This window comes from Medicago truncatula, chromosome 4, assembly GCF_003473485.1.
Source record: "Medicago truncatula cultivar Jemalong A17 chromosome 4, MtrunA17r5.0-ANR, whole genome shotgun sequence".
Lineage (NCBI taxonomy): Eukaryota > Viridiplantae > Streptophyta > Magnoliopsida > Fabales > Fabaceae > Medicago > Medicago truncatula.
The window spans coordinates 49,863,442-50,007,620 of NC_053045.1; the positions used below are offsets into that span (position 1 = coordinate 49,863,442).

At 31.8% G+C, this 144,179-nt stretch overlaps 10 protein-coding genes across 23 annotated transcripts; 5 read left to right on the forward strand and 5 right to left on the reverse strand.

The window, feature by feature from the left end:
• Positions 1 to 11,020: 11,020 nt before the first annotated feature.
• LOC25493615 (probable lipid phosphate phosphatase beta) lies at positions 11,021 to 15,948 on the reverse strand. Of its 6 annotated transcripts, none has more exons than XR_003011571.2 (3): positions 15,188 to 15,946; positions 12,813 to 13,280; positions 11,021 to 12,253 (listed from the first exon to the last, which is right to left on the reverse strand). XR_003011571.2 is itself a non-coding variant. In XM_013602169.3 (2 exons), the coding sequence occupies exon 1, from the start codon at positions 15,870 to 15,872 to the stop codon at positions 15,189 to 15,191; it is 684 nt and encodes a 227-aa protein (XP_013457623.1). In that variant the 5' UTR covers positions 15,873 to 15,947; the 3' UTR covers positions 11,021 to 12,253; position 15,188. The 6 variants fall into 6 exon arrangements, 4 of the variants coding, with proteins under 4 accessions (XP_013457623.1, XP_024638409.1, XP_024638408.1 ...); XR_003011570.2 differs by having other exon boundaries at positions 11,818 to 12,253; positions 12,654 to 13,280; XM_013602169.3 differs by lacking the exon at positions 12,813 to 13,280 and having other exon boundaries at positions 15,188 to 15,947.
• Positions 15,949 to 25,900: 9,952 nt separating this feature from the next.
• On the reverse strand, positions 25,901 to 26,539 carry LOC120579983 (uncharacterized). The gene has a single exon (XM_039832795.1). It carries the CDS (start codon positions 26,537 to 26,539, stop codon positions 25,901 to 25,903), a length of 639 nt encoding a protein of 212 aa, XP_039688729.1.
• Positions 26,540 to 41,902: 15,363 nt separating this feature from the next.
• On the forward strand, positions 41,903 to 43,021 carry LOC25493617 (uncharacterized). The gene has a single exon (XM_013602171.3). The coding sequence runs from the start codon at positions 42,071 to 42,073 to the stop codon at positions 42,896 to 42,898; it is 828 nt and encodes a 275-aa protein (XP_013457625.1). The 5' UTR covers positions 41,903 to 42,070; the 3' UTR covers positions 42,899 to 43,021.
• A 1,146-nt stretch (positions 43,022 to 44,167) lies between these two features.
• On the reverse strand, positions 44,168 to 52,060 carry LOC25493618 (adenine phosphoribosyltransferase 4). Of its 2 annotated transcripts, none has more exons than XM_039833056.1 (6): positions 51,511 to 52,060; positions 50,474 to 50,584; positions 45,023 to 45,115; positions 44,797 to 44,946; positions 44,623 to 44,681; positions 44,168 to 44,494 (listed from the first exon to the last, which is right to left on the reverse strand). In XM_039833056.1, exons 2-6 carry the CDS (start codon positions 50,577 to 50,579, stop codon positions 44,402 to 44,404), a joined length of 501 nt encoding a protein of 166 aa, XP_039688990.1. In that variant the 5' UTR covers positions 50,580 to 50,584; positions 51,511 to 52,060; the 3' UTR covers positions 44,168 to 44,401. The 2 variants fall into 2 exon arrangements, with proteins under 2 accessions (XP_039688990.1, XP_024637038.1); XM_024781270.2 differs by lacking the exon at positions 51,511 to 52,060 and adding an exon at positions 50,889 to 51,427.
• Positions 52,061 to 59,171: 7,111 nt separating this feature from the next.
• Positions 59,172 to 65,592, forward strand: LOC11407921 (probable trehalose-phosphate phosphatase G). 3 transcript variants are annotated; one of them, XM_024781497.2, is made up of 15 exons: positions 59,172 to 59,293; positions 59,403 to 59,462; positions 62,572 to 62,656; positions 62,758 to 62,868; positions 63,025 to 63,271; positions 63,386 to 63,526; positions 63,614 to 63,685; positions 63,782 to 63,907; positions 64,122 to 64,178; positions 64,267 to 64,368; positions 64,454 to 64,531; positions 64,700 to 64,769; positions 64,865 to 64,935; positions 65,027 to 65,119; positions 65,270 to 65,592. In XM_024781497.2, exons 5-15 carry the CDS (start codon positions 63,125 to 63,127, stop codon positions 65,336 to 65,338), a joined length of 1,026 nt encoding a protein of 341 aa, XP_024637265.1. In that variant the 5' UTR covers positions 59,172 to 59,293; positions 59,403 to 59,462; positions 62,572 to 62,656; positions 62,758 to 62,868; positions 63,025 to 63,124; the 3' UTR covers positions 65,339 to 65,592. The 3 variants fall into 3 exon arrangements, with proteins under 3 accessions (XP_024637265.1, XP_003608755.1, XP_039689903.1); XM_003608707.4 differs by having other exon boundaries at positions 62,758 to 63,271; XM_039833969.1 differs by lacking the exons at positions 59,172 to 59,293; positions 59,403 to 59,462 and adding an exon at positions 61,486 to 62,245 and having other exon boundaries at positions 62,758 to 63,271.
• Positions 65,593 to 73,826: 8,234 nt separating this feature from the next.
• Positions 73,827 to 79,169, forward strand: LOC11410681 (transaldolase). Of its 2 annotated transcripts, none has more exons than XM_003608709.4 (11): positions 73,827 to 74,169; positions 74,371 to 74,446; positions 74,540 to 74,623; positions 74,947 to 75,051; positions 75,630 to 75,710; positions 75,808 to 75,872; positions 76,875 to 76,944; positions 77,026 to 77,103; positions 77,425 to 77,522; positions 77,622 to 77,757; positions 78,754 to 79,169. In XM_003608709.4, the coding sequence occupies exons 1-11, from the start codon at positions 73,907 to 73,909 to the stop codon at positions 78,898 to 78,900; spliced, it is 1,203 nt and encodes a 400-aa protein (XP_003608757.1). In that variant the 5' UTR covers positions 73,827 to 73,906; the 3' UTR covers positions 78,901 to 79,169. The 2 variants fall into 2 exon arrangements, with proteins under 2 accessions (XP_003608757.1, XP_013457627.1); XM_013602173.3 differs by having other exon boundaries at positions 74,543 to 74,623.
• An 8,518-nt stretch (positions 79,170 to 87,687) lies between these two features.
• On the forward strand, positions 87,688 to 92,596 carry LOC11426345 (acid beta-fructofuranosidase). The gene is made up of 7 exons (XM_003608710.4): positions 87,688 to 88,206; positions 89,265 to 89,273; positions 90,229 to 91,085; positions 91,180 to 91,341; positions 91,432 to 91,667; positions 91,953 to 92,040; positions 92,124 to 92,596. Exons 1-7 carry the CDS (start codon positions 87,831 to 87,833, stop codon positions 92,325 to 92,327), a joined length of 1,932 nt encoding a protein of 643 aa, XP_003608758.2. The 5' UTR covers positions 87,688 to 87,830; the 3' UTR covers positions 92,328 to 92,596.
• A 6,096-nt stretch (positions 92,597 to 98,692) lies between these two features.
• Positions 98,693 to 103,082, forward strand: LOC11426347 (monocopper oxidase-like protein SKU5). The gene is made up of 9 exons (XM_003608712.4): positions 98,693 to 99,177; positions 99,392 to 99,501; positions 99,848 to 100,118; positions 100,214 to 100,352; positions 100,840 to 101,206; positions 101,452 to 101,817; positions 101,906 to 101,984; positions 102,393 to 102,592; positions 102,682 to 103,082. Exons 1-9 carry the CDS (start codon positions 99,040 to 99,042, stop codon positions 102,782 to 102,784), a joined length of 1,773 nt encoding a protein of 590 aa, XP_003608760.1. The 5' UTR covers positions 98,693 to 99,039; the 3' UTR covers positions 102,785 to 103,082.
• Positions 103,083 to 107,939: 4,857 nt separating this feature from the next.
• LOC11410996 (axial regulator YABBY 1) lies at positions 107,940 to 111,430 on the reverse strand. 4 transcript variants are annotated; one of them, XM_039832620.1, is made up of 7 exons: positions 111,073 to 111,430; positions 110,804 to 110,962; positions 110,546 to 110,669; positions 109,538 to 109,580; positions 109,333 to 109,408; positions 108,358 to 108,432; positions 107,940 to 108,225 (listed from the first exon to the last, which is right to left on the reverse strand). In XM_039832620.1, exons 1-7 carry the CDS (start codon positions 111,169 to 111,171, stop codon positions 108,151 to 108,153), a joined length of 651 nt encoding a protein of 216 aa, XP_039688554.1. In that variant the 5' UTR covers positions 111,172 to 111,430; the 3' UTR covers positions 107,940 to 108,150. The 4 variants fall into 4 exon arrangements, with proteins under 4 accessions (XP_039688554.1, XP_039688553.1, XP_003608761.2 ...); XM_039832619.1 differs by having other exon boundaries at positions 110,546 to 110,672; positions 111,073 to 111,423; XM_003608713.4 differs by having other exon boundaries at positions 109,538 to 109,586; positions 111,073 to 111,422.
• A 17,852-nt stretch (positions 111,431 to 129,282) lies between these two features.
• LOC11407922 (NAC domain-containing protein 7) lies at positions 129,283 to 135,511 on the reverse strand. Of its 2 annotated transcripts, XM_024780935.2 has the most exons (5): positions 134,790 to 135,511; positions 134,056 to 134,220; positions 133,621 to 133,804; positions 133,123 to 133,394; positions 129,283 to 130,508 (listed from the first exon to the last, which is right to left on the reverse strand). In XM_024780935.2, the coding sequence occupies exons 2-5, from the start codon at positions 134,065 to 134,067 to the stop codon at positions 129,846 to 129,848; spliced, it is 1,131 nt and encodes a 376-aa protein (XP_024636703.1). In that variant the 5' UTR covers positions 134,068 to 134,220; positions 134,790 to 135,511; the 3' UTR covers positions 129,283 to 129,845. The 2 variants fall into 2 exon arrangements, with proteins under 2 accessions (XP_024636703.1, XP_003608762.1); XM_003608714.4 differs by lacking the exon at positions 134,056 to 134,220 and having other exon boundaries at positions 129,286 to 130,508; positions 134,790 to 135,509.
• Between the last annotated feature and the right edge of the window lie 8,668 nt (positions 135,512 to 144,179).

The following is a 144,179-nucleotide window of genomic DNA, read 5'->3' on the forward strand; positions in this document are numbered from 1 at the left end:
CTCATTTATGTATATGATAACGTGGTGGACATTAATTGTATCACATCTCTTTGTTATAGTGAAACTTCCCAAGAGTAAATATATATTCATGTACGTATCTCTTATATTTCCATTTACTCACATATTTCAAAATTTCAATTAATTTTCCAACAAATTTAAATTTAGTATTTTTTTTATCTCAACCCCATGCTTTCTAGTGGAATGAGACCTGTTAATCAGAGTTGGATCGATAAATAAGTAAAGTCCGACTAAACCTTATTTTGGTTAGGATTTGAACTTGTGTTTTGTCAAATAATTTTTCATTAATTGAAGTTCATTAACCACTTGAATTCCATCACCTTGTTAAATGCAACTTTTGTTAAATATAAATACACTTATACTTAAGAAAAGAGTAAGTTTAAAAGTTCAACGGTTGTATTTGGAAGACTTGCGTGTAGGCATGACAACAAAACCCATGCCCATGGGTAACCGCCCAAACCAACCCCGATTTGATGGATTTTCCCCGATTTGACTGGGTTCGGGTATGAGTTTGGGTTTTCCCCGATTTCAAAATATGGGTACGGGAAGGGTAACGGGGATATATGTACCCATACCCAAACCCTACACGAATGTAGAAATGTCATATTTTTGTTTTTGTTGAGGGGGTTGATAATGATATGCCATGTTATTTGGTTTGATAATTGTCATGATATAAGAACTTTCACTGATAGTTAAAGGAGCACAAATTGTTAAAATGAGCGCAAATTGCTGGATAATGCATTACAATATTACCATTGAAGCTAAATAAAACTCCTTTTAATTTAAAAAATTGATTCACTGCGGAGACAGAGATGAAGTCAGAATACCCGAATCTATTGGGGACGGGGATGCGATTCAATTTCTCATCCCCGTTGAATATGAATAGGGTAACAGGTAAGTATACGAGAGTAGGGGATGACGATGGAGAAGACAAAACTCATCCCCACCCCGTCCAATTGCCATGTCTACTTGCGGGATTAAATAAAACACTTGTTGTGATATTTAAATTATTATTGTAGTACTAGTACTAGATATGGGAATCTTATAATAATCTTTTATGTATAATTATATTGTTCCTTAATTGGATTGAATAAGATGTCCTTTATCTATATAGTTTTGGGACGGGTGTCTTATTTGTTAGCTGCTTGCCAAATCTATGAAATTCGAATAAGCATTTGTATGTGTATTAGGAAGCACCAGTATGTGGAGCATCATTTCCAAGCTATATGGGATGGCGTAATCCTCAGATTTTATTATTATTTTGTACATAATTAAGGGTAGCTTTATGCAATTGATATATTGGGTGTGCTAATGATGCTAGTCATAGGTGAAGCATCGATCCGGCACATATGTATTGAAGAAAGCAAAAACAAAATAGAAAAAAGAATTAGTAGGGACAAATTTGGATGGTCCACCGTAGAGCTCTTAAAACATCCACAATGAAGACACTCATTTTTCAGTACTTAAATAGACATCACATGTACACATTATTCGTTTTTTAATAGTAGTATTTAATAAACACTTAATCTCTCTAACTCATATTTCATACAAATTTATTAAATAAGACCCTCAAATCAAGTATAAATAATTTTATATCATTATATTTTAATTTTTTAATATTAAAAGAATGCGGGTCTTGTAACAGTCCGATTTTTGCTAGAATTATTTTTAATTGTTTTAATATGTGTTTATATGTGCTTGTGTGTGAGTATTATCATTGGGTGCATTTTTACGGGTTTTCATGTTGGGAGGGTAATTTAGTAAATTCATGGTGAGGATTATTTTTAGTGTTTCAAGTGAGAACCATTATTTTACTAAATTACTAGTGCGGTAATTAGTTGTGAGCCGGTAAGTGATCGTTGTTATTATTTTACGTTAAGAGGGTAGAAACATTTTAGAATTTGTGAATCAATGGGTTAAGCCCACTAAGACATTAAGGTTAAGCACATTTGATAGGACCCTATATAAACTCTTCTCTTTAGAGAAAATAAGTTTTCATTTCATTTCATAAGAATTTTGAGAGAGGTAGAGAGAGAAAGTTCAAGAGAAGAGAAAAGGAATAGAAGGGAGAAAAGTTTGAAGACCCAAGAGGTGATAGAGATTCTAGGAGCTAAATTGAAATTTTTGTTAGGATTATTGCTAATTGAGGTAAGGGGTTAGATTTCAATCATAATCAATTAGTTGTAATTTTTTCCTAATTGTATGCTTAAGTGCTTATTTTGCTCTTAGTTGTTGAAATTCGTACTCTTGTTATGATGATATGTTTGAATACATAAAATTGGTGATAATATAATTGTTGTTGGTGAAATTGCATGTTCATAGTATGTGAAGATGATATATTGTGAGTTGTGCTCTAATTGTTGAATTGTGCTATGTTGTTGTTGAATTGTGATGAGAATCATGTTTAACTGATGTTGTTGTTGTTAAGAGATATTGTTGTTGATGATTCATTGCTTGAGTGTTCAAAAATCATGAGTTTGTGATGTGAAATAAGTTGTTGTTGTTGGTTTTGTGAAAATGGGTTGATTTGGTGAATTATGTTTAAATGACATTTGTTTTCATGTGTTCTTGAGAGTCCTTTTAAGTGTTATGATCTGTAAACAAACTTTGGAAACATATTTGGGCGTTGGGAGATCAAAATTGGGAATTTTGGATGAAAAAGGGTTGAAACCCGAAAGTTTTTCTACAGAACTGATGCCTGTTCGCTTAAGCGAACGGTAAGCGAACAATCACAGTAAGTTCTGGAACTTGGTCGCTTAAGAGAACGGTAAGCGAACAACTACTGTAAGCTTCTGGAGCTTGGTCGCTTAAGCGAACAGAATGAACGGTTAAGCGAACTAGCCCAGTTTCAGCAACTTTTGATTTTTGTTCCGGGCTTTAGGGGGCCAATCCGAGCTTTGTAAAACACTTATTTCAACTTGTTTAATCTCTGTTTGAACTCTTACACCTACTGGAACATGATTTACTCATTCAAATTTGGGATTTTCTATTTTGGTTGAAACTTGAACTTTTGATAATTTCGGTTTTGTCGGAAATGAACTTTTGTGAACCAACATGGATTACAAGTTTGGTCTACGGTCCCTGTGGACTTAGGCAAGGCTTGTAAAGTTGGTTAAATGTCTTAATCATGTCAAACTTGATTTTCGGGTGGGAATGTGGAAAATGTGAACTTGGGGTTTTCTCATACGAACTTAGGCTAATCTTTGAACTAATGTTTGATAGTTCGTAAGTGGCTTAAACTCATGATTACATGATTGATTAAAATTGATTTGTGAGTTTTCAAACTTGAATAAGTTACTTTGCTTTGAAAATTATCAACGTTGGCCGTTTGCCACTTGATACGGACTTTGTCGAAAATGATTCTTTAAAGCCGTTTAACTTATAAATCTTTCGTGAATAGCTTTGTATGATTAAATGAAGTTATGTGAGTGACTTATTAGGTGTTGGATATGATGTTCATCATAAGGTGTTGTATTTCATCTTTACTTGGAATGTGGGAAATTCATGTATTGATATTGAATTATGTGAAGAAGATGATAATTATAGATGCATATATATTGATTAATTATGATGTTGCTGGTGAATATATATATATATATATATATATATATATATATATATATATATGTTGAGATATATGTTTATGCATACATGATTGATGGTGACGGATTTTATATCCAATGTGGTGAATTATTTGTGTGAACATATGCATTGTTGTTGAGATATATGTTTATGCATACATGACTGATGGTGACGGATTTTATATCCAACGTAGTGAATGGTTTGTGTGAACATATGCATTGTTGTCGAGTCATATGTTCATGCATTCATGACTGATGGTGACAGATTTTATATCCAATTGAGGTGATTATGATGTTCAGTTGGCATCATGGGGTGACGGCCTAGACGTTGGTGATGACGATACCGCATGCATCTAGAAGAGTCTAGAACATTGCATGCATTTGAATAATTGATGAGTCGTGTCATAAATGAATATGTGACTTGGTTGATTGTGCATTGGTGAAATTTGGTGAATGTTGTGATTATGTGGATTGGTGTATATGTGCATTGGTGGATTTTGTTGATGGTTGTAAATAATTGAGCTATGCTCTAATTGCATGCCTTACTTGTTTGTGGTTATATACTTGATAAATCACTTTGATGATAATTGTTTTGATAATAATGATGAGATGAGAATTGCATATGTATGTATATGACTTAGTGATTCCTTTGACAATGATGATTGCTTGCTTATAACTTTGAAATGATGAATTGCATTTGTTGAGTTAAGTATGATAAATGAAAAATAATGTGAGTAATCCTTTCATTGATTGATGTTGATAATGATGAGCTTATGTCGATGACTTGATTAGAGATTGAATATGCTTGCTATGCTATGTTAGTAATATGATAGCTTGAGGTGTATGCAATGAGGGATATTAATCATGTGATGCTAGTATTCTAGAAGGGATGGTTATATATATATATATATATATATATATATATATATATATATATATATATATATATATATATATATATATATGTCATGCATGATATCCTTGAATGCTTGTGTTTGTTTATGTTGATTTTGATTGATGTAAAGCTTACCCCAGTGGTTTTGACCGCCTACCTGTCTGTATGGATGAGTAGACGAAGTGCAGGATTAATTTGCTTTTGGTGAGTTGTCTGGTGATTGCTTGGATAGCGGGAGCTATCTCCGTTATTGTTTCCTTTGAGTCTTAGGGTAGGCTCTGATCTAAGATGTATGTCTTTATGATTATTCTAGATTGTTTATTCTGGATTTATTTATGTTGTGGATATTTGCCCATTTGTCGGGATTTTAAGATTTTATATGATGATGTATATTGATCTTATGACATCTATATTTTGGAGATGTATGATCTATATCCACTGCAACTTTTGAGAATTTTATATATGCCTGTTGTTTGGATTTTGTTGATGACGTAGCATCTATTTCTTGAATATTTATATTATTCGCGTGTTTTATCGCTTTAATAGAAATAGGGTGTTATAGGTCTCGCTTAAGATTGGGGGTCTTAAGTAAGACACCAGGTCTTATAAGACCCAGAAAAAATTTATTCCTAATGGAGGTACCTAATAGGTACTAGATCTTAAATGTTTAAGACTCTTCCATTGGAGATAATCTTAAGACGTAGTTTCAATAGTTGAGTTGGAGACTCGATATAATTTGAGAAAAATACGTAGACTAAATTTTAATTCTTGTTAGGTTTTTCGAACAAACACAAGGTGAGTCATATTGATATTGATAGTTGTTGAATTGAAATTGCACGGTGCAAATTTTAAACTTGGAAACTACTTTCTGTTTTTAAAAAGTAAAAAATATGCGATTGTCAAAAAAAAAAAAAATGTTTAGGCTAACTTGTGTTATTAGGGGAGTGTATATTTTAACATAAGAGAGGAGAAGAGTGTAATTCAAGCATCTTTGAGGGGAGAGGAGTGTAATTTTTTTTTTTTTTTTAAACATACCCCTAATTAATACTACTAACTTATCTTGAAATATGAAAAGTCAAATTTATTTCACATACAAACAAAAGACAATTTGGTAATATTAACACACAAAATAGAAATATTAATTGCACTAACAACTTTTCTTAAGAAATGTGAAAAATGTAAAAGGTGCTTATATATAGGGACGTGGGGAGTATTAGTAAAATTATTAATAAAGGCACTCGTATGTTTAAAATCTACTCCCTCCGTTTCAAAATAAGTGTCATTTTAGCTAATTGCACACATATTAAAGAATGGAATCAAGTAGTCGAATGTAATAGCAATTTTACCAAATTATTCTAATCAACTATTGGTTTGTTTTTCATTAAAGAAAAAATAATACTTTGGAAGTAGTGGAACATAATATTAATTGAAGGGTATAATTGAAAAGAAAAAGTTATTATTGCTTTGGAAACTGAAAATGACATTTATTTTAAAACAATTTTTTTTAACTAAAACAACACTCATTTTAAAACGGATGAAATATACCTTCCAAACTCGATTTAACAGTTAGCAATGTAGCTGACTATCTGAATGCAAAAACATGGGACTATAGATGACTATCTGAATGCAAAAACATGGGACTATAGAGGATCTTAATTTGTCTAAACTCTGGGACACAGAATCTTAAAAATATTCGATAAATTAAGATTAATTTTGTTGGAAGGAGGAGATTCGTAAGATGTATCATTGTACCCCTCTGAAAAACTAAAACGTTAACATTCATGTAATTTAAATCTTGGTTAAAATATGGTTTTAGTCCCTGCAAATATGACTCATTTTGATTTTAGTTTCTGGTAAAAAAAAAATAAAAATTGTTTTTGATCCTGTAAAAATTTTGCAGGGACCTTTTTTAAAAACAAAATATTTTGCAGGGACCAAAAACTACAAAATTGGTTCAGTTATAATGTGTCACGTATGCAAATCATCACAAAAGTAGGGTCAGGGACTATTTTCAAAAACAAAAAATTTTGCAGGGACCAAAAACAAATTTTTTTTTACCTAGGACTAAAACCAAAACGAAACATATTTGCAGGGGCTAAAACCATATTTTAGCCTTAAATCTTTGTCCATTTCCTTATTCTCCTTCTCTAGCTATAGCTTCAAAATACTGATTTTTTTTTTTGGAAAGGTTCAAAGTGCTGATAACGACTAAATTATTAACATCATTAACGATATTGGCAAGGTGAAACAGACTTGCACGAGACAGTAAATTAATCAATTTACTGTCTATAATGTTGATAAAGTGGGAGACATTATAGTTTTTGGTGCGTGTACAATGGACCCCAAACACATCAGTTAGCCTACATGGATGCATACTTACAATATTTAGAATAGTAATATTGGATTTAATTTATACACACTAAAGGTGTAAAACATGTTTACACACACGCTTAATCAAATCACATTATGTAGACATTTGTAAAAATATTTTAGAAATCAATCTAATAAAATGACACTAATGTGATTTGATAGGATGTATGTGTAAAAAAAAATTACACCATCATTATATATAAATTATTCTCTATCATATTTGTTGGTAAAATGAGATTTGATTCCAATGTTTCATTTTACTCCTTCTTTTGCTCAAGGTTACCATATTGTCTTAAACAAACAACAACAATCCGGTTTAAAAGAGTAAATAAATAAATAAACGCAAACAATGAACACATATGTTTGATAACGAAGTTCAATCAACTTTGTCTACAGCTATGACTATTGACTACAAATTAAGCGGTTCTAAATTTACTGTTCATTTGTATTATTAGTGACAGATTAGAGTTTACAATGTACAACTTGTATTTAAATAGTTTACCGTCTACAACAATAGTTTGGAGCCTAGCCCACGGGCATGTCTCTCTCGATCCGCTTGACCGATCCTACCTACCTAGTAACTACGACTTACACTTATAAGTGTATGTTTGATTTCCTCTTTGCAACACACAAAAACACGTTTGCACACTTTCCAATGCATTTTTGCCGTGATTCTCATAAGCTCCAAATACTAGCTTCTAGGTTAACGTGGTTTTTTGCCGTGATTTCTATCAAACTCCGTTTTTCAAACGCAATGTCAAACAAACACTTAACGAATAATAGAAAGTAAAAAGCAGGGTAAGGGTAAGAAACCAACAACCAACCTATCAAATCCATGTTTATATAGTACGTACCATATATATCACAATTATAAACAACGTTCCCCTCCATGGGAGTGAGATTCAGAGATCATGAGTGTCACCAATTACTCTTGCAGTTGTGAAACAACTCATTAAACCACTATAACAAGTATTTAACAACCCAATGGCCCCTCTCACAGCTCTTCATGTCTTCTATGAATGGAGCAATATTTCATTGTTTCCCCCACTATCATTTCAAAATTTATATTATCATTTCATCAAACTTGTACATATTTTTCAGTATTGCATGTGCCATGCCCATACTCCTAATATTCTTTCCAAGAAAACGGATCTTAATGATAATTTATATTTTCATTCAATTGCAACTGCACTTAGGTCAATAATATATATTATGCACTGCTACCGAATCCAATATTTACCCATACATATACATATCCTTTGTATTGATTTCATTTTTTCCTTTTACAACATTGTCAGGAACATATGGGGCCAAGCCATGTCAAAGCCACATTTTTTTCTTTGGTTCACAATTTGATTCGACTTAATTGTAGTGTGAATAGAAAGAAATTAAGGAGATGTATGGTGATTTCATTGACCAATGTTGAATTGATCATGTGGGATGCATAAGAATTAGGTACAAAGAAATGGTTGAATTGTAATTAGTGCATGATGGAGGAATTTATGATCGTTTATTAGGTATTTGTATCATATCATACAAGGATGGGTCGGTGGTACATTATTTTGCATGTGGCCTATAATGGCCGTTCTGAGCACAGAGTCAAATAGCCTTGCCTACAATTTAGCTAGCTACCTAGGGACAAATTCTTGCAGGGATCGTTGGGCCATCCTTTTTCCCTTTTTCAAAAGTTGTTGATTAATAACTTTCCAAGTAAGCAAAATTGTTAGATAGTATAACAGTCAAAGAATAGTGGAAATTAAATAATGGAAAATGCTAACAAATATTCTTGGAACAAGGATTTTAAATAGTAAGTTTTCATGAAAATATAAGCATCTAATGTGTTGAAAAATATTTGATATTTTATGAAGTAATTTCTAAATTTGAGATTCTTAATCAATATGCTGTGACCATTTGTTAGCATAACCCTTAAATAAATTACGTCATGCAACATATATAGTTCTATATATCAATCAAAAGAAGTGTCAAAAAAATACTTATAGTGAAATTCATGTGAATTTTAACAAATAAAAGAGTGTTGTGTGTGTCAAATATGTACTATTTGTTAGCGTTATTCATTGATTGATAATTTCTCATTTTGATCTTTCTTCATTTCTTTAACTTTCTTTCTAAGAAATCATTTTGTTTTCCTTTCCATATATATCATACCAAACAAATTAAGCCAAGAATAGTTGGACATAGACACGAGTCACAAGTTACTTCTGTAGTTCTGTGTCCCTTCTTGTGCCTTGGCAAAAGTTTTTCTCAAATGTAATTTATGTCATGACATAATTAAATTATTGATGGAAGCAAGCAATGGCATCTTCTGCATCAGCTGGGTACATTATTGCAGAAAAAAGACAGATCCTTTTGAATATTTTGGAGAAACTTATGGAGCCACAAATTTTATGACCTAAATTTCCATCAACTTTGAGAATCAACATTCACTCAGTCGACACATAAAAGACAGTTAAATTAAGATCAAATTTTCGACATTATATGTTCAGTAAATATATATTTTCTTATATAAGTTACTCAATCTATATCAACGATTAAGATTGTCATAAATTGTCTAATCTATATCAACGGTTAAGATTGTCAAACGTGTGACACATGGAATCAATTTCCCAAACTTTTAAATCTGAATTTGATTTCAGAGTCATTAAAAGGAAAAGTTAGAAAAGAAAAAGGAGCCTATCAGAGATCTAGATCAGATACGATAATAGTGGGGCAAGGGGAGACAGGTTTCAAATGATGCCTATATTGTATTCATCTCTAGAAACTCTTTCTACCGTTTTGATTTCCACATGGTGTCAGTAATCTCTCACCTGAATCCCTCTGCCTAGTTTCCTCAGTTTGTATAGCATCGTGATAAATTTGGATGCATGGCAAAATTAGAAAGACAAGTAAAGAGCAGCAGTTTCTGCATCCAATATCAATTTAGTTGAGTGGTCCTATCCTTTATTAGCTTTTTCAAATGAGGTACCCGAGATCTCCAAAATAGAGGTCATCTCATGGGTAGCATGAGTCCAAAAAATCTGCTTAATGTTTCCATAGCCAAAATCCCACAATCTCCCAAAATAAAATCGTACAAAACAGGGAAAAGCTGCACATGATGGTTGCATGACTTTGTATGACACCAATCACAATACACACAGTTCAATAGTTGACTACCTCACCATGACCTATGTTCATCATCCATCATTCATCATTCACCATTCATTCATGCATACATGTTAGTGGTTTCACTGCTTATCCTTGTTGGATTAATAGATACCATTCATTCTAAAACTAACACAGAGACCCAAATAGGTGCTGTACGAAACTATGAATGAACTTGACAGCCACCAAATTATTATGATGAGTATTGAATTGATTGAACCAAAGGTAGTACCACACACTCTATATTTGGTTATATACGGAGGCTTCACCCTGTTATAACAAACCCATTTCCTAAGAACTGGTGTTTCAGGGTTGCCACTTTCATGCAATGTCTACTCTCGAAGAACCTTTATGCTGACACAGATGTACACATCAGACAGTACTACCTCTGCTCTCCACAATCATAAAATTCAATACGTATTGTTTGACCAACTAGGATAGCACATGGGTTCAAAAACTAGGTAAAAATAAAAACTAAAAACAACAGCAATCAAAATATGAATGAAGAGAAAAAAAGAAGTATTCTGTAAAACTTCAAAGAAAATGGGAAGGGTAAATGCATCAGCACCAACACGTATCAAAGTGCATACAAGTAAATAGTACTACAATGATAATGCATTCATTCATTTTACCCCTAAAAAAAATCATTCAAATGACTGTATTTAACAATATCCAGATCAAGGAGTATGTATGATCATTGCTCTTACAAGGAAACGTTCTAGAAGTTAATATTATTATTATATTGCAGAGAGGTAGTTTCTCATTACTAAGGGCACAATAATGCAGGAAAAAAAATATCAAAAGCCAGAAAGCAGGTGTCCCACAAAATGCAAATTTCCAACCACTTTAAATCTTGAGCATTAACTTAGTATTCATTAAGCAAAATACAAAGCATGCAGTGCTTCTAGTACGTCGTAGGACCCTCAAGTTATAGTGGATTCCAACACAGACCTGTTTAAGCAGTGTCCAAGACAATGATTTTCCTTAAAATCCACGGTAATAAACATCAAAAATTTAATGTAGATGCAATTATTTTTCAGCAAAGCAATAAGAAACAGACATGAATAGAGGGAAATTTGTCAATGTTCTGTGGGCTAATATGAAAGAAGGTGAATGCCTCCTCCAACTTGATATGCTCTTAAAATTCTTTTGGGAGTTAATGGTTATCAGCCCCACATGTCAAGTCAATAAAACAGAAAATGACTAGTTTCACTCGTCCTTTGGTGTGTTCCACATGCAAATATCCACACCCTAACTATGGTAATAATGCTGCCAGCACAAGATAACAACCACCGTCTGCCGCTAATGTGGCAAGTTTATGAATCTTTTTCCAAAATTGAAAGGAAAGCAAAGAACGATCAATCATTCCATCAAATCAAGATCAACTTATATGATAAAAGCATCACTCACAGTAGGAGGCACATGCAAAAGAAGCAACTTACCTAACAACTTTCCATCCTTCAAATGTTGATGGTCTATGTTTCAGCTTATGGCCGACGGCAGACTAATCAAACAAATTAAATAAAAAACGTGGTCCCTTCCCTTGAAGCCAGCCCTTCATTAATCAAAGCTGATAGATTGCAGGATGCTAATTATTAACCCAAACTTAAAAAACAAATGCTTAATCTTATCCACTGAACTGGTGAAGTAAACATTGGAGATAGACCAGACAAAATCTAACCCCAGAATCACATAATTTATAAACCAGCTCCAGATTCCTAAGACTATACAGAACAAAATGTCTTGGTGTCAGCACCTCTGCAAAAAAAATAAAAAATAGAAACCTCTGACAGCTGCAGAAAACTTGGGCACCAGATAAGGAAATCAATGCATACCACACATCCTTTAGTTTGAATGGAACTTAAGACAAAAAGTTACAAATAAATAAAAAACAGAGCTTCTTTACCAAAGATGATATATTGATATATCACATGTCAAAATTTATTATTTACAATCATGTAGGGGAGAGTATAGAGAAGTAAATAGTCAAATTCTCAAGGAATAAATAACTAACAGCAATGATACTAGAAATCAATTTTAACTAATGAATGAGGAAAGAATTGAGACCAAGTAGTATTTGCTGGATGTTAGTCGTATAGGTGTCCAAAATTATCTGTGAGAATCAGAACGCCAATGTGGTAAAACATTCGCGACTTCATTATCTGTTGGATTCCAAATAAAAAGATTTGATTTCCTCAGATAGCATAAGTTCAATGTGCTCCATGAGAACCTAAGAGATCAGTAGAAAAGAAGCAACAACCATCAGATTCTGCATCATTAATATCATCATCTAATGGATAATCAGCCAAACACGTTACACCGAGTTAAATGCTTCCACTTAAAATTATAACATGTTTGGGGTTGATTTTTTGCAGAGCACGAAACCATAATTTTTAAGGTACAAAATTTAATTTAGTGATTTTAGAAAAAGTTTAAAACTTTAAATTTTAAACATGACTCGAGATTGAAATGAAATCTGTGTTTGAAATAAGCAACTCTCTTTAACTTTCAGATTCCAGTGGATGAAATCCAAACATAAATCACTTCACTTTAAATCTGTTTTTAACCAAAGTAATTCTCCAAATCAAGTGCACTAATTTACATTCAATCATCTACAGGTTAGTGCTTACAATTTATGACTCACAAGAGAGAGAGGAGAGATAGCAAATAGTTGCGCAAGTACAGACAAAACTCTGATGAAGAAAAGGGAAAGGAGGAAAAGGAAAAGGCAATCTTTTTAGTTGTGAATCTTAAACCTATTTCATAGGCAACTGTTCTAAGAGACCAACCTGAACAAATAAAGATAAAGAAAAGGAAAACATGCACTACAAGAATCCAGTCGACAAGCTTGACCAAGAACCTAATACACAGCTTCATGCTTTAACAAATAGGAACCTTCCTAACCAATGCCATCCACCCAAAACCACATGTGCACGACCAAAAGGCTGCCACGAAGAATACCGCTCACCAATTCAAAAATAAATTTCTTAAAAACTTTCTCATCATTTTTCCCCCACTCTTTTCTGACAGTTGAATGCTTAGCGTGCAATGCCGTGCATTATAATGCTTCATTTAGATTCTCTCTCCCACTTAGTGTTTAACACTCTGTCTTGATAAACTCTATCCCTCATCTAAGCAACAACATAATTGGAGCAAGGGCCACATTACACTTGGCATGGACAATGATGTAGTCCTTTTTCCTATCATTTGTTTTCTTTCTAATTTTCTCTGGCTAAGTCATCCCATTAATGAAGAGTCTGAAAACAAGTTAAAATGGATTGAACTATAAAAATTTGAACAGTCAAGAATCTAGATCATAAAAGGTGAAAATTTAAGAACACGTGACAATTGAAGGCGAAATTGAATTATTATAGCAAGGAATGGTAAAATAAAAAACACTTTCAAAACAAGGAGGGAAACCTTCACGAAATGGTTTATCAGTAACTGTATTTCACAATAACTATTAACTGTTTCCAAAAAAGAGGAAAGGCCTTTTTGTACTTAACATGAATTAACCTTTTATCATATGCACACAAGGTTTACAAGAATATACTACAAATTACACAAGGTTGGCAATAATACTACATATTACACCAGTACTTTCACATAATTAACAAGGACAGATATAAATCAATTTATTAGCAATCAGACCAAAGTCTAAGCATGAAACTAACAGATCAATTTCATCCTAGGTAGCTAAGTTTAGCTTCTAACATTTCAATTTCCTCTTTTTGTTGCAACCTGCCCTGCATCTGCCACTACAGATTTTACTCTTTATATACTTCTCCTATTGAAGGTTCTGTTGATCTCTCATTCTCTCTAGGTGTGTGTGGATCCTCAGCTTGCAAATTCTTTGAAAGAAACGGTTGAAGACTGATTTCTCTCCATAATTTGGTAACAGACATCACACATAAGCACATGAATTCAACATTATTAAGTATTTTACCTCAAAAAAAAAATATTGAAAAGTTTACCAGCTAGAACAGTCGGTTCTCGATAACTAAACAAAAAAGTTGACTTTGATATTTTTGCCAAGAGAAAGATAACTTCCTTAGTCCAAAAACAAGGACAGAAAGAGAGGGCCGGCCCAAGGGTAAGGCTGCTAAAGCCCAAACTTCAGGTCTACCAACAAAAAGCTATTTTCCATTAGATTTTATAAGCAAAACGACTTCATATGCAGACTAAAAAGGCCACATATATTAAACTTGTTTTAGCCCTCACTTACTATTGAAAATTATTGGATCGGTCCTAGAAATAGAAACCAATTTAATATCAATCAAGTGTAAGCATTAGTAAAAATAAATAAAAAATATCAATCAAGTGTAAGCATGAAACAGACTTCCTAGGTTGCAAAATTTTAGTTCTAACATTTCAATATCATCTTCTTGTTGCAACATGCTCTGCATCTGCCACTATAGGTTTTACTATGGTTCTAACCTTGACATTGAAGCAAATTATGGGGATCGAGATCAAGGGTAGTTTATATACAACACCCACACTCCTCTAACCAATGAGGCGCCTTCTACAAAGGACAAAACTGTGGTCTGTGAGGGCTCACACAACGATCCAAAGTGAACAATACCTCGGAACGTGGTGTAGGGTACTTAAGGTTGGAATGAAACATTGATACTGTCTATGGGAATCAGACCCACATGTATAGCATCCAATGCAGTCACAATTACGGGTGGGATGTCATTGAATAGACCTCTAAAACCTTGATAGGACACAATTTTTATTGGTTTAATGCTTTATATACTACTACTGTTAAAGTTGATCTCTGTGTGTATGTCCTCAACTTGAAAATTCTTTCAGTGACACAAATTTGAAGACTAACTTCTCTCGATAATTTAATTTGGTCACAGACATCATCATACATAAGCACATGAATTCAACATTATTATCTAATAAAATATCTTATAAAAATTATCAGCTAGAACAGTCACCTCTTAATAATCTATCAACAAAATAACTTCTTTAATACAACAAATTAGAATTGCCTCACTCTTTAAGTTTTAGCATTAATTCTACATAGCACCGGAAATTCAAATTGAAGGTGTGTCTGGTGGCCGGCACGACACTGATACACATATAATTACATTCAATCACTTTCATTCTCTCAAGATAACAATCAGACTCGAACAATTCCAAATCTCAACGTTCTTACCTCAAATCAAAACACTGAAATTGAGAAACCGCAAAGTAATCAAAGCTTCCAAAACACCAAAGCAAGCTCCGACGATAACATCAAGAACATAATGCCTCCCAAGAACAACCCTTGAAATAACCGTCGTCAAAGCCCAACACCAAACTAAAACAACCAACAAATTAACCGCCATAACTTCATCTCCACCAATCCACCTCTCAACAAATACCGCAATCCGCGGATGACTCGGATGGTTGACCGCGTCAACGATCCAATCACGCGAGAGTGAAAATATCGAAGCAATGAAACAAACTCTGGATGAGTGACCACTCGGGAATGAGAATTTATCAACGGGAACAACAGCGTTGTAATCACCGTGAATGGAATACAAAGGACGAGATCTACGAACGAGAAATTTGGTGAAACCGATGAAAATGAGGTCGAGGATGGAGCAGATGAGGAGAGGGAGGAAGAGGTGAGGACGGAGAGGAGAGAGAGGGGGTGTGGCGAGGAAGAGTGAGAGAGTGACGGGGAAGAATAAGCGGAAATCGGCTAAGTGTTCGAGGAAGCGGAGGAACTGTTTTGGGGCGTGGGGGGAGGTGAAGGTGTGGATGGAATGGGAGATTGTAGCGTCGAGAGAAGTGATGCGGTAGAGGAACGGTGGCGGTGTGGTGGTTGGTTTGGGTGGTGGTTTATCGACGCCCATTGTAGTGGTGACGGGGATGTTGAGAAAGAGGTGACTGTCACGGATTGGGTAAGAAATGGAATGTCCTAACGAGCGTAAACGGTTAGAAGTGTGCAACGACGTCGTTTTTAGGTTTTAGTTTTTTAATAATTTTTTGTCAACTGATACTAAAAGTAGATTTTTTAACTCAATTGTTGTTGACACATCTTGATAGGCTTAGAAACACAAGTAAAATACGTAAATGTCCTTCGGTAGTTAATTGCCGAGGCATCCTGAAGCCATAAAATGGCATAACCTGTTACATGTGTTTTTACACATTGTTTCAATGCCAAATCATAAAGCCAATCAAAGAAAATTACCAACATAATTGAAATTGAAAATATGATACGGAAATGAACAATTGTCATAAATATATGTCATCGAAACAAAGTAACAACAAATGTCATGAAAATACAACGAAACGGCCAAGTGTCATGAAAATATACACCAAGTCATGAAAATATATCCTAAACATAAAATACTATTACTCCTGGTCCTGCTGATGCTGCTGGTGCCGCCTCCTTGACCTCTGGCCTCGCCTCCTGGCCAATATCAGCGCGATCTGCTCCCTAACATGGCGCATGGCCTCAGTCCATTGCTCATGGCTCATCACCTCCTAACCCAACTGCTCATCAACATAAGCAACAACGCCGCTAACCATGTCACAAGTATCAGGCGAGCTTCTCGCCTCGTACCGCTCCCACCTTAGTGTACCATAGCACACAACCCTCCCTCATAAGTCATGTCTGCTCTGCTGCCTGCTCACCCCAATCGGCCTCCTTAATCATGTGAGTGCGGAAGTCGACGAAAGTCTGCACAATCTGAGGCGGTGGCAGCTCAACAACATCAGTCGGATGTCTAGGGACTGTTTGGACGTATCCGTGCTGCCTCAAAACCCTCTTGGGTAGATAACGGTACACTCTACGAACACCGCACATAATCCATCCTTAATACCAGAAAACCTCCTCAAAAGGCTGGATCTCCATGTGCTCTTCGTACGGCCTCCAACATACGTTATCAAACTGAATACAATCAAGCAATGAGCGATACGTCACCCCCTCTCCATGACCCTTATGTAGCTTCCACCTCGCCGCAACCGAATTTTTTTCAACATAGTCGATGTTTGGATCAACCGAAAAACTTAGGAAAACGCGCCAAAAATTATGTCTGCACAAACCAAACAAATCACATTTATAAATTATTACGCATGAAAAATATAATAAAAAATTAAAAGTTAAGGCATTTATAAGTTTCTTACAGTGAGCAGTGTCACGCTTTCCCCAAGAGCTCTGTCTCCATGCAAACAGGTCTCAGCTAACTCGCCGTATAGGTATGCCAGTGTCATCCCTCCCCATGAATAATTAGGCATCCCCGCTAAGCCGCCCTCCATGTCGTCAGATAAACCAACTCGATGTGTTTGTTGCTTCTATCACCAAACAACAAGCATCCTACAATATATAGAAGATAACACCTCACACAAAAGTTCCTAACCCTCTCCAACTCCTCCATCTCTTCTGGATCCTCTGTACCGCCAAAATGTTAGCTCTACCAAGGTGCCTCGTATATAATTCCTTCAGCTTTGGATAACTAATGTACCCACCATACTCTATAGCGCAAATTTTCTCTGCCTCCCTCTCCGACACACCCAAGTGCCTCACCATAAGTGTCGCTCCCTCATGTTTCAACATCTTCTTTGGATGGCTCAACATCCTCCCTTCAATCTGAAGATGCATAAGACATGCGACATCATCCAAAGTCACAGTCATCTCCCCAACGGCATGTGAAAAGTGCTAGTCTCAGGATGCCACCTCTCGCATAGAGTCATCAGCAAAGCATGAGGCACAGTGGCGTAGCCCAGATAAATCAAATCATGTAACCCGCTCTCCCTAAGCGCATCCAAAAACCATCTATTATTATTGTTTTTGTACGTCCGAGACTCAAAATCTTAGCCCCATGATTAATCGGTCTTACAACACGCGTCTTACGAACCTGAAGTAATAAAAAAATAAACATAGTTTAAACACCTAAAACAATGTAAACATTTAACTAAACAAAATAAAACTCAACACATGCAAAAATAAAGAAACGTAAAAAAACTTTAAAAAAAACACATAACACTTGTATTTTTAACCTAAGACATAACACATGTAAAACTTTAAAAAAAAAAAGATGCTCCAAAGGTAACACCACTAGGGCAGCCGCTGATGCAATATCATCCTCGTCTCGTATATGCTGCTGCTCTGGCATATACTGGTCGTCTTACCCACCATCAGTGACATCATGGTGATCCTGATAATTCAGGTAGTCCACCTCCTGGCTCGGGTCAACCACCTGCGATTATTCAAGCTATGTAGCCGGAGAAGCTTGAGAAGCCTCCTGAGAAGTACCTGAAACATCCCCCCTCCGACCTCTTCCCCTCTTTGGGATGTGCCCGCCTTGCCTCTCCTTCCGGTGGCTTTGTGTCATCGCACGCCTACCACCAATCATCTTAGATGGATCAATCGGTGGTCTTTCATCAGACATATCTACACAAAAATGTAAAGTGTCAACATCATTTCCATAACCTAATAAAAAACGTTATACCTAAACATAACATAAACTTTCAGATTCAACCAATTTATCAAACATTCACAATCAACCTAAACATTATCAAACACACTACCATTCAAATTCAAATGTAAATAATCAAACACATTATCATACACATTCAACCTAAACATAACTTAAACTAAACATAAACGTTCACATTCGGTGAAAATCAAAACCACATTCAACCTAATTCAATATGCACTTTATCATACTACAATTAACATCATTTCCATAATCTAAACTAACTCAATAATCAATATAATTTTCATTGGGGCTTTTTATCAAACACTTTGTGTGCAAAGTATCAAACATATTCAAATAATCTTCATTTGACACCATTCAAAACCACATTGTACTTAAAACACATTCAAACATCAATTACAACAACTACATTCATTTATAAACTACATGCAATCATCAAAATATCAATTCCTACATCAACCCTATCCACATGCAAACTACTCAATTTTTTAAAAAAACTTAACCTAAACAAACTAACATTAAGATTACATTGATTAATTCTACTTACTTGTGATAATGTGGAGATGATTGCTTGCAAATCGTGAAAATGAAAATTGGAGGAATTTGAGAGAAGTTTAGTACTTTTTGAGCAATGAAGAAACTGGAAAATTGATGTTTCTGTTTCTGCCTATGTTCAGTTCGCATCGGCAGTTAACTACCGAGGTTTTTCTCGGTAGTTAACTGCAGCCGGTTTCATTTTTCCTCGGCACTTAACTATCGAGGGGTATTGTCGTTTTTTACTCGTGTTTCTCAGCCAAACAAGATGTGTCAACAACAGTTTTCAATAATCTTTGTCTTGTTTCATTCATAATAATAATAGGAGAGATATAATTAAAAATAGGCTAAAATATGATTTTGGTCTCTGCAAATATAGCGAGTTTGGGTTTTGGTCCTTAGTAAAAAAAAAAATTGAAAAATGTCTCTCCAAAATTTTTTGTTTTTTAAAATAGTCCTTGAACTCACTTTCTTGCTGATGTGGCTCATTTTTGCTTATGTGGCAGGTGTTGACCGTTCAAACTTGTATACGTGGCATCTAAATGGCAATATTTTTTTCACTATTTAAAATTCATTTTAATAAATCAGAACTTATTTTTTAAATTAAAAAAACTAGTTAAATCCTTCAATAAGAAAAAAACTTGTGAAATCAATTAATTCTTCTTTCCCAACGTGTTGTTCATCAGCAAGAATAAGCATTCTTGTCTTCCACCCTTCAATGATCAAGTTCTATGCTATTTACACCCAAAACAAAAAAAAAGTTTACACCCAAAACAAAACCAAATATGCTTCTGTACCAAACCACTTCTTTTTCAACTTGATTAAATTACACATCCAAATCTCTAGTTGATTCCTTGCAGCTTCTCAACAACAAAACATAAAAAAAATCAGACCCTCTATAAAGAATCAGATCTTTGAGAAACCAAGAAATTTGAAGATTATGGAGAAGAAGATGAAGAAACGAATTAAATCTCTGGAGACCAAGAAACTTTATCCTTTTCCTCTCTAAAACTTCATCTTTTTCTCAAATTTCTTCCCCAAACTTCATGAGAAAGGTTATTGGAGAGAGGGAAAAAAAATGAATTGAATAAGATGAAGAAGGATGAAGGTCAAATGAGGAAGGCAATTGAAAAAGATGAAGAACGATGGAGGTATTGGGATGGATGAAGAAAAGGGGGAAATTGAAACCCTAAAAAATTTCTTCCTTCTTTGATTCTATTTAATTAACAGAAGATTAATGAAGCATGAAGGGATATGCGAAGAAGATGGTAGAATAGGATGGATCGATTGAAGAAGAAGCTGAAATGGAGGAGTGAAGGAAGAAAGGGGGAAAAAATGGGGAAACGCAAGAATTTTTCTCTTTTTCAGCAGTTTTAATTTTTTTTTTTAATTAAGTAAAAAAAAATAAATTAAATTCAAAAATATATTATCTAATTTTTAAAAATGATTTTTAAATACGTGAATTGCCACATGTACATGATTGCATGGTCAGCAATTGCTATGTAGACTAAAATGTGTCAAATCAGCAACAAAGTGGGTCCAAGGACTATTTTAAAAAACAAAAAATTTTACAGGGATGTTTTTCAACAAAAAAAATTTTACTAAGACCAAAACCCAAACTCGTTATATTTGCAGGGACCAAAAACATATTTTAATCTTAAAAATAGTACGAAAAATACGTAAAGTATATTTAAAATATAGGCGTTTACAAGAGAATGAGCATTACCATTTGTTCATCGCGTAGTAAAAACGACATGAAAGTTGTTGTATAATCTCAATAAAGATCTACATTCATTTATAGATGGATCTATATTTTGTCCCTTCAAAAAAATAGATCTATATTTTGTATGATTTGATTTATCTTTAAGCATATCATATACCTATGTTGACATTCCATCTCAAAGAGTACTATGTATGATCCAAAACGATAATTCATTTTAAGGCTTGTATTAGTTCCCAAACCTCCTCTTGAGCAACCTTCTTGACCTTGGGGCATCAATTAGTTCGAAGATAAAGAGAAGGTAAAATTACATTTTTAGTCTCTTAACTTAATTTCAGGTAACAGTTCGGTCCTTTATCTTTTTTTCATTTTAATTTGGTCCTTTTTGTCCATTTTTATATACATTTTCAAGCTTCAAATCTAATATTCTTATGCAAACATAGACGAGGATCATAGATTTGAAGATTGAAAGACCATAAGAAAATAAAATCATGAATTTTAAGCTTAAAAATTCATATGAAAATGGACAAAAAGGACCAAATTGAAATGAAAAAAAAGATAAAGAACCAAACTGTTACCTGAAATTAAGTTAAGGGACTAAAAATGTAATTTTGCCTAAAAAGAACCATTATGGTCCCTTACACACGTACCTATGTCAACACACTTGTATTCGAGGAAGAAAGTTGCATCAAGATTACGATTCACAAACTCAGCTTGAGGTGGGCACCAGGATGCTACTGGCTATTGTACGCACACGCACGCTGCCACGCCTTGCGCGATGCACAATCATCTTGACCGAGTCTCTTTTCTCATCCCACAACTTGGTATTTCTTTTTCCATGCAACAACCGTAAAAACACAAAACAAAGATTTTCAATTCATTCTTACAAGGATCCTAGAGGAATAATTTAGCGTAAATATACGAAAAAAAAAGTGAGAGAATTAAGCCATAGATAACTCATCTTTGCATCAAGACATTACTCTACTTTCCCGTACACTTTGCCACGCACCAATTTTAAACTTTCAAAAGCACCCTATAATTCAACCATATAAACACTACACTTTCATATGAATTTGGAAAAACCACCGCACTATTTTCCATACTCAACTCGAATAAATCATCCACATCTCGCACTTCTTCCATCCTTACTCGCATCATCTGTATTAAGTCGGACCCATCCTTTAGCAGGTGGTTGCCAATTAATATTTATCTCTAATCTTTGTTGTACCTATACTGCATTATTCATAGCTTTAGCATTCATATAGTGGTTAAGCATCCTCAAAATTTCACTCATATTCTGTCTCAGCCTACAATTGCTATCATCGTGATTTTCCAAACTTCTCCACTTCCAATGGCACCCAACAGCCCAATAATCTGACCAATTAAAGTTTGTATTAATATCATTTTTTAAATATATATTAAGGATTACTTACACATGAATAGAAGACACACAAGCAACAAGCTGCACTGCTAAAGCAAAGGGCAAACCCTCATCACATGAAGAGTTGAAGAGACTTAATTTCTTGCTCTATTATAGGCTTCTGCCTTCATTGATTTGGTCATGACTCCTTCTTTTCCCACCCGATTAATTTCCCGTGCGCGTTATGCAGTTCGGATTATATAATCCGAACGACATAAACACCCATAAAAACCTTCAAAACATGTTAAAACATTTCAGATTTTAGAATTCAAATAGGGCGCGCAAGAAAGTCATAGGGTGGAAAAAACAACGGCTTGTGGTCATTAATAGATGGCCAGGCCTACAAATGTTTTTGTGTTGGGAATCCAGCTGCTAGAGAACGTATTTGTATGTTTCTAAGAAAATTATTAATCATACCCCTAGAATTTAGATTATACCCGTCCCAATTAAGATTTATTCTAAAAGCACCACATTCAATCTTTTTTGGTGATATTTCATTGGTTCTTAGGACAGTGACACCCAAGTAATCTAAAGTTCACCTCATTCAATATTTAAATTTATTTAGTTTTAAATATTCTCGTGTTCACGTTGAATATGTCTTTTATAATATATACTTCCTCGTCCCTATATCTAAACACTCATTTGATTTTATTTTATTTTTGTCCCTAAATGTAAATCCCTTTTCAAATTACTATATGCATTTATTATTTTTTTCCTAAACATACTCCTACTTAATATTACTATCTTGTCTTGAAATATGAAAAGTCAAATTTAATACATATACAAACAAAGGACAATTTCGTAATATTATCACATAAAACAACACATTAATTACACTGACAATTTTTCTTAAAAAATGTGAAAAATGTAACGCCCCAATTTTATTTAATTATTATTGGTTGATTTAAAGTCTTTTTTATATATATGATATTATATAATTATGTTGATTATGTGGTGTGTTATATTTTATTAAATGAGTTATTTTTCTATTTAATAGAATAAGTGGGAATTTAGAATAATGTGAGAAATATAATTAATTGGAGTCTTGGGGGTTTTATTTTAATTAATAGAAATTAAGTGGGAGGTTATGTTTTACTGAATTATTAGAAAATAGAAACTGTCAGTCAGAGAAACAGTTTTCACGTACAACAGAGTTTTGGGAGAAAAACCAAGAGAAGAGCCAAGTGGGGAGAATCAGATTCTGTAGAGCTTTGTTCATCGATCTAAGATAAGGGTGAGACTAACATTCAGTAATCATAGTGTATAAATTCTGAATTTGTGATTTAACATTTTGTTGTTCTTAGGTTGGATAATTGGGATTAGGTTTTGATTATTGATTTTTGAATTGAAAAGTGTAGAAACCATCGAAATTGTGTTAAGAATTGATGTTCAGGTTGTAGAATAATCATAGGTTAAGTTTCCTATCAAATTTGGGGTTTGGGTGGATGAAAAATTGGGTTTTTGGCTGGAAACTGGTCTGTTCCCGTAGAGTTGTCTGTCGCAACTCGCCACAGCGAGTAAAATTACTCGCATCGCGAGCTGTACTTTGACAGCATCCCCTATTTCGCGTTCTTGCGTCTTTTTCACATGTTTCTGTTTTGAATTGGCCTTTGGTGTAAACATGAAAGTTGTAGATAATTTTGTTAGCTTTCCAATGACTCTGGTTTGGCGTGAAAATGATTTTTGGTTTAGGATTTATGATGAAAATACTCCAAGGAGGTCTTAGTGAAATTTTATGAAAATTCAGCAAAACCGTTTCTAAGTTAATCCAAAACTTAGGGAATAATTCCAAACCTCAAAACTAGAAGTACTAGGGGTTCAATTAAGGTGTTTAAGAGTATTTAACCTAAGTTGTGAGTTGGTCCTTGGGATAGAAACGAAGTTATTTATAATATTAATGTTCTTCAGAGAGTCTGAAATTAAGATGATTAATGCTGTTGGTTATGTGAAATAACTATATGCCTTATGTGGGAAATGTATGATGTTTAAGTAGTGTTGATTATCATTTGGTATTGTCATATTTTGGGATGTCTATGTGCTACCAGTGTTGCTGTTGGATCTTAATTAAGATGTGAATGTTGGTTTAAATTGTAAGCGTGTTGGGTTGTACGTTGCCGAATGAGTCATAAGTAAATTATGCAAATTGTCGATGTTGTTATCATCGTTGGTGTTGTTGTTGAAGTCGTAGTTGTATCCGTTGTTGGTGATTGATCAGGTTAGATGTTTCTATAAGAGGTGGTGTACTCTTACGTGTCGTCTTTATAAGAGGTGATGTACTCTTACTTGTCGTTTTTATAAGAGGTGGTGTACTCTTACTTTATTGTCTTTCTAAGAGGTGGTGTCCTCTTACTTGTCGTTGTTATAAGAGGTGTGGCGTACTCTTACGTTGTGTATGTTGATGAGTATGACGAGGTTATGATGATCTTTTATGATGTTGAATGTGGGGTTGTTATGATATTACATGAGGTTACCTATGAGTTGTTAAATGTACTTGATGATGGTTATGTTAAGTTGATAAGTTGTCTTTTATTCATGAATTGCTAATGGAATGTTTGATGAATAATTATTATTATGGAATGATGATGTTACGTATAGTTGCTAAGTTGTCCTTTATTCATGAGTTGTTAATAAGGTGCTTGGTGGAGAATGTTAATACGAATTAATGATGTAGTTATGTTGTATATGAACTATGAATATGATGTTGTTACGTTGTTTATGTCATTGATTATGAAGTTGTCATGTTGTATACGAATTATGAGTATGATGTTATATGATTATCATTAAGATGTTGATTATGATGTTAAATGATGCTGTTATGATGTTGTTTATGATATCGAGTTATGACTGTTGATATGATGGAGTTTAAGTTGTTAGATGCATTTGATGAATTATATGCTTATTATTATTGTTTGTGAAATCTCACCCCTTCTGCTTGAAAATGTTGCCCTTCGTATGGGTAACTTGCAGGTAATAAAGATTAGGAGGAGTGGTGGTTCAAGTGTCTTAGGGCTCTGATACGTACGGAATGGGATTTTCTTATTGTTTTTCATTCCTATATATCAATTTTTGAATATTGCTGACGTAGCCCTATGGTTGTTGAATTTATGTTGATAAGGTTTTTATGCCAAGATTTAATTATGGAGATTTAAACAGTTGCTGTTGTTGTTTTGATGCAAATTTTCCGCTGTAAAATTAATGATGACTTTGAAGGATGTTTATTAAATAGATTTTATATTCTATTTAAGAAATCTTGAAAATGTAGTGTGACATGCCCATTTGGAAATTACACTGATGCATGTTTTATTAATTAATTGATTTTTGGGAAACGGGGTATTACAAAAAAGGCAATGAGTACCTACATTAAATAACGGAGGGGGTATTTTTTTAACTACAATTGAGATGACTTACTATGAATAAAACTATGAACTATTAAGATAATTTTACGATACAACTATTTTTAAAAACCGGTATCATAGATGTGACTTTTGCTGCGCACAAATTTTACTATAGTTACAATAAAAATTATCACTAGATAATATGTCCACATTTACCGTAAAGATGTATGAGTTATGCTAACTTGTGCCTTGTTTTAAGGGCATAAGTTCTTTTTTATTTTTTGGTAGTGTTACAAAGTAACGAGGCAAAAAGAAGAAAAAAAAGAGGGAGAGTCAAAATTAAGTTTCAAGCTTATCTCTGAGAATAAGAGATTTCATGTCAGGCGGAGGATAGTTCTAGCGAGCAGAACACCTTGCATGTGATCCTTCCTTAGCCATAAAATTTGCACATATTTTGTTCCCTAAGAACATGCATCAATGTTGTATTACCATTTCCATGTAAAACATCTCTAATATGAAGGATGTCGGTAGCATAAGTGTGCAAGGTATGATCACGACCGTCAATAATCAGGTCAACTGCTTTCAAACAATCACTCTCACAAATAATGTTGACATAGCCTTTTAAATTACAAAAATCAAGACCTATTCTGATAGCACGTAACTCAGCTAATAACGCATCACCTCCAGCTTCATAGTGAGAAAAACCAGCTATCCAATCTCCATCGTGGTTGCGAACACCACCACCAGCTATCCAATCTTCTAGAAAGCTATCATCAATATTGATTTTAAGTGTACCTTCCGGATGGAGGATCCAATGAGCTAAGAGATGTGACGAGTGTGGGTCCAAACCAAGATTGGGATAGTAAGAAATGCATTCATCATGTAACAAAAAGATCTTTCGCACCACATCTTGAATACACCAATGTTGACCATAAAAAATAGTATTGTTTCTCCAACACCAAGTATACCATACTCTTGTGATAAGAAAAATAGCAGAAGTACCCTTTGTCATCTCATGAAGCCAAACCTTGACATCAAAGTCAGAGAAATAATTATTATAGCGCCCCATTCAAGAGAAGCCAAAGCTCTCTATAGTGCAGCAATCACGTAAACAATGAAGAATATCCTCTATGGATGGAGAGCAACGAGTGCAGCTTGGAAAAGCTACCATGCTGCAATGATGCCGACGGTCATTACCATGGAGAGAATTATGAAAACAAAGCCATAGAAAGTGCTGAAGTTTTGCTTACAACCCCTAAACGCTTTGGTGGCCGAGGTATTCGTGAAATTAGACTTACTAATTTTGCTATGCTTGGTAAGTTAGTGTGGAACATGCTTCATAATAAAGATAAATTGTGGGTGAAAGTTATTTCCCATAACTACATGGGCAACACATCTCTATGGATGAATAAGAAACATAATAAGCCATCAATCATTTGGCGTTGTATTCAACATGCCATTACAAATTTTGGATATAGTTTTTGTGTAGGCTTCTGAGAGTCGTCGATTTGGAATATTGAATGGACACAACTCGGTCCCCTCTATCAATTGGTCTCATTTGTTAACATCAACGATTCAATTATGTGTTTGAAGGATGTGTGGGAGGATGGCAGGTGGAACTTGCAAGGTCTTGCCACTATGATACCAGTCGATATTGTTCAATATATTCATCAGCTTCCAGCTCCTAATAACTTGGATGTACGACTTCCAAATGCGTGAACTTAGAGACATGCAAAGAAAGGTGAATATACTTGCTCGAGTGGATACTATTGGCTTCTTCAACAAAATAGAGATTGGAATGTTAATTGTAACATTAATTGGCTTTGGCGCCTACAAGTTAAGAATCTAAAAGAATTAAAACATAACTTTTGTAATGAAAAATTAAGCTTTTAAACTTTTAAGACATTAAATGCATAATTTCTAAACTTGTGTCTTAAGGGCGCAAGTTAGCATTTTTCAAGATGCATTTTACAAACACAATTTTTTTTAATCAATATTGCTGAAATACTCCCTCCGTCTTAAAATATAAACAAATTTTACTTTTTAGATTTGTAACGTCCCGAATTTTAAATCCAAGACATCACGTCTAATTCTTTTTTTTAAAGACAAGACTATTTTGTTTCTTCCTAACTAGAACATAACAAAAATTAATTAAACTAATTTAATTACAATTCAAAAAATTCAAATTTGTTTTCCCGCGGACACGCTTCAAGGAAAATATCAAGCACACATCATATCTCCTTTGGTACCTAAAATGTTGGTTGTAAGGGTTAGTGTTCAACATCCATGAAATAAAATCAATAATAAATTAAACCATCAAATAAGAATATACAACCATCATCAAGGAATTGTGCTATGTTTAAAATATTTGTCACTCTAAAATATGCTTATAAGAACAAACAGAAGACCAAACACTCAATGTTGATGATGCAAATGCATGAAATGCAAACAGACCATGATCCGGATATCGCCTCAATTGGCATAATAGTTTTAATCGCCCCATTTGGCATATAATAATAATCGTCCCATTTGGCACATAATAATAATCGCCTCGTTTGGCACTTAAAAATCCATTGAATCACTCCATTTGGCATATAATAATAATCGCCCAATTTGGCACTTAGAAATCCATTGAAATAATGATAATCGCCCCATTTGGCACTTAAAGATCCATCAAATGCAATAATATGCATGCTATGCACTTTTCTATAAATTACAAACTTTTCGGACTCTTAACCACATAATTTTTGAATTTTACATATCACTAAAACTTCATAATCAGTAAACTTTAATACAAACACTAAACCACATACACAATACAAATCACTTTAATTCAACAACATTTCTCATTTCACAAATAAGAAATCATATTCATCAAATCACATGCTCTAACAAAATTGCAACTCACCAATTCTTATAATTAGCAACTACAAGAAAAATAATAAAACACAATAAATCTTTTCACTCATCCATTAAATCAAGAAGCATATCAAATTCAACAACATAATCTATCATTTTCATTTAAACATGGTCAAGACTAGAGCCTTTGCCTTAGATGCTCTCCTTCCTAGCCGAATAACCTCTAAATTTATACGCATCATTCTTCGCTCCGCAAACTCAAATCCAATCGACCAGGAAAACCACAAAAACATGCTTCTCAAATGTGTTGAAGGCTATAAAGGGGTGGATGTAGTTATCGGCATATGAAATCTTAGGTGACCATTAGAGGGATAGAGAATTGAGAGGGTTTATTATTCTTTTCTTCTAAAAGTGATACATGGCATGTGCGAGACTAATATCTATATACTAAAATTATGTTATTCTAATAATATATAAGTCGTACCAGAATGTATGGATGGGGTTACAACTTAAAGCTATTAGGAGAAGTAATAATGGTTGGGTGCTTGAATAAAGGAAGAAAATTGATGCAAGGGATTATATGAAATGGCTCGTATAACACACTTGTGCAGTTAAGGGACAAAACTGATGCAATGGAATTGGAGGGGAAAGGCTCGTGTAATTTAAACTAGTGGAAGGAAAAATACCTATGAGAGAATTCAGATAGGTGGTTAATGTGTGGCTTGGTTTTAGGAACAAAATAAACAAAGTGGCATAGAGAGAGGACACAAATATACACATGTTGACTAATTCCATGCTTCCTAATGTTGCCATTATTTCTCACAATGTACAGCCACTAAGCCAAATAATTAGGAGGAAAACGTGTAGTTTTAATTTAAACTAGACCATTAACCCGTGCGAATAAATATATCAAGTGCTAATATGTATCAAAATAGTTTAGTTCAATGGAAATAATAGTATAATTCAATTCATAATATTAATTCGAACCCCGGACACCCTACTTATTCACCTTATAAGGTGAATTCTAGCCGCTAGGCTACCTGACAAAAAAAAAAGACCACATTTGATGTCACATCGGTATCTTCGCCGTCCTCATCATTGATCAATATCTTTAAACCATCCCTTGAAGTAACCCTTGATATTGCGACGTACAATTGTCCATGTGAAAAAACAGGAGACAGTAGATAAACACCAACATGTTTCAACGACTGACCCTGACTTTTGTTAATAGTTATTGCAAATGAGACAGATAACGGAAATTGCTTTCATGTCAAGCAAAACCTCATAATTTGCTAACCCGTGCTATCACACGGGTCAATGATGAGCACAATATATTAGTAATTTAGGAGTTCAACATCACATAAAAACCGTAAATTAAAATAACATGAAATATATAGCTATATTATGTAGGTAAGGTATGATTTACAATTAATGTTTTGCAATGATCATGCTTATAGTTAATGGTAAGTTAAGCATATTTTGAAGACACAATCATATGCTTAGATAGATCCTTATTCAGCCAATAGAATATCACATGAAGCATTGGGCCAATCCTTATTAAAACAATGATATGAATCATGGTTTACAACTTAATTTGTAGTTTGCATAGCTCAGGGGACATCTAAGACACAGTCGCATCAGTTTAATCAACCACCACCGTATAAATTATCACCGCGAGGGCCTTCTTGCAACAACCACCACCGCATAAACCTCCTTCTAGAATATAACAAACAAAAAAAAGAGATGATAATAAATTAGATAGCAATGCAATTCAAAAAGTCATCGGATTACAAATAACCAAAAATCAAACTAAACAAATGCTCCTACTCTTATTCCAACCCCGAATTTGAAAATTCCTGAACTGCAAAATCAACAAACCAAACCCGACACCAATCATATAACAATTACTTTGATTTTGTAAGAAGCCTAAAAAGTTATTGCAAGCTATTTTGTACAATAGAGGAATTGAATGGAGAGAAAGATGTGTGGTTAACCTTAGTCACATAAAAGAGGAGGAGCAGCTAAAAATCCATTTGATTTTTCTTCTCAATGTTAACACAATAACAATGCTTCTATATAAACACAAAAAAAAAAAAAAAATTAGAATGAAACAATTAAATCATTGTGGAGCCCCGTTGAGATAAGCTAATAATTTTCGCATGGAGAGAGAAAACGCACTTGCAATTTTGAAGTGAGATGAAGAAGTCATGACCAAGTGTAACAACGAAGCCTATCTGCAACTTTCTGGATAGAACCAACCCTTCCAGCTTCTTGGTGATAAATCCAACGACATAGTGGGAACCATCAGAGAAAGTGAGGCAATTATATAAAAAAAAAAATAATAATTAGAATGAAACAATTACATAATGAAAGTGAAATAAACAAACATACCTGCATATCCCCAAATCCAAATTTCCATCAACAAAATCTGCAATTTGTAAAATAAAGCTACAGATCAAAACATGGTGGAGAAAGAAAAAACATTGAAAATCATTACATATATCATCATCTTACACAAATGATATTTGCAGATTCAGAAATTCTATGGAAGTTTAGACCAGTCAACCTCCAAGGATGCGAGTAACAAAATCTATTAGCAGAAGCAGCAGGAAATAATGATTTGTTTTGTTAAAAAAAAAGTAGGAGGGATTTGTTTCGTTCAAAAGAATTGGGAATTTCTGCAATAAAATAGGAACAATTTGTTAATAGGAGTGATTTGTTTTTTTTTTTTTTTTTTTAAGTTTATCTGTTTAGTAGGAAACAATTTTTTTTAAAAAAAATAGGAGATTTCTGCAATTTGATATTTTAAACATGGGTAATACAGTAAAAGCAAGCATTGAATTTAAGTTAAATTAGGGCAACAATTAGCATCCGGGTTAACTTTAATAAATAAAAGATAAAAGATAATATATTAGGGTAAATGAGTTGAGGAAGTGAGGAAAAAAAATATGGCAACAGAAAATATGGAAATCAATTAGATAGATTTTAGGAGGAGGAAAATTAAGAAATCATGGTTAGGGTTTGGAGGAGGGGAATTAGGAAATATAGTTAGGTTTTGAAGGAGGGGAATTAGGTTTTAGGAGGAGGGAAATTAGGAAATCATGGTTAGGGTTTGGAGGAGGGGAATTAGGAAATATATGGTTAGGTTTTGAAGGAGGGAAAAGTGGCTATAATTTTTTAGGTTAAATATTAGGTGGAATTAGGGCAACAATGTTAGGTTTATAAATAAAAGATGACCAAGTCACAATTGCAAACTAATTAATACAATAATTAATATAACACAAAATGAACTTTAAAATAAATTAAAAATAAAAGGGTAAATACCTCTTTTCGTCCCTGTAATATTAGTGAATTCCGGTTTTAGTCCCTGCAAAAAAAAATTAGATTTTGTCCCTGTAATTTCAGATTTCTGAGAAATCTGAAATTACAGGGACGTAATTTATGCAGATTCTGTTGACTTTATGAAAGCAGGGACCAAAAGTGGAAAAATATGAAATTACAAGGACAAAATCTAATTTTTTTTTTAAAAGGACTAAAACCGAAATTCGCTAATATTACAGGGACGAAAAGAGATATTTACCCAAAATAAAAATACACCATTAAATGATTAGAATTAGAATAAACTAAATTATGTAAAGAATGATTATTTATTTTGTCACACCAAATTGATTAATAAAAATGAAATAGATGGAATCAAATTCAATTAATAAATCAAAGTAAGGTATGCCAAGATGTTGTGAAGTTTCTCACTTATAAAATAAATTGTTGAACAACTAAGTGACAAGTCAAGAAAATAATTTTAAAAAAAAATACGTATATAAAATATTGGAGCGTTACATTATTACTCCCTTAAAATAGTTTCGAGGAGAACTAGAAAGTCTCAAAAACTAGGGTTGATCTCCTATAGCTATACTTCCTCCGTCCCAAATTGTAAGACGTTTTGGGTATTTCACACGTATTAAGAAATGTAATTAATTTTGTGTTGGAAAGAGATATTATGAGTTGTTTTACAAAATTGTCCTTAATAAATGATATGGGAAAGATAAATGAATGACTTGAGAGTAGAGAAGGCAATAAATAGTGAAGGATATAATAGGAAAAGTAAACATTAATTATTCATTGGTATTGTAAAGTGACATACAATTTAGGACAAATTTTTTTCTTCTAAAATGACATACAATTTGGAACGGAAGGAGTATAAAATTATAGGATAGTCAGAATCACGTTTTAAAATATGAACTCAAATGTTCTAACAAAGAATAGAATGCAATATTTATCTACATTTCAAAATAATTTTTGGGGGTATTACATTATACCCTACCAGAAATTAGTTTCGCCTCGAAACTAGATAATAGTAATTAAGCTATTAGGATTAGGATAGACATTAAAAAAAAAAAAACCAGTCAACCCTTTAAAAAAAAATTCGGCCAAATTATTTTAAAATGATTTTCAAAAGATGTAAAATTAATGTAAAGTAATCATTCAAGAAAATGACCACAAATCATCAAATTTAAGAATGGAATAAAACATCTGACGTCGACTAAAATAAAACACCATGTTTCCGCTGCGTATTATGATATTAACCGGTTAGTCAACAATCCTGATGGTGGTATATACTATCCTACCCCAACAATCATACTATCCTTTGCAACTTGCACTTAGTGTTCTTCAAGTTCATATTTTTCTTAATCACTCTTGGTTTACTCTCCTCCACAAAATAACACGACTTATTACCACTATGATCAAGATTTTTACGAGTTGATACCTACAACAAACACTTTTGGACAAGGAATGACAGTAAGACAAGGTTTGAGTAGTGTTGGAACAAGCACACATCATCCCTTGAAGATGGGAGAAGAGTCATCTAAGTCCTACAATCTATTTTAGTAAGTAAAGATTTTTACGATTTAGTCTTAACTCTAGGAGCTTACAAAAGTAACATATAACTTGCAACCAACAATGTTTTATCAAAAATTTAAACCACAAAGCCGCTGACAATAAAAGAATCAAACAACTTAGCAACAAATTGTATGCATGCAACACACAAAGATACACAACAATTATTTTTTTTCTTTCTATAGATATTTTTTTTTTTATAGAACACACAAGTCACACAATCATATAAATTTTCAGTTTTTTCAACTCTTTCCGTTAAACCACACTCAAGATAATATCAATCAAAGACATACATTTACAAAATTCAGAGACTCTTTATTTCATTCATCTCAATTAGTCCTTGAGCAATTTTACTTAGTAAAGAAATGAGTTATTTATTACCTTTCCTTCATAAAAACTTATAAGTATTAGTTTTAGGCTGGCCTCATTAGGAAGATAGAAAGGAAAAAAAATCATATCGAACATAGCAAGCCTTAGTGATGTTCAGGAGTATCCAAAAGTCAATCTAGAAACATCAACATCAAAATAATAGATATTTTTACACATAGGTATCAAAAATAAAAAACATAACGCATTTTAAAACCATAAATAAAAACAGCAACAATTTACAGCAAAAGACAACAGTTTTCGCATCAACAATAGCAATTCTACAACCAAAGGCAACGGTTTTCGTTACAACAGCAACCGTTTTCAGAAAAGGAAACAAGAAAAAAAACAGGAAATCTTTTTTTTTTTTAAGGAAACATGAAATAGTTTTAGTGACAGATACCAGCAAACAGAGTGAGTACACATACAACAACATTTAGTGACAGACAACATCAAAACAAATTATTTGGTTTTTTCTAGATTACCTTTGAAGAATGGTGGGTAATTTACCCACCAACCAATAAAAATGAGCAATTTGTTGGTGGGGTCAAGATAGTTCATGGATACCACTTAAAAATGTGCTTATATGTGGCTAATGTGTATTGGTTGGGGTAAATTACCCACCATTCTTTCATAGGTACCCTAGTTGTCACCAAATTATAATGATTAGAACATCAACATAATAAAACAGTTAATACACTAATACTACAAAAAAATTACATATATCACCATCTAAATCATCTCTAATTTACAAACTATGAACATCATACTTATACAAGTTATTTCCTTAATTTGAATAAATTATTCACTTACCTAATACTTCATAAAAAAATTGTTTCTTTGCTACTAATAACATAACATAGACACCAAAAGGATGTTTGATAATAATTTATTTTTTTTCAACAATGGAGAATCAAACAATCACCATAAGAAAAATGACCACTAAACCAAAAAAAAAAAAAAAAAACTTTTTCTTTTAGAAGCAAAGTGAAATAATATTAAAGAAAAACCTTTTGCAAGATATGACTAGATTGCAAAGTATCAATACAATTCTATGCATATAGCAGATTACTCAAAGCAATTCATGCACCCCTAATATCTAAAGTCTTCCTAACAAACACCAAACACAAAATCAATTTAGAAATAAGAGATCAAAGACTAAAAGATTAGTGCACTCTTAAACAAATCCAACATCTTGATCACACAATAAGCTGATCACACCACCACCAAAGAATCCACCATATAACTAAAAACTCATGCACTTTTTTAAACATCTAACACCAAGCAAAGACCAAACAATTACTTAATCTATACAAGAAAAACATTGTTACGTGGTTGCCTACTTCATTTTTTTTTTAAAACCGAAGTGCGCTAAAAAAAATAATCCAAAATCCAAACCACATCATATTTCGAATTCAAATTACATATTTAAACCAAATAAATAAGAATCTACCATTCACATGACCGCATAAAAAAAACAAAAAAATAAAGAACAAACATGTAGATCACAAAAGCGATAAACTAATGCATCAAACAAACATATATATAAATGCAAGCAGCTTTCAATCATCGATTTGATAAGAATAAAAGAAATAAAAAAAAACAATAGGAAAGGCCAATGAATCAAACAGACACACATTAGTCAAAAGGCATGGAGAAGCATAATTGTTAACATAAAGAGCCGATTGAATGATTTTGTATGCTGGCTAAAGAAATTTTCGAAGTACACAGTAAACCATTGGATGTCCACGTATGAGCTATATTCATCTCTTGAAACATTCATAAGAGAAGTAAATGAATACAAGTGGGTATGTTGTATGGGAGCTAGGGAACTTCAAGGAAAACACTAATGGGAATGCAACACAAAAAGTTGATACTTATATTGTGGAACATATGGAGAAACCTAAATGCATGAGAGCATATGCTTTCGATAGATACAAACATATCATGACATCTCAGTACGTAGGAAATATCACTTTTTCATGAGTTTCAAACTTCAGAGAGCTATTTTATCGATTGTGAGTTATAAGTATTCTAACCATTTTAGTTCTAAAATTCTAGTCTAGACTATTGATAATGAGAAGGTTACTGACCTTGTGAAAAAATATTCTTATAACCAATTTAATAGAATAGAAAAGAAAAAATAAAAATAAAGACCGAACACACATGGATCAAAACATTCACACAACTCAATCAAAAGCATGCATCATATAAAAGCGTCCCACCCAAAAATATTTGTCCGAGGACTATTGCTCTTATACCATAATGTAACATCCCGGATTTTAAATCCAAGACATTACGTCTAATTCTTTTTTTTTTTTTTTAAAGACAAGACAATTTTGTTTCATCCTAACTAGAACATAACAAAAATTAATTAAACTAATTTAATTACAATTCAAAAACCCAAATTTGTTTCCCGCGGACACACTTCAAGGAAAATATCAAGCACACATCATATCTCCTTTGGTACCTAAAATGTTGCTTGTAAGGGTTAGTCTTCAACACCCATAAAATAAAATCAATAATAAACATCAAATAAGAATATACAACCATCATCAAGGAATTGTGCTAAAATAATTTCTTTTTAGTTTAAAATATTCGTCACTCTAAAATATGCTTATAAGAACAAACACAAGACCAAAGACTCAATGTTGATGATGCAAATGCATGAAATGCAAACAGACCATGATTCGGATATCGTCTCAATTGGCATAATAGTTTTAATCGCCCCATTTGGCATATAATAATAATCGCCAAAAGTTGTCACCAAAAATTATATGAAATGGTTGTTCAAATATCACTACTCATAACGAAAATAGACAGTCATGCCAGTCTATGAGTATCTAAAACATATCAACAAGGGTTAGTGGAATCTATTCTACAAAACCACTCATACAGTCCTGAAAAACCTTCACAAAACACATCAGTAAACTTTAATACAAACTTTAATTTTTGAATTTTACATTATCACTAAATCAATCAGTAAACTTTAATACAAACGCTAAACCCCATTTGACTGGAACGTATTTCTGTTTCTATTGTTGTTGTTTACTTGTTTACATATTGTACAAAATTGAAGTTTGATTTGTTGTTGTTAATTATTAATGTGTAAAACTTTGCTCCAATTTCTTGTGAACTATTGAGATTCTGTTGTTGCTGCTATTCTCTGGAGTGGAATATATAAGGGAAAACAAAGGAAAGTGAAATCAGAAAGATATTATTTAAAAAATGAGTAGAAACTTGATTGTAAATTTAACAAAATTAAAATTATAAATGAAAAACCGAGTATGAGTGATATCAAGACAAAGCATGCACAGAGATATTGAAAAAGCCATGGGAAAGAAGCTTACACAGAGATATGGAGAGGAATCAAGCATTCGTGGGTTTGGTTTGGTGAAAAGAGCCGGTGGTGTATAGTGGTGTAAAAAAAATAATTAGTGAGGAGAGAGTATTATAAGAATGTGTTTTTGATTTGATCTAAAGGGTCAATATAAACTTTTCCATACTAAAAAATGATTTACTTTTCCAATGTGAAATGTCACTAAACACACACTATATATATTAATCTTTTTGTGAAGCGGTTCGAAACCTTAATAAAAAGCAATTAGCCAGAGAATCAATCTACTGTCCCTTCTTCGTAGTAGCTCATATGCATGCTAGCCAAAATTGCTCCATGCACCATCGTGAGGTTACGGCCTCGAAGACCCCATAAAGGGACCCATCCCTCGGACGTGGAACGCTGAAAAACTAAAGAGGTACTATAATTGAAATTAACAAGTAAAGCCCTTGAACCTCCTCTACGAACAATTCTTAAATTTTAGACTAGTTTTTCATTTTCCACATCAATAATTAAAAAACACACAATTTTGTAAATGACGGACATACATATCAAACTGACGAGTAGACATAATGAAAGAGAAATGATATTTGTATAAATACTTTGTGATAATTTTTTGACAACTTTCTCTATCATACTCACCTTATCATCTTATTCTCTCTCTTTCTTTTTCTCTCTCCATTGTTTTTAATCAATGAAAAGAGAGAAAAAAAAAGTTGTCACCAAAAGTTATATGAAATGGTTGTTCAAATATCACTATTCATAACGAAAATAGACAGTCATGTCAGTATATGAGTATCTAAAACATATCAACAAGGGTTAGTGGAATCTATTCTACAAAACCACTCATACCGTCCTGAAAAACCTTCACAAAACACATCAACAAGGGTTAGTGGTATACTTCATAAATTTATACGATAGGGACGAGTGGTTGAGATAACGCTTTCTTCAGGTGTTGTAGGGAAGCCTCGCACTCCTCGCTCCACTAGAAGGCAACTTCTTTTCATAGGAGTTTAAAATAAGTAAGAGCGTGTTGAGCAGACTTGGCGACGAAACGTGATAATGAAGTCAGCAGAGTTTGGATGCACTTTTTAGAGGTGGGAGTAGGATACTCAGAAAACACTTGACATTTGTCTGGATTACTTTCGATCCCTCGTTCTATGAGGTAAAATCCTAAGAACTTTTTAACTTGGTGTCTCTCAAAATACTATGAGTATTTTAAGATGGAAAGACTTGGTGCAAGTATACATTGTCCAAGTTATAGTTTAAAATAATATCAATCTCACAGGGACTGGGGAGCTATAGCTCTTTATAGCTTTTCAGTAGAAAACTTATTTGCAAGAAAATAAAATAAATCATTTGTCACAACAGTAAATATAAAAGTTAAAGGCTGGGAAAGCAATTAATTTTTTTTTAGATATTCTCAAAGTGAAAAGTGTGGTTTAAACTAAGTTTAGTTATGGAAGAGTTTTACTACGATTTATAGAGGTATATCTTTCCATGACTTCCTGGCAACCTGGTGGCCACTCGAAGTGTTGTGCACTTTACCTTCATGTTAAGCCCGTGAAGACACACCTTCTGATGTACAGTCACGTAAAACTTAACATGCCACATTTCTAGGTTAGGAATCAATAGAAAATGAGGTTTAACATAGTTCCTTCTGAGGAATCGATTGAGTTCCTTCTGATGATTTTGTACCAAGTCGTTGAACCTCGACATAGAGATGTGACGAAGAATTTGCACCTGAATGATCCTCAGACATTCCTGTAGTTCAAGACTCCCTTGATGTTTTATATGTGCTCATCTAGGTCATAATTTCCATCATAAGTATCCATATGGGGAGGCTTCTCCAGTCCCGAGGGAATCCACGTTTCTCATATCCGCCAAAGGAATAGACCATACGATGTGGATCGTCATCAGAATCCGGTGCGGTTGCTTGTGAGCTTTGGAACGACAGAGATGTGTACCTGCAGACGCTTAAGTCAGTTCAGAGAATGAGAGTGGGGTTTATGTTAGAAAGAGTATCGTACCTGAGGATTGTGTAAAGTCCTCTTATATAATTGTGACATGCATGAGTCGTTGTAGGGCACACTAAGGCGTCTGACAATTACAAATTCATAACCGTAGAGCGAAAAGCGTGGGCACGTTTCAGTTTGAATGAGTCTTTCGAACTGCTACAAGCACCCCCCCCCCCACGGAGAAAGGGTGTGTTATAGGTAATTGGTCCAAGCGCAAGATTGACATGTTTTGGTTTGGGACTATATAAATGAACTTTACTCGACTGCTCAGTCCAAAACACATATAGAACTTTACTCGACTGCTCGGTCCAAAACCCATATAGAGAATCAATAAATTAATTAAAAATAAAAAGGTGGGCAAATTCTTCTTTTTTAAAATGGACTGGATTTTTTTATTTTTCAAAATCATGCCGATTTTCTTTTTATTTTATTCAAATTTTTGTTTTAAGTTCACACATTGTTATCAGACAAAATAATGTTCACACCCCATGAATGGGGGCAAGAGATTGTTTATACGTTTTACACATGTACCATCTCTCAAAAACAAAAACAAAAAAAGATTTACATGTACCAACCTTTTTTTTTTTTTGAGCAATACATGTACCAACCTTAGACAACCAAATAATTGCAAAGTTGGAAATTTTGCTTATCAAATTAAATTTAATAAAGTGTAAAATAAGAAAATTAATCATAATAGTTGTCATTTTTTTTATAAAATATTTTATGAAAGGAAAATGGTGACAAACGTTCGACATTCTGTAAAGAATCAAAACAAATAATTTCTTTTACAGAAAAATGTATGATTATGACTTTGACAAGCATTTATTTATATTTTAAAAATAAAATTTCTATAATAAAATACCCTCTTTATTTCTAAACAGGGGCGGAACCACCCCTAGTTAGACTAAACACTGGCTCAGACTCAGTTTCTACTTTCTTTGTAGCAAGCCCAGTCATATTAGAACTTTTTGCTTTTTTTGCGGATTTATCTCAGAATTTTGGTGTAAATTCAGCAGGAAACATGTTTCCTACGGATTTCGCCAAGGATTTAGGTTCCCAGGTAAATGTAATACCTTGGTTGTACAAAAAAAAAATGTAATACCTTCGTGGGTAATTGTTTTCTTAGGATTTTAGGATCCACAAGAAAGGTATATCCGCAGGAAGGAAGCAACATTATATGAGAAGTCTATAAAATTATCCGCATATTTTTGCCTAGTCTTATAGAATTTCTGGTTCCGCCACTATTTCTAAATACATGTCGTAGTAATCACTACACATATGTCAATACACAACTTTGATTATTAATATATTTAATTATCTATGCTAACAAATTATAAAAATAATAAAATAAAAATATGTGGGGTCAAGTTTAAGTTCTTTATAAATAACCACTATTAAAGTAAAAACTACTACATCCGTTCCATTTTAACTATCACTACTTTTACACAAACCAAAATAATCAATAAATATTAATACTTTTGATACAATTGTTTTTACTTTTACTATAAATTTAATATTTCATTTCATATTTTTCTCTCTCTGCAATAAATATCTAAGGATAATATTGATAAAATTATATTTAATGTTGCATTGAACTTTAAAAGTGACAGTTAAATCCTACATGACATTTTGACCCCACAAAAAACAACATAGTTTACCCACTTACTTCACTCCATCAAAGATGCTCTTATATACTAGTAAAAAATATGATTATATAGATTACGTGAAGGCCTATATTTGAAAGCGGATGAAATATCTTAAACAATGTACTTATAACATTTTAGTAAGATTTTTTTTTTTTAATTTTTTTTTTTTTTACAGAGAAATGCCAATAAATGTTCCCAAGAAGTCTAAATAACACTTGTTAAGAAATCTAAACTAGAAGTTTTGTCTTAATAATGATGCATTCACCATATTCAATAGGAGAATGCTAACCATTGCCCTTGGGGCATCGGATAAGAGGATAAAAATAGAAATATAACATTGGAAAATGATGAAAAATGATAAATTTAACTTTTTAAAAGTCAAAATGTTGTTGAAGCCAATGCAAACATGCTACTTTTGCCTTCCTTAACCATTGCTCTGAGGGCAATGATTAACAAGGCCCTATTAAATATAGTAAAATTTACCCTATTAAATATAGCAAGCCCCAGGTACTCTTTAAGGGCTTTTAATAGTAAATTTTTATGAAAAATTGTGTAATCAATGCGTTGAAAATTGAAATATTTAAATTTCTTAAAGAATACTTTCTTATTTTGGATTGCTTAAAGAGTGTCCTGGGGGCACTCGTTAATAAGATTTTTTTTTTTAATGAAAAACTTACACTATTAATGGTAACCAAAAAAAAAAATGCACCCTTAATGTTGGGGTGAGTATTTAACACTCATAAATGGCTTTGTTAAGTGGTTTAAATATATTGAATTTAGTGTAACCTTGTTTGATTTCCAACCGCCCCCTTATTCTGGCGTTAGGTCTTCAAGAGGAAACTCCAATGTCTTTTTTTTCAACTTATGAACATAGTTTTGTGTCCATCACCATCGTTGTCACCGTTTCAGAAAAATCTAACAATGAAAACGAGACTTACTGGTATTAGTTGAAATTTGGAAAATTGAATCTTTCAATTTTGTGATCTTAAGTCCTCTAAAATCAACAGTTTACTTTTGAGAGTATAACGACTGTCTAAAAAAATAACAATTCATTTATTTTTTTCTATTAAGAAATTACTATTTGTTTTGATTCTTTAAACAATGTCTAAGGCATTGTTAGCATTTTTTTTATTTTTTTTTATTTAAAAAGTTGGACTGCAATTTCATCCCAGAAGTAGACAAAGTATACTCGAGTCAATTCCATGTTCGGTTAAGTTTCTAAAATGTTGACTTGCGACCAAATCCACGTGGCCAATTCATAAATCCCATCAAACACCATCATTTCGTAACGCAAAAGAAGCACTAAAATAAATAAAAAACGATTCATTATCGCACCTTTGCCATCAATGTCTCTTTCTTTTCACACCACCCTTCTCTTCTCCTTCTTCATCTAAACGAAACCTATTCTCAAAACAAAAACGCATAAAGACCAAATTTACTATAAAACTCTTTACACAGAAAAACAAAACATAAACATTATGGCTAGTGGTTGGGTTAAGTCATTACAATGCAAATCAAGAGCATTCGAAGATGTTTATCATCCTTATCCCAAAACCCTATTAACAAGTGCTAGTTGTAGAAAAACCGTTCAAAATATCAAAGATATCGTTGAAATTCCAAAGCCTAAAAAACCTAAAACATCCTTAGAAAAACATTCTAGTTCAAAATCAAAATATCCAACCAACAACAAATCAGAAACACCAACCATGAACCGTTCACGAAGCATGACAGCGACAACAACGACTTCATCTTCTTCACGTGCGATCACTGAACTACCTGAAGGACACCCATCACGTAACGTTGTTGATATCATATTCCATACAAGCTGGGGAAACAATGAGTTTCCGGGACGGGTTGAGATGATATTCAAAGTACAAAACGGTGCAAGAACAATGTCACGATTTGAAGAGTTTCGTGAAGCGGTGAAAACACGCGCTGCTTCTTCTGTGTCTGATTCTGAGGAGAATGCAAGGTGTGTTGCTGATGGAAATGAAGTGATGCAGTTTCATTGTTTGGGTCCTGCGGAGGACGGTGGGCCCCATGGGTCGTGGTCGTTTCCGGAGAGGAAGGGGGCGGCGATATGTACATTTTCCGGGAGCGGTGGTGCGCATGAGAATAGCGGGGGTGGGAAAGGAAGAATGGCGATGTTGGTGTGTAGGGTTGTTGCGGGTCGGGTTTCTAAGCGGGTTGGGTATTTGGATTATAAACGAGTTGGGTTTGACTCAGTGAGTGGTGATAATGGTGAGTTATTGGTGTTTGACTCGCGTGCGGTATTGCCTTGTTTTCTTATTATTTACAGGTTGTAAAAATAAAGGAAAACATATATATATATATATATTTGAAATATTTCCATTGTTTGATTTGAGATCTTGAAATGCAATTATAGAATTGCATAATGGATGCAATATATTTTTCGGTTTTGGCTAATACTTTTGTGTTATGTAAATTACAGAGATATTGGTTTGAATGGTTTTACCTTTCTATTTTTACATTGTTACTAGTAAATTTGATGTGAATGTAAATCAAATTATTCATGCATGTTGGTTAGAATTTGGTGATAAGGTAATATAGAGAGATAGAAGTGAGGAAGTATAGCGCAAGTCACGCAATGTCGAAAATGTTAAGCTTTGCTTGTGTGATAATGAAATGAAATTATATGATGTAGAAGTAACTATGAAGAGTCTTCGATCGGCTTTGACGGGAATGCACTCCTTACTCTTGCCAGCACTACCACTTTCTCTAGTTTGCTATGCTATTTATTTTCAACGTGTTTTATCTTTTTATCTAAAACAATAATTTGTTCGGACACTCTAGGGTTGACCTAATGTTATCAATCAATTAGTAGCGATCATTCATATGCGTTGGTGATTAGTGTGGGAAAACAGATCAACCTCCTCACCTCGGTTCTATGTCGTATCGTCATCAACTCATTTAAGGACGTCAACTTAAATACTTCATTTGATTGATATTATGAGTAAAAATTAACTTTTATATATATGAGAGGTGTAGAGAGTGTGATGTTCAAAGACGGTTAGTCATCAAAACCACGGTGTATCTTCTAGGGTATCGCGAGGACACAACAATAACTAGATTAAAGATCTATATAGCGATTGGACCTTGATCTAAATTGAAAAAAAAAAAAAAAAAAACTATATTAGTTCCTTCAAATTTACTAAAATACCCACAACTGTAATAATAAAAAAAATTGAAACCTGCTTTACCTCCTCCGGCCGGTTTAAGTAATAAAAGAAAAAGATTGGAAAAAAAAAAGTAGTAAGAGAAAAAGATAATTTAACTAATCTGTTTCCATTTTAAAATAGACAAAGAAAGCTTTGTAGATTTTTGCTTCATCAATTTTTAACGATGATGGTACATAGTTTGTTTATTACAATTTTTATTTTTTTTTTACAAAAATAAGGGTAGATGGCTTGCTTAACGAAGATTACAAATTAACTTTTTATGTTTTATAGTCGTTAAATATTACGTGCATTCGAAGATAAAATACCAGCAACATAACAACCAAATTCATCTATAAAAAAATTAGTATTTCTTTAATCGACTCTAGAATAGGGAAATGAACAAGGATTCATATGATTTTCATTACTTTGATGAACGTGATTGATTATTCCTAGCTAGTTATACTTTGCCTTTCCCTCAACAAGCATTCTTTCCACATCAAAAACTTGGGGCAAAGCATTGGTTTCCAAACTTTAAAAATGCAATGAACATTATCAAAAGAAAAAGAAAAAGGAGGGAGATGAATAAAATGGAATTCCAATTGAGAAAGCACCAATGTTGAGAGTGACCAATCATTCATTTTCTTCTTTCATCTTTTGAGAGTCACAACACTCAAAACATTCGATTAACACATACAAGGGTTTCCCGTTCAACCGTTCACGACCCTGTCACATTATTCATATAAATAAATCATTAGCACATGGTTACATAACTTAATGGTTCATAGCAACAAAAAAAATTCAATTATGTTAGTGAACAAATAATGAATGAGATACTTCTAGTTATATCATACCTTTAATTCTGGTAATTCAATTACACATGCACACTCAACAATCTCTGCTCCAACACGTCCTGAAAGACAAAAAAAAAAACTACATGTGAACATAACTTTTTTACTTACGCATTTGCGAATGTAACTATTTGTTACACTTTTAACTGAATTATTTGAATTTGCAAAAGAACTAACCTAGCAAGTCCATAGCAGCACAAAGTGTTCCACCAGTAGCAATCAAATCATCAACTACTAAGGCACGTTCACCATGTTCAACTCCTCCAACATGCATCTCAAGACAATCCCTTCCGTATTCCAATATGTACTCTTGAGAAATTACTTTGCCTGACACCAAACAAACTATTTCTTAGCAAAAAATCTGATAAAAGTATGTTGAAAGAACAATTGAAACTATACATACCAGGCAACTTTTTTGGTTTCCTCAATGGTACAAATTTTGCTCCTATTGCCAATGCAATGGGAGGACCAAAAATAAAACCCCTGGCTTCAATTCCTGCGAAACATAAAATAAAATAAAAATAAAAAAATTCATTTTTGTCATATGAACATAGATTCTTCATTTTTAAATACGGACTAATGTTAATATATAGCGCACATTTTAATACACAACCTCTTTCATCGGTTAAAATTCACATGAACCCACCAAATTTATATATGAAACTCACATGATTTGGTGGAGTAGTCCATGCAAATTTTAACTACTTAAAGAGAGTGTGTTGACCAATATTTGCTGCTAGCATTACTCTTAAATAAGATTCTTCAAACACGCATCAACAGTCGATTGAGGGATTCAGAATATTTGATTTGTGAGGGCAATATCATATAATATAAATATATTTTTTAAGGAATATATATACACACACACCAATGCATACAATATAATGCACCAACCGCCAATAGCTCCGTTGCGTTTTGACTCAAAATTTAATGTTTGTTTTTTGAAAAAAGCGTGATACGATTTGGTGATGCTGGAAAAAATGGGTGTTTTGGAAAAATGGTGGCACGATTTTGGATCAAATTTTAGTACTGTACTGGTGTATGAGATCAAATTGTGGCATGATTTGCTCGAATGTGAAACACTATTTAAGCACTCTTTGACCTATTCTTTAAGTGAGCTTGTGAATATCATGAAAATCAAAGGAGGGAACTTTTACGAAACATAAAGGCTAAAGGGTGAGGGTCTTTGGGGTGAGATTCAAAGTGTCCAAATGTGAATCTTGTAGAACCGAAAAAGGGGGCTCTAGGGAGAAGGTCGGTGCTTTTTGGGGAGAGATTCATGGGTTGGGAAACACATTAAAGGAGAGTCTATGTGAGCAACGTAACTTGGGTGAGTCTTGGGAGACCAAAAAAGAATATCCTTAGGAAATCAAAAGCTAAGGGTTGGTTCTCTTTTGAGGGTTAGATTCTAGAGTTGGGAAACAATTGGGAAAGGGAAACACCTTGGCTGATTGAAATCATTGAGTCTCTTGTTCATGAGAAGAGATTGGAAAAAGAGTAGAAATTAAGTTTGTTCATGGAGAGCTTGGTAGTGCTAATTTCTTGTAATCATTTTGTATCTCTTTGTAAAGAAGTCATTGATATTGAAACATAGAGATCACCCCCCCGCCCCCCCCCCCCCCCCCCCCCCCCCCCCCGTCTTGTTTATTCTTTGGTTTGATTGTGGTTTTGCTTTAAACCTGGTTACTAGATTAGATCTAGATCTATTGTTGTTGCTTGTAGTTTTTTTGGTTATTGGTTGTCATTGATACTTGCCCCACAGATCTAAATTTCATTGATGTGTGAGTTTTGGAGTTACCGAACTCACAACAAGCTCTAATGTAAATCCGTCCCTCGTCAACATTGTACAAAATATAAGTAGAATCGGTGTGTGTAAACTGATGAAAGAAAAAAATTACTAAAAAAAATGAAAATTGTATCACATTACGATGTCGAATGTCATGATTCTTTGACATCCAAATTTTGATATCAAATATGGTGTCCTTTAAATTTTTTATGTATTTTTCAAATGCTTTAAATTATAAAAGATAAGAACTAAGAGATGGAAATATATATCCGTTCAAAAAAAGAGATGGAAATATATTCTATGTATTTTTAATAACACAACTTAATTTTTAATATTTGAGTAATATATTCTATGTATTTTTTTTCTTCTGATGAAGAATATATGCAATGTATAATTAGGTGAAAAGACTCAAACGAACACGAATAATAGTAAATGTGATGTTTACTTATTCTCTTCGGTCCTTTTCATAAGAGATAAATAAATCAACAATAATTGATGTATTTAATTTATATATATTTTAGATATATCAACTTTTGTTATTAATTTATCTCTTATAAAAAATATTAGAAAGAGTATTAAAATAGTGAATAAAAGACCGACTCTAATAATTATATTTTCTAATAAAAAAATTTGGACGAGAAAATGGTGTTTATGTCTAAAGACAGAAAAAATTCACCTCTAAATTCAAACCCTATATTTTACCGGACCAAACCCTTGATTTCAACTATAATTCATCATATTCATATCTAGAGAACCGAAGTTTCAATATCTAAATGACTAAATCCAACGCCTGCTGCACCGTGTAAACATTGTAGAAGATCTAAATCCGACACGCATGAAGACAAAAAGATTGCACCCCAACTTTGTAATCCAGTTAAATTTAATAATCAAGACAAGAAACGTTGTACCAAAATAATAATAATAATAATCAAGAAAAGTTAAATAAGTAGTGGAAGAGAAGGGCCTAACAACAATTTAGTGGTGGCAGCTCATTTTTAAAAATGCACCCATTGTATCAACATCTAAAGTAGTGCACTAGACATGAAATCTACAAATAATATCTCTAATTCCATTCAATGTCCTCTGCAACATAACATACAAATATCGCTTACATCAAACCAAGTTGTACCAAAAAAAGCAGAAACTGCTATTGAAAAAGACAATCTTGTTCGTCATTTGCATGCGCCAGTGACATAGAAAATTCATGAGATCTCCTAATCAAATTGACCAAAAAAAAAAAAAACAAGAGAATTTGGAAAACAAGAAAAAGACAAGGAAAAATAACAAATATGGAATTGCATCTCCAAATCACCAACAGTAGTAAGTAACATGGAGACAGGTCCACTTTTAACAAGTTGGGACACCCTCATCAATGAAGATTTGAAGACAAAATGAAAAGATATAGTACCTTTTAAGACTTTATTTGATAAAAAATCGCGGATAACTGATAAGTTAGTTTATAACGAACGATTTATAAACTAGCTTATAATTGATAATGGATAAATTAATTTATTGAATCTTTAGTATTTGATAAAATTAACGATTTCAACGTGTAAATATGAAATGACATAAAAAAATGTGCATTTAATTATTATTTATTTTTTCAATTAAGATTGCAGGTAAAATTGAGATACAAAGTGATAAGCTATAAGTTACTTGAATTAGCTTATCACAAATCGCTATAAGTTCATAGATATAAGTTATAAGCCCATGAGAAAGTGATTGTTATCAAATAGGTCTTTTCTAGTCAAATGAGATTATAAGACATAAACTATAAGCTATAAGCTAAAAAAAAAAAAAAAAAAACCTACGAAATAGACACCAAGGATATCCATAATGGAGAAACTCATTTTTGGATACTTAATAAGCACTTTATCCCTCTAACTCAGTATTCACACAAATTTCTTAAATGAGCCCCCATTAATCATCTATCAATAATTTTATATCATTATATTTCATTTTTTGTAATATTAAAGATATGTGGGACTTGCAGATTAAACAAGTGCTTAGTTGAGATCTTCAACCTATTAGGTACTCAAGAAATTTTCGCCCCAATAGTGATATTGTTGAGAAATGACTCAAAATTGTGATGTTGTGAAAGCTGAAAATCGTGGCGCGATTTTGCTGGCAGAATGGATGGTTTCTGTTGAAGCAAATCGTGGCGCGATTTTGTGCACCGTGACACGATTTGTGGATAAGGTCGTTGTACCTTGGGTCGTACACAATGAACCGTGGCGCGATTTCGGCTGGCGCGGCGTGATTTTGACAGATTTGTCACACTATTTAAGCACTCTATGACCCATTTGGTGAGAAAGTTTGGTGAATCTCATGGAAATCAAAGGAGGGAACTTTTAGGGTATGTAGATACTAAAGGTTGAGGGTCTTTGGGTGAGGTTCAAAGCTTCATGATGTGAATCTTGGAGAACCAAAAGAGGGGGCTCTTGGGAAAAGGGTTAGTCTTTTGGGAAAGATTCATGGGGTTGGGAAACACATGAGTAGAGAGTCTTTTGTGAGCAACTTGGGTGAGTCTTGTGAAACCAAAAGAGAAGATCCTTAGTGAAATCAAAGGCTAAGGGTTGGTTCTCTTTTGGGGTTAGATTCTAGAGTTGGGAAACAATTGTAAACACCTTGGGAAAGTGAAAATTCATGAGTGTCTTGTTCGTTGGTGAAATTGGGAAAATGGGTAGAAATTAGGGTTGTTCTTTGTGAGCTTGTTTAAGCTAATTTATTGTAACCCATTTTGTATCCCTTTGTAAGAACTCATTGATAGTGGATTGGAGAGATCAATCTCTCCTCCAGAGTAGGTCAAGTTGGACCGAACTGGGTGAGCATTTCTTGGTGTTGTTATCTTTTCTTTACTCTCTATCTTGTTTATCCTTTGGTTAGATTGTGGTTTTGCTATGCACTTGTTTTCTAGATTAGATCTAGATTGTTGTTATTGCTTGTGGTTATTTACATTTGATTGTTGGTTGCCATTGATACTTGCTCCACGAATCTAAATTTCATTGATGTGAGGTTTGGAATTTGAGACCGAATTCACAATAGATACTATTAAGTATCAAGTCTTATGGAGATAGGTACTACCATTAAAGATGGTCTAAGTGTGTGTTATACCAGAATTAAAAAATGATTTATATTTAAATTCATCTATTAAAAAATGAGTTGAATAATAAATGTGAAACTCGACAAAAAATTAAAATAAATGTGAAACTAAAAATCAATTGCACATGTAAAAAATTCACATTGAAATCAATTATAGAGACAAAAACTATTCTATATTAAATATGCCAAAATTAAATATGCACATAATTCTATGTCTCTCAATCAAACATACGCTAGCAAAACTTCATAAAGAAAGATAAAAACAAAACTTCATTCAAATTTCATATGTTTAAATATGTCTTTAATCCTTGCACTTTCATCAGATTTTGGCATTGGTCCCTACATTTTTTTTTTTTGGAATTGGTCCCTGCACTTTGTAAAAATATTGATATTGGTTCCTTTATTAACTTTCTGTTAAAAAAAAACAGAAAACTATTGGTATTGGTCCCTGCACTTTGTAAAAATATTGGTATTGGTCCCTGCACTTTGTAAAAATATTGATATTGGTGCCACGTGGCGTGAAATGATTGGGTCACGTGGCACTCCGTTGGTTTTGTGTTTTTTTTTAACATAAAGTTAACAGAGGGACCAATACCAATATTTTTACAAAGTGCAGGGACCAATGCCAAACAAAAAAAAGTACAGGGACCAATGCCAAAATCTGATGAAAGTGCAGAGACCAATGACACATTTAAACCAATTTCATAAAGCAATGAATGGCACACCCACTAACCACTACTCATATTCAAACAAAATATATATCACTCCCAAAACAAGATACACAGTCACTTCCATTTGACAATGTCTCTTGAAACCATTCCAAAAGACAGTCACAAACTTATGCAATACAGTATAGAGCAATGATTCCATGCATATATTAGCATTCTCAAAAACATGGACCACACCTTTTTTGAATTTAACCTTGTACTTGTACAGACTATAGTATCAATGAACTCGTATGTTTACCTGCAACAATAGAAATGTTTTTGCCTTTGTACCGCTCAACGAACAAATCTACAGTGTCCTTAAAGGCTTTGGGATCGAGCAACAGAGGAGTAATGTCTTGGAACATGATACCTGCGCATTGTAACAACAATTAGCACAACAACAAAAAATAAAAATAAAATTAAAAAAATAGACAATAGATGAGCTTTTCCTCAAGTATGAGAAAATTTAAATGTATATAAACAAAAATAAACTCAAACAAATTGAGGTCAAGTGGTTAATGAATTTCACTATGTTCAATTCCTGGGTCGAACAATTTTTGAAGAAAAAGGGTAATGTTGGAACTACATATGTTAAACTTTGATGCCAAAGTGGTTGAGAAAAGAGGGAGATATACTAGAGTGAAGAGGAAGAAAAAGAAGGAGAAGGAACAAACCAGGTTTTGGGAAATTGGGAACTACACGAATCTTATTTTTGATGCCATGAAGACGGGAATCCTGAACTTTGTAACCTGACATTTTATGATAGAGAAATTGCAACCAAAAAAAACGAGAGCTTCCTTTTTTATTTCCAGTACAAGAAAATTAGAATGATCAGTAGTTGAGTACAAAAGCTAGCTAAAGGGGTAGCAGCAAATAAAAAGAAGTGCACAACTTGAAATGAAAAATACTTGCAAGTTCACAACCATTTATACATATCATTCAGGTACACGCACACACAAAAATATGTATTATTTAATTATTTTAAAAATATATATATTATTCTTTCTTTCTACATTTTTTAAGTATACTTGTGATTAAATGGTGTGACCAAAATGCAGACTTTCTCACACAATTTTAGGGAGGTACTTATAAAATCATCAATGATATTTGTACATTTTTTATTTATAAATATCCATTCAACATTTCATTTTTTTTTCTCTCTATCTTTCTCTTTTTATCACATCTATCACACCACTCTGTTTATCTTTACCTCTTATTACATTTTTTTTATGCCATATACAATTATTGATAGAAGTCATAATTGAGAGAAAAATATAAAAAACTTCAATGCAATACCGGGTACTTAATATTGTTGAATGAAAGATTTTCGTGAAAGGAACACTAGTAAGCCGCTTCAAGGTGCTGCTTTCTTCATTCCATCAAGACTCACAAGAGTTTGCGCTAATGCAATTGGGATCATGAAGTTGTAGAGAAGAATAAGCTTCAATGATAATTTTGAAATTCTGTGTAGTTGTATAATTTCTTGGAAAAAGTTTCTGCAGAATAGTTTCAGTTTCAGACGGTCCATTTTTTCTTTTCTTTTCTGCATTCTGTAATTATTGTCAAGAAAATAAGTATGGAGTGTGAAAACCGAGAAAGTATCAAGCTGAGGCAGAATTGAATCCGATTGGATTGAAAGGTGAGTGTGTTGGAGATGAATATCAACCAAAGCAAAAAACAAATCTGAAAATTTAGATACTTGATCAGAAAACTTCAAGAATCAAATAGAAAGAAGTAAAAATAAATCAATGAAGTTTCAATGAAAATTTTCTGAAGAAAATGTAGAGAAAGAATTTAGCGGAACAATTGTTCTCTTTGATACCATATTACAATTTTTTTATATCATATCACAATTTTTATAGATCTCATAATTGAGAGGAAAATATACAAAAGCAAACATGATTGTCACGTTGTCGTCGTTCCTAAGCTACATCTATTGAACTACATTTTTCCGACTGAGTTAACAATACTCAACACAATCCATCCTCCTTGTGTCTCTGAGTTGACAACGACAGTTGATTTGATTCAGCCGATCCTTCAATCTGGAGAGAGTGACATCATCCCAAACCCTCAATAGATGTGGCAGTTTTCCTCCGTTGTAGTAAACTAACTAGTTGGCTGTTCAGATAAAAAAAACCGAAATGCCCATGATTATTTGGTGTGGTTTACAACATATGAAAACAAGCACACTAATTTATAGAAGTTTCTTTGCGTCGTGTACCACAAAAACTGTCAGTGCGATGTGGAATACATAAAAAATCATGTACCGAACTAGTTAAGATTATATAATTTGAACTCCCTTCACCCTCCGAAGAACAAATTCAATAATCTTGAAATAGTTCATATTATATAAACCGAACAATTTTATGAATAGTTCGACTTATATAAACCGAAATAGTTCATAGTTTGGAATGGTACTTGCTCAACAAGAGTTACTCATTGAACACGTTTTTTCTTTGCTATTTATTGGTCAGAAAATGTTTTACTGCGTTTTTTACGGTAATTAATGGTCTGTTACACTCTATGCACCATACTTCTCAAATTCCACCCTATAAATACTCATCGATCCTTCACAAATTCTCATTCCATCATCTCAAATTCTCTTTTCTTCTACAATGTACTTACACTGTTGGCCTTTCATACAAAAAGGTTACTTTAGCGTCTTAAGGATTGTATGAATGGGCAAAAGACATAGGGCCACTCTGCAAATTTGCACCATTTGTGAATATAAGGTTTCATCTTATATGATACAAAATATTGTTTAAATTATATTTGTCGACCAAAGGATCATTTTAAAAATAATAGGGCGCATGAGTAACAGGGTGAGAAAAGTAATATAGCCTTCACTTTGGGTCAAGTGATATGGGCTGGATTCTTGAAGTCTTTTTTTTCTTCATGTGTGTGATATTTGAAAATTGTTCATTTCCCTTTCCATTTTGCTCATTCTCACCTCAAACTTTTAAAAATAACCCCAGCGTCAATTAACTCACGCTTGGTAGACTCATTGTGACTTAACTTGTGTAGAAATTTAGTGTGAGTTAACTCAAACTGACCCCCCACGTGAGGTAACTTTCGTTGGTTTTAGGTCTAATAACAGCACAACAATTCTTGATAGAATTGTTGTTTTTTAAGCACCTAAACAACACATTATGTTTTCTTAAGCACCTAAACACCACATTCATTCTTTCTTTCATTCAATCATTTTGATTCATTCATTCAACCATTTTTTAAAACTATTCAAATGTCAAAGCAAAATATGCAAATGTGCAGATGTCACAGAAATGTCATTTACATTACATCAAGAGACAATATGTCATAAAAAACTAAAAATATAAAAGAAAAAAAACACTAAAAATCCATCAACCCTACCTTCCTCCACCAAACTTTGGCTCTCCATCGTCCTTCGGACAATCTGTAGCCCAATCACTGGGTGTATCGGGTCAGGATAAAGCAACGCCTCCTCGATAATATCGTAGATGTTCCTCATAACCTGGAGTGGGTCGGGAAGCTCTCTAGCATACTCCTCCTGACATATCTACACACATAAAGCAATGAAAAACATAAACATTATGAGTACAATGTGTCATTTCAATCTCTAAACTACAACATTGTGCTCAAACTTACTATAATCAACATTATCAATCCAATTTCTAACTAAGTTCATCATTAACATGCAAAAAATCAATTAATATTTCATTGAGACATTTTTATCAAACACCTAGAATTAAACATAAACATTATTAGTACATTATGTCATTTCAATCTCTAAACTACCTCATTGCACTCAAACTTACACTAATCAACACTAACAATCCAATTTCTAACTATTTCATCATTAATATGCAAAAAATCAATTAATTTTTCATTGAGACATTTTATGAAACAGCTAGAGTTCAACATAAATATTATGAGTTTATTGTGTCATTTCAATCTCTAAACTACCATATTGCACATAAACTTACTCTAATCAACATTAACATCTAGTTTCTAACTAATTTCGCCATTAACGAGCAAAACTCTAACATGCAAATGAACCATAAAAACATATAATTTAACAACTTTTATAATAAAAAAAACTAACATTTCAACCAAAAAATGATCATAATCACTTTTTTGATGTTGGAGTAGAGTTTGATTTGCTTGAGTTTTTGGGAATTCGAGTTTGGAGGGGGGGAGTTGAATTTTGCTTGGTTTTGAAACATTGGGTATATTGTGTAGCTGTTCTGGTGTAAAACAGAACGCATCGTGAGTTAAATCACGCTGGTATCGAGCGGAGTTAACTCACGCTGAATTTCTACGCATGTTAAGTCACGTTGGATCTATCGAGCGTGAGTTAACTTGCGTTGGTGTTATTTTTTAAACTCTGGGGGTGGGAATGAGCAAAATGGTTTGGGAGAAGAGCAATTTTCGTGATATTTTGGACCTTTATTAAAAGGCTTAGTTGCACTTTTGGCCCCCTAACTAATTAAAATACAAAACTGCCCCTTATGTATTGGATCTTTGGCAGTTTTGGCCCCCAAGTCCACTTTTGACTTAGTCTTCGCTGACGTGACACCCACATCCCTTAAGTGATGCGCCACGTGTCGACCATTGTGGGTGCCTATTAGTAAAAAAAGCCTATTAGTAAGTCCACGAGTTGGTCAAGTTAGTTCGGGTCCCGACAGACCCAAAATAACGTATCGACCGAATATACTCATAACAACCTATAAAGTTCATCTACCAAACAATGACCATTTTAATCCGAACCGAACAAATAAACTTGCATCGAATTAGTCAGGTATATTCGAGTCGATCCGTATCTACTCAATCACACTAATAAGGATTTATCTAATATGTGTAATATTGCACATGTTAAACTAACTAAAAGAAACGATTTTTTTATTGAAAACAATAATTATTTACTAAAATGTTATATTATTAATATAAAATACGTAAGTTTCAATACAAAATTACTATTTTAAACTTTTTAATATATAAAATTTGCACATGGTTGAAGAAGTCTAATAATAATAATAATTAAGTATAAGTTTTTTTTTTTTTAAGGAGTGAGGTATGAGCTAGTCGGTGGATCCATCTTGCCAAAACATAGTTTAAAAGCGAACAAAACTAGTGCATGGACGAATGCCAGCTCAGATTAAAAGCGACATGAGCACAAATTCATTTCGTACTTGTGCCTGTGGGCCCACATTGACACATCGCCACATCATTCTCTTCACTGTCAAGTGCAACCATTCACTTCAGAACCAAAAAATTTAGTCACACCCCTCACTTGAAAACAAAACATCAAATGCTTATTTTGAATATTCTCCTTCAATAGTTCTTGAAATGCTATGGACTATTTTTGTCAAAGTGATATATTTATCGAATATTTAAAGTTATGCTAGTTATCAACCAACTATCCTTAAAAAATAATCAACAAACTATCCTTAAAAAATAATCAACAAACTAGTCATTTTTTATGGGTCTATATCAAATTTTATTTCTAGCATTTGTACTCGTTTTTCTAGAGGTAGTACTTGTACTCGTTGTTTAGTCCCTAAAAAAATAGACTAAACACATACAATTTTAGACTTTGCAAAAAGTTAAAACTGAATACAATTACAAAGACTAGAAACAGAATATATAAATTTTATAGGACTAAAGACATGGTTAAATCTTATTTAAACTAGGGTAGCGACTCATGTCATGTATGGGACATATATTTTTTATTTTTTGTCAAGTCTAGTGGCTAGAGAAGAAATTTACCTCTAGGATGAATAAGTGGGTGTCCGGGATTCGAATCTCGGTCGCTGCACAAATTGTGCATTATCACTTACCAAATGAGCTAAGCTCATGGGGACTGTACGAGACATATTATCTACTTACCTATATATACTTTGCAGTCTCATATATATTTTCCAATAAACGATTAATTAATTAATGTTCATGATTTTTCCTATTTTATGTACTCAATAAATTTTCTTTCTTTAAAAAAAAACCATTTTCTTTTTTACCCAGTAACATTTGGACGAGATGGTTAGAACTTAAATATCCTTTTAGCTTAATCGGAGGTTTTGGATTTTCAAATTTAATTATGGGTATGCAGTAATATTAAATCTTTTGAGAGAAAACTACAGCAATACCCGACTCAATTGATTTTTTTTTCTTCTTCTTTTTCAATAAATTATTAATTTAGTCTTCAAAATATCGTATCTTCTACTTGATATTATAATATATAAATATAACTGTAACAAAAAAATATAAATATAAGAAATACTCTCTAAAATATATAATAAAAAAATTTCATTTCAGTCTCTGTTGTTAAGACGTGGAAAATTTTATTGACGAATTTTCATATAATTTTGGAATTAAGTTGATTTTTTATATATATTTAAGAATTATTTATTTATTGGAAAAAAAAACTATTTATAACTTTGTGATTATATTGGAGAAAAGGATAAAGTGTCCTGGGATTGGAAGGATCCTCCCAAAATCACAACTTTCATTTTGAAGATTTCCCATGACTAGTTTTTGACAAATCATGAAGGGGGAGGTTAGAGGTATTACTAATACTGCGTCGTTGCAGGCAAGCTCTTGAGATAATTATGCATTGTCTTAGAGATTGTGAGATATTCAAAGATCTTTGGAAGAATTTTATTAGGCAATTATAAGAGTACTTTCTTTAACCTTGGCTTCTCTCATTGGATTGACATGAACTTACAAACTATTTATATTGGTTTTGGACAATGACATTGACCTTTATTATTTGGTACGTACTACGACCAACATCAGTAGCGGAGCCAGGAATTTTATAAAATCTGGTCAAAAAATTTATCGCAAAACGTTACTTCCTTCCTGCGAATAATTTCACATTTTCTGCGGATCCTAAAATCTTAAGATATTACCTCACCTGGGAACCTTAATCCTTGGCAAAATCTGCAGGAAATGTGTTTCCTGCGGAATTTACACAAAAATCCGCAGGAAAAGCTAAAAGTTCTAGTAATGGTTCGGCTTGCTACAAAGAAAGTTGGAGCTGAGCCTAAGCTAGTGCCCAGCCTAGCTGGGGGGGTGGCTCCGCCCCTAGCCAACATGATTTGGCTTGATAGGAACAAACTTATTTTTTCAAGAACAATAGTGTATAATTGCCAATTAATGGCATTCCCTAACTATTCGACTGGGGTGGTTTGTTAGATGATAGGTGGTTGTTGGATAATATTATTAGATATGTGGGGGGATGAGGCTTTTACTTTGTTTTGGAAGGAATCAGGTTAGATGGTGTACCTTTTGATGTTAGATATGCTAGGTTGTTTGATCTTGTTGTCAATAAATTATTCAGAGTTGCGGAGATGTTTTTTTTTTTGGGTGTGTGGAGCAGTTGTCACTTGTTGTTTTGCAGGTTCGTGTGACTGACATGTGGATTTGGAAGCTTCATTCTTCCCATCGATAGTGCTAATGACCGTTATAATCATGTTTTGTGCCTTAAGAAAATTCCACTTAAGGTCAATATTTTTATTTGACATTATTTGTTCTTGAATAGTAGCAACAAAAATGAATCAGTTTAGTAGAAACATTTTGGATTATAATGATACTTTGTGCACGACTACTTGTGGCATGGTGGATGATCAAGATCATTTGTTTTTTACTTGTGCTTTTTACAGTCAACTTTGGCTTTTGATATCGGATTGGCTAGGTTTTTATACGGCTCTTCATGGTTCGTTTAATTGAGCATTTTATTCAGTTTGGAGGTCTTGGAGGCTTTTCAAACAAGTCTCGTTTGACTTTTAACATAATTTGGATTTAAGCTCTTTTTATTATTTGTAAGGATCGCAATAGGAGGCATTTTCATAATAAGACGAAAACAATGAGAGGAACACATTTCAAGGTTCAAAGCCAACACCACCATGCCAACTCAAATGGATTTTAAAATGCTTAATTATTATCGGAGAAAATAAATGCTTATTATTATTGGAGAAAGTCTCAATTATCATGTTTCTAATTCTTCGATCAAAAGTGATTTCTCGTTTCAAAAGTTTTTTTCATCTTGGTTTTGGGAAGCTTTGATCTTTTTTTTTTTGAAGAAACAAAAATGGAATATATTACTATGAACACTGTAATTGTTGAAGCACAAGACGTGCCAAAACAATCACAAAAGGATTACAACCCTGTCAAGATTACATCAAAGATAGTCAATGCAACATTTTTCATTCTTTATGCTTCGACCACATGGTAGTTAAGCTTTGTTTGTCAAATTTGACATTTGATAGCTCAAAATTTGGATTCTTGATTCTATTGGAATGAGTGTCGTGGAAACACCGGAGATTTTTAGAAGAGCTCAAAAATAGGTCAAAGACTTCTATAAATCATGCGTTTTATTCATTATTACCACTTTCTTCATCAACATTTCTTGATAAATCGATGTAATTAAAACTTATATTTTTTTAGATCACAACATAAAGATGTATTTTACTCTAACCGTACCTAGTAGTTTTAATCAATTCTATACATTGAGGTCGTATTTTTCTCCATCCACAAGAGACAAAGATCGAACTCTAATACACTTGCTTAAAAGTTCTTTCTCTAATTGTATCTCGTAGTTTGAATCAATTCTATATATTGAAGTCGTTTTTTTCTCCATTCACAAAAGACAAAGATCGAACTCTAATACACTTGCTTAAAAATCCTTAAAAGTCCAAATCTCTTAAACTTGGATGAATTCATTGACAATTCTTTAAACTTTTCTTGATATAATATATGTATAAAAAATACAGTTTTAAGTTTTAAAGACGCATACGTATCAAAGTAATAAAGAATCGAATAATTTAAAAACAGTAATTTGGAATCAAATGAATGGAGTAATTTGGAAATGAATCAATAAAAAAAGATCTGTAACCAAAAATAAAATAAAATAATAATAAATAAAATATTACGCGAGAATCATGGTAAATATGGAACGTGAATCAAACGAACTTGATAGGCAAGTCTCCTTATAACCTTCAAACATATAAATACCTAAAGCCACCTCTTGTTTTTTTTCTTCTCTTTCTTTTCATCATCTCTCTCCTAAATTTCTCGTCTTCATTCATTCAATTTCAATTTCAAGGTCTCAATTTTCTTTTTCATTCTCTTTTTCTCTTTTACGTTTCTCAGTTATGCTTGCGTATAATTTCATTATTAATTCAACATTGTTCTATTCTATGCTTTTGTTTCAGCACTTTTGATACGTTTTCCGCGCCGCTGAAAGAAAAAAACAAAGGTAGCTGATAAATCAGGTGTGTTTTTTTTCGATCTTTCTTTCTGCGTATCATTAAAGGATCCGAAATTATGTTGTCATTGTGTTGTGGCGTGTTCCATAGTTATAATCAACAAATTGTACCAAATCAATCATGCGTAAACATAATGTTACCCTTTAATTCAATCAATTTTAATTATATTGATTGATCTTATAGCCATAATGATTCATTATTTAATGCACGATCTGTTGTTGTTATTGTTGTTGATTTTTCTTCAATGAGTTTTTTTTTGCAATCCCCATACTTTTTAGTATAAAAAAGTTAGCCTTTTTTGGGTGATAGAACGTGAAAAGTTTCAACCTTTTTTTGATGAAGTAACCAGAAACGGTTGCTATCATAGGTAATTGACAAATCTTAGTTTCTATGGTCCCGGATGACTTTTGACACACTACAAAGCTTTATTTTATTGAAAATATGTAAAGCTTTTTAATCACACATTGAAAGAGATAGTTTTTTATTTTATTTGTGGCAACTTATAGGTATTGCGATTAGACAATGGGACAATGATTTGAATCCTAATTTGTTAAATAAAGTTGTATGAACTGTGATCTACGCCGTTACTTTAAGGTTTTTGATGTTATTGATGATAGCGGGACATCAACTCTAGGGTTGAGGTTATATTTCGTGACGATGACGTGATTTAGAATCTTCCTTTGATGTACCTTTATTATGTTATTTTAGGAAAACCATGTTATACGTGACGTTGTAGCAATTTAAAATCTTGCTATAATTTACCTTTATTACTTTAAATGAAATAAAGTTGTTCGAACCGCGATCTTTGCCATTACTTTAAGCTTTTTGATGTTATTGATGTTGGTGCCATCTCAAATATAGGGTTTAGGTTTGTATTTTGTGACATTGCCATGATTTCAAATCTTGCTTTAATTTACCTTTATTACGTTAAATGAAATAAAGTTGTTTGAACCGCGATTTGTGTCGTTACTTTAAGCTTTTTGATGTTATTGATGTTGGTGCCATCTCAAATATAGGGTTTAGGTTTGTATTTTGTGACGTTGCCGTGATTTCAAATCTTGCTTTAATTTACTTTTATTACTTTTAAGTTAAATAAAGTTGTGCGAACGGTGATTTGTGTCGTTATTTTAAGTTTTTTGATGTTATTGATGTTGGTGCTATCTCAACTCTAGGGTTGAGGTTTGTATTTTGCGACGTTGCTGTTATTTCAAATCTTGCTCTAATTTACCTTTTTATGTTAATTAAGGAAAACCACGATATACAGGGCGTTGCCGCGATTTAAAATCTTGCTTTAATTTACCTTTATTTTGTTAATTAAGGAAAAACATGATTTCCATGATTTTCTTTTTCATTAGTTTATACTACTAAGATGTTGAATTTCAAGAAACATGCCTATAAAAGGAGAAAAAAGTACTAAATAGTTAATGATGGTGGGTCTTCATGCTTGATTTAGGTTAAAAGTTTTCTATAGGTTATAACTTTTTCTTCACCTCCAGAAGTTTTTTTCAACATTGACCTTATACAAAGCCAGATGGCTGCCAACCAAGTACATCTTCTAAAAGTGAATTTTGATGGTGACCTTACACATGTTTTCCAGAATCTCGTTTTGTTTTTGACCCTTTTAAGTATTTTTTTGGTTTTGGTTTTGTTTTTTGTGGTGGAGAGTGATTGAGTTTGGTGTATGTACTTAATTTATGCTCATGTTGCCGTTGAATTGTCAAGTCAATGAAGGAAATATTTTATTGTTGTGAATATATTAATTTATAAGTTTATAATAATTTATACATGAATGTGAAGGTCGTGGGTTGGATCTGCAACTAACAAGTGACAGGCTGACATGTTTTTCTCCTCTCCATTTTAATTTCTATGCTTGGATAAGTTTCAACTAAAGAATTCATACATAACTACATGGAATCATGAAAACATGTGACTCTTACAATACAATGCATTACATCTGCATTCGCCGTTGTGAATCTCGTTCATTAGATAAAGATATAACGGCTCGTATTTTAAGTTTATTTATTGTAGTTAAAATATGAGCTGTCAGATCTTTATCTTATGGATGAAATGTCTAGTAGGCCCGATTTTCCTAAATGTAGAAAAATCCCGGTCCACATTGAACCTGTGTTTTTAACTCTACACTTGCATAAGTTTTTATTTCATTTCTTTATCAGATGTTACCATAAACAATTAATCATTAATATATTTTTGCATTTAGTGCATTTGTTCTTATGCAACAATGAATACATAAATAATGCTCCTTAGCAAATTTTTAAAATGCTTAAATAACTGACAATGTTACTAGATGAAAGTATTTTATGCACTCAGGGTTATCTGAATCAGATCTTCTGAAACAATATAAAATGATCCATTGCATATCTTTGGATTATTTGGATTCATTAGTCAGGAAAATCACGCGTTCATGCAGTTGGAAACGTGAAATGAATTCAAAGGAATCATATTTTTAATTGCGTGAATCTAAGTTTAAACAGTTACGCAAAATACGAGTCGTTTTTATCTTTATGCAAATATTCTGTCTTACGAACAACTAATTGAGTGCGCGTTTATCATGATAACCCTGAAAAATCTGTAACCGTCTTCCTTTCCGATCAATTTATCTATGCGTGTTTTATTTTGAACTTGATTTATACGTTATCATGAATTATGTTCCTTGTTATATACTTATTTGTTTATTTCACCCTATAAATTGCTTAGAAATTTTCAAGTTTCAGCATAGCAGAAAAAATATATCCATCATCAATATTTCTCTATTGCTTTGAAAATCTAAAGTTAAGTGAAAGTTTTTTATACATATGCTTGTAAGGATTGTAAGCTTTTTGTTAGTTATATAGATAAGGTTCTTTCTCTGTTTGTTTTCCTTTGACAATAGTGTTTTCCAGATTTTGCAAGCTATGTTTCAGTTATATATTCATATTTCATTTCACGCACATTAATTCTTATTTTTCCTAATTAAGCTATTAAACATTCGTTGTTGTCTCACCATGCTAATAGGCCCTGCAACATTTGCACTTGTCAGCTTATATAAGACTAACAAAATTTCAATTTTGCATAGATCTATAATTTATCTTTATTTTGGTTAATGCCTATGTTGCAGGTGCTGTAATTATCACTCTAAACTCGGAAGAATTATACTACTAATATCATCCCTTGGTACGAAATGCAATGCGATATATGATAAGGTATTGATTTAATATTTTTATTATTTGTTTCATTCATCTGCCTTACATATTTATTTGAATTTCATGACAAAACTCAATTTGCTTTCTCTGTTAACTTTCAGGGAAAGTCGTGTTCGATGGACTACTCACACAATAGAAGTGTCAATAAAACATTAAAGCGTTGGTTTTTCATTGACAAAAGAGTTGGTTAAGCTAAAGATTCGTATAAATCAGTTCTGTTCATCGACAAAACTCATCATAACATTGAACACAAACTTTTTTTTTTTGCCTCTGTTCATACATAGTTACATACCCTTTTAAGTAGTTTAGTTAGGTGAAATGGATTTGCAGCCTTCTCATGCTTCTCCAATTCTTACTGATCCTGTCAGCAAGTCAAGGCTTGGAATCCATTCTAGTTTGTTAGCTTATTCCCAACAAGATTCACCGCTATCTCCCGGGAAGTATACAAAATCCAATTCAAAGAAAAATATGGGAAGTCTCGATGATGTTAGGTCTAATGGTTGGTTGGATGCTATGAAGGCATCTTCGCCTCCAAGGAAGAAATCGGTACTCAAAGGTTCGAGCGCTCTGGTTGCTTCAATTGACTTTGACATGGAAGATTATAATTTATGGATGGTATGGTTTATTTCTACTAATTAATTTCTGCCTATAGTTCTATGCTTGGTTTCAATTAATTTATGTCTATATTTCTATGGCTTGCCATCATTAATTTATATTTCTTTTTTCCAGCTGGAATATCCTTCAGCACTAGGCGCTTTTGAGAAAATCATCGACCATGCAAAGAATAAGAAGATTGCAATGTTTCTCGATTATGATGGCACACTTTCACCTATAGTAGAGGATCCAGATTGCGCTTTTATGACTGAACCTGTAAGTAATGCATTGTTATTAACTCATATGGTCTTTAGTTTTAAGTGTTATTCACATTTTTTTACTCTTTCTCAAAATAATGTTTAGATGCGAACAACGGTGAGAAGAGTGGCAAAGTGTTTCCCTACGGCAATCATTAGTGGAAGAAGTCGCGACAAGGTATTTAAAATTTGTTCAATCTAGCTAGTACTAATTTAAAATATTTTTGTTCATCAGATTTATTAAGTCTAGAAAGTGGGGCTACTGTGTTTTCAGGTTTTCGATTTAGTTAAACTAACAGAACTCTACTATGCCGGTAGTCATGGGATGGACATTATTGGCCCTGTTAGTGACACTTTGCATGAAAACCATCCAGATTGTGTCAAGTCTACTGATGATCAGGTATGTAACAATATCTAACCGATCATGGATAATTGACCTCCTTTCATAGTCCTTTGCTAGGAATCCATAACTGTTGCGGTATTAGAATCATTAGCAATCAGTATGAGATACACGGCGGATATTGATACTTTGCCATATTTTTTAGTAAGTGATCTTCATAAGATCTGTCATTAAATTCAGAAGTTGACATAGCATTTGTATTTGAATGTGACAGGGAAATGAGATTACTCTCTTTCAACCAGCGAAAGAATTCCTTCCTATGATTGATGAGGTACAGAATCTATCTCCAATAAATAATGATTGATATTTTTTTTTTTCATGATTGAAAAAGAAATTAACCACGGGATATTTTCGTGCAGGTTTTTAGAACCCTCATCGATATTACCAAAGACATCGAAGGCGCAAAAGTTGAGAATCACAAGTTTTGCGTTTCTGTACATTACCGTAATGTAGAAGAGAATGTAAGGATTAATTGCCTACCCCCAACCATCGATTTCTTCTTTTTAATCTCATTTCATGTTCTCACCTTTCTTGAATTGATTGCAGAATTGGACAGTGATTGCTCAACGTGTCCATGATATTTTGAAAAATTACCCTCGTTTACGTTCAACTCATGGAAGGAAGGTATAATATTCCTATGTTCGACATTATTTTACCAATATATATTATTAGCTTTGTTCTTTACATAACTTTTGAACTTTTTATTATAGTCATTAATTTATTAATTATAAATTCTTAGTAACTTGTTACTCAAGTTTCTTCATAAACTTTGCCTATGTTGTGTTGTGATAGGTTTTAGAAATCCGTCCTGTAATTGACTGGAACAAGGGAAAAGCTGTTGAATTTTTACTTGAATCTCTCGGTATATAAGAACCTCTTTTTTTCCTCTTATTATATGCATTATTATGGGAAAGGTGTTTAATGATATATTATAATGTACAAAATTGTTACGTCCAGGGTTAACCGATATGAATGATGTGCTTCCTATCTACATTGGAGATGATAAAACAGATGAAGACGCATTCAAGGTATTGGATTTAATTAGTCTAGAATAACATTTTCTATTTTCTCTTTAATCCGCAGACAGATTATAATTCTAAAATTTTTGAATGTATTTAGGTGCTGCGGGAGAGCAATCGAGGTTGTGGAATATTGGTTTCATCAGTGAGAAAAGATAGCAATGCTTTATACTCTCTCCGAGACACCTCTGAGGTTTAAATCCCAATACTCTTTGCATGTTTTTTTCTTTTCTTTTTTCTAGAGTGCGTTCTTAGCATCTTTCTATATAGTTTATCATATGCGGTTCTTTTAAGTATGAACTAAGCAAGATTATAATTACGAATTATAATTATATACGTGTAGGTTATGAGATTTCTCCAACGTTTGGTGAATTGGAAGAGGAAGCAAGAAAGAAAGCATGGGAAGAAATGAACTTTATATGATTGCTATATATTGTTCACATTGGTTGTAATTGATGATTTCCTCCGGTTTCATTTCTTCTTATAAGTTTTTTTAGCGACTTTTTAGTAAGTTATTATGAATGGGAATTGGGAGCAATTGGATTCTGTAGAATTTTGGGATATTGTCCTACATATCATGATATTATTGCCATCTTATGCCTTGTTCTAATGGGTTAAATATATTTATTTTGGATTGAATGGATTGGATTATACCAGTTGTTCTAATGGTTGTTCTCTATGTTTTTCTTCTTTTCTAAACATGTTTTAAAAATAAATTTACCGAACATAACATGCTCTATTGTTAACGAGTATCTCCGGGGCACTCTTTAAGCACCCAAAGTGCTAAGTTTTTATGAGAGTTTATATATTTATTGCATTGAAAATTGAAGTTTTTACTTTTTTTTAAAGAATATTTTTCTTCATAAGGAATGCTTCAAGAGTGCCCCGGGGCACTCGTTAACAAGACCCAATTTTATTTTACAAAATAGTTTTCAAAAATAAAACATAACCAAACACTTGTCATACGTAACAAAAAAACAAAAAAAAAAACACTTGTCATAGTATAAGATTTAAATCATTTATGTTAGCTCTTTATTTGAGTTCGTTAATGTGACCAACATGACATTACATGTTGCTGATTAGGTATTTGGTGTTATCTATGTGACGTTTCTTGTTGGATTAGTGTGTAAACTAGAGGGAAATTGAGAGAGAAGGGTAGAGGTTGACGGAGGTCAATACTTAAGGCCTTCTACTGTTCTCTCTAGTCATGTGAATTATAACCGTTTGGGACAATGTGTGCAAGACAAAAACATGCACATTTCCTAATTACCTTTGAAGTTTCCAATAATATCCAAACTCACATATGTAAAATTTAGTCTCATCGTTAATAGTGTTGGTATGTCACGTTAAGCGCTGATATAGAGTTTCAAGTCAGTACATGGACAAATTGTTATATTATGCTATTACAAATATGTGGTTGTGTCCATCTTGTCCCATATCAAAAACAAATTATCCGCCAAAATATTCTTTCAAGAAATATCCATCTAACTTAATCAAAGGCTTACAACCTATTTTATATGAATCCAAGCATGCATAAATAAAATTTGAATTGTGGTGGGGACTGTGGAATACATTTTTACTGATCCTTGAATAGATATAGTGAAATATTCAAATTATAATAGCACTTCTCGTTGATATGATAAATATTGAAAACATCTGAAAATAATGATGCTTTTCAACTACTAGGCAAATGTTTAGCCGCAACTTATTTCCCAATCAAAGTTTTGTAAAGCTCAAACCAGATGTTACATATTGTTTTTGCCATTTAAGACCACATTTTTCAAGCTAATTAAAACAAAAAACACAAGCTTATGATAAATAAATAAAAAAATAGTATAATCCTATTGCAGAAAATGAGATTCAACCACCATCCTCTACAAACAATAATAAAGCCACGTAAAAGGTAATTCAGTCATTTTAGCAAGCATAAACAGACAATTTGTAACCACCGCCAAAGAATGGAGAATAAGAGCATTACTTCGATTCAAATATCATTAGGATCAATGTTTAGGGCATGATGAATAAATCAAAAAATAGGACAGTTCACACCACACTTTCAACCACAATTCCCATCAGGAGTAAGAGGATTACTTTGAATATTTCACTCCATAACATTTCACATTTTCTACGCATGCTTGAATGCATATAAAATAGGGTTTAAGACAATAGGCGATTGAGTTAGATGGATGTGTCTAGAAAGAATATTCGAGTGGCCAACTTATTTCTTATGTGGGACAAGATGGAAACAACCACATATTTGTAATAGCATATGCTTGGGAATGTAGAAAACAAAGAGAATTTGAAGTGGTTTTTAACACTTTTGCATGAATGAAACTTAATTTCAAACATGTAAAAGGTAATAAATAACAGTTAAACATGTTCTTTTAGTTTTTAGCATTTATTTGACAGTATCAGAGATCAATTTGATAGTGAGTTACATAATTCATGGACCAACTTGATTTTTAATGAATAATTTAAAGATCGATTTGATAGTGTAACAATTTGTAATGACTTTTATTTTATAAAAAAAAAAAAATCAAAATTTTATGTGTATGGAAGCTGACTTTTATTTCATAAAAAAATCAAAATTTGACGAGTGGACTAAATTAATTGAACATTATTAAAATCAGGGGCGTTCTAACTATTTCAATTAATATATGAAGATAAAATTGATCGATTTGTGCAAATTCAAGGACCAAAAAGATATCACACCAAAAGAAGGTAAAGAAAGACTAGCATGATGTGATGAAATTCTTTATAGGATGTTTAGGACATGAAAACACGACACTTAAAAGACTAAGAATTTAAATTACTTCATTGTTATAATTTTTCAAAATTTTCATTTTAGTCCTCCAAATTTTTTCAATTGACCCCAATAAATTTCCAAAAAATTGCAAATTGACCCTCAAATTTTTCAAAAATTACAATATGACCGCTCAGTTATTTCAAAAGTTATAAATTAACTCCTACTTTCAATTTTCAAATTTGACCCCAAAAAAATGAAATTTATAAAAATTGTCTAAAGATGATGACAACTAAATTTTTTATTATTTCATCCAAACAAGAATATTTAGAAATGAAGTCAATTTAATTAAATTCTAAATTCTTTAAAATTTCTCAATTATCCCATTCAAACACACTCTTCAAGAAATTGAAAGAAAAAAATTGTAGGATGTTAAAATCCACGATTGTAAATTTGCAACATTCAAGCCTCCTTGGACAAAACACACTCTAATTATTATTTTTTTCAAAGCCAAAACTAGTTACAAACCCGTGCTTCGCACGGGTTCAATAACGTATTCGATAAAAAATTTCTTTGAAAGAAGAGATGTTAAAACGACGAAACATTGTGCTTCATCATAAAATATGTATGGGCTGATTAAGAGAGAATATAATCAGTTTATGAGATTATGAATTGAAATAATATTTAGGATGGAAACAATTGGAACCAATAAAGGAACCAATGATGTGTGAATTATGATTACATATTATCCAAAATTATAAAAAAGAGTGTTGTTGTTATAGAGTTACCAAAAAAGAATTGATATCCATATTTACATCAGATGAAATCAAGCAAAGAAGTAGCATCGGTGAGTGAAGATAATCTAGTTTAGGATTAGAGTTAAGGTGATCTGTTGAAAGAGCGGATCATGAACACCAAATCTTTATTTGGGAACGACTTGAACGTGCATATTTTTAGGTGGCTTCTCTAGATTAAAATTAGCTTATCACCTACCTCTAACATATGTTCTCGGCAAAAGTTGAACCATTGACCGCCTATGTATTTTTCATAACTTGCTCTCTTTCCCATTATCAAGCGACACTTATACATTTTTTGAGCTTGTTTGCTAATGAGTGTGATTGTTTTCCGTGTTCCTTTTAGAAATGTCCTTGATATCTCATTTGGGAAGTGTTAGGTGCAAAACAAATTGCAGTGCTAATTAGATGTTATATATATAATTACATTTCTAAAACATTTACCAAAGCATTATAAAGATTTGCTGTACGAAAAGAGCATGTTCTATCTTGTTCAAGAGATTATGAAAACAACATTATAATTAACATGATACTTATTGGAACAATGAAGAAACCAACAATGTGCAGATTAACGTTACATAATAGTTAAGTTTATAAAAGAGACTACAAGTGTCATAGACTAACCAAAAAAGGATTTTTGCCAATATTTACATCAGACAAAATGAAAAGAACAAATGGCATCCAAAAGTCAAGATAGTTTATGATTACAGTCCAAAGCGATATGTCAAAATAGTAGAAGTTCAAATAGTTCAGCAGCAAAGATCTACTTTGGAACAACTCGAACGTGCAAGTTCATCGGTGACTTTTCAAGATCAATGATGAGCTTACTACCTTCTTCCTTCACACTTTCTCTGCAGAAATTGAACCACTGCCCACCCAAGTATGTTTCATAGTTGTTACATCAACTATATTCCTACTGCATAAGGAAAGACATCTTTCAGGTCATTATCAAACTTATACAAAATCATATCATCTGATGCTGACAAATTAGAAAATAATACCTTTTATCTTTCAACACAATGTTCGTACACAGTTTCTTTCCAGTCCCAATTGGCGTTGTCTTGACAATCTCATGAAGAAGCCCGATGATTTCTTTAAAAAAAATTACATATATAAGAACATTATAATCGAAGAAAACAAATAAATTAATTAAAGCACATAACTATACCATATAAAACTTCAGTTTTGAATTTTCCATCTTGAATTTCCTTAAATGACTTAAAGCGAAATTCATGAGTAAGAACGTTAGTTAACTTGTCATACTTCTGCACCTTTGTACCACAACCAAAAACAACCTTAAATGGATTAAATGCAATGTCATTATCAAACACATGACAATTATACAAAGTATAAGTCTAGTTTTCCTTGACCAAAGCCTTCCAATGCTCCAATTCTCTATATCGAGTTATTACATGAACTCGATCACCCTAAATCCAAAAAAGAAACCAAAAAATATAAATAAATCAAAATGTACACTAATAAGTAACATTGATAAATCACAAAGGAAATTACAACAAATCTTAACTAACTCATCTAACCTTTGCATCACAAATAATGAGCTTCATATGTTGATTCTCATTACTACCAGTCACAATCCAAGAATCCAGCACTCCAAATCCTATTTTCCAAATGTCCAAATCATTTTTGAGATCCTTAATGTAGTCATAATCCCTTGACATTGAAAGTCCTATATAGAAATACAATAATACATCATTTAATTTTATTCCCTTTTTTCATTCTGATATCGAAAGAAGCTAACAAATTTCTATGTGATCAATTTTTGTATCATCAAATCAACCTGATCTTAAATGCACAAATTTCTATTTCATCAACTTTTTAGACCTCAATGATATCACCAAAACAAATTTACACCAATCAACTTTCGTACGGCTCAATGATATAGGAAAGAATAAACCAAATATGGAAACTGTTACAGCTTTAGGATTACTCACAAAAACTAAAATAACCCACATGCATAGTTTTTTTTTCAACTACAGTACCAGAAGCTAAAATAACAACAATTGTGTCAAAACCTTACCATGAACTAAAATTCAATCATCATGACCTCTACTGTACTCCACATTACAAAGGAAGATTTTTCTACAGTCATGCAACATAACAATTTCTGGTACATAATCCACTAACAATTGAAAAAAAAAAACAAAACCCTTAAAATGCAGAATTGCGAAAAAAGGAAGAAAACCACCTATGATGAAGCAAAAACTAAAACAGTGTTGAAAAATGAACCACTCAAGCCATAAAATCAGTCAACTCAAGTCATGTATGGTCTCATAACCATGAAAAAAGGAAGAAAATGACCTCTTATGAAGAAGAAAGTGAAACAGTGTTCCCAGCTGAACTTAGATACCGTTTGACCAAGGTTTTTTACGGTCTAAAAGTTACTTGAAAATAAAGTTAAAATAAAGGCCTTTAAGAAAGAAGCTAAAGTTATTTGGTTTCTTTGTTTTTTTAGTTTTAAAGCTAATTTTAAGTTAAACGTTGTTTGACAAAATATTGTACAAACTTTGATTTTTTTTTATTTTTTATGGTGTCCGGGGTTCGCACCTCGGACTTGGCATATTTATGCATTGTTCCTATCATCTGAGCTAAACTCACGAGGACAAAACTTTGAATTTATTATGAATTAACATAATACATAAAAAATGTTTAAAATATTTCTAAAGGCTAAAAATGTTTAAAACTAAAAGATATTTTGTTTTACAAATACTATATTTACTCAATAACCTTTACTTTGTGTAACATGAGTACAAATTTGTATCATCTTATAAATGACTTGTTAAATATTTGAATAAGAGAAACAATTTAAGGAGCCTGAAAATATTAACATAAATAATATCAAAATAGTTGATTTTTTCTATTTCAATTATACTATATAACAAATTTCGTTATAAGAATACCATATTTTTTGTGTCTTTCAAAAAGATAAGAATTTATATTATATGATATTATATTTGTTACATTGTTGGTTTCATGGAAAAATATATGTTTAGTTTTTTTGAATAAGAAAAAGATATGCATTAAAAAAAATACCTTTTTTAGTAAGTACTTAATTGATATTGTGTTTGACCTAACATTTCCTTAAAAATGTAAAGAAGTTGAAAAATAGTCGGATCAAACGGTATCTTAATCTACCACAACCGCAATGTAGAAGCAACTGAATTTGGAAGAAAAAATTGGAAAATAATTTAAAATAAAAAAATTGGAAAGTAGTTATAAGTTTTTAAAAATATAAAAATTGGAAAATAGTTAAAAAAAAAATCGGTGAGGTAGCACTCAACCAAGCAACACTAAAAAAAATATTATATGCATTAGCGTAACAAAAATACAGACAAACGAACATAAAATATTACTCTAAACGTTAATGTGTGTATGTATATATTCACGAGTTTGAAGAAAGGAAACAAATATATTTGGTATCATTAAATGACAGCGTGAATAAAAATATTTGTGAGGTTGTGATGATTAAACGATATTGAAATTAAATATATAAGTGATAAAAAGATAATAAAATTTCTTTGAAAAAAGATAATAAAATTAAATAGAACCTCCTTAAAAAATTAAATGGAACGGTTCAAAAAATAAAATAAAATAAAGTTAAATGGAAGAAAAAAAAAACATATTGAAATATAATATTAAAAAATAAAACAAAAGGTTCCCAACGTGAGTTGAAAAGAGGTGATTGTGAAATAAATTATCGAGAAGTAGTTTTTTAAAGTAACATTCAAAAACTTTTGTCCAAAGCTCATTCGATTCAATTGTATGCATTCAAAAAAATTACTTTTTTTAGTAAGTACTTAATTGATACTTTGTTTGACCTAACTTCTCTTTAAAAATGTAGAGAAGTTGGAAAAAAGTCGGGTCAAACGATACCTCTATCTCCTACAACGGCAATGTAGAAGCAAATGAATTTGGGAGAAAAAATTGAAAAATAGTTAAAACCATAAAAATGGGAAAAAAAAAGTTAAAAGTTATAAAAATTATAAAATAATTAAAAAAAATTGTGAGGGGTAAAATGGAAAATGCATCCATATAATGATGAGGTGGCACCAAACCAATTTCTCCAAATAAAAATAACCTAAATGCCTTTCTAAAGGGCAAAAATGTAAAAGACAAGGGATTAATATTTAATACTCCCTCCGTCCCAAATTGTATGACGTTTTGGGCATTTCACACATATTAAGAAATGTAATTAATATTGTGTGGGAAAGAGATATTATGAGTTGTTTTACAAAATTATCCTCAATAAATGATATGGAAAAGATAAATGAAGGATTTGAAAGAAGAGAAGGTAATAAATAGTTAAGGATATAATAGGAAAAATAACATTAATTTTTCATTGGTATTGTAAAGCGACATATAATTTAGAACAAATATTTTTTTTAAAGTGACATACATTTTGGGACGGATGGATTATATAATAAGTAGATTATCCTCATCAATTTTTTATGCATTTTATCCTTATCTTTCAGCTAGAGACTAATATAATGACAAAGTGCCCGACGGATATCCCAAGATTCATTTCTATGATGTGGAGCATCTATTCAAAATTTGGGTGAGGAAAAGTGTTGAACTAAGGTTAACTATTGGTTGACCTATAGTTTCTTCAAATCAAATACTAAAATTTCTGTTCTATAATATTTTTGTCATGATCGGAGTTCGAACTTTGTCTCCTCTATATATGTATTTTTTGTTTTTTCATCTATCTACTAAAAGAAAAATATTTATATTTATAACTCAAATATAAAAAGTTCACTTGTGATACAAAGTACAAACCATAAATATTGGAGTCTCTTTATTACGTGATTTTGAGTTTGACATTCTATCAATGTATATGGAAAAAAAAAAAAAAAAAAAAAAAAAAAAAAAAGAAGACAAATTTTACAATGAAAAGAAACACTTTTTCAACTTAAAAAATGTAGATAGCACAATTTTAAGATAACATTTCTTTTTATAATTCTTTGAACATTGTCATTTGGATATTGGTTAACATTTTCCTTAATACAATTAAAACATCACCTACAAATTATTATTCTCCACTTTACATTAATTTTAATAATACATAAACAAATAGCAAAAAAAGAGTAAAATCATCATTTTTTTTGTCAAGTAGCTTAGTAGTTGGACAATTAACTTTGTAAAGTGAATAAATGAGATATCTTAGAACTTCAACTCCTATTTTCTATAATTGAGAGTTAAACTTACGGAGACATTTTATTCATCTTTTTTTAATTCACATAAAATGATCAACCGGACAAATATTGTGAATAAAATAAAAAAGAAAGAAGATAAACTTAAATTATTATCAAGATCAGTTGATAAAAATTGATTATTTATGGCTAATTCATTAATGCCAGCTCTTAATTTCTAACCAAGTCTATAGTGTCTGAAAGCTAGCATCGTGTTTATCTCTGAAAATCCAGAAATGGCAGCAACATTGCAAACTCCGCTCTATGCAGCTATCTCCTCTTCTCCTGCATCATCATCATCATCATCATCTTCCATTCGAACAACAACATCATTCTCCTTCTTCCGTTCTACACCGCCACCAACTCTCCTCTTCAACTCCAAAAACTCCTTCTCTTTAATTCGCGCTTCCTCCACTGACACTGTTATCACTGAATTGGATGCTGTTTCCGCTTTCAGTGAGATCGTTCCAGATACCGTTATTTTCGATGATTTCCAAAAGTAACCTTCCTTCTTCTTACTTCTACTTCTTTGCATTTAATTAATTATCACGCCGGTAATAATTTAAGAAAATGACATAATTGAATGTAATTAACTGTGTTTGTGTCTGACACGTGTCAGACACAAGACATATCTTCAATCAGAAGTGTCAGGTGCTACGTAGATTTTATCTGATAAGTGATTATTCTCTATACTTCACAGGTTTCCTCCAACTGCTGCTACTGTTAGTTCATCACTGATTTTGGGGATATGTGGTCTTCCGGATACTATTTTTAGGGTTAGTTCAGTTCTTTCGAATCCAACATGTGCATTTTGATCTGATTTTGAGTGAGTGAGTTGTTTTTTAATTTTTAATTATTATTCTTTGTAGAAGGCTGTGGAAATGGCTTTGGCTGATTCTGAATGTTATGGACTTCAAGATCCTAATGCAAGATTATCTTGTTTCGCCACCAAGGTGCTTATTTTTTTTTCCAATCATGTTAGGATTTGATAGTTGGTAATTCTTGACACTCGTTGACTAAATCATGGAAATTAAGAAAGTTGGTAGTAATATTAAATTTGTTGAGGATTGATAATGTTTTACAAGTTTACGCTAGAATTAGTTTTTGTTTCCGTCATAGTGTTTATTACAGGTTAAGTGCAACATAATTATTGATATCTTGGTAAAAAAAAAATTACTGCAGTTGAAAAATTAAAAGGATTGTATTTCAGATGAAGTAGTAATAAGTAGTTTTCTTTTAATCATCATTTTTTTGGGGATTGATGTTGAAATTGTAGGCTTTAGTGAATGTTGGTAGTGACATGACAAAGCTTGTCCCTGGCCGTGTTTCAACTGAAGTGGATGCGCGTCTTGCTTATGACACACATGGCATTATCAGGAAGGTACTTGGTTCTGTTTTATGATACTCTTCATGTTAAAATTATATTGTTATGCATCTTGAACATGAGATTATAATGTTAAGGTCTTCTCGAAGTTCATTGCGTTTTCTTTAGAGTTTTCAAATCAAAACTCTTCTAATGTTTCAGATTTACAAAGTTCAAATAAACTTGTCTACTCCATCTGTGAGTATGTGCGTGGTACCTCCCTAGTATAAATGTAAACAGTTCTGGTTTTGCTACCATATTTATGGAAAGGATAGTTTTCAGTTTATTGTGTCATTATCATGTGAACAATCCCCAAATTAAGAAGATAAGTATATGTATGTGTGCTTGTGTAAATTCTAAAGTGTGTACACAATTTGAATCTCTTGACAGCAAGTAGTTCTCAATCTGTTTAGGAACAAGCATTGCAGTTTTTGAACCCTCCTTAATACTCTACATTTTTTTTAAGTTCCCGACAGCATTTAGTTGTTATTCTTTTTAGAAACAAGCTTTTCACAGTTTTTGAACCTCAATGCTTAACAAAATACACATGTCTTGTGCCTAGGTGGGATCTGATGCTACTGTTATCAATTTTACAGGTGCACGACCTGTTGAAGTTGTACAATGATAGTAATGTCCCTCATGAACGTCTGCTATTTAAAATTCCTTCAACATGGCAAGTGAGTAATTGAAAAAGTAGAATGGTAGTGCCAGATGAGTTCAGAAACTTTGGTACTTTACTTACTGCCCTCGTGCCTTGTTTGTTTTTTTATTAAGGGAATAGAGGCTGCAAGATTGCTGGAATCAGAGGGCATACAAACACATTTGACTTTCGTTTACAGGTTGTTTTGCTTAGTATTTGAAAGAAAACTCTTGAGATCTATACAAGAAGGATGTCATATATGTTGTGCACATTGCTAAATATCTAGTGTCCCATTACTTTAAGGCATTGGTCGAACATTTTTTGCATAAAATTCTTTCTGGAATCCTCCTCATACATTGCATGCATTGTTACTAAATAACATGAATGATATGATGAGAATTTTGATAATATGTACAATTTTACTGTCGCTTTTCTAAACCCCAATTGAGTGACCATTTCCGATATAATCTCCGGTCTGGCATCTTTATTCGATTGCAATGATAATTTCCAGTCAGATATCTTTATTCTATTGCAATGATAATTCTTACTAGTTCATAATAGGTTGAGGTTGTACATATTAGTTTTAGAAATCGTAATTAAACTCAAATCCTAGTCTTTGAATGAAAAGCAATCCCCGACACGATGCCCTCTAATTTGGAATTTTATTTTTTGAACGGCCGAATTCGGAATTTTATGATTTGTTATTTTGCATTAAATGAAAATGGAATTATTTGCTTTGGCGAATATCATGTATTTGGGTATTCTAAACTAATGTGAAAATTTACCAATTCATTTATAAAATTCAAACATCTAAGTTTGTATCCTAGAATCTAGTGCAGTGCTGTATTCCCACTTGATATATACGATTTTTACTTTATTCGCATTTAAGTTTATGATAAAACATTATGCCGCCGAACCCCGCTTAGTGGGATAAAGTTTGGTTGCTATTGTTGTTGATTCGTGAAATGAGTTCTGTCACGTTAAAATTTCACATGATCTTGTCATAATGAGAACCGTGTTCATCTCAGTTTCTTCATAAACTTTAAATAGATGAGATCCTTTCAAAGTTTGTGAATATTTATGAAGAGAGAGATAGATACAAAATTTCTAATGATAAGTTCATGTAAAATTTTATCTTGATGAGAATCCATTCCCATTTTATCCATTCCTAATCATTTTATGGACTGGTTTTATTCTTCAGCTTTGCCCAAGCTGCTGCTGCCGCTCAAGCTGGTGCTTCTGTTATTCAAATTTTTGTTGGCCGCGTCAGGGTATCTTCTATATATGTTTGATTGATGTCTGTCAGATAACATTTATTTGGGAATCTTATTTAAACTTTGTGCCATTTTTAGGACTGGGCGCGTAATCATTCTGGTGATAAAGAGATAGAATCTGCCAAGCTAAATGGAGAGGATCCCGGGCTGGCATTGGTCTGTTGTTCAAAATGGCTTTTCCACTGATGTTTTTACTCTAATTAGATTTTAGATTTACTTTGGTGAAAATAAATTGATAAAGCTCTTGGTGAAAACTTAGAAATTGAGATGTGATACATTTTGTGGTCTAGTTTAAGTGAGAAATGTTGGTATGACTTGCGGGATCCATCTTAGTTTAGACAAGAATCAAAAGCCTAGGCTAGAAATTTATGTCAATTACTAATCAAGCTTATACCTGAAAGCATTACTATTATTAATATTATTATTGTTATTGTTATTGCTATTGTTTTAGTTATTGTTATTGTTATTTTATTTCAGGTCACAAAGGCTTACAATTATATTCACCAATATGGACATAAGTCAAAGTTGATGGCAGCAGCAGTTCGTAACAAGCAGGACCTATTTAGTCTTCTGGGGTATGTAAAGACTTCCATACAGTCATATCCAACTTAATTCCTCATTTAAGTTTAATTTAGACAATACCCTAATATTTTTGCTTTATATTGCTCGTCTAGGGTTGACTACATCATAGCTCCATTGAAGGTGTTGCAGTCTCTCAAAGAATCCGTTGCTTCTGGTGATGAGAAGTACTCTTTCGCTAGGAGGTTATCACCGCAGTCTGCTGACCGCTACATGTTTAGTGATGAAGAGGTTTGATTTCAGCCTCTAATATCTTTTGTTGCTCCCTTAATATTGTAGGAATTTCTTATTTGAACCTGCAAAATTGATATGGTATCGATATATCTCCACGCCATAGCTGCAAAACATAATGCCATGCCCCTTGGATCCTTCTGAGTTATATAATGGAAAGTCAAGAACCAGTTAGGTGAAGAGCAATTTCAAAATTCATTTTGCATTTGGGGCTTCCTTCAAAAAAAAAAAAAATCATTTTGCATTTGGGGCTGTTGGTTGTTACTCCCATAATAATTTATATGAGGGACAAGGAGGTCAGATTCCGTGACAGACTTTGACAAACATAACCCTTGATTGCCAAAGAGTTTTTCATTTTATTTATAGATGACATGTTAACAAAACAATGCCAATTTTTTTAGTTCCCCGCCCGAAACAGAAAAACCAATATAGTCTTTGTTCACTTCCGAACTTCTGCATTCTGATGGATTATCAACTTCTATCTTTTTTCCCCTTTGTTTATCTCAAACACCCAGAGTTAAATATTCAGTTACATGACATTTCTCTTTCTTGGGTAGTAAGTTTTTGTCTCGTAAAATAGTAAATATTTTTATATCAACCATCACCTTGGTATTACATTTGATTTTTTAAAAAGAATTATATGGGGGTAAATGCAGTGAACCTTTTTTTTTTGTAACAGGGTACTTCATACCCCTGTCAAGAAGCTATGCAAAACCAAAATTCAAAATTAGTCAACTGTAACCCCCCTCACTCTATTGATGTGAAGTTTTCTTAAATTGAGATGTCTATGCTGTACCATTGACAGTGTAATACTAATACAGCATGTTATCAACTTTGGATTGCTTGCCTTAGGCTAAGTAGTTATGCCAACCTTATGCCTGTTCTGTTTTTGTTGCTAACCTCAATCTTCAGTCAGAGAACTCTAATAGAATACCATTCTTATTCTTGTGACTGTAATATTTTACTAATTTATAGTCTTGCTTTACTTATATTCAGCTTGTTAAATGGGACCAAATGAGCCTTACAAATGCCATGGGGCCAGCAGCAGTGCAGCTTCTGACTTCTGGGCTGGATGGTTATGCTGATCAAGCAAAGCGGGTGGAAGATTTATTCGGGAAAATTTGGCCACCACCAAATGTATAATTTTACCTCTTACGATGTTTAGGCTGATGGAATAAACAGAACATACAGCAGATGGAGGGAATCTTCTGTTTGCTTTGTCATTTCTCTCATGAACTCTGGAACATTTTCAGTTTTTTTCCATGTAAAGCACCCAGTTCCTTAAAAGCAAAATTTATTATCTTTAAGACAATTTGCTATTGTCTTGAGTTTAGGATCCTCTCCTCCATTACTGTAGTTGTATACATATTTCTAAAATATGGCATTTATTGAGCATTTATGTGACTTATGCACAGGAAACTGTAGTGGGCAGGTCATTGATTTTAATTAAGTACGGGGCAATGTCAGATCTTGTGTTGGGGTGGGGGCTGCTAATATACTGGAACAAAAGGAAGATGAAGAACATGACGATGGTTGCACAAATAAATTTCAAATTATTTGTAGACACTAAGTTTAGGTCCGATTCATCTCCACCATTTTATGCAAACTGGATACATATGGGTAAACTGACGAATCCCCTTCAAATACTTTGGAAATCTTGACATGAATCTCGTATTATCGAACAATGATATTCTATAGAATAATTTTGTATCATGGAAACATTAATTTGTTGTGTTCTTTATATTTATAAAGAAATTTGTATTAATTTGACAAGGGCATGTCGCCTGGTTGATGGATTCTTGCCGATTACTCTGATAGCTCAAAAACTTTAAGATATTGGTCCATATTAAATCCTAAAAAGTGGTGGTCTTGCTGCCATTCAATTAACCGTAGTCACTTAACTCGGAAACTAAGTTAGCTTAGCATGAGAAATTAATATATAGGGACTTACTTTTTTTTCTCATACATATCTCGGTTCATTATTTGGTGAAGAGAATTTTTTTTCAACGGTTTCGGGATGAATTCGCAGCGAGAAAATAGGCAAACATCCATTCGGAATTGTAAAATTCCTGTAAATATCCCCTACAAATCAGAGAAAATGCAAAACCGCATGATATTGATAAACATCTGTAATTTGCCCCCTTTCTCGGTCTCCACCCTTACTTAACATGGAATGGTCGTTGGCTGTCTATGTGGACTGAAACGCTAGGAGAAACGAAAATTCAAAATTAATTTGTTACTCGTTAAAAAACTTCAAAATTTCATGGTGCATGTTCTTATGATTTTATAAATAAGATAGAAAAATTGGGAAATGAAATTTGACTGTGAGTTTATGCTTACTTAAAACAAAATTACAATTTTGCACGTTTAGATCAAAAAATAAAAAATTGATCGAGGCTTCATCAAGATGGTATGAAACTTTGCATATCAATTATATATATATATATATATATATATATATAGCTGGAAGAGAAAAAGAAGTAGATTAGGACTGCCTTTTACCATTAGCTGGCAGGGAACTCAGAGAGAGTTCGGTAGGAAGGGTAGGAAATCTTCAACTTAAACTTAAACTCGCGTAAAGGGAGAAAGAAAAGAACTGGAAATGCATATGACGATTAAATTATGAATGAAAATCGCAACTACTGGCACAATAGATACATACCGGTACTACTGGCCCACTATATATAATATTTTTTTTTTTGAAGGATGGCCCACTATATATATATATATATATATATATTGAAGAGGCTAAAATGAATTATATTACCACATCAAAAGATCTTCCCTAGCATAAGGTATACCAGAGAAAGACATCAGAGTCACAGAACAAATATTTACAATGGAAACAAAATACAGTGAATAAAATTACCACATCAATTATATATATTTTTTATAGATGTTTCTGCAAAAACCAACTTAAAATTCAATTTTTAGGTAGATGTTTCGTTGTTTTGTTTGTTGAACTTTTGGCACTTTAAAAATTTATAATTAATTCGTCTTTTATCGGGAAATTCTTTTTTTTTTGTTTTTGTGGAAAGCGATATTTTAACATCGTAAACATTCATATAAAAGATCATGAAAAAAAAATCAATCTTTAGGCCACTTTTTTGGAGTTTATGTCTACATTGAAAAATTAGAGGTAAAAAACAGGAAGAATCTCAAATCATACGGTTAGAATTTGTGTTTAAAGGGTCTCTTTTTTTAGACTTTGCACTCAGTGGTGTGTAACTGGGTGTGGCATGTAGAAATCTGAGAATCATTTATTCTTGACATGCGGTGTTTTTGGTCAAATTTGGCAACTTGTTCGTAATTGGCTTGGTGTTTGTGCAGCGGATCCTTCTCATGTTTTGGATAATTTTCTTCAATTTTGTACTTCTTCAGGTTATGCAACATCTAGGCGATCCTTCATGAGTTTGCTCTGGTTTGCAAGCACTTGAGTAATTTGGAAGGAAAGAAATGACCGGCTTTTCAGAGGCAAAGAAAATTCTCCCATTAAGCTTTTGGAGAAGATTAAACTTCTTTCCTTTTGGTGGTTTAAATCCAAATTTATTGTTTTTCATTATAATTTTCATAGTTGGTGCAGAAATCCCTTTGTTTGTATGGGAATTGGCTAATTATTGTTTCGTACTGTTCACACTTTTTGTACTTTGTTTATATTGTGGTTTTTTCTCTGGCACACCTTGGGCTAGGAGAATAATCAGTTGGTAGTAATATAGTTCATTTTGATTTTTTTTTAAAAGTTTAGACTTTGCGTATATTATGAAGTCAATTTGACAAATTGACCTATTATCATCAAATTAACACTCACACAAACCCTCACACCTCATAATCCTATGAGCAAATATTCACCTCAAATTTTACACTTATATACAAAAATATGCTCCCTAAAATTAACATTAATCAAGAAAATTAAACTTTAAATAGTGAATGCAACTTCAATATGATGATAATAACTCATACTCATAACAAAATAATTATAGCAAGGGTTAAATAATGTTTAATTATGGCAAGGAAGATTTTCATACTTTGCTATATACAGCATAAGTGTGTTCCATACTTTCTAAATAATGGTTAAATAATGTTTAAAGGGTTGCAATAGATGTTTACCCTAATTTTTAAGTCGAGCAATCCATCAAACGACCTAAGAAGTAGTTTTTAAAGATTATTATTCATATAAACGACTTAGAAAGAAACCCTCTTTTCTTCCCACATAGGCCTTTATTCTCTCCTATCTTGCCATCCTCTTGTTTCCACTGCTATTAGAATATTTAACTACGGTAAGAGCCTTAATTATGCCCATGACTTAAATTCTTTGAACTCCTTGTGTAGGGAGAAAGTGGGTTTGTTAAGTGTCAATTTTGTTCGTGATGATTCTTTTTGGGGATTCTTCTACTATAAATATAGACTTTGTATCAGAGTAAACCTTGAGATAAAGGGGGCTGAAACAAGTGTTCAGAAAGGAAACAACAAAACTAGAGTTTGTATAGAGTTTGTCTCTTGGCAACAAACACTAGGGTTTGAGGGTTGATTCACCTTGGAAAACACTATTAGGATTGAGTCTCTTAGTTACGGGAAAAGATTGAGATTTTGGGTAGAATTAGGTGGGAGACTTATTCTTGTAACCCTTTAATATCTCTTTTGTAAAGTTACTCATCATCATAGTGAAACGGAGGGCCGCTCTCTCCCCAGACTAGGTTAATTTGGACCGAACTGGATAAACAAATTTCATAAGTTCTCTCTTTCTTTGCTCTCGCTGTTTTCTACTTTTGTTTGTGATTATAACTTCCATACACTTTGTTTTGGTTGCTTGATTATCACTTTCTCCACACATCAAGTTTATTATTGGTGTGTTTTTTCATCAAATTAACAACAATGCCTACAAAGTTGGGGATCAAAATTTGACCCATGAGTATATGTTTACTTGAAAGAAAATTTCAATTTTACATGTTTTGATCGAAAAATTAAAATAAATCGAGGTATCTTAAGAATGTCATGAAACTTTGCAGATTCTTTCTATATATTATTTTTATAGAATTCTATGCAAACACAAACTGCTTAAATTCAGTTTTTAGGTTGAGGTTTTTTGTTGTTTTGGGTTTTACGATTTTGACGCTTTAAAAATTCATAATTAATTCATTCCTTGTCGAAAAAATCTAATTTTATGTGGGATGCTTTATTTTAACGTCTTAAACATGATTGCAAAAATTATGAAAAAATACTCCCTCTATGTCACCTTTATGAACTTTATTTCTAGAGAAAAAAATTGTCTATTTTTTCTTTATTTTAGCCCCTCAATTAATGCGAGGGGAAAAGAGAGATTTTTCTGAGAGAAAAAAAAGTTATGAGAAAAAAAATAATTTAGGGTAAAATTTATTTTGACACGTCATATAAAAAAGTACATGAAAAACAACCACGTCGCCACGTGACAAGATTCTCTACCACATCAGTGCGACCCGTATGATTGAGTTTCATAGACCAAAATAAGAAGAATCACAAATTATAGAGGTAGAATCTATGTTTTAATTTTTACATTCTCCATTTTCAAACTTTGTGTATATTACAAGGACTTTTTTGTTTGTTTGTTGAAGAGCCTAGTTGCTATAAATTCATCTCATAAAGGTGAATAAGTGTGATGTCGGAGTTCGAGCCATGTTCTCCCGCATATATAATGCAATGTCTCTACCAACTAAGGTAAGTTTACGCGGACTAGAAAGACTATTCAATAATTATCTCAAAAAATGAATTGCATATTTTATTACTGCTATAAATTTATGAAATTGTTCTTTTTATTGCATAACTGTTAATTGAAGGAATTTTCAGTTGACATGACAGAAAACCCCGTAAATTAGAAGATTTGGAAACCTCCACTAACGAGCTAAGTACAAGCATGAAAAGAAATCATGCATGTCATATTTAGAACCGCCAAAAACTAAAATCGTTGAAAAATATTTAAAATCTCGTAAAATAGATCCATGATTTTAAAAAAAAAATTAAAATATTTTGAGTGAACCACTGCACCACTTTTTGAAAATTTGGATATGCGGAAACTAAAACCGTCGTAAAATTATTTAAAACCTTACAAAATAAACCTACTGTTAATAATTCTTTTAATTTTTTTGAGATGAGACGTGACCACGAAAGTTTCCGCCACCGTAAGTATCTAAACACCATGTTGGTTATATGATTTTTTTTCTTAAATAATATAAAACACAACTCTATACACCTTTGATTGATGGCACACTGAAATCTGAGAAATGGTTTAAATCTATGAGTATTATGATTTTACTTTTCAAAATTACAATTTATTATACGTGATGAATTATACACTAAGACGGTGCTTCAAGTTTAATATAAAAAAATCACTTTGTTTTTTGTACCATCACTTTGTTTAATTTTTCTTTAGATGAGATACTCTTGTTATATATATATATATTCTCTGTTGATCAATTACTATCCAGATCTTTGCAGTTTGATCTTGGTTTGTTTGCTTGCTTAGCAATTAACATGGATAATTGGATTCTAGTGTCTCTGCTAGTATTTTTCTTCTAAACCATGAATGAATAAAACAAAAATACTGACAAAATTCATAAAATTGCGGTGATTAGCTAGCTCAAATCAAAGAGGAAAGATGTATCTAACATAATTGAAGAATATAATCATATCAAAATGTCCTATCATAAGGGGCATGTGGAACCATTGCACCACTCGGCGTTGCATGTGGAAATAACATGCACTATGTTAAACTAGGTAGGAGATACATCATCTTCATGACTAAAAATGTAATCACAATTCACAAGAACAACAAAGCGTAATGATCTGGATCATGTTTTTGGTTTTGTTTGTTTTGTTTCGTTGTCAATAATGTAGTGAAATAATGGAACATTATTGGAGGGAGAGGTGTGACGGTATTAGCCACATAAAAAATGAAATTTTTTGGACCACTTCATCTCTAATATAAATGAAATTTTATGGTGTAATAAAAACTTGTGACACATGAATATTTGGTAAATGAAAATGCCACGACAATGTGTGTTGGCTTTGGCAATTTATGATAATTATTTTGAATATTGTATGCAGTTGAAATGTGGCAGGTGGCAGAAATGAGAGGACTGTCTGACTCAGCAAGGTTACATACATTTGTCATCAAATAGTTCACCAACTGTAATCAAACAGAAACTGATTGCTAAATATACTGAAGGATGTCTGAACTTGACCCTCGTGCATATAATGACCATTGTTATTTTTAAAGGAAATAATGCACAATTGCACATTATTGTATTCAATCATGTACATAATTATTTTGTAAAAAAATATATATAATGTACATTATTTTGTTGGAAGATTGTAACACTTCTAATTTTATTTTTTAGACAAAGTAACACCTCTTGTAGTCTTATTAATTGTTATCATCTCAAAGTAAAAAAAAATAAAAAAATTGTTTACATCTCTTGTAATATGTTTTGCATTCCTAAATACATCCTTAGAAGTTCAATTGCGTATTAGAAAAGTTCGATTGAGAAGAGATAATTAATTGTATCCTAAGATTATACGACAGAGATTAGCTGTTGTTAAATGTTGATGAAAACTTCATATCAACGAAAACATGGTAAGCAAAAAAATACGTTAGGAAAAGTAACTTTTTTTTTTCATTTATTTAATCAACGAGTAGAGTAATTAATTAAATAATTCATTTTTTTCAATATAAATATTCATTCTTTAAATTATACTTACATGGACATTATGGGTGCGTTTGTTTTAACTTTAAAGAAAATAGATTTTTGTGTTAGAAAAATCTAGAGATTTTTTTTTAGAGATTTTGAAAAAATCTAAAGCTATTTGTGTTTGTTTACTATAAAAAAATCAATTTTTATAAGAAAATGGTTTTCAACTAGTTTATGCTTTAACTCCTTATGTTTGAAAAAAAAACTAATCCTAATAATTTTTCGTTTTAGAATCAGAATAAATTTTTTTGATAAAATAATTTTTCTAAAAATAGATTTTTTCTTAAAAAATCCAAAACAAACGGGGTTTCGTTGATTATCTTGAAAAGCGATAAGATAAGCACTAGACAATACATGTTTAAGCAGGGACTTAAACTATGTCCATTTCGATTCTTATCTTTTTTGAAAGAATGCCCATTTCGATTATATAAAGCTGGCACCTAGAAGATAATTACTTTTTAATGAACACAATTAAGCTGAGTTTTTATTCTTTTCTAAAAGCTTTCAATTAATATTTACATTTCTTCAATTAAGAATTATTTACTTAAATAATTAAAAATACTTATTTTATGATTGAATTTCATGAAGAATATTTACTTAAATAATTAAAAATACTTATTTTATGATTGAGTTTCATGTTTCTGACATATGCATCAAATCAAATAACATCAAATTGATATTTTTATAGAAATTTTAGGATTTAGTCTAAAGAAGTGAGATATTTGTATGATTTGATTGTATGCGTGTAAGAAAAACATTTACACCATTATGTATATAAATTAAATCCAAATCATTTTATGATTGAATTAATGAGTAAATATCTTCTGTACTATGATTTTGTCAACAAAAAAAAAAAACTTTTGTACTATGATTAAATTAATGTGTAAATACTTTTTTATACAATAATGCTAAATAGTGCGGGAGAGTTTTTCACGAAGCCATTACAACTTGGCGCAACTAGAGTGTTTTTTCCGTCAAATTCAAAATTAAAGTCATCAAAGCGGTTTTATCATTTCCTTCTTAAAACAAAATATATTTTATGAGATTTCACGACATAGTTTTGCTATATATAGCATTTCTTTTTTATATATATAATCATTACACTCTCAAAATTATAGTTACATGTATATGCACACACACGTATTCATGTCCCGTATAAGGATTAGACATAAACAAATCCTCATCGATGAATTTTTTATCGGAGGATGTCCGGTAAAATTTCAGATTCTCCAATTCTCTATGATCTTCATGCAATAGTAGTAAATTACCGGCTAAGATTCCATTGAAGAAAATTACATGCAAGGATCTATTCCCAAGATTAGGCAACAATTTGTGATTCTCATGACTCATGTAAAGTGCATATTCTCAATTAAAAAATATAACAATTATTATGAGAACCAATGAGAAACAGTTTGTACAGCAAAAACAAACAATAACTAGAGTCACAAATGATTGCATTAGAAAATTGTAGGGTCGGTCCCCGTGAGCTTAGCTTAGTTGGTAGGGACATTGCATAATTTATGTAGGGGCCGTGGTTTGAACCTCAGACACCCCACTTCTCCACATTTAATTGTGTGAGCTCTAGCCACTAAACTACTAGACAAAAAAAATAAAAAATTGTAGGACCGCCAACTAAAATTAGTCTAGTTAAAAAATAGTTAATTCATATCTTACAAATACGTGAGTTTAACTTTTACCGATGCTTGAGAATCTCATCACTGAATAATTTAAAACTAAATTTGTCACCATCTTACTAGCTGAAACTCTATCTTAATTCTAATGAACTTTGAAATCTAATTCACCCCAACTTTAGAAAACAATAAAAGTTGTAGAGCAGCCAACTCCAATTATTGATGTAATGTCTCACAATCTAACCCCTTAGTGGATATCTTACAAATACATGAGTTTAACTCTCACCGTCGCCACAATTTAAAACTAAATTTATTACCATCTTATTAATTTAAACTCTATCTTAATTCTGATGAACCCGATACCCGATTAATCCAAAGTCCAACTCTAGAAAACAATAAAAGTTGTAGGGCAGCCAACTCCAATTATTGATGTGATGTCTCACAATCTAACCCCCCCTAGTGGGTCCCACTCATCCCTTCCAATAGTCCTTCCTCATGGTTCATGTGGGAAGTAGACGTCCTTAATTGTTTGTTCAATTGATCTATCCAGACTGTGGGACTGAGTCATATGCCTAATATTATTTCCCTATCCCTACATATATAAATACATTGCCAATGTGTCACAACCATTTCAATAAACTTGCACTTTACCCGTGATTCATTCACCCAATCCCATCTTTCATTTCTCACGCAAATTCATTCTTCTTCTTCCTCTTCCACCATGAGAAACAACGACTCTCCCTATACACCTCTCCTAAATGGGCCCCACAATAACAATCGTAAGGAGCTTCTTCTCATTTTTTGTGGATTGTTTTTACTTGCTTCTCTAATAGCCTTCAGTGGCTACAAAGCTTCCGACAACGTTAGTGTCCCTCATGCTCACGTGTCCTCGTCATCTTCGATTTTATCCCATGAAGAAACAAAACCAAACATGGTTGTTTCACCAAGTGTTTCAGCTGGTGTGTCGGAGAAGTCAAATGTTTTTCTCTCCGGGCCCAATAAGGTTGGAGAAACTGAATCATTTCCATGGAACAATACTATGTTGTCGTGGCAGAGAACATCTTTTCATTTTCAACCAGAGAAGAATTGGATGAATGGTAATTCCATGCTTTTATTTTTCATTTTGTTTTTTCCTAAATAATTTAGTGTCGAGAATCATACACATAGAGAATTACAGATTCAAACGTACGTCTTAACGGTCTTGCCACTTACCAATTGATTACGAGACTAGATTTAAATCGATAGTTATGATTTTTGTTTTGAAACGTAGTGGTTAGGTTAATATTTTCTATTTTACCATAATTTGAATCTAATCTTTCAACTCTTTATTATTAGTTCAAACCAGTTGAATTACTTAACACATTTAATCGTTCTTTTCTTGTTTGATTGGTTTAATTTGGTTTAATTATTCTAAATACAACCCACACGTCCATGTTGTTTTAGTACTTTTTAGAGATGTGATTAGTCGAGGATAATGGAGTTTATGAGAAAAATAAAGTTGACAAAGTAGATTTCATTTTAAATCAAATTAGTTTAAAAGGTACTTTATTTTTCACGTAAATTAATCGTGCCTTTCCAAGCATCATGGATTGAAGTTTTGTTGAGAAAAAGGATTTTATAATCAACAGAAAGGAAAACAGTGGAAAGAAACGAAGATGACATTTGCAATTGGCATGTATAGGGAAAAGGGGTTATGTTCTTATTTTTTTACAAGATGACAAATTAAACTCTATGTTAACAATTGTAATAAAATCAAAATTAACGATGAAACTGATTTATCCTCTTCATGAAAATGTTATGATAAAATTTTAATATTATTTTTTGTTAGGCTGCTAGAAAATTATGAGAGAGATCAACTTAGATTTTGGTTTATTATATTTTAATTATTATTGAAAAGTGGATTAATTTTTATATTGAGTTAGAAACATTCCTGCTGGATTACGTCAAAAAGATAATGTCTGCTTTGCTGGGATGATTCATTTGAATTGAAATAAAATAAAAATTGTGACAACTTTGAATGTTCATGATAAGTAGTAGTGTACAAGATTAACACCATTTCTCTTTTATCTCAAGCTAATTTTTTATTTTTTTTTGGTTTGGTGATGCTGGCTTGGAATGATGGTGGAATCTGGTTTGCTACTTTGCTCTTTTTCAGATCCTAATGGTAAGGGACACTTTTGCTTTTTCTCCTTTAATTCATCCTAACTCATTTTAATTCATTGCTAATTTTTTCGTTTAATAATTTTCTTATTTGAGGATTGAATTTTATTTTTTGAACACTTTGGGTTACATTGACCGCTGTAAGAAATCATAGCATTTCATAATGTACCAAAAAGGAAAGAAAGAAATAATAGCATTCAAATGGTAGGACCCAAATACAGCTCAACGGGGTCTACAATGGGGATTGCTTTTTTTTTGAGACCATATATTGTGTATTTTTTTTTTATGTAATAAAAAACACCATAAATTATGTCATCCCCACAAAATCAATGACCACAAGCATAAGTTCAACAATTTTGGATTAAGGAACCAATCTTTATTCTCACGTGCTTTTCATTTTTAACACCTATTTTTTCTTTTTTTAAATTGTCTTTCTTATGACATCACTTGTCTTATTTTCTTGTATCTTTCTTTTTTTATTTCTCACGACAATACTTGTCCAAACAAGAACACTCCAATTTCATTTTGGTCATATTGTCAACTCCATGGAACACGAATTTTTTGGGTTAAATTACATCAGATATCCTTTAAGTTATTTAACCGTAACAAATTAGTTATTCAAGTTTTTTTTTTGTACTATTTAAGTCTTTTAATGATATTTAAACGTTACAATTTGAAGGATTTCACATCTTAAAAATGTAAATTATTTGACGATAAAAGTTACAATTAAATAACTTAAATGGTACGGAAAATACTTAAAGGATAAACTTGTTACAATTAATTAACTTAAAAAAAAAAAAAAAACAAAAACAAAAAAACTTAAAAACCAATTTGTTGCATTGCGAACACAATGCAACAATATCCTTTATACCAAGTTCCAATATATTTTTAAGTTGTTTAAATAGTAATCCAGAAATTAACAATTTCTTAACATGTCTGGGGAAATTTATGCATTTCAGGTCCTATGTATTACAAAGGATGGTACCACTTTTTCTACCAATACAATCCAAACGGTGCAGTTTGGGGAGATATAGTTTGGGGGCATGCTGTGTCAAGGGACATGATCCATTGGCTTCACCTTCCACTAGCAATGGTGGCCGATCAATGGTACGATAGTAACGGTGTTTGGACAGGCTCTGCTACCATCTTACCTGACGGTCAAGTCATCATGTTATATACTGGTTCAACCAATGAAACAGTGCAAGTCCAAAATCTTGCATACCCTGCTGATCTCAATGACCCTCTCCTTGTGGATTGGATCAAATACCCTGCCAACCCGGTTCTCGTCCCTCCACCAGGCATTCTTCCAAAGGACTTTCGCGACCCAACAACTGCTTGGCTCACTTCTGAAGGAAAATGGAGAATCACCATAGGCTCCAAGATTAACAAAACTGGCGTTGCTTTGGTTTACGACACAGTGGACTTCAAGACCTATGAGCGTAAAGAGGATTTGCTTGACGCTGTTCCTGGCACCGGTATGTGGGAGTGTGTGGACTTTTTCCCTGTTTCCATGAAGTCTGAAAATGGCTTGGATACTTCTGTTAATGGGGAGGAGGTTAAGCATGTGATGAAGGTGAGCTTGGATGATGATAGACATGATTACTATTCATTGGGAAATTATGATGAGAAGAAGGTTAAGTTCACAGCAGATGATTTGAAAAATGATGTTGGTATTGGACTTAGGTATGATTATGGTATATTCTATGCTTCCAAGACATTTTATGATCAGAAAAAGGATAGGAGAGTTTTGTGGGGTTGGATTGGAGAATCTGATAGCGAATATGCTGATGTCGCCAAAGGTTGGGCTTCAGTTCAGGTATACCGGATCTATCTCATTTTAATTTATTTTTTTCCGCCTAAAATATTTTTTTAGTGCCTGTGTTTTAACTCAAATTTCACAAATTGTGTAGAGCATTCCAAGAATTGTGAAGCTTGATAAGAAGACTGGTAGCAACTTACTTCAATGGCCTGTTGCAGAAGTTGAAAGTTTGAGACTAAAAAGCGATGAATTTAAAAACTTGAAGGTCAAGCCAGGGTCAGTTGTGTCACTAGATATTGATACTGCCACACAGGTTTGTATTCACATTATCAATCTAAGAAAACATGGCTAAATTCAAAATTTAGTTGCATAACATTTAACAGTTTTTTTGTGATTGCAACAGTTGGACATTTTAGCTGAATTTGAGATAGAAAAAGAAGCTCTGGAGAAAACAGCCCATTCCAATGTGGAGTATGAGTGCAGCAATAGTGGTGGAGCTTCTAAACGTGGTGCATTAGGACCTTTTGGTCTTTATGTTTTGGCAGATGGTGCTCTTTCTGAGTACACTCCTGTGTACTTTTATGTTGTTAAAGGAAGTGATGGAAAGCTTAAGACTTCTTTCTGCTCTGATCAATCAAGGTATCTAACTATAGGATCGGGTTTATGTGCAGTCACAAACTGCGTAAAATTATGCAGTCAAGGACACGTGATTGTTTGATTGTGATCGGGCAGTCCTTATAACAAAGTCAGTAATTTATTTGAAAAAAATAATCTTATTTGAGGAGGACTCTCCGATCTTGATCAAACGTTCACAGATTTCTTGACTGCGTGTGTGACTGCACTGAATCCAAATCCTTAACTATATGATTTTTCTAACTTGGTTGTTATAAATTCAATGTTGATTTAGTTGAACTAATTTTGTAGGTCTTCTCTAGCAAATGATGTTCATAAACAAATCTACGGGAGTGTAGTTCCAGTACTTGAAGGAGAAAAATTGTCCTTAAGGATATTGGTAAGTTGAGCCTTATTTCAAATGAGTACATGCACATTATCCACATTAATTAACGGACTTATATCTTTGTTATTATGATTTAGGTGGACCATTCTATAGTTGAAAGTTTTGCTCAAGGTGGAAGAACATGTATAACATCAAGAGTTTATCCAACAAGGGCAATTTATGGAGCTGCAAGATTGTTCTTATTCAACAATGCTATTGAGACCAATGTCACTGCCTCTCTCAAGGTTTGGCAGATGAATTCTGCATTTATACGCCCATACCACCCTGATCAAAAGAGCTAAACAAATTGAATTTGACATTAGAGACACACAATTGCAAAGACAAATTAAGGGGAAACTGTTTTCGTTGGTATGTTGTACCCAACAAATGTAATGATCAAATTATCAACTTGTTGTTCATTGTTGTGGGCTTTTTGTACGATATTCATTCCCCAATTTTTGTCCAATTATTTTATTTTTTAGAATTTTTCATTGTAATTTGGTTACTCTCTACAAGTGATTGATTATATTCACATGGGGTTAATATTTCAATTGAAGAGAAATTATGTCAATGTTTTCTATGTCTCGAATAAAAATCAGTTATATTAATTTTTCTCTAATTACAAGTAAAAACACAGTGATGTCCATTCTAATAATTTAACAGTTTAACGTATTTTTACTCTTCTTTAGAAAGAAAAAAAAAAACATATTTTTTTAAAGAAAAAAAAGTAAAAAAAAATCTCTTTTATATAGTTATATCTAAACAAATTAAATTATGTTTTATAAAAAATGATTTTTATTACGATAAATAAACAAAAAATAGACTGTGATCATAAAATCTCTATAAATAATTTTTATTTTAATCAGTAACAAACGGATACTATAAGAGTGTTTGTTATAATTTTTTTAAGAAAGATAATCACTTCTTTTTACACAAAAAAAATCTCTTTAAAGAGTATCCTATGTGTTTGTTATATTTAAAAAAAATCAAAATTTACAAAAAAATCTAAACTTATCTTTGGGCGAAACGGCTGAATTTTCGGGCTTCGTTGTTATACTGTATTATATCTAGATTGTCGAGTTGAAAAAGTAAGAACTTATTTTTGGATGGTCACTTGATTCTCCTAAAATTTCTCATGTCTTCTCTATCTATTTGATTTTATTTTTTTTTGGGGGGGGGTGGGTGGGTTAGGGGATGTGGGAGTTCAATTTAGTGTTGTTAGATAAATGGTGTTAGAGGATGCATGTTGACAGAGGGGGTTGTGGTGTAAAGTTTTGTTAGCTCGGTATGGTGAGGTAGGGGTAGCTTAGAAAGGGTAGGAGATATTGTTCTAAGTGATGGAAACATTTGGTGAAGATCCGTCAAGAGATCGATATAGAGGTGGGGAAGCTGGTTTGATGATAATCTTAAGAGGGTAGTTGGTAATGAGTTAATACTTCTTTTTGGTTGGATACATGGGATGTTGTTTGCATGAGAGGGAGATCTGGTTGAGAAGTGTTGTGCTTTGCTTCAGAATATTGTTTTGCAGGTTGATGTGGTAGATAGGTGGCAATGACGTTTAGATTTTGTCAACGGATATTCAGTTAGTGGAGTTTATCACTTTTTCGTTACTACCGAAGTCCGGTTAAATCTTTTGTGGTGGTGAACATTTGGCATAAAGGAGGTTCTATTGAAGGTCTCGGTTTTTGTGTGGCGTCTCTTCATAATCGACTTCCAACAAAGGATAATTTAATTTGGGGTGACATTCTTCAAGCAAATTCTAATCTTTGTGTCAGCGGATCTGTGATGGATGAAAATGTCGACCATCTATCTATTCTTGTGGTGCACTAATTTCAACAATATTTGGTATCTTATTCGAAATTGGATGGGCACTTACTCAGCTGATTCGGCTCGCTTATCAGATCACTTGTTACAATTTGTTCACATATGTTATTATTCCTGATCTCTTCAGTCATTTTTGCAACTGGTTTGGTTTTCACATGTTTGTGTTATTTGGAATGAAAACAATAACTGAATTTTTAATCACAAGGAAGACCATTTGCATCATTTTTAGATAAAATTAAAGTAAAATTACAATTTTAATTCCTTAACTTAACTTTAGGTAACAATTTGGTCTTTTATCTTTTTTTCATTTTAATTTTGTCCTTTTGATCCATTTAATATTAGAAAAACAAGCATTTTGGAAATTCTAGTTAGATAACCATCAATAAAAATAATAAAAATTAGGAGCATGTTAATTTTTTTGAATCAAAGAAGAATGTTAATGAATGTCCTTGAGACATTAGTTAAAGTGTTAAAATTAATAAGTTTGAATTAAAAAGTTGTGTAATTATTACTAAGACAAAAATAAAAATTTATATTTTATAAAATAAAGTATTTTTTAATCAATATATTTAAGACACCGGTTAACAATAGCGTAAAAATTATGCCCACACGCTACAGCCAATACTAATCAATATTCCAACGATAGGTAGCTGCCTATGCATTTGTTTAGTCTTATTTTGTAAACACTTTATTTCTAGAGGAAAAAATTCTTTGCATTGAAATAATTAGCCCCTATTGTGTGCATAAAATGATGATAATTACGCATTATGCAAGCGTGTAGCTGAGGTCCAAAGTCATTAATTTATGAAGAAAATATTTCAAAAGTCTTTTGTCTGACTTACAAACCAAAGTATAAAAATTCCAGTTGCTGGAATTCTTGAATGTTCCATTTAAAGAGATAAAGACACATAAAAAGTAAAAAATAATTAATGATGGTGGGACCCATTTAGTGATAGGACCCGCCACTTATTTTTTGTATCTATCTCTCTCCAAATTGCAACAAATGAAAAAATTTATAAATGGAGAGGATCTTGACCCCTTGAATGTATAATGTATATCCGATTACTTCGTCACAAAATCTTTTGCTAATACGAATTCATGTATCACAAGAGATGTGAGTTGGTTGACATGTCAATTTCCCCTATAATAATTAGTAAAATAATAACTCAAATGGCATTAAAAAAAAATAAACACTCACATGGGAATGATTATTTCTTTTTCCTAGCCGTTCGTATTGTCGTATGCAATTATGCATGGTTGTTTTGGGGTAGTAATTAGTAACATTTTGAACTAATACATGTTTTGGTGTGGGCCTAAAATGTTTAACTCTAGCGAAAAAGACATGACCACTTCAGGAGAATCATGGTGTTAGTTGCACAACGGTTCTAGACACATGTGCCTTAGTTTATTTAGTTTTATAACGATGAGATAAAGGTAAAATTTACACAACTAAAAATTGAGTAAATGGACAAATTAATCTTTAGAAAATCATATAATTAGTATCAGTCAAAATAATTATTGAATGTCGTGAATTGACAAATAAATTTTTGAAATTGTATAGTATAGCTAAAAAAAAATATCATTGTATAGATAAAAAAGACTAGAGAAATAATCCTTTGGAATGAGCATGATGAAGTGCTTGTTGACTCGAACAACAACATTATTGGAAAACTTTTAGAAAACCATTACCACGGATATTGGATTACATTATCAAAGGTTTTAAAAAATCACATATGCTACTTAGAGGGTCATGAGATCAATTAAAGAACCATGAACCTTGTATTACATTATCAAAGGTTTCCAACTATCATTGAAGCATACACTAATGCAAATTGGAACACTATATCAACCAATGACTACATATTTAACAATTTTTTTATAGGAGTTGTTTCTTGAAAGTCTAAGAAACAGATAATATTGTTCAGTATGTTATGGCGTTTGAGATGATAGCACAAACAAACAGCAATTAGTGAAGAAGCAAGTTGATTGAGTTACTTGCAAGCAACGATTTCTTTATGAAAAAATTGATACCAATTGCGCTGATACATTGCCATAGTATCGAGGCTACTATTGTTTCGATCCTTTCCATGATTATCTTGACCTAATCTTGCTTGAAACGAAGATTAGGTGTCGAGATTGACACATGTCGCTGTTTTGTTCTCACAACAATCGAATATGGAGGAATAAGGACGGAGGCGGTGATGGGTTTTATGGGGAATGAGAAGAATTTTAGAGACGATGGATGGGGGTGAGAGAGGGAAATTGAGATTGTAATTCGTTTGATCTGGTAACTCCGTGAGTATATATTATTTTTAGAATAATGATTGTTGGCACGACACACACGTGCACGACAACCCCACAAATGAATTGTGGCCTTTGAATAAAGGATATGTAGCACCAAATTTATTAGTTCTCTCCGATATGTATTTTATGTAAACTGATCTTTAGCTCCTCTCTTATTTTCATCAATGTTAAGTCGGGAAAAAATAGAACAAACTTAACAAAATTCGAAATAATAACGAAATTACCACCATATCCCTTAATCAACTTAAGCCCCATTACTAAAAAGTGTTTTTGGTACCTGTCAATAGGTATATTGTTTGGCCAACTTCTTTGCCGTTACCCATACTTTTCAACACTTCTTTTACACCGTGTGCTTGAACCTGACAACAGTAGTTATAGTTTCGATCCTCCTCTCTGATGTCAAGTCTGTCAAAGTATGGTAAGATCTCATATCTTTCGTTAAATAAGTTGTGAAAATATCTCTTCCATCTATCCTTGATATATCTTTCCTCAACCAAGACTTTATACTCTTCATCTTTAGTACATGTCACCTCTTCATCTTTAACGATTGCACATGAGACACTCTTTATGGATTTAAAATAAGAAATTATTTTTTAAAAAGTCAAATACTTCATTTTACAATGCATTAAATACACAAATTTTTGTCATATAAATGTAGCTCAGTTGGTAGCTTCATAAACAATCAAATGTAGGGGCCGAAGTTCGAACCAAAAAATTTAATTCTCCAAACTTACGGTGTTTGAGTCTAATATATAGGCCAATTGACAAAAAAAAAAAACAATTTTCATAAAAATTTATAGTTTAAAATCCTTAAAGAACGTCAAATACTCTGAAGACACTCATTAATATTTTTCTTATTTCTAGGAGAAGTTTTTCAATTGTTATTGCTTTCATATTTCACATAAAAAAATAAAAAAAAAAACTGAAACTTGTATTTATTATTGCTGAAATACCCACAATACTCTATATTTCCTCAAATGCTAATTAACTTAATTATTACTACTGCTGCCTGCTTGTACCTAAACGGTTTTCTGTTTTAACTGATTAATTAACTGCAGACAGACAAAGGTATTTTGCTTAAAAATCAAATTTGCCCAAAAAATGGAAAAAAGATGACAATGTCTGTTCAGAGTGGAAGCTGTAATTGCTATATAAAATATTGAACAGTTTAATACTCTTTGGCTGGACTCACGTGGGTTGGATGATCAGGGACCGTTAAGATAAGTCAAAACCACAAAGTCAGGATCAGACGGTAATTACGCAGAGAGTCCAGCCAACATAGACAGCCTAGTGGGCCCCACTCACAGAATGGTTCCCGGCTGGAAAGCATGTGGCACTTTTTGCAGGATCCGACCGTTGTAACGTTAATTACGCCGTTGCCATTGTTTGTATAAAACCAAAAGAGAGAGGAATGGGCCCAATCATCAACCACCAAATTCATTTAATTTATCAAACACTCATATCTAGTAGTAGTTATAGATTATGATTAATTAATCTAATGTAATTTAGTGAACCAATGCTACCGTGCCAAGTGCAACAGCTACAACCCTTGAAACCTTTCAAAATCTAAATTTGTAATGTAATAGTGAATACTAAGTTATACTTATACCAGTGTTTAATGAAAGTTTTTAATTATCAATACTCCGTCCGTTTTTAAATATAAGTAAATTTTACTTTTTAAATTCATTCAATTAATGATGTATGTGGTCTATATTATAAACCACATACATCATTAATTGAATAAACCTAAAAAAAATAAAATTTAATTATATTTAAAAACGGCGGTAGTACACGTTAAGTTTGTGGGTGAAATATCAAAATTTGATCTCAATAATAAAACAAACATACATACAGGACATAAATAAAAGGTTAAGTGTGAATAAGCTTGGTGTGAAGGATTGGTTCATTTAGATACACAAAATCTAATTTTAGTAGATTATCAATGAAACTTGTATATGCCAAATCAACACCAACCATACATCAACATTGTACAACATTTTAAGTGCATGATTAGAATTTGAAATTGACGAAATCACGATGACACCATAATTTTATTGAAGTACTAGAGTGTGGAACAAATTCCTTACCTTTCGCATATGTTTGTTCGTGCATTGACATTGTGCAGTAAATGGAAGTTTAGATTTTTCGCTCCGTGAAATCATGGTTTATACAACATCGGGATACAATGATCATAATCATGGCTCGAAACATAACAAACATTTCACCTATATATTTTTTTATGACTATTCTCTATCTCTCTCTCTTAATCTACGATGTTATCTCGTCAAATAACTTTTATCGGAATCATCACCATATCTCTCCTAAATACACTAAAATTACCAAATCTTACGGTTATAGTTATAGAATCTACTTCCTCTAAATTGTAGATTTTGCTGAAATCACAAGAAAACACATCATAATTCCGCTAGACTCACCAAAAATAGAAACAAATACTAAACCACCATGTTAAATTTCAAACCTACCTTCCATTAAAAAAGGGTAATTTTATAAAGATTGTGATTGAGTATAGACAATAGTCAAATACAATTGGTATAGTATGAACTGTCCTTAGGCTGTCACCATTTGAAGACATTCACTCATTCACATTCAGCTCCATCATCCATCCAGTGTCCACTCTAGAACACACCTTTTTTTACACCACAGCTAAAAAGTAGTGAATAGAGACAACCCTTCCACACACCACTTCTCCAATCTCTCTCTCTCTCTCTAGAACAAGAAAACCACCTTCTTTCTTTCATAGTCCTTTCTTTCCTTATAGACACAAAAAAATTGATAATGTAAATCAAATCACATAAAAGGAAAAAGTCTATTCAAAACTTAGCTAAAAAATTCATCTTTTGAGTCACTAGAAAAGTTCTACATTCAATGGCTTCTTCACCTCTCTTCCTCTTTCTCATCAACATTTTCTTTCTTCTCACACTCTCTTATGCTGAAGATGCATTTGTTCCCTATGAGTTTGAGGTCTCATACATCACTGCTTCTCCTCTTGGAGTACCCCAACAGGTTTTTCTTCTTTCTCTTACTATTTTAGGAAATGGATTTGTTCACTTTTTTAGTAACTCACTTTGAATTTACTAAAGTTTCAAACTTTACTTTCAGATCTACATCTAAATAGTAATGTTATAGTTAAACTTGAAAAGGGTTTGTGTAAATGTAACTAGTTATATTAAAAAGATGTAAAGGTTTTTTTTGGTAATGTTTTTCATTGTTTGTGTAGGTCATTGCTATCAACAAACAGTTTCCAGGTCCTACTATTAATGTTACCACAAACAACAATGTTGCTGTGAATGTCCACAACAAATTGGATGAAAATCTCCTCATTCATTGGTAGGTTGTTTTGTTGCTGGTTATTAGATGTAACCAGTGTAACTAACTGTTTTAACCTGTGAAGCATCGGATACTGACACCGGACACAACACATACACTGACCTGCCGACGCAACTAAAATTTTGAGATAATCACATAAATTCAGTGTAATTATATGTGTTGGTGTCGGACATGGTGTTGGACATGACACATGTCAACGCCTAATCTGAGGAGTGACCGTGCTTCATAGGTTTTAACTAACTATTATGTCTAATAACAATTTTTGTTTAAAAAGTTGAAAACTCAGGTTTTGTTGATTGAGCTAAAAGTTTATGTATTTTTAATTTTTTATTGGTGGTTGAAATAGGTCTGGGGTTCAGCAAAGGAGGAGTTCATGGCAAGATGGTGTTCTTGGAACAAATTGTCCTATTCCACCAAAATGGAACTGGACTTACCAATTTCAAGTGAAGGATCAGATTGGAAGTTTTTTCTACTTTCCTTCACTTAATTTTCAAAGAGCAGCTGGTGGATTTGGTGGTTTCATCATAAACAACCGACCCGTCATTTCGGTTCCTTTTGATACTCCAGAAGGGGACATTGTTGTTTTTATTGGTGATTGGTACACGCGCAATCACACGGTTAGTTTTGTGTTTTTTGAGTTGAGTTTATGATTCTGTGTTAGATTAGATTGGATGTTAGATGAGTTGATTAAAGTTTTTTGTAATTAATGTAGGCTTTGAGAAAGGCTCTAGATGATGGAAAAGATCTTGGCATGCCAGATGGTGTTCTCATCAATGGGAAAGGCCCTTATAGATACAATGATACACTTGTTCCTGAGGGCATTGATTTTGAACAAATTGATGTCAAACCAGGTAACTTCTTGAAATAAACTTAACTTGAATTCTCTGATTTTTTAGTTATTTATTTCAAATACTGATTTGGATGTTTTTTGTTTGGTTTTATGATTAATAATAAATACAAGAGAAGTTCCATGTGTGACTACAAAGAAATAAATTTTAATGTCTCTTGTATTGTATAGAATTTCTCTAGACATGGAAACACAATATCACTAGCTAATGTATGATAGCTGTTTTGCTTTTAGTAAATTAAGATTAGGAATTCAAAGTTTCTCTAATGTTGTGTTTCTTTATGCATGGAAACAAAAATAGATTTGTAAGCACTCAAAGTTTTCATCTATGGTCTTCATATACCTTAGTAATATCTGTTTGCAGAGTACAAAGTGTGTATGTTAGAACAATGAGTTCGGATAGATGTGAGCTTGGTGTTATGACATTCTTTATTCTTGATAATGATTTACCTATCAAACGTTTCTAATGTTTCTTTGATAATTTTTAACAGGAAAAACTTACCGACTTCGTGTACATAATGTTGGAATATCAACAAGTCTGAATTTCAGGATTCAGAACCATAACTTACTTCTAGCAGAGACTGAAGGCTCATATACAGTGCAACAGAACTACACTAGCTTAGATATTCATGTTGGACAATCTTATTCTTTTCTGGTAACCATGGATCAGAATGCAAGTTCAGATTACTACATTGTCGCAAGTGCCAGGTTTGTGAATGAATCACGTTGGCAACGAGTTACTGGAGTCGGTATCTTGCACTATTCAAATTCCAAGGGGAAAGCAAGAGGTCATTTACCACCGGGTCCAGATGATCAATTTGACAAAACTTTCTCAATGAACCAAGCAAGATCTATCAGGTCTCTTCATACTTCAGTTCTATAGAATTATATATTATCTTGTCTCATTTACTTACGCTTCAGTTTCGAGCAACTGTCTGAAATTTGTCAATAAGTTATCAACTTTGTAAGTCATTAGGTCTCATCCATGTTGACATATTAAATATGTTGTAATCAAACTTTATACTGTGAAGTTCCACCAATGCAGACTATATAATTGAAAAATATTAGCACTCATTTTTGCAATTATGTGGTTAATCGTGTAGATGGAATGTATCAGCAAGTGGTGCTCGTCCAAATCCACAAGGATCTTTCAGATATGGTTCCATCAACGTGACAGAGATTTACGTATTAAAAAATAAGCCACCAGTGAAAATCGATGGGAAGCGGAGAGCAACACTTAGTGGTATTTCTTTTGCCAATCCTGCCACTCCAATCAGGCTTGCTGACCATTACAAATTAAAGGGAGTATACAAGCTTGATTTTCCCACGAAGCCTCTAACCGGATCTCCTCGGGTAGAAACATCAGTAATCAATGGAAGCTTTAGAGGATTTATGGAAATTATACTCCAGAACAATGACACCAAGATGCATACTTATCACTTGAGTGGATATGCATTTTTTGTTGTAGGGTAAGATTCTATTCCATACTTGCATGATGGTACACTTTTACATGTTTTAGCCGTCAGTGACACTCAAAACTTGATCCATTGACTGCAGGATGGACTTCGGAGATTGGTCTGAGAATAGCAGGGGTACATATAACAAGTGGGATGGAATAGCTCGTTCTACAGCACAGGTATATTTTCTGTCTTAGAATGCATATCGATCAAGCAAAGATTTACTTGTTTTTAACGAGCTTGACATTCAAACTTCACTCTTTTATAACAAGCGAGCAACCTATTTTTTTTTTCATAAGCCAAACTCATATTTCAAGCGTTTGACTTGACTAAACTCATTTACACCCTTGATTTTAATCATTGACTTTTGTTTTGTTTTTAATAAAGGATGAAATCTAGTTCCGTTGGTCAAAAGAATTTATGGTACTACATCAAAATGAATCACTTTATCCAGCAACTTACTATTGTGTTTACTACATGTCTTTCATATGACTGTGTCTTTCGTATGACTTTGTTATAACTGCTACTGAATGATGATTCCTACAAGTTTTATACACAACTATTTGATTCCCTTGCCGCTTGTTTAGGTTTATCCTGGAGCATGGACAGCAGTTTTGGTCTCCCTTGACAATGTTGGAGTTTGGAATCTAAGAACAGAAAACCTTGATTCATGGTATCTTGGTCAAGAAACATACATCAGGGTTGTCAACCCGGAGCCTACTAACAAGACTGAGTTGCCGATGCCAGACAATGCTCTTAAATGTGGCAGACTTCAGCATTTGCAAAAGTATGTTACTTTATAATTCTTCAGTATGTTAAATTAAAAGTATATTACATTAAAGTTGTTAAATTTTGATGTCAATTTTCTTGTTTCAGGCCTCAAAAAATTATTTCATCTGCTTCAATCAATGGGAATGGGCTGAAGTTGTTATTCACTTTGGTGATGTTTGTATGTGCCATAATCAACATTTTCCAGTAAAAGCACATTGTAGATCATCCTCTCTTAATTAGTTGATTGCGAAGAGTTTGGCTTGTTGGTGAGATTTGTGGTTGAATTCTTAATTTTTTGGTTAGTCTTGTTTATATCTTGGAGTGATTTTGACTTGTATTCTTGTTCTTAGTTTAATCTTCAGTGGTTCCCAGTTTAATTATTTGGGACACTTGTAATTCTTTTAATGCCTATAATTGTTGTAGTAACTACCAATCACATTCTTGATACATGAAACTTGCCAACACCGTTTCCACTTCATACTTCCTTTATCTTAAAATTCTTGATACATGATGAATCTTGCAGTGATTTTGACTTGTGTAATTTGTACATTAGCTTGTTCTAACTATACTTTTTTATTAAACTGTTTGCATACATATTTATTGTGGCAATGTCGCTGCAACCTATTTTCCTGCATACATATTTATTGTGATAAAGTTTGAGTAAACTCAATTAACAAATTTAGAGGCATTAAATTTCCAAAGCAATTTTCGTAAAATAGCATATAGCATTATTCTGTTTTTTTCCTCCCTTTTTTTTTTTTTTTTTTTTTTTACAAAAAAATTATTATTATTTTTAAAATATATTTTTTTTTTTTGTAAAAAAAATAAAATCTCAGAGCCAATGATAAAGTGACATGTGTCCACACTTAACGTTTTTTATTAAAACTAACGGAAACCTAACAGAAGGGACCAAAACGAGACTAAAAAAAAACTTAAAATCCTCAAACAATCTTTTTTTTAGTTAAGGGACCAAAGCGATACTAATTAAATAATTAAGGGATCAAAAGAGCATTTAAGCTTTATTTTATTTACGGTGACATATCAAGGAGATAACACATGCAAACTACAAATAAATGCAGACTTTCAAATAAAGAGTATAATTAATTTTTAAAATTATATCTTGCTTTTTTAAAATATTTTTTTATCAACCCTATTTAGAATGAGGATTGCAGTTTTTATTTTTATTTTTATTTTTTAAAAGTTATAAACAATTATGCTCATAAAAGAAATAATGAAATCAATAATTAATTGTTGATATTGTAAAACTATATATAAAATGTAATATTAATATGATTTTATATTTTTTTGATCAGTGTAAAATGATTTTATATTGTAAATAAAGGTGATGGAGTAACTATTAAGGGTCTGCTACATGAACGGATCTTGTCGAGTGTAGCACGCCAATTTCAGCTTTTTATACATAACCAGTACAACTGAGTTTTTGAATAAAATTTAAATCTTTTTTAATTTTGTTTTGATACAAAAAGTTAAATCTTTATTAAGTGTCCTTAATATAAATATATTAAGTAAATACTCCTTTACTCCCCCTGAAAATGGAGTTATCTTCAAGAACTCCAATCTTGTCTTTAAGGAAATGAAGACGAAGGTTTGGTGAGTCAGCCAACTGGTGGCTTGTTGGAACATGTGAAACATATAGTTTCTTTTAAGCAACTAGATCACGGACAAAATGATAATATATATTTCTACTACCACATCATCTTAATGAAAATAGAAAATACAATTAAATATTGCCAATACTGCATGCTTAGTTAATTGTATTTATAGTATTCATGATGAAATGACTCTATAAATGTTAAACGGTATTTTCGAACAGTGCTGCTATATGCAGCGAAAGAGTTTTCCCGAAACTCTCACGAAGCCTTCAATTAGAGTAAATGTTGCAAAACAGTATTAATAATATAATCCCTGATTTCATGCCAATCATGGTGGTGTTATGTGAGTAAAATACACTATTCTTGAAGCTACATGTAGTAGCATTATTCATTTTCGAAACACCATATTAAAATTGGTCAAAACTGAGTTTTTCCCATATATTTTGGCATAACAAAAAAAGTCATTTTTTACTTGTAATTTAAGACAGATAATATAACAGAAAGCACAAAATAATAAATATAATGAAATTCCGTCTTCAACATCCAACGCATTTACGAGATAGAAGCTCAGTTTGGAGTAAGATATTAGATAATAGATATGGCCATAACAGGCAAATTGGAGTTCTAGAACTTAAGATACGGCAAAAACAAAATAAATATGACGTATTTTTAGTTAAGAACCATACAAAAAGTATCTAGAGAATTGTACCTAAGTTTTATCTAAGTTTCAATAAAACCGAGATTTTAGCAAAGCCCAATGTTGTTCTTCCTTTTTCAAATTGGGCTTTATTTTTCTCAACAAGGCTGTTCTCTTAGGCTTTCATCTCAAGTCATATGATTGTTGAGGTTTGTTCTCCCTCAGCATATCTATTTAGGCCCCCTAAAAATACGAAAATAATCTTTATAAAATGTCCGGTAGTTAAATACCGGAGCCTCCCGTAGATAAACACCGGTAGTTAATTTTATTTTTTCACATTTTGCACCTCCAGCACATTTTCAAATTTGCACATTTAGCAAATTTTCACATTAATATACATATACTAATATCTCTATATTAAGATATAGTTAAATGTGCATATAAATCGACTTTACACTACCAAGAAAATAAAAAACTAAATCTTTAGACAAAAAACACATTTGAAATTAGTCTCACACCTTTGTCATATTAAAGAAAACCACTTCTAATTGGTGAATGTTACAAGCCATCAACAATGTAAACTGCACAAAATTTCAATAATTTCTAACATGTCTTTGAAATTTCTACTCAAGCTTAAATTTCTAATATGAATTGAACGTACAATAGCCTTTGCTTTTCAAACTACCGTATGTACTAAATGTACAAATTTGAATATGTGCCTTCGGTATGTACATACCAGAGGTGCAAAATGTGAAAAGTTAAATTGAACTACCAGTGTCTATCTACCGGAGGCTCCGGTATTTAACTACCGGACTTCTTATAAAGGTTATTTTTCGTATTTTTAAGAGAGCCTAAAGAGATATTGAAGGGGTCTAAAAAGCAATCCTCATGATTGCATGATGACTAGTGCACTTATAAACCTCAATTTTCCGCAATCACATACTATCTGCTTTCATGCAGTCAGCAACCTGTGACCATTCGATTAAGATTGGAAGGACCAAAACTCAACTAGATTTTGATTTTCTTTAAAAACTGTAACATAATTACTTAGCTTGACGGATCCTACGTGAATGACTAGAGTTAGTGACCACGATTCATGTACATATATAGTTGAACAGAAAATTAATAATTGATTTGTGGTCTCTTCTTTTTATATGCACGTGATTTGTCTCATAAAAAGCCTGTGATGCACGGGCAAAGAGTCGAGCATGTTAACATGTTGAAGCTAAAGGAATGAAATATTATTGCTTTCTTAACAATTAACATAGTATCCCATGCTTTTTGGAGGTCAATGAATGAATGAGAAAAGTAAAGTAACATGGAGCATTTTGAAGTCATTTGTGGAATGTGGGGTAATATATGTGCTTTGTACATACTATTACAACTTTGCTACGCAATTTCTTTTGCGGGGTATCAAAACTAAATAGTCTTTGCCACTATCTTGTACAAATTATTTTTCTACATGTTTTCTAAATGCACAAAAAAAAGGTATTATATTGGATCCCCAATTAAGATGATTCGGAACATTATATTAACTGGTAGGGTGCATACACGCTACCAGCATGTTCGTGGGCCGTGGTAAACAGTTTCATTAGTACTACTGACTTTTGACGGTTTTCCTAAGAAACAATAACATAAACAGTTCTACATGCATATCTAGCACAACTCCTTGAGTTGTCGGAATGATTTTTCGAGATCAATTCGAATGATTTTTCACGGGGTAAATAGCAGTACTACTCATGCTTTTAATATGGAGGTGGTATACGAACATTTGCCACATTTTTGTGTACATTGTGGGATTATAGGCCATAATGTCACTAAGAAAGATGTCACGACGACATCCAAGAACTAAATAACAATTATTTACTTGGAGAAGGCTACAGACACACCTCCCACAAATATTAAGGTACCACAAGAGGTTGACCAACTACTCATGCTTGAGCAATCGATGGAAACATCGATTGTTCAACTAATATCGAGGTCTGCTAAAGCTACTACTTCATTTTACTTTGCCTTGAAAAGTTACAGATGAAATTGTAGATGGGATATTGGCACATCAGGGCGGGCTGATGTTAACGCTCCATTTATTTTGTAGCGTATCATGCCAAGAGAAGATTCTCATGATGGCATTGGTAATGAAGAGAATTGATAATAATATGGTCTCGATAAAAGAAATTTTACAATTAGTTATGTGTTCACACTTGCTGGAGGAGATAGAAAGTTAGTTATCTAAGTTACAAATTGTTGTAAATTTGTTTATTGTAGAAGCTGAGTAAATGATTTTTATTAGGCTTGCAATGCAAAAGTTATTGGAGAACTAATTAAGTAGAACCAACATAAAATTACTGTGTATTGTGAGCAAATAGACTATCAAAATAATGATATAAACCCAATAATGATAACTTTGTATCAAATAATAATTGGGTAAGTGACTATCACAATACACAATAATTTGGGACAAAGTTATCATTATTTGAGATCCAATAATGATAACTTTGTCCCAAATAATGATATAAACTATCACAAAAGTAGCTTTAATTATAACCGGGAGATTGTAAAGGATATAGACCCAAATAATGATTCAAACTCAACATTATGAGTGATAAATCTACTTTTTTGGCAAGATACATGTCCATGATGCATGCAAAGTGGAAAGTTGGATGCATTAACAAAGTTGCAAGAAGAATGAGATGCAAACGACATTTTGCACACTTGTGTATAGCTTGAAAGACAAGTGGCTTGTTGCATGTAAGGAACTATGGTTTGCCTCTCCTATAAATAGCAAGTTCGTTTGTTCCATTTCATTCATCGCATCAAGTAGTTTAACAACATGAACTAGAGCTTGTTGAGAGTGAAACGAGAAAATGTAAGGAGAAAATATAGTTTCTCATGTGAGATTCTCCTAATGTTAGCATCCTCTTATTTCAAGAGAATGGATAATTTCTCTCTTTGTAATTTGAGAGAGGAGGCCTTGTAATTTCTATTACTTAGTGAAACTTCTTTACCCTTGTACTGTTGTGTTTCCCTTTATTTATTGAGGGATTTTTACGTAAATATCGTGTGGTATCGGATAAATTACACTACCATAAATAAGTGTGTAAACACAAGAGAACTTGTAACTAGAAAGCAAGGCTATAATTATTGATTAGATAAGTAACCAGCTACGGTAGTACTAAGGAAATTAAAGGACATGAAAGTTCATAAATTAAGAAAAAGCGAATTACATGCATATGCAAAAACCCAAAAGAGCTACCTAGTGATAATGTAGTAGTCCTTGATTATCAACATAACATTATATTATTAAGCCATATAGAGATTGATGCATTAGTAGGGCGAAACACCAAGATTTGCTGAAGCATAAAATCCCCCATCTTTCATCAGAATCTGATCATCTCCTTCCTGGATAAGAAAGAATGATACAATAAACTCAAAACAATCAGAAATAAAAAAAAGTCATGAATATATGCATTATTATTTGTCTGAAACATTATTCAGCGAGAATAGGGGTATATATATGATATGATAATTTACCTGCTGGCACACATTTGTCTTCTTCATAGTCTGATCAGGCATGAGACCAAAGTGAATGTGTGGGAAGTGGGCCCACTGTCACACAGAAAGTATGTCACATATCAAAAGGCAGTCCAAAATGAACTAGAAAACCATATCATTCATTTTGATTTGTTGAAACAGGGCAGGGAAATACCATCATGGACTTAAAAATAATTGGATTCTAGTGATCTAGACTCACATGACCTTTTTTTTATAGATATTTTACATATTTTAGGTATTTTTTTGAAATATACATATTTTAGGTATTAAAATGCATTCTTTTTCTTTGTGAAAAATGTCAACACAGAACATTGATATGAATAATAAGCCGAGCATGCAAACCTTAGAAACAAAAAATTGATTAATCAATATTTTTATTAAAATCTTATTACTCCCTCCGTCCCGGATTAACTGAGCCATTTGCTCAAATCACACATATTAAGACAAATGTATAAATGAAGGAGAGAGAAAAATGGTTTTAACTACTCTTGTTAAGTATTGGTCTATTCTCCACTATTATAAATGCAAAGTGGAATATATTGAATTGGAAGTGATGAAAGTAGTATTAATTATAGTTATAAAGGGAAAAAAATAATTAATGATGTATTGAAAAGTGAAATGACTCATTTATCTTAGGACACTTTTTTATTGAAAATGACTCAGTTATTATGGGACGGAGGGAGTGCATAATATTTTTTGAGAGGTATTACATAAATTTGTATGCACAAAATTTTAGATTAAATGAGACACACTAATTAGACCAAGGAGAACCATCAACTTTTGAAATGAAATTTATGTTTGATCTATCAACCGAAAATTCAGATATTGAACCTAAGTCACAACTAACAATTAGAAGAGAAGATCCAACATCTAGGGTTATTAATTTTATTTAATATAACATTTTTATTTATTTATTTATTTATTTATAAGTTAAGAAGAAAAGAAGTATCATACATTCTTGGCAGCTGCGCTGAAGGCTTCCCTGTGGGTTATATCAGGATTGACAGACTTAATGCGTTGGATCTCGTCCCTGCAGATGGACCGTATTTAGATTTACTTCACACTTTAATAACATTAACAAGAAAATTTAATATTATATATCAGAAATTGAATATGAAGTTAAAAAAAAAGTACAATGGTTTTAAATGACTATACTCACTTGATGAATCGGTTGTATGCTGAGGGAACTCTCTGTCTTTTCTCTGGAGCTGGACATTAACACACCGTTATCATATATATCAAAATCACTTCCTGTTATACTTTCATTTAGTTGGAAATTTTCATTTATTCAACCTTTCAATTTAATTAATCTGTTGCCTATTTTTCATGAGGTATTATTGCAACTGTCTGCAATCTATGCCTTATGATTCAGTTGATACTTATTACTGAGTGTTACAAGCTTTAAACAACTACTATTCCGGGGGAGAAGAAAAGTACCCTATCTTTTTTCTATCCACCACATATTTTCCAAATTTCACATATATAATAATATACAAATTTTTTTAAACATACAATATTTACCTAAGTTTGCTTTCATCTATATATATTGGTGCTTGTACCGAGAAATTAGCAAAAAGGACATTAAAAAAAGAAAAACACAGCCTCGTGAAGAAGGGCTGTGCCCTAAAATTAATAAATAATTTCCAGTATTACAAACTGTTCTATGATAAGCTAAATTAAGGTGAAAATATTCTATCTTTTGATGTAAGCCTGTCATTACTTATAGAGACGTTATAATATCTTTTAGGGCATGCACACTTTAAAGTAAGGAATGGTTTAAGGTAATGTCGAGATGATGCCATAAAAGACTTCCTTCCTTTTACCAAAAGAAAGTGGAACAAGACCAAGAGTACCTCAACAACACTGTCCAATCAATAGCAACCACATAAAGTAAAGATTTTTTTTTTTATTTACTATTTTTTTGAGTAATTAATTTATTAATTTTTTTAAAAAAAAGCTTATAAGCATATTATACTAATTAGCTTTTCCCATAATTTATTAATTTGATCTCAACATCTTTTATTTAACTAAACCAACCTTGCTTTCAAGTAAAATAATAATATTTTAGAAGATGAACAAAATCATAGTAGTGACCAAAAAAACCATCGTTTTGATTGAGGGAAACCTAAGTTACTCAAACAAAATAAGTATAGATAATGAATCTCACGTCTGTTTATGATTGGTGGGCGTGGAAGCTCATCAGCTACAGTCCTAGTAGGAGGCATAGAGAAATCATTTGGTGCATTTATATGGTTCATCATAAAATTTGGAGCTGGGTTTGGCATCTCCTCCTGCTGCAAGGAAAAAAAAAATCATCAACACCACAAAAGTTATACTTAATTAGAACTTAGATGTAAAGTAATTAATGTATGGTATATAAAATGGTAAGAGTAGAAAAGATAAGAGGGAAAAAAGAAAGTATAACCAGAAGGTTATGATGAGTTGGGGAGAAGAAAGAGTGTCCCAAATGAAACTGATTAGGGGATGGCAGAAGTAATGCACGCATGTTGACTGGAAGCAGATTAGTGCAATGACCGCATCTCACAGTCACGGTCTTGAACAAGCTTGTGCAAGGAACACTCACCTGAAAAAAGATGAAGGAGAATCAGTTATATTTGCATAAAAGAAAATGGAGAAGAAAAACCCTAGCTAAGGTAGTGTTGGAAAGTGAGAAAAAATAGTGATGTTTCATACAGCAAGGATGGTGTCACAGATGGTGCAGTGGACATAACAAAGTTGCTCGGAAGGAGGGAGGTGGTCCAAGGATAATGTTGTGGTTGAAGAGGACGACATTATATATTCGGTTTGATGATTGGTCTCTTGATTGACTGATTGATTGATAGATAGATGGACAAGTTAACCACCACACCTTGGATATGCTTTTTTTGATTATGTGTTGTGAAAGAAAGGTGCAGAGAGACAGTTCATTAGATAGAATAGAAAGATTGAGAGTGATATATATAAAGAGCTTGTGTTCTATTCTATTTCTTGTCTTCTTAATTAATAAATACTAATAAACATAGGGAACCATATTGCCACGGAACCCTTTTCTTTCTCTCTTTCTTTATTAATATTGCTCTACTTTATACATCAGTTTTTATCCATATGCATCTATTATATATATATATATATATATATATATATATATATATATATATATATATATATATATATATATATATATATGATGTATAATATACGATATATAAATTAATTAACAATTGATTGGTTCAAGTGACAAGCGATTTAGATATCTTAAACAAGTGGTTAGAGGTTCAATATTTGATTGTATTGTATGATTGAATCCAATTAAAAAGGGAAAATTTAGCTTATGTATTGCTTAATGACGATGGAATTAAATTTAGTACTTGTAACATGATAACACGAAAAGAAACTAGAAATAGGTTAGAGTAACACAATCAATTTTATTTTTAATTTTAGATTCCAAAATGCTTGGGTGAGTTTTAGATACAAAATTATTTTATTTTTATTGTTTGAAATTCAAATGGAACAAACTATTTTAATAATAAACCTCAACATTATTTAGGTACTAAATAAACTTAATATAGTTCATGTAATTTGAAACTAGTGGAAGAGTGTATTGAAAAGTGTATGTTGATAGACGTGACACATAACAAAATATCTTTTGGTAAATATAAATCTCCTAAAACTTTTTTCTTCAAGAGTGTTTATAATATTAAGGGACGGAGGGAGTATTACTTCAAAATATTAGTCTAAGCAATGATCAATGTTATATATAACAAAGGTTTGTTTCTCGAACGCATCATGGTGTTGATGTGTCACAGTTTCAAATAAATTTTATTTTCGTATTTCAAGATAACCATGGACACTACAGAGCGGTTAAAGTCCGACAATCTATTAACACCGTTCGTAATGCATTCAAGATACATGATATGCAACTACTTTATAGAGAATATCTTAGTTTACCAGGAAATAATGCATATTAGGAATTTATAATATCATGTAATCAACAATAGTTGGTCCATAATCCTAATATGGAATCTAATCGAATAAGATTGACTGATTCAATCTATTGAACTTAGAACTGACTTGTCGGATGATTAAAAAAATTAAGGATCGCGTTTGAACTATTTTAGAGATACATCTTAGATGCACGTATGATTAAGGTATAAGGTTGGTTCCATGACCAAATTGAGAGAGTTAAAAGGTGAAATGATAAGTAGGTCGAGTCACTTTGAACATAATATACTAACAATCACCAACAATATTAAACTATGATTTGTAAGTTTCACCGATTCGATTGTGGTCCAATTCTAACAACATTCATTCAAGACCATCATTCATGATCATATAAGATATGCAGGCAGATACTTACTTACATTGATGGGCATGAAAAGGAGTAAATTAATTTGTACATGAACATGACGAAGAAGAAGTTATTATTATATCATAAACATAGGAACATATATGTGGTTGGAATACCAATGTGTATGTGGGAGAGAGAGAGAGAGAGAGGCGGCAGATGTGGGGGAGAGGAGCTAGAAAGGGACGTGTGCATGGGGTGATAGCTTTCACACACTCACCTGTTGTTTTCAATAGTTAAAGAGGGTCTTGTCTTGTGGTGTTGGTTGATCTCAAAACAACTTTTTCAAATAAATTTTCCTAAATTTCCGAACAAAGGAACAACCAAAACCCCACTAGGCACCAGTGAAACCCTAAATAAACACACTATCTCTCTTCCGTTTCCTTAGGGCTCCTCGCTCATTCAACAGTCAGTGCAACTATAGAAACTCCATAATAGCTTCTCCATAACACCATATAATATTATTATTTATGAAAAAGAGATAAACATGCAAGTTTTACTTTTCTTGATTTGACAACTCCCTCTCGCTGCCCTAACACAGTTCTGATACGCATTTAAGTCAGTAAAAAACATCTCAGTGTGCAGACTTTCCTCTTCCTCCTCCTTACCACCTTTGTCCTTTACTATATTTCTATTTTTTTTTTCACTTACCTAATTATAATAGCTTACTCCACAAACTTAGAAAATTAGAATCTTTTCACATTTTAAATTTTGGTGAAATTGATGCTTGTCAACTGTTTTCATGATCCATATATTGATTTGAAGGGAGATCCGATCAGAAACCACTTCATCATCTCTATGCTCTTGTAACCTAGCTTCTGGGATTCCCTTATCCCAAAAAAGAAAAAAAACAATAGTGTCATCATTAATTCATTTGTGATTTGTTCTAAATATATAGTAGTATAGGTCAAGGTGCTTAATTCGATATATGCCAAGATTATTTAATGAACTTGTAAGCTTTGGTTGGATTACAATTACATACCATCAAGATATTCTTATCTAAAATTTGAACCCTACCCAAATTAAACATGTTGAAAGGGAAATTACATTAACTCGGACACTTATATACATGACATATCATCCAAACACTTGTATCGTTTTCCATTATAATTAATCAATAAAAATTGTCATTAAAAAATTGACATATCAATTTTTTGTTTTAAGGGAATAATATTGTGATAATTTAGAGTTTGGTTGAAAGATAAATAAAACTTAATCAATAACTATTTCTACGAATTAGAGAACTTGAGTTCCTTCAGACGGCTCGTTCTTAGTTAAAATCCATTAATCACTTAAGTCTACTATTTGCTCGCACGTATATATAATATATTAATATTGTTAGATTTTTAAACTATTTATAACAATACAATTACATTTTTTTTTAAATCTTAATATCGTCCTACCTCCAAATTGAAAAGCATCCAAATGAATAATGGAAGATGTGTGTGGCCAAAGTCTAGATTAAACATGAAGTACAAGGGGACACAACCATATGCATGTATGTCTACAAATGTTGTACCTTTTGATTGAAATTTGGGATGCATCTAATATGTATACCTCTCAAAAAATGGTTTAAAGATGAACTCTTATATTAAAAAAATGGAAAATAAATATAATATTTAATAAAAATTTACTAGAACTATTAAGATTTATCTTTAGATCGAGTTCATATTAGATGCCCCTAAATTAATAATATTAACTATATATATTCAATATTTTGTACTGTTTGAGATGAAGTAGGAATGAACTCTTCCACGGTCTTGCTCGTTCTTTATCTTAAAAAAAATGAACTTTTCCACGATGTTATAGTGTTTTGTACAGTATAGCAGCAGACTAATTGAAATTTGAAAACATGAAATCATCTTTGGCACTTCGTCATTCTTCTTTAATTTTAATAAATTTTTTATCATGAAAAAAATAAAAATAAATTACCAGTTGAGGTATAGGATATGTTTGTTACATTTTTTTTCCCTCTAAAAATCACCTTTTTTGAAAGAGAATTGCCACTTTTGACAGGTTAAGGAAAAAAAAAAAAAAGAATTTATAATATTGACTTAAATGATGTGTGTCTAATATGAAGAACATCTCAAAAAAAATCTAAGGACGTCAACCCTTATCATTTTTATTAAAAATTGTTAAATGTAAAAGTCATTTTTTTGAATTGAGTATCAATCATGCAACTACGGACATAAAACTCTTCCTAAAATTTTTAACAATGCATCATGTCAAAAATCATGATCAAATTTAAAATTCTGGTTAAATTAAAAGAGACATGTTTTATCTTATTTAAGTCATTTGTTTCAATAACATGTACGAATTCAGCTCATAATTCAAAGTGAAAACATAAATATTTAAAGTGTGTTTGGTTGGTGTTTCTATGGAAAACGAATTAATAGTATGTTTGGTGCGGTGAGTTTATTAATAAATTGATGTCTCTAATGTATTTTTCTCTTTACTCATATATTTGGAATCTATGATGTGACTGTTAGTACTCGCGGTGATAACTAATAACTGTTGTTGGCAATATATAGCTTTGCAAGTCTATTTCAAATTGTACTGCCATGTTTTGTCAACATTCGAGCTGTTTCCATTAATTAAGAAGTCATTCTTGTTGCCTCTTCATCATACGACATTAAAGCATGCCAGAGACCGATGAGGAGGAACATAAAACATGCGATGCGACCATTTTTCTTTTCTTTAAAACTGAAAATATTAATATTATGAACTCAAGGGTTTGTTTATACTATAATTTTGTACAAATAATTACAAACAATATTTTGGTTATTATTATGTTTAAAGTGACCGGTTTGCATGAATTTTAGTTCTTTTATTTTACACATGGAAAAAAAAAGAAAGAAGTGAAATAGTAGTTCCTAGTCTTTGTTTGGGAACAAAGGCTTGTGGATGTTTTGTTATTGTGTTAGATAGGGGTGAACAAAATATCCGACTATATGGAGAAAACCACATTCAAATTCAAAACCAAATCCACATATTCGGATGTGTTTACAAAACAATAAACAACATGTTTTAAATAGGTCGATCATCTATTTTTATAAGCTCAATTTCTTTGTTGGATGTCCAAATCTATAACCATATTTTGTTCTTTTTTTTTTTTTTTTTACTAAACGATTTAATTTCTTAATAATAAATGAAGAAATTTATTGAAAAATCAGTAAAAACAAAGTACAAAAGGTATTTATCCTTGAAGAATATAAGTATAAAGAGTACTCCATCCATTAAAATAAAATAAGAACGCACATCCCAAACTCATACCATATCATCTAAGAATAAATCTAATGGAGTAGTGAGCCATTCGTAGAATATACAAGGGTCCTCCAACTTTCTATGCTAAAAGTCGTTACCAAGACAAGCTTTTGATTGAATGTCCACCACCTCTTCAACTGAGGCCGTCTTCAACACAACGATAAGGTTGTTCCCCGTCTTCCAAATCGACCATAAAGCCGCATGCCAACACAAGAAAGATACCCTTTACCTTGTTTTTATGTTATAGAAAGTAGAGTAAAAGCTTTGTAACAACACAAACAAATCTCTTGGGAGAGCCCCCGACACCCCAAACACCCTAAATATTACGTACCAAATGGATCCGACAAACGAACACTTTGTCAAAAGATGAACTTCAATGATGTTTCGTACACCATCCACACAGAGGTTCATACAACGAATCAAATATGTCACGACTAGTCAAATTTCTCCTTGTTGCATCCACGGATCCAAGGTAGGGGCAATGGGTTCAATCAACCCCACTTGCTTATTGTATTTTTTAAACAAAAAATTTAAATACTTATGCAATTTGACCCACTTATATGATATTGTCTCCATATAGTTAATTAATAACACTGCAACAAACTATAAAACTAATAAAAATATTAATGTTTGTTATAAGAGTATTGATTTAGAAACCTAAAGAAGTAATTTACATAAAAAAGTGTTGTAATTATTACATTGATAAAAATAACACCTTCTATCTCTAGATAAATTTTTATTTTATGGAATCCTTAATCAATGATCTTAGGATATTTCTTAGCAACATCCTAAAACTACTATTATACTCTAAACTACTACTTATAGTTGTTGAAAAGTGACTTGTGTTTGACATTCATGGTTGGAAAATTAATCATTTGGTGTTATATTTTTTTAATATGCTAGAAATGAAAAAATATTTTAAAAAAAAATTGACATCTGAGATCAATTATAAATAGAACTTTTTTTTTTGTCAAAAGAAAAACGATATTCATTCATTCAAATTGATAGAATACATCATATGTAATAACATAATCAACATCGTTAAAAACATAAAGGTGAAATTTGCAAACAAACTCACAACATTCAAGTTAATAGCATACAACGGCAAAATGGCTACCAATAATATGATAACATCTAAATCACAAGATACTCATGCTTCTGGATCTTCAACGTTGGCACCCAAATCATTTATTGAATATGTGATTGACCAAAGATATCTTTAATATGAATCAAATCTGCAACAAGACGCGAAATCAAACAACATCGCACAAGACGATTAACAAAATAACGCCGCACTCGAACGAAGAAATCACGAAAAAACACAAAAGAAAAGACTTGATATATATGGAAATAATCGCTTATTTAGAATGAAAGAAAGGGGATAAAAGATGAAGAGAGGTGATTCTAGATCAAAAAAATAACCTAAAACCACTCCTCTTCGATGAGTGAAAAGAAAGAAAACTTAGAGAGAAGGTAGGGTTTCTCTCACTAAAAAAACTAGGGTTGGTTAGCTATTTGATAAAACTGCACATAAAGAGTTGTAAAATGCATAAATATAAATATAGAACTTATATATGAATATTTATCGTTTACATATTTATATTTTCATATTAATTTTTATGATATGATCTTGACCCCACTTATTAATTTTTTTGCATATGTCCCTGCCTTGTAGAGAGACAACTAAACATACATTCTCATGATCTTTTAGTATAAGATTTAATTAAGCGATTTTTTGATTTTGAGTTGTACTATCATATTTCATGTTTGAAGTGCAAATGTTTGAAATACATTTATGTTATTGCTATGGTTATATTTTTAATGGAAATTTGAAGGTTTTTTTTAGATTACCTTTGAAGAATGGTGGGTAATTTACCCACCAACTAATTAAAATGAGCAATTTGTTGGTGGAGTCAAGATAGTTCATGGATACCACTTAAAAATGTGTTTATGTAGCTAATGTATATTGGTTGAGATAAATTACCCACCATTCTTCCATGGGTACCCTAGTTGTCACCAAATTTGAATACTTTAATAAGATAAATTACATATTTTACGACCGCTATAGTTGCAAAATATTAGAAGGGAGAATTTTCTGACAGCACAATTATTAATAAAGGGGAATTTTTTTTTTGGCAAAACTATACAAGAGAGATTAGAATATGTAAAAAACGAGAATAATTAGTTCAGATTTAGGTTTACAATATGTAAATTTAATTTAATGAGATTGGATTTCAATGACTGCAGTTGAGTCTTGATTTTCAATTTTCATTCTCAATTTAGAGTAGTATACTTAATAAATACGTATACCTTTTATGGTTTCAATTTGAAGTACCAACCAGTGGAAATGATTAATACTACCATTTAAAATCTGAATTCACGACCTATCTAATTAATCTTCTCTCTCCCTGCATCCACATGTGTAATGTAAATATACCATTCAATTGATCTCTTCATAATTGCTATTGTACCTATATATATATACCGAATAATAGGAAAGCAAATCAAATTGAAAATCAATTTCAAATTAAGATCTGTACCATAGCAAAAGAGTTCATTAAATGGAAAATAGAGACATTGTACTTGTAGGGTGGATAGCAATTACACAATTGGTAAAACCATAATGTGTATAGTTGTGTAGACTAACATTAGCATCTTGTGACTAATTAATTAAACCGGGAGTGTGTAAAAACTAGAGTAGAGGGTACGTGTTTATAGGCACGCACTATAGCCACATATGCCAGAGGTGTTATGTTATGTTATGTTATTATTGTACAGAACCTAGCTAGCTATGATACTCGAGTCTTCACACTTGAAACCTAAGCTAGAGAAAACATGTACTTACTTGGAACTAAAAAACAAAAACATTCAAGTTAATATCGCATCGTTGACAAGTTCAGGTTCACAAGCTACATTGTCAACTACTACCGGTGTTTCTTCTTTATTTCATCTAATTAGTTCCTTAATTACTCTATATCTTTGGCAATGCCATACAGTTTGTAAAATTGTTTCTAGAACATGACAAAGCTGAAGGCAAAAGATAAGTTAAAAATCAAAAAATTTGTCATAATTAAACCACAACATAACTTGTTATCTCACGTACAAATTATCTAAAATATCATCCATAAAAAATTGTATAAAATCAAAAATTATTCAATACCATAAAAGTTTGTCATGTGTTGCTCCGTTGGTATTGTGCTGTTATGTTTTGTGTTGTTCGGTCTGATATTTATTGTTTAACATATCAAAAGTAGATTTTCGTTAGACTTACTTTTTTGTTAATTTTTTTTTTAAATAATTTTTTACTATATGAAAATATAATATATTATGAAGTATAATACATACTCTAACCTTTTTTATTTACGGAAAAATGTCGATGTTTCACTCACAATGAAGAGATTAAACGGAAAAAAAATATATTGCACAATGAATGCATTTTTGTATTAATCGTTTTGTCTCAAGCAATTACATACAACACAAAGTTCATTGTACAAATCACACTGCTAACTTCAAAATATTCACATTCACTTAATTACTTATACATTCTATCATTGTGTCTTGTATACTAGTTATAGGACGGTTACAAAGATTGTTAGAACCCATCTCGAAAAACATTTAAAACTATATGATTTCATGCTCATAAGAGCCTGATAGACTTCCTGATTTACAACTGAGAGAGGAAGTGCTAGCGGTTACTGGATGGTGATAAACTTGTAATTGCATGGTTTTACTGTGTAATTAGTATTGATTTCACAGATACTTTGTACTGAGTACCAATCTCTTTTGCTAGGGTGGTGATTATCTAAAATAAATAGTTTTTAGAAGGATGGTTTTTTGAGGTAATTAGAATATGATTGAAGTCGCCCAATAGCATCACAATTGGACAATTCGAGACCTCAAGTCACAAAATAGACCTACAAGCCTTCTATTAGTTACCTTTTTTTTTTCTTCTTCATATATTCCGAACTAAAAAGATTAAGAATATAATTAAATCTTGTTTTATTTATCTGTTAAATTAACAATTTTAAAACTTAAAAAAAGTTGAATATAAACTTTCTAAAATATTGGTTTTCTTAACTTGTATATTTATGACACTCTTTAGAATTTTCTTCTTTAATACAATTAATTAATTAATATAAGTAAATGTTTCACCATATGTTAATATAATGAGTGTAAGACTATTATAAGTTCATAAGATGTGTAACACATGTAAGAATGAAGAAAAGTTGTGTTTATAAAAAGCCTGTTTGTTGCTGGTTTGTGGGGATATGAGGAGAGGGTTTGCCAGTTCATTTTTGTCCAAAGATTTGAGCCGTGTAGAAACCAAGAAAGTGAAAATTCTATGTGCTTTCTTACAGTGGTGGTTCAGTAAAAACTCTTCCTTTCATCCTTCCCAGAAATGTAGTACGTTATCACAGTTTAATAAAAGGAAGGATGATGGTTACCGATCACAAACTAGACGCATTTTACCCATTTTAATTCTTTTAAGGATTATGGCCCTCATACTTTTTTTTTAAGGAGTTGTGGTCATTGGAAATTAACCCCTGGAAAATGAAGCCAATACATATTTTTTTTGAAGGAATGAAGCCAATACATATGTTATCGTAACAAGAAATTTGACAATATGTGAGTGTCTTTTTTTAGAAGTTAACCCATTTGGAAATAATTGAAGTTATTAATTTATTTTTTTAAATTGCAATAAACAACGACTATATATTTAAAATATAAATTTTAACTATCACACACATATGCTCATACTAATATCTTCTAACAAATTCTCTTTCAAACACTTGCTTTTGTTCATACTTGCTTATATTAACATTTATACTAACCAAAATAACAACAAATAATAAATTAAAATGATAAAACCATAACAAATAATTTCACTAACCGACTGGAAAAGTGATATTCATGTGCAGTGGCGGCCAAAGGTGGCAGGACGGAACAAGGTGGTGGTGATCGGAATAAGGGAGTATGAATTGAAGGTGATGAATTCTTGGTTTTTTTATAGGCAAATTTTCGAGAAGTATATCCCTCAGAAATTTCAGTTTCAATGAAAATTCTCACACAATTTTTTCGAAGTGTATACCCCTCGAAAAAATGAATTTCATAAAATGAAATTTTCTACACATATTTTTTGAGGGTCAAACAACTTAGAATTTTGAATTTAAAAATAAATTTTACCACTCAAAATTTATGAGTGATATATCACTGCAAAAATTTCAAAAACAATTTTTATGTTTACCGAGGGTTTATAACCCCTCATAAACATCATTTAGTGCCTCTTTCAGTAAAGTTTAGCTCAACTAAAAATGTCGAGTGTGCCTCTATCCGTAAAACTTAACTCAACTAACAATGCCGAAATTGTTAGGTTGGTTCACCTGAATTTGAACACAAGACCTTGTTGTGTGTGTTTTAATGGTCTTTAGGGTGGTTAACATTTTTCTTGTTGTGTATAAGGAATCATTTAGCTGCACATGCTAATAATAAACATAGTATAAAAGAAATTTATGACACAATCCATTTAAATAAAAATATATATAAAGTTTGGAAAATGAATTTTCTCATTAGCAAAAAAATAAAAAAAATCTCTCCACAGATAGATTCTCAAGAATACATTCGAGAACCTAACTTGTTGGAGAAAAAAATCTAAAAATTCAACAAATGATATCAAGATACATTCGAAAACCTAACTTGTTGTTGAAGAACAAATCTCAAAAATCGGAAAATGATAGTAGCAAACAACTTCGTAGTTATCACTGACTTGCATTTATAGTTTTCATTGATTTGGAGAAGACATATGATATAGTGTCCATAGAGATTTTGTGTAAACTCTGGAAAAGAAAGGTGTTAGAGCGGCATATATTCAGGTTAAAATGGATATGTATGAGGGGGTCTCTCGACTAGTGTGAGGACACAAGGTGGAGACATCTAAGATTCTCCCAAAATAATAAGATTGTACCAAGGTTCAACACTAATCCCTTACATTTTCACCTTAGTTTTGGATGTACTTAGAAAACACATCCAAGAGCGAGCACCGAGATGTATTTTTTTTGCAGATGATATAGTCCTACTATAATGGGAGGTTGGAGACAAGTCTTAGAAACATATGATTTCCGCAATCAAGACAGAGTATATGGAATGCATTTTAGCAAGAACAAAGTGTTCGAGTGAAATTTGAAGATCATATCATCCCACAAGTTACACGGTTTAAATATCTTGAATCTATAGTACAAAATGACTGAGAAATATAAGGAGATGTAAACCACTGAATCCAAGCTAGCTAGATGGTTGAAATTGGAGGAGTGCCTCAGGTGTTTTATGTGATGTGAAAGTATCGCTTAAGTTGAAGATTTTTTTTACTAGACATTGGTAAGACCAACGATGTTGTATGGGATAGAGTATTGAGTAGTGAAGAATTAACATAAACATAAAGTAAACGTAGCAGAAATGAGCATGTTGCCTTGATTGTGTGGTAAGACAAGATGTGATAGAATTAGAAGTGATGACATTAGAGAGAGTGTTTGGGTAGCATAGTAGTAGAAAATATGATAGAAACTAGACATATGTGGTATGAACATGTAGAGAAAAGACATATAAGTTATGTAGTTAGGATAATAAATCAAATGGAGAGGAGTCATATCACTAGAGACATTAGTAGACCAACAAAAACTATAAGACAACTATTACGAAGAATCTAGAGATAATTGACCAATCTATGGTAGGGGTTTGATGCATTTTTCTTAATATCTAGCAAGGTTTGTAATTAAACAACGGTCTTGCACATCAAGACAATCGTGCCAACTCAAGGAAGGCTCACATTCCAAATTTCTTCTTGTATGCTTACATATTCAAATGTAGGATTTTGTACTCGGAGACTTTAAAACTTGGTTTTCTTGTGTAATTATTTTTAACAAACATCCAATCACGTTTTAGAATATGGATATTTATAGAGATATTTTAGGAAAAATATAACAAAGTAACATATGTTGTGATTTAATTGAATGGATGTGGAAAAGAAAAAAAAAACCATTATCTTGTGAATGGTTAAAAATAGTATTTTAAAGAAGATACCAAATGACAAAATAATGGATTATCATATGACGATATTATAAAGTTTTTATTGACATTTAGCGATGACTAATTTTCATTTAGAATATGTTTGGTAAACAAGTTGAGTTCTCTTCTCTCACCTGAATTTTCTCCATACCATTTGGATCAATCCATTGTTGATAGTGTATAATGCTCCTTAATCTCTAGCAATTAATCTCATCAAAATTGTTTCAAAATTATATTTGTGAATATATTCATGCAAAATAAATTCATTGTATTTTAACTGCCACTTTCTCTCTTTTTTTTCAAAGCTATTCTAACTTATCAAAATAATTTTAAAGCAATATTTTCTAAAACAATATATGAAATTATAAATTTCATTTTAAAATGTAAATTATATGGGATAAATATTTTCTGTGATAAAATATTTCTTTCTTAGACAAAATTTTGCGTTAAAAGGTTTCAGAAAAAAAAAAAACGAATTTAGGATACATAAGGCCTTAGATTCTGATTTCTGCTCTCCCTCTGGCACATTTCGCTCCCACTCAGCAACCTTGCCTAAAATACCCCTGCGTTAGTTAAGTCACGCAGCGTGACCTAACCAGCACACCTTATAACAACTGCGCACCTTATGTCACGCACCACTGGCCTGTGCGCGAGTTAACTCACGCACGTTGGCCGGTGGTCAGAACTGAAGAACAGACGTTTTTTGGACGGTGTTCAGGTTTTCAATCTTCAATCCACACGTTTTTTTTACATACTTTACACGTTTTTTTTACCACATTTATGGTGGTTATAACCTACACTACCAGTCCCACCTATAAATACCCATCCATACTTCTCTATTTCCTCACACCATATCACTTTCTCTCCCTCCTCATCACTCTCTCCCTCTATTTCTCTTCTTGTTTTTATTTTTCAATAGTCTCTTCGGGGGCAAAAGTGAGCAGACTTCTTGGGGCAAAGTAATGGCTAGCCCGCGCTTGGTGTAAAATTAGATTTGCTTCTTTTTACGCACAAACTTTTTTACCGTGGGTATAAAAAGAACAATATTTAAATTTACCCCAAGTTGATGATGTCATTTCCCTCGAGATGGTTGGTCACTACTTTGCCCCAAGAAGAGTGCTCAGTTTTTACCCCAAGAGGGTAAAAAGAACTTTTTACCCCAATAGGGTAAAAAGAAAATAAATAGATTATTTAGTGAATGAATGTATCATTGTATCAATTATTGTATGAAGTTGATTAATAAAATAAGATGTTGTTAATTTTTTATTTATCAATGTATCAATTATTTATATATTTTTTTATTTTTTAATTTTGTATTTAATGAATTTTGTTATATGTATCAATTATTTAATGAATAATTCGAATAAATTAGAATAAAGTAAATAAATAATTTAGAATAACGTAAATAAATTAATTTGAATAAAGTAAATAAATAATTTATAATAACGTAAATAAATTAGAATAAAGTGAACAAATAATTTAGAAAACGAATACATTAGAATAAAATGAAAAAATAAATTAGAATAAAGTAAATAAATAAATAAATTAGAATAACATAAATAAAATAATTTGAGTATAGTAAATAAATTAAAAAATTTGAGTACACTATACGTGAGTTAAATCACGAGGATGACTTAACTTGCGCAGACCTTTGCATTTGCGTTAGTTAATTAACGCATGTGCATTATAGTATTTTCAGATGAGTGGGAGCGAAATGTACTGGGGAGAGAGCAGAAATCTTAGATTCTATAACTGAGCCCAAATATCAAAAGCCCACAATCAAGTCAAAATATAAGAAAGTCCTTAATGGTTGCTCATTTAGCCTCCCTATTCGATATTTATCCTCAAAAACAACATTCGAGGATTATATCTCAAAACCTTTAAACACGCAAAAATGACGTTCGAGTATTAGCTCTCTTTGTACATTTTTGGGAGCCAAAAGAGCAACCATCCACAATCAATTGATATGGGCCTACCATTCTCTCAAAACCAAGATTTATGCTCTTCCCTCTGCACAAAACACTCGCGCCCTGCAGCATGCCTAAAATACCCCTGCGTTAGTTAACTAACGCACGTGTAAAACTATGTGTTAGTTAACTAACGTGGCGTGACTTAAGTGTCGCTGAAAAACCACGTTCTGAACACCAGCGTGAGTTAACTGACGCTGGTTTTGTTTTCACATATTCAACATGGTTTTGCATTTATTACATCCAAAAGTTGTCTCCCACCGCTTTACTTTAATCACCCCATGATTATATTAATTTAAAGCTCATGGCAATACTTATCCATGGATGAAAGATAGATTTAACAAACTTAAAATTTTGTCATTTTTTCATACGTGTTGCTGTAGCCTTGTTTTGTTTTAGTTTTAATGGTTGAGAAGTGACACGGATCGGGAATGGTTTGGTTTGTTGGGTATTGAATTGAATGAGACAGTCATGATGTATGGATGGTTCTAGCAAGGCATTTCTATCATGTTGATGCATCAAAAGAGCATGCTTTTGAAATTTAAAAACTAGCGTGAATTAATTTACGCGGTGTGAGTTAACTCGCACATGGGTAAATTTGAAAGACTGTAGAGCGTAAATGTTTTGTGCAGAGGGAAGAGCTGAAATCTAAAATCAATATGTGAACACCTACTTGAGAAATCAATCATGTTGCTTGGCCTTTACATTTTCCATATATATATTTTTTTTCTTTCTTAACTCCTCTTGTTTGAGGTTTCTTGGATTTCTCCTCTCTTTTTAAGGTGGATCGGAAAACTAACATCAAAGAATAAGACATCAATAATAACCACAAAATTCTTTGTCTCCTTTGCGGTCGTTTCCCAAAACATGTTATACAAGGAATGTGCCCTCTTTGCATTACAAGGCCTACTTATGGTTTTTGTGTTTATACTATACTATGTACTACAAGCTCTAAATATATATTTCAAAAATTATTATATACATTAATTATTATTTTTAAATCTCTAATTAATATTACTGATTTATTTAACGAAAACGTTTCACCTACACTAATTTTTCTATATATTGGAATATCTTGTTAATCACATGTAAAACTGTGATACCCCTTAAAAAATGTAAAATTGTGATAAATTCAATTGAGTATATAATTAATTTAGATCATATTAAAAATTATATAGATGAATTAACTACAATTTTGAACGTGAATTAAATTTTGAACATGATCACTCATTGTGTTTCAGGTATAGAAAAAATAGATGTATGAATATCATTACTCTTTATTTTATTTATCAGATTTGATTAAGATGAACATTCTATTACTATAAAATAATGGGTAGTTTAACAACAATCATACATACAACAGATATACTATATACATTGCAACTTTTTTTAATATACATAAAAATAGCAAAAATGTATTTATGCTAAGATAGGTAGTATAGTACAACAAAAAAGTGTACTAGTAATATTATGTGGAGGTAAGTGGTCCATCCTCTAGGCATGAAGCTTTCGTCACCTCAATGCTTAAAAAGTCCATGTATGATCATTTTGCAATTTTCATAGACAAAATTGTCTATTAGATTTGGAGTATTTGTACTTGATACATACTAGATGACATTTGATGTAAGATACTAAGATATATACGTACATACATACCCTGTTATTCTCTTGAGAACAACTATTTATATAAGATGAACTTTGTCTAATGTATTTGGATTGTCGTATTGTCATTTCACAGATCAAATAATGTCTTTATAACTAGTAGTAGATGTTAGAGAATTATAATCCAATTTTTGGCAACCGAACAAAGTGAGTGAGGAATGTTTGTCAATTGATCAAATGAAATTGCATAACACTTTTAATAAACCCCACTTAATTATTCACTAACATATGCTTATACATAAATGCGCATGCATATATATGTTTGCTTGTTTTGGCTTTCATTTCAAACCATGAAAGTCAAAGGTGGCATGTGCTAGAAAGTTGTCATCCATATGAAAATCAAATTCTGTTTCTGTCAAGTAGCAAGCATGTTGTCTAGCTCTTTCACATGTACTACACTCCTAGTCCTCTCTTTCTGTGAAAATGAGCTTGCTTCAATGACTATGAGTTGAAACATTCATCATGATTAATAGTTTATCTGAACCAGCACGCCTAATCATTGTGTCATGCCATTATAACTACTTGAATGGAACTTTGGTTCTTGACTCCCCCGACATAGGAACTTCATTTGTCCTTATCAAATGACACAAAAATAAGATTTTCTCATCCATGATTGGTTGTTTAATTAAGACTTTCTTCAATAGTATATATATGTATATAAACCAATTTAACATGTGAAAACACACGTCACTTGTTGACACTTTGAATGAACGCATCTATTTCTTAATCTTCATGCAAGTAGTATATATATTTTTACCAAGAGGAAGCAAAGCATGCGTTAGCTAGACAGAGGAAAAATTCTTCATGCACAGGTATGCGTTAATTCAGAATGGAGCCAAATTAATGTCTCTTTGTTAAGGTATTAGTTTATTATAAAAATAAAACATTTTTGAATTTTGTAGTGTCAAGATAGCTAAATAGTAAATTCCAATGATATATTGATAATATGATACTACATCTTCCCTTAACTCTGCTGTCAAATTATATAGTTACACACCTATATATCCTATGAATTTGATGAATATCATAGAAGTTTAGTATAGTTATATATCTTGTTGCACTTCAAGTTCAAGCAGGTTCGTAGCAATTACTTTGCTGTGAAATATCATAGCTTACTATTGTTTGTTCTGAAGCTAGCTCTTTACAAACACTTACACACATGTAGAAAGACTTAACTAAGTCTCCAATCCATTTAGACTAAAGTACTCAAATATGAAGAAGAGTTCATCTTGGAAAAAAAAACATCTTAGGCATATATAACATGGTCTTATATTATAATTGAGCACTTCATTATTTTGGGATCAAGTGCATATTTTAGTTAATTCGGTAGTGAAATTGGTGAATAATTGTGTTGCCAAAATCCTCCTCTATAATAGCAAAAAGTTGGCAAAAAAAAAATGTTTGGTGTCGTATTTGTGTCATGTTTTTTGTGTTTACTTGTCAGTAGACCAATAAAATTACAACAACAACAACACAAATCAAACTGTTTCTTCTTAACTTCAAAAAGAATTTTATTCAATAAAATGAAAAAAGTACAATTAGTAGAGAATTCATGAACCACTCGTAATACAAACAAAAATCCATATTCTTTCTAGCTAAGAGCCACCCCACGAATAACTTTAATATCATCCTCTAAATCACACACCGAGGTACTTTTTTTAGCTTCTCAAATTTCCAATTGGTAGTATGCCGTATTAACATTAACCATTTTGGTAATTGCATATAGTCTTCAAAATAATTCAATTAGACTCTTACAAAAGAGTTGCAAAAATTTGTAATGCAGTCACCAACAAGAGACTCACACTAGTGCTTACAAGTCATCTCACAAACTATTCTCTTGTTCATGGATTGAGATGCCACAACAAGTCACAAGATCCCCTATGTGTATAGGGAACAGTAGCTTCATCCATTCATGAATGTCACATTACTCCACATTTTTAAAAAAGTTTCACTTCATGAAAGAATTTCAAGATTCTAGTATTTTTTTTTTTTTTTGTATTAAATGTGGAGAAGTGGGGTGTCCGGGGTTCAAACCTCGGCCCCTGCATAAATTATGCAATGTCTCTGCCAACTGAGCTAAGCTCACGGAGACAGATTCTAGTATATTTCTCAATCTCTTAAAACGTATTTATTTTTAAATTTCACCACTATTAATATTTACTATTGTTTGAAAATTCTTATTGGAAAATTCTCAACAGCCGTCGACTCAACATATTTTTATGTTTAAAGAAATTTTTTAAGTGAGACATTTTTTAAAGAGTAATGATACATAGACACCCTTTATTTCCATACACCCTTGTACATCCCATGCATTAGGAAGAGAGAAGAGGAGAGAAAAGAGAAAGTGTGCTTGTGCGGGGTCCACGTGACTACGTGTCAGATTTTTGTGTGGGTGTACAAGGATGTATTGCCACCTAAGGGTGTCTATGTATCATTACTCTTTTTTAAATGAGAGCAATGAAAAAAATGAATATCTTACAAACAAAAATTATTCCAAACATTAGAAGAATTACTCCAACCCATATTGAAAAAGAAACCATATAAAAACAGTAGAGTTATTCCAACCCATGTACAAAAAGAAACCAACGGCTAAAACATTTTAGAAGACAATAACACATATCATAAAAGAGCATTGCTAGGTAGTGCGAGAAACAATAGCACGACAGGCACACGAATCATGGGGTAGTGGTGTTATAATTTCAAAATACATGAAAGTTAAAATAATTTGCAATCTCATGAAGGATCCTACAGCACTTATTAATTCGTTGTTTCTCGTCATTAGTTTTGTCGCACCATAAAGCTTTTTCCATCATAAAACCAATTGAGTAGAGTAAACACAACCAGTGTTACCATGTACAACTAAAATTTTAAAAGCAAATTCAACTGTGATAAACACATCAAGTGTTGACATTCAAGTACAAATTTATTGTTATATATATGTAGGCACATTTATGGCAATTGATCATCGATTGCCTATAGTATTAAAATAAAAATACATTTGGTCTATATATATCCAAACTCCAGAGGTTCATATATATGAACAGCTTACATCATTAAGGATATAAAAATATGTGTGCTTATTATGTACACCAACTTGGAGCAATACTCATCAAGTTTCCAAATACTATATATTAATATGCATCATATATCATCAAGTAATTACTATATGTTCACTTCCAAAGTTCCATGTGGCAACTGGAGGTAGAAGTTGAAGCATGTTCCTCAGAAACTTCATTCTTTTTGGATCCATTATCAAGAAGAGTAATTTGTTCAGCCACATGAAGAATAGCTGCATTGGAGAAAGAACTAGTTTCTTTATTAGAAACATGATCTTGATTATTATTATTATTATCATTATCTTCATGACTTAGCTGAGAAGCAACAAACTTGTCAAGCACTCTCCAATCAGTAACTTGTTCATCATTGCCAGTACTGCTGTTACCACCATAAAGTGAGTGAAGATTTTGTTGATGGTACTGCAAATATTGCATCTGTTGAGTAAGTGCAATATTGTTATTGTTTGCATGAGCATGATGATTATAAGGGATAATAGATTGAGTAATTTTTGGACTTTCAAGGTGTGGAAGTTGGAGAAAATTAGCATCATGGTATTGGTGGGGTGTGTTATATTGAATTAATTCTAGTTCTGGTTTGCATGAGTGATATGAAGTATAGTTAGGAGGGTGAGAATTGGTTCGGGTTGGAGATTCAAGATCTGGCATGAAGGAAACTTGATCATCATACCAGTTACATGGTGATTGATCATACTCATTCATTTTTTGCACTGTTGTCATTCTCTTCTTGAATACTCTGCATACAACCCATCCTTCTTCCTGCGTTACAAGTTATGATAGTTATCAATCAAACACATAGCTAGCATCATTACTGTTTGAAGTTTTGAACTTGCTAGTTATAATATTCTACCTAAAAGCAGAAAGTATACACATGCATGGTGTAGTTTCGGAGTGTGCAGAAAAAAAAAAGTGAAGAGTTTCTAATTTGACATAATAATATTTTGATAAAAAAATTGAGGAGGGCTTTAACTAATTGAGGAAAGAAAAAAGAAGACAGGATGGTCTACAAACTTGAACCCGAGTTTGTTTTTCTTCATAGAACATAATCATCCTAATATGGAAGAACTTAAAAATATATTAGAGGAGAATTTTGAAAGATTTAGATAAATTCTTCAAATCATTTGAATATTTTTATAATTCTTTCAAAATTATCTAATTATGGACCTCTCAAAAAGAGTCCAAAATGACCCCTTACCATCTTTTGTACAAAATAATTTTTTTAAATTTTTATAATTTTGCCAACCTCCTTTTTTCCGACTTCTTGTTGTTGTTAAACATTGGTGTGTTCTTCTCTGATACACTTGTATTAAGGAGAATGTTTTTTCGGTGTTAATATATATATTTACATTTTTAATCTTGACAAAAAAAATATATTAAAATTTTGTACACATAGTAAGGTACACATTTGGGAACATGTCTATATTAGATGGAACCCCATTAAAATATATTAACTATAAGATTGAATGAATTCTTAATTTAATTTTTATTTTGATTGAATTGGTTCTAGTTTTTTGTTTTTTGTTTTTATATAACGTATAGTTAAACAACGATTGCCATCTAATCTAGTATTTCTAGCTTTTGTGCATAAAAAAAAAAAAAAAAAAACAACGATTTTCATTAGATTATTATAATTCATATGTTGTGAAACATTTAAAAATTGTCTATGTTGTTTTTGTTTTTGGTTTTGAATTTGTCTTTGCTCCATAAAATCAAGCCAAACCAAATAACATAGGATTTTTTTTAGATGAAGTGACAAAAAAATGCACACATATAACTCGGGTTCGAGTTCGGGTGAAGATGTCCAACCTAACAACATCAACATTGTCAATTTAGCTTACGGACAAACCAATTGCATAAGACTTCACATCGTGAAATTAAATACTTGAATATGGTAAAAGCAGAAAAAATTAAGTGAAATTTCTTCCTCTTATAATTTCCATATACTTGTATTTTGGTCTCTAAAATTATCTTTTATTGGAATAGTGCTCAACTTCACATGACATCTTCTTCTTCTTTTTTTACTAATCAAGACTCACATTCCTTATACGTTTGGAAAATTGCACTTAAAATTTAAGTAATTGAGACATACATCACTACTTTTAGATAATAAAGATAGTTAAATTATTCAATCTTTACCTGAAATTAAAAATTTCTTTTTAAGAAGTTGAAGTTATAAAAATTTAGTAAATATTAATTATTAATTTGTGATTAAATGATCAAATTATCCAGTAATTGTATTTCAAGGTCTCAATAATATCATTTCATAAAATTAAAAAATCATGGCGTGGAGAAGTATTGGGTATCTCCATTTCTTATCACATAAGTAAAATGTGTAGAGTAAAATTGATGATTGGAAACAAAAGTTTGAAAAAAAATTCAGTATGACTAAAAATGAAAGTTGATATTTTTTTTTTTTACAAAGAAAGTTGATATATTTATAGAGACCAAAAACATAATTAACGTATACTTTAGTAAATGATAGTAATAAGGATCGCTATTGATTAATAAAAATCTTCGAGAGTAAAATACCAAAATGAGACTAAAAATAATAAACTAATTAACACCTCTTTATTATAAACAATATTGATTATTCAGTAAGTTTGGGTCTTATGAATATTTTTCATCATCACTTTTTGTTTTGTCTTTAAGTCAACTCATACATATCTTTTACATTTTTGAATAATCTCTTACAAAGATGTTTATAATATGATTACAATCTCCACAAAAAATTATTTTTTTAAAACAAAATATGAATTAAATATAAATTTTTAAGCGATAAAAACATAAAAATTCATTGCTTGTTGAAAAAAATTGCTAGAGAGATTTTTATAATCTACTAAATATGCTTACAAAAATTAATTCAGAATTTCAAATGATACACACGAGTTTACTTAAACATGTGAATCAAAAGTCCTGGCGGAAAACCTTTAGGGGATCAAAATTTGCTGAATTTTTTTAGAGGGATTAAAAACGAAAATTAACCCTAATTTTATGGCAAAACCTTATTTAACCCTAAATTTATAATAATAAAAGAGGAAGATATGAAAAAATTGGTACTAAACTTTCAAAAGATGTAATATTTTATTAAATTATTTGAAAAGGGATAACTTTTAATTGATCACAAACACAAATATAAATCACTTAGGCAAACACATAAAAAAGTGTTATTTAAATACTTTAACAAAACGAAAAAATTTATTATACTTTATCTACCTTTTTGTATTTGTGTGAGAATGCCTAAATGGTACATTTTTAGACGCAAGCCTTGTTCTTAAAGAAAATGGTACATTTTTAGAGGTTCATAAATCATAAATAAAATACTTTCTTATAAAAAATGCATCCATAGAAAAGCAAAAAGAAGAAGGAAAATTACCTGAGAAATTCCATTTTGATTAGTTTCAAGACGGTACTCATGCATGATCCAATCAGATTTCTGTCCATTTGGGGCACGTCCTTTGTAAAACACTAGAGTCTTTCTCATCCCAACCAGAAATTGTTTTGAGTATATTGCCTTATCTCTTCCTGTGGCTTTCCAGAATCCTGCTTTTGTTGCTCTATTCGTTCGAGTTCCTGTTGGATACTTCTTATCTTTATGACTAAAGAAATACCAGTCATTTTGTTCATCACTTCCTATTTTGCATAATTCTGTTTGCAATACATCACCAATAGCAAATTTTGTGTTATCATAAATAGTAATACTCTTGATACATATATATTTGTTCATATTATTAAGAGTAAAAAAAAATTATTGTTACGCGTAATACAGTACTCCTTGTTCTCCTAGTATAATTTTTTGTTTTCATAAAAATAAAATTGTGAGTTAATATGGATTGATTGTTAAGGCTTTGTAGTATAGATGTCGGATCGATACCTTGAAGATCCCATGGTTCAATTTTATAGAGATCAACGTCTTTGATGACATCGAGATCAATCTTTTTAGACGATACCTTCTTCCTGAGGTAGTAATCAACAAGTTCTTCGTCGGTTGGATGAAAACGAAAGCCTGGAGGTACATGTGAAAATGTATTCATATTCCACCTCAGAAGAATTAAAACCTGTACTCATAAAAAAAGAAGAGTGATTAACAAAGGAGAACATTTGCTTATAACAAAAGAAAAGGAAGGAGAACATTAATCAATAATTGTGTTAAGAACTTTTGCAATTAATCACATTATTATTTTTTCATTTAAAAAAAAAAATCACATGATTATTTTCCAACATTTTTTTAAGGAGATGATTATTTTCAAACATTAAGGAAGAGAGAATGTTTGAAGTTATTTTTTCACATATATACCCATAACTTTACCTTATGAAACATTAATTCATATTTCCTTAAAGGAGTAGAACTAAACTAGGTTTCAAAACACAGTAGAGGGGGCACACTTTTTACAATGTAATTATGGGGAGGGATGGTTATGATCAAGTGAATGATGGTCTGCAGGTATAGCACCAAACATTTAGCTTTTCATGCCTACAAAATAAGTTGATCATAAAGCACTCCTAGTAAATCACATTTACACATAAACAAAAAAATATTAAATATTCTTCAAAAAAAAAAAAATATTAAATATGGAAAGGATAACATGACTTAGAAGCTACTTGTTCAATCGATTTGAGAAAAATATCATCAATTGCAAAAACAGTACTTTGTTAATAACAAACCTAGCTATAAAAAAAATAAATAAAAAAACTGGTGGAAAGGTTAAAACATGATGCTAAACAAACACCAACCAAACATAGATCAAAGTCGTGTCAAAGATTTTGTGCACACACTTGAGAAAAGTGACATTTAATTAGTTAGCTGTTGACTAAGGCTATGTCTTTGTCCTTTAGTTGTCTTTAGTTTTGGTAGTTGAATTATATAAATTAATTTTTTTGAGGAAAAATCATCCACAATTCTGGTATTTATATTAAGAAACATTCATACATGATATATACAGTAAAGAAGAGAAACTAAGGCCAAACCCATATAATATAGTAGATCAAGCACCAAATAAAAATAATATTTTAACTAGCTAGCTATAACAGAAGAAGAATAACCTTAGTATTAATAATTCTGAACCGGATGCAAGATCTCCAAGTAGAATTCAAGTATGGATCTGATGAAAACCTTGTTTGTAGCACTAAATCCTCAGATATATAAGCATGGTAAAAAAAACAATTGTTTAAGGTTGTATTTGATCCACGATCGTTTTGAAGAAGTAGCTTGGTCAAATCCAACAGAAACAGACAAAAAAGCAGCACTAAAGAAAGACAGAAAGACACACAAGGGGACAAAACAGACAAGAAATGAAAAGTGGAAAGTTGAATTGTTAATATCCTCGGGAATTGAACTACAATCTCTCCTTGCTCAAACTACTTTTGTTCTCTCCAACCAGAGGGAGAGAGAGAGAGAGAGAGAGAGAGAGAGATCAGATCCCAAGAGGACTACTGAAAAGGAGAAGAGATGAAAGTGAAGGAAGGAAAATGAGAGTTTTAAGAGTTGATGAAATGAAACTATAGCCCTAATAAATCATCTTTTCAATAGTTTCTCTCTCCTTTATCTGTTGTTAAGTTTGGAGCTAGATTTCAGGAAAAGCTTATCTCATGAAATGGTGGCGCTAAAACGGCTTAGAGAGAGAGAGAGAGATGTCAACTTCTAACTCCACTCACCAGCAACTGATGGAGATGGAGAAGAAGAAAGAATGATGTGGTGTTAATGTTTGGGGCCAAAGAAAGAGAGAATGCAAAAAAGATATCAAACCTTGAGAAAGAAGGGGTGTAGGTTCTTTAAAAAAAGAAAAAGAATGTGAATAGTGAAATATATGAATGAATTATGATAATGATAGGCAATCGATGGTCACTCTTAATGGTTACAAGTTATAATATCACCCCTCCCGCCATAAGTTGCACCATGACATTTCGATTAATCCCATCATCCATTATTTTCTCTCTCCTTTTTTTTTTTTTTTTTTTTTTTTTGTCTTTCTTTCTTTCTTGCGGGCACACATTACTAATTTATTGTGTCATGGTAACTTATGTCTTTAAGACACATGTTAAGAAACCTAAAAAGGTAACTTTGCAGGATAAAATATAATATTTTAACTTTTAACAAGTTGAATGCACGACTTTTGATACATATATTTTTATAATGAGTTCATTAATATGTGTCCTTGATGGCACAAGTTAGCATTTGCCTAATATATTTAATTCGAAGAGGATCGGTTGACAATGGTCAAAATAGTTGAGACAGAGGACTTCGACAAATGTCTAGAGATAGTGGTGCCCATGCAATGACTCCAAACTCTCAAGTCAACAAGGATTTCAAAGAGTTAAGAGCTCTAACTCGATAGAAAGAAGAAAAAAAAAAGTATTTTTCATCGAATGGGGTGCTCATTATATTGGGGTCTTGGATAAGGCTTTAGGGTGCAGAACAATTATGTTATTGTGTTATGTGTGGTGCAAATATTGAAATAGTGGAATTTCGTTTGTTACTTCCTCCGTCTTAATTTAACTGAGCTAGTTTAACTTTTCACATAAATTAAGAAAAGTGTATAAATGAAAGAGATAGAAAAATGGTTTTTAGTGTCTTTAGCAAGTATTGGTGCATTCTTCTTTATCATAAATGTAAAGTAGAATATAATGAATTGGAAGTGGTGAAAATAATAATAATTAGAATTATAATTGAAAAAAAGTAATTAATATTGTATTGAAAATTAAAATGGGTTAAGATTCCTGGGATAATATTTTTTTTTACAAATGGCTCAGTTATTACGGGACGGAGGGAGTAGTAACATAGGGTCATGATTTGGCCATTGGGTATCTAATTCCTTTGCTTTGCCCACTAATTAAGAAGTGTTTGGATAGTCTTTTACGTAATACAATTTGGATAGGCCATATTTGCCACAAGGATTGGGGCCTTTAAAATTCAAAATTTAATCGTTTAGACTCATTTTTATTTCATTTTTTATATTTTTTTTATATTCTCAGACAAATTAGAAAAAATGTTTCGATAAGCTTTACTTGATTTTTAGAATTTTATGTGGTATATTTATGTATTTTTTATTTTATTTGACATGTTTTTATCATTTTTTTTAACATTGTTTTTTGGTTGGTTTTAAAACCAAAATTTGCAATTGTTGAAATGAAAGAGATTATGATTGCTGCTTATATATAAGCATATTTCAGATTATATGATCCGAACGAGAATATTTTTGGAATTTAAAAAGTTGTGTGAGAAAGAAAGTATAGTGAGAAAGGAAATTGTCAGAAGATTATATTTTAAATAAATCAATACAATAGGTACCAGACCCATAAATTGGTATGAATTAGTATATGTACTCGACACAATACAAAAAAGGATTGCAACCCAAAAGTTTATGTCCCAAATCGACTTGTCCCTAATCAAAATGTACAATTATCTTCATGGACTTGCACAAGAGTATTGGAGTCCCAAAATAGTATTCGTTATTCCTCCAAAAATCAGTGTTCCAATTGCAATTGATGGTGTAACAAACTAATAACCAAACCTTTGGTCACTTCGCACAAGCGCTTGTTAATGTCATCTTTGAGATGAAATACAAGGTAGAATTCTTGTTGAAAGAGAATGTTTTGCTTTGTCTTTTGACTTGGAATTTGAGAAACTACCTAAATATTGTTTTTCGTTGTCAAACTGTTGTTCATTCGGTAGGTCATCGATGCAAAAATTTCAAAAGCATTTGATTACACTACAAGAAAATTAGGGTTTTGCGGCATCCAAAACCCTCTACATAGTAGGGATGGCAATTGAACCCAGACCCAATGGATACCCGCAAAAAATACCCACAATGGGTAGGGTAAAACCCCGCTTTTATGGGTCTGGGCACGGGTACGGGTAATACCCACAAAATTAAATGGGTATGGGCACGGGTAAGGGTACTATACTGCCCAGACCCGCATACCCGCATATACATATTTATATAATATCATAAATTATTTATTTATTTTTTATGTATAATTAATTAATTTATTTAGCTATTTAAGCCTAAACCTAAACTTAAACCAAACAACTACTTAATACAATAACAACTCCATCATGCCGGTGTATAATTTTTTAGGAATATTTCGGATGTTTTCTATTTGACTAAATACCACGGTTCATATTATTTTATGAGTTAATTTTAAAAAATTGGGATCGTAGTTTTATTTCATTTGTGATGTTTTTTTTTGTTTTTCCATAGTTAAAGTGCGGGTAATGGGTGCGGGTATGGGTACTTAAGTACCCACAGGGTATGGGGAAGGGGACTAAAGTTGTTGCCCACGAGGGTACGGGCACGGGTACGGATATTTTTTATAAATGCGGGTATGGGGACGGGCATTGTAGTACCCTACCCATTGGGTACCCATTGCCATCCCTACTACATAGGCAAAAAAAAAAGCCCTAATAGTGAAACATTCATGAGTACCTTTGTCTTGCCGCAAAAAATGATGTCACAAACGTTTATGACGAGCATTAGCTGCTACAACTACACATTTGCGTGGAGCAAAAGCCACCACAAATTGCAATGTTGAAAGATTTAAAAAAACTTGTGACATGTGTGTCGAAAAATAATAGCTAGTAGGTGTGTTCGCAGACTCTACGATTCAAATCCCAAACCTTGAAAGTGAAAATGTACAAGTGCCTTCAGCTAAACCAGCATGATAAGTATGATAAAATTGAAACGTTAATTGTATATTAACAATTTGAAACAAATCATCGCATAAACCTTTGAAAATCGTTGTTTTTCTTCATCAAGAGGTAAAGAAAAACACTATTCAGGTGACACTTGTCACACCGAGCCTAGTCCTCGTCTGTCCCTGCCATTGCATACCTCTTTGCCTAAAAAATAAATTTGTAGCATAAATTGACCGCTAAAATTGACATAATAAATTTAAATTGTTGAAAGTGAATTAAGATCTTATTTAAATATTGATTAAGATAAAATTCTTTCTTTAAATTTCTTTTTTTAAAGATTTCTTTAAATTTCTTAAAGGTGCTCTTGAAATATTTGTTAGCATTTCTATTACTTAAACATTTCTTTGCAGCAGTATTGCAGTTCCAAAAAGTGCAAATAAAATAGTAATAATACCCAAGAGCTATGTCATTATGTGATTATTTTTTTGACACAGTTATTTTAAGGTTTTGAAAAATAATAATTATTTTTTAGTTGCAGCAACGGCACGCGAACTCTGTTTGTTTGGTCAGCAATATAATTTTTTTAATTATCTGACGCAATATATTTATTTACCCTTTCTACTTTTTTTTTAAAACTAATCAATAAATGAAACGATGATTAAAAAAATATTAAACTAATAAACAAATGAAATGTGGTGTTAAAGCTTGCACGAGGTGGGTCCTCCAACCGACCTGAAGCAATACGATAGAGACACCTCTCCAAATACACCACCTGGTCAAGATAATAAAATAGAATATCACATTCTCTTCTTCTTTTGGTAAAACTAATATCACATTCTTTGTGTATTATTTTAGTGTTCTTTTTGGACCTCCAAAAGAATTCATGTGATTATGTCATCGCCGGCTTCATACACGTGACGGCTGATGGTCCGGCATGGACTGCCCATTGTCACGATTCTCAATTTTCTCATACTAGTGACTATCAATTGATAGTTAGGGTCTCATGGTTTAGGTTTTTTTTTTTTTTTTTAATCGATCTCATCTCATGGTTTAGGTAATACTCCCTCTCTTCCGAATCCTAATTACTACATTTGACTCTTAATGTATAGAAAAATTTACAAGAAAAATAAAGTTTTACATTTAGTTACAAATTCTATATGTCAACGTTGAAGGGCTCAATTTTTTCTAAGATATAAGTCCAAGATATTAGGTTCACAAATTATTACTACTCTGATCTTAGATCAAAGTTGATGTATCTCATTATTTTTTTTTATATGTCTAGTCAAATATACGGAAAAAAATAAACAAAATTGATGTATCTCGTTAAAAATTTGAACCCGATACATCAGTTTTGTTTTACTTTTTTTGTGTTTATATTTAAGACCGGAAGGAGAATGCTTTTAAGCTTCAATATGTATAAAAAAAAATGTTTTAAAGCGTTATATTTTATCATTGAACTGGTACACAGTGCATTATACTTTTATTCTAAAAATTCAATTGAATCGAAATTATAGTTCTAATTGAATATGTGATGGAGTTTCTGCCATTCTTAAGTCTATGAATGAAGAAGAACATATAAAGGTTAATAGCTATGTTTAACTGGCAAAATCAATATATCAAAGAGGAAAGGTTAATAGTTATTATTTCCCATGAGTCACTACTAAAAAAACAAAAATTAGTGAGGAAAAATGTAAAATCACTCACTAATTCCGTTACTAAATTTTGCGACCAAGGAATTTGTGAGGAATTTCATTTTTTTCGTCACAGATTTCCCTCGCTAATTTTGCTTTTTCTAGTAGTGAGTTGAAATTATCTTACAATTACATCTTGAAATCTATATAAAATATGATAAATCTTATGATCTTGGAGATGAAATTTTATTTGTAGATTTTTTTTTTTAAATAATTACCCAAAAATTTATTTGTAGAATTAAATGTCATTAGAGTGGTTCTAAATGAAAATCAAGTCGAAGCTCTTTGGGTACGTTTAATTATTTTGTTAATGCTTGCATAGCTTATATGTTGTTAGTGCAATTCACTTTACACTTTCATTCACTCACTTGATTCGTTTGTTATCATAGAAGAAAAAGAAGAATAACACAAAAGATAAAGTTATTCGAGAGAGAGTTTTGAGAGAGATATGAAAAAGTGTTGTGGAAAAATTCAATAATTTCACTTGTGATTCTCAATCTGTTTCATTCACTTTCACTTCTTTTATTTTCACATACTCATTAGTTATTTATTCATGGGTTAATAGTATTTTACCCCTGTAATATAGGTCATATTCGGTTTTTTCCTTTGTAAAATTTTCTTTTGGGATTCCGTCCTTGTAATTTGAAGTTTTTTGGTTTTGGACCTTCATGAATTTTGACTGTACAAAATCGATGATATGGCAGGGGGTAAACCGAAATTTGCTCAAATTAACCAAGGGTAAACCAAAATTTGCTCAAATTGCAGGGGATAAACCGAAATTTCCTCAAATTATAGGGGGCAAAAAATTTCATGCAAAAGCTACAATCTCAAATTGTACAAAAAATTTTGACTTTTGAGAAATTAATTACACAGTTTTCGATGCAAAAACTACTATATTTGTTTCCTTAACCAGTGCTTGGAGGCATCGGTTAACATTTCCCAATTTTATTTTAGTAATATTGTTGAGATTGTAGCAATTCCATTATTAGAAAATTTGAACCAAACATAGAATGACACGTGTAATGAAATGTTTGGTAGTTGTTCATGCCCGTACGCCAAGCCATTGTGTTACGAGAGAAAACAGGGAAAAATATAGAGAGCAAAAGAAAAGGTTATGATGAAAGCTAAAGTAAATGAGTTTACAGTGCACAATTGTTTGATTGAAAGTTGAAACAAGCAAACAAGTAGTGAAACAAAAGTCTCAGACGTGATCCAATTGTCATCGTATCCCCCACCATCATACCATATCTGCCACCATACCATGGCTACCACTATAAGCTTCATTCATTAATCCCAAAATATTAAGTAATTTTACCTTAATTGTGCTATAAAATTTTGGAGTGTTTAGATAATATATATATATATAAACAAATTATTTTGTAGTTTATTTTACCGTAAATGAAATAAAGATTTACCCGAAAGTAATGGAAGAGCAAATTAAGTGGAAAGCCACCTGAAGAGTGAGGGATGATAGACAATGATTGTTGATATAGACACATTATTGTTTCGGTTCCCCACGTTCAACTGATCGATCGAGGATGGGCAACACCTCAAAAAGTGCTCTATAAAAGTTGGTAATAGCTATTCGTTTGTTTCATCTTAGGACATGGATCTCTTAAAAGATATGTTCAAATCTGTTTGAATATGGTGTGAATAATATGTCAAAATATTGTGCCATTTAGTTTCGATCCATGAAATTTTGGTCTAAGATGGATCAATTTTTTTTAACCTTTAGATTGAATCAACAACCAATTCTTATCATGGTCCATCCACACCAAATACAACCCATCAATACATAATAAAATGTAAATGACATAAAAGAACATTCGTAATTCATAATAAAATGTAAATAAATTAATATTTAAGATATTTAATAATTTAAATTAATCAATTTAATATATATTTTACATATTAATAAATTAATTTTTTAATTTTTTTGTCAAAATACTTAATTAATTTCGTTTGATTAAATTATATTTTTAATTAATTCATTTCAATTAAATAAATTATTTTTAGTTTTTTTTATAATATTTCAGTTTTAAGATTTATTTTACGTGTATCAGATTTTTTTCATTAATATTTAAGTATACAATTTTATTTTAAAAACAAAACAAAAAATAAGAAACCCATAAGATTAAAAACAAAAATATTAAAGAAAGAACAACAACAACAACAATTCAAAAAGAAGTTATTTAATAACATAAGCAACAACAATTAGATTTTATTCGAAAAAAAAAAAAAAAAAAACCAATTGAATACTTATTTAATTCATGTTACTTATTTTTTTAAGAAATTTAATTCATCTCCCTTCAAAACAAAATAAATTAATTCATATATTACTTAAAAACTCGATCAATACAAAGTGCCGTAAGAAAAAGACTATTTGTATTGCTAAATGAAAAAAATATATATGTGACAAAAAAAAAAAGTAGAGAGATTAAATGAGAGTTATAGAGAAGATGGGTGAGATTTGGTGTTTATAAACCATGATAAAATTTGGTGGGTTCTTATGATCTAATGGTACAAAAAATTGGTCCATCATAAACCAATATTTTTATAGGTTCATTTTGTACTTCACCTCAAAAAATATATAAAAGATTACACTATTACTAGAATCGATTCTTATTTGATCACAAATCCAAATATAAAGATTTAGACACACATGAATGAATAAAATAAAAGTAAAAGAAAAGGTAATTAAATAAAGTATATTTTTTAAATAAGTTAACTATATAATTTAATGTTTGTGCACCTAAATCATTTTTATTTAAGTTTGTGCTCAAATAATTGTTGCTCTATTATGAAATATAAGGTGGTTTAGTAGATAAACACATGGACGGGTGTGATAAAACTAGTTCAATTTCTCCTCTAACAAGAAAATAAGCACTAACTATAACATTGATCATTTTTAAAAAAAAAAAAAAATATGTAGAAGATAATAATTTTTATTTTGCATATAAATTGAGACAATTTTGCATATAATAAAATAATCTATATTTGAAATTATATTTAAAACATTATTAGGATTGATATTTTGTGTGTGTGTATATATATATATATATGGATAGGATCAAATGACATCAAAATGTCAAATTAAATTTGACACCAAATCCTAACTATTAATATAATTTTAATCTAACGGTTCTCATAAATTCATTAAATGTTCACATGCTTTCAAATGATATACCTTTTAATTTTAAAAATAATTTATTCTTTCTTCTTTACTTAATTATTTTCCAAAAATTCTCTAATTCTACATCTTTTTTTTGGAAGGATTCAAAAAATGCATCTATGCTCTCACTCTTCTGTGTTGTATTCATCCCAGCAATGAGAAATTATACAAACCTTGGGGCCGTTGATTTCTTTTTTTTTCTTTCCGAATCCTATTTATACATAATTTGGTGTCAATCTTCCTCAAAATCTTTAATGCATAATGAATCACGTATACACTTTTTCAGCTCACTTTTGAAATTTAAACTTTTATGAAATATGTGGGAACACTTCTCATAATTTTTTTTGGATTAAATATGTTTTTTGTCCCTATAAATATATCAACTTTTCATTTTAGTCCTTTTAAAATTTTCCTTCAACTTTTAGTCCCTCAAAAAATTTCCATCTTCACTTTTGGTCCTTCATTTAAAGTAAACTCACGTGTATAATTCATATTTTTGAATAAAATTTTGCAGAAAAATTCATATTTTTAACCGTCAATTTTATCAAATTCAATGGTTCATAATTATTGGTTCAATTAACTTGTGTATCTTTTATTTCTTATCTCACCTGATCCCATGCCTGCTGTTCTACTCCATCGTCTCCAACACATCAAATAACCAACCCATCCAATATCCCACGATCAATGCAAACCCATCAAAAATTGAGAAACTCAATTTCCATGTTATAATTTCACCATTATGATTTTAAATTGCCATCAAAAGTAAGGATACACTGGCGTGAGTCAATTTAGAGAATATTATTAGCCTTTGATTAAAATAGATCGACGGTTGAAATTTGGTGTCAACGAATCCTGACTCTCTCTCTTTCTATATATATATATATATATATATATATATATATATATATATATATATATATATATATAGAGAGAGA

Coding starts and splice junctions, on each gene's coding strand:
- LOC25493615 (XM_013602169.3), bottom strand. CDS start 15,872: ATGGGCGTCGATAAACCACCACCCAAACCAACCACCACACCGCCACCG.
- LOC120579983 (XM_039832795.1), bottom strand. CDS start 26,539: ATGGGGCGCTATAATAATTATTTCTCTGACTTTGATGTCAAGGTTTGG.
- LOC25493617 (XM_013602171.3), top strand. CDS start 42,071: ATGGCTAGTGGTTGGGTTAAGTCATTACAATGCAAATCAAGAGCATTC.
- LOC25493618 (XM_024781270.2), bottom strand. CDS start 50,970: ATGTCAGGTTACAAAGTTCAGGATTCCCGTCTTCATGGCATCAAAAAT. Junction 44,947..45,022: donor GAAACCAAAAAAGTTGCCTG/GTATGTATAGTT, acceptor GTTTGGTGTCAG/GCAAAGTAATTTCTCAAGAG. Junction 44,495..44,622: donor TTGAATTACCAGAATTAAAG/GTATGATATAAC, acceptor ATAATGTGACAG/GGTCGTGAACGGTTGAACGG.
- LOC11407921 (XM_003608707.4), top strand. CDS start 62,975: ATGGATTTGCAGCCTTCTCATGCTTCTCCAATTCTTACTGATCCTGTC. Junction 63,908..64,121: donor TCAAGTCTACTGATGATCAG/GTATGTAACAAT, acceptor TGAATGTGACAG/GGAAATGAGATTACTCTCTT. Junction 64,532..64,699: donor GTTCAACTCATGGAAGGAAG/GTATAATATTCC, acceptor GTGTTGTGATAG/GTTTTAGAAATCCGTCCTGT.
- LOC11410681 (XM_003608709.4), top strand. CDS start 73,907: ATGGCAGCAACATTGCAAACTCCGCTCTATGCAGCTATCTCCTCTTCT. Junction 74,170..74,370: donor ATTTTCGATGATTTCCAAAA/GTAACCTTCCTT, acceptor TATACTTCACAG/GTTTCCTCCAACTGCTGCTA. Junction 75,711..75,807: donor AAATTCCTTCAACATGGCAA/GTGAGTAATTGA, acceptor TTTTTTATTAAG/GGAATAGAGGCTGCAAGATT.
- LOC11426345 (XM_003608710.4), top strand. CDS start 87,831: ATGAGAAACAACGACTCTCCCTATACACCTCTCCTAAATGGGCCCCAC. Junction 91,342..91,431: donor ATATTGATACTGCCACACAG/GTTTGTATTCAC, acceptor TGATTGCAACAG/TTGGACATTTTAGCTGAATT. Junction 91,668..91,952: donor TTCTGCTCTGATCAATCAAG/GTATCTAACTAT, acceptor CTAATTTTGTAG/GTCTTCTCTAGCAAATGATG.
- LOC11426347 (XM_003608712.4), top strand. CDS start 99,040: ATGGCTTCTTCACCTCTCTTCCTCTTTCTCATCAACATTTTCTTTCTT. Junction 99,178..99,391: donor CTCTTGGAGTACCCCAACAG/GTTTTTCTTCTT, acceptor TTGTTTGTGTAG/GTCATTGCTATCAACAAACA. Junction 101,985..102,392: donor TAGCTCGTTCTACAGCACAG/GTATATTTTCTG, acceptor CCGCTTGTTTAG/GTTTATCCTGGAGCATGGAC.
- LOC11410996 (XM_024783124.2), bottom strand. CDS start 111,171: ATGTCGTCCTCTTCAACCACAACATTATCCTTGGACCACCTCCCTCCT. Junction 109,587..110,545: donor CCCACCAATCATAAACAGAC/GTGAGATTCATT, acceptor GTTAATGTCCAG/CTCCAGAGAAAAGACAGAGA. Junction 108,226..108,357: donor AGACAAATGTGTGCCAGCAG/GTAAATTATCAT, acceptor TTTCTTATCCAG/GAAGGAGATGATCAGATTCT.
- LOC11407922 (XM_024780935.2), bottom strand. Junction 133,395..133,620: donor TGAACCATGGGATCTTCAAG/GTATCGATCCGA, acceptor TATTGCAAACAG/AATTATGCAAAATAGGAAGT. Junction 130,509..133,122: donor ATCAAAATGGAATTTCTCAG/GTAATTTTCCTT, acceptor CTTGTAACGCAG/GAAGAAGGATGGGTTGTATG.